This window comes from Zosterops lateralis (assembly GCF_965231275.1).
Source record: "Zosterops lateralis genome assembly, chromosome: 10".
NCBI lineage: Eukaryota > Metazoa > Chordata > Aves > Passeriformes > Zosteropidae > Zosterops > Zosterops lateralis.
This window is the reverse complement of record NC_139770.1, coordinates 8,268,610-8,412,788: the sequence shown is the minus strand read 5'-3', so window position 1 is coordinate 8,412,788 and position 144,179 is coordinate 8,268,610. Positions and strand designations below refer to the sequence as shown.

Sequence of the window (144,179 nt, the reverse complement as noted above, 5' to 3'; positions counted from 1 at the left end):
CCAAATGCAGTAGCTGAAGCATTTGGGAGGTACGGGATGTGTTGGTGGAAGCCTCAGGTGAGGATGCTCTGGCAGTTCAGGCTGACTGGTGTACTCAGAACCCTGACTCCATGCTGCTGTCAAATGCAAAATATTTTCTCAGTAGAGCTCACATGCTCTAAGATACCTGGCCTGTCCACTGCCAGTGCTGATATTTGGGATCAGTCACTGAGCCTGATTTTAAAACTCCTTGTTTTGTTTTTATTTTACCCAATTAGTTCATTCTTAGCAGTTTCAGTTCAGCAATCTTCACTATGAGACCTGCTGACCCTGAATGTGTGCGTAGTAGTAATTAGACTGATACAAATAATGCTACAAAATCTTAATGAACAGAACTCTATTTTAAATTCAGTGTTGGAAAGATGGGGATATCTACAAATGGTATAAAATAACATTGAGAAATGCTCTATGTGCCATGCTTAAGGCTACAACTGAGAAAGGGATATTTCTTAGTATGTTGGTAGATATTTCTTTGTTTCCTAGCTTTACTGCAGTAATTGCAATTGATCTTAGACAAACTGTATGAATACCTTGGGATTCAGTTCCCAGATGAAGAATTTTTTCTTTATGCTTCATTATTTGTATTGTGATTTTAAAGTTCACTGGTGGGTTCTTACAATGCTTCTGATACAATTAAAATATTGTATGGCTTTGGTTTGTTTTACAATTGATTGCTATTCTTGAAGCAAGTATATTTAAACAAGAGACAAGAAAATATTGTGTAGAATTATGTGCATTTATGCTACAAAAGAGCAGCAAAGAAGTAGTTAAAGAGAGGGTAAACTATTGTTAAGCTGATTCAAAGGGCTCTCAAGCCAGTGGGAGATGTGTGGATATATGTTTTTAGCATATTTCTCTCCATTTTTAGGCAAAACTTTAGGTAAAATTATTCCTTCCCCCACAAGCTTTCAACAGTTCTCAGATGCATACTCAAATATATCTAAGCAAAAATATTCTTCTTAAACTGTATCCTTTTATTGGCAATTAGAAAGGAAATAGTCCATTTCATGGGAGTAGCAATTTCTCTGTCATGCCAGAGTGCTCAGCTGAGAATCACTGGAGAAGTACAAAGCATTATTTAATGCTCCATGCCATGAAGTGAACTTACGCCCACTGGGACTAAGGTCCATAAACGGATGTGGGATTTAGATACATTTTATTGAGTTAATCTTTGCTGGTCAGCAGAAAACATTTGTAATGGGGTTTCCTGGCAGACAAAAGAACAATTTTTTATCTCGTCAGAACATTGCACCACTTAGCTTTAGGCAATTTTAATCCATGCTGCTGTTGAAGTCAAAGCACTGTCCTTATTTCATGTGGACTGGAGGTCTAACCTTGTGCAGAAAGAGCTCAGCACCTCCCAGCACATGAATGCTGCATGTGGGACACTTGGAGTTGACAGGGAAGGTCTTTGTGCCTTAGTGTAATGTTGCAGAGAAACCTTTGTGCTTCTTCTTGTAGGAAAAGTTCATTCAGGTGCAGCTCTATGCTCTTTCTGCACCTGAAGCTGACTTACAGATCTCTTTTTTTTACTGTGTGGGCATACTTGCCTGCTAATATAGATCCATGAATAATTTTAGTCTTAGTATGAAAAGAAATGAGGCTTTCATGCTCATGCTTTTTCTATCCCAGCTGGCCCTTTTCCATATAATTTTAGCAGCTCTTGCCTGGTTTTGACAAAGGATTGAAACTCTTGGTTTCCTGCAAATTTATCCTATTTATGTATTTCAGATTGGGTATGGTGACAAAACCTAATAATTGTACTGGCTGAGGAGGAGAGGGAGAGGTTTGAGGGTGTGGTTGGGTGTAGTAATGTCTTGCCTTGCTGTGCCTGTGTGTAGTGCAGTGCTGCAGGTGGGGAGAGGTGAAGGAAGTGCACACATGGTGCACACTGGTGCTAGCAGGTTATCCATATCTTTGTTTTCCTGCTTCACACCAGGCTTTGGTGTGACTTGGGAAATCACCCTGTAGGTTGTGTCTTTCTAGAACCTCAAATCTGTTACAGGTGGTGGCTTAGAGACAAAGCTGGGGTGAGTAAACTGGGCTGGGAATGGTGCAGGGTTCAGGCTGTGGGTGGACACGAGGAAGGAACAGCTCTGCAGTAGGACAAATTGAACGTGAGGAAGGAACAGCTCTGCACTAAGCGGGACAAATTCCTGTTACATGGCTGTAGGTTCCCTGTGTGGTTGCACTTGTGGATGCACACAGAGGAGAGTGTTCCAGCCTCTCATTTGCTGGTGCTCAGCACAAACACCTGTGTGGGCAGGTCCTTCAGGATAGACCTCTGGTGTCTGACAGCAGTCCTGGCCTGGGGGCAAAAAAGGAAGTATACTTCAGAATTGCCAGAGCAGAGGGAATAACTCCTCTTTGACTGATTTTATGCTCAGTTCCCTAGATGAACACAAACCCTGCCCTGGGGATGTTAAAGGAGTGTGTTTGATGTGTATCTGCCAGCTGAGAGCCCAGTCAGGCAAAGCAGCATCTAGGAAAGTCTCTACAAGAGTTTCTTTTTCCTTATGGACTGCACAGAATGGCTGAGTGAACCTCAGTGCACAGACAGGCAAACAGGGAAAAATCAATAGTCCCTAAGGCCCAATCTCCTACCCCTTGTGGTAACTGATGTTGAGTGCTTGAGAGATGGCAAGAAAACATTGGAAAGGCCTTTACTGTACTTTGTAATGTGAGAAGCTCTTTCTTCCTGTTCAGCTAACATTTGGCATGTGTCCAAAAGCCTGGAGTATCAACAGCCCTTGTGATGCTCACAGATGCTATTTTTATCCCTGGTTCTCCTTTATGTGCTTCAAGTTATGAATTGCAAGCAAAAAATAAAAGGCAAAAAAAAAAAAAAGCTGTTTCCATCAGGGAATGTGAACAGCTGCTCCTCAGGGAAAGAAGCTGCCCTGGTGGTCTTGGTTGCGTGGATCCAGCAGCTGTTCTGCACTGGGAGTGCTCCAGAGGTTCCTTGAAGGGAGAAAAAGGTGAAGGAGGAAAGAAAGAGGAATGTGCAGTGAATCCAGTGCCGTGCTCTGGATGACAGCAAGGATCAGGGTTACTATGCCCCGGAGGTGACTCTGTGTCAATGGAAGAGTACAGAGAGGAGAAAAAATGTTCCCTTGTTAAAGTCCAGAATCTGTCCTTTCCAGTTCCCATGGAGCTGCTGGAGGGCCATGACACAAAGACTGTGCCCGTGCACTGGTGCTGCACTTGTGATATAGTTTAGGAGTTGGAGAATGAGGATCCAACATGCCTGGTTTTATAGATCACAACCTTCTCTGCATTACCCAGTGTCTCTCTCATGTATTTCTTTTCCATTTACTTGTCATTCAGTTTATTCCCGTGACTTTAAGCCAAGAACCATTTATGTTTTGGGTAGATTGCTCAGAAAGGCTCTTGGTCTCACTTAGGTCTGTAAGCATTTTCATGATCAAGACTGGAATAACTTTGCATCCAAGCCTAAATCCTGGATCTAGCTACTCTTTGCCCTTGTGCCAGCTACACTTTAGTAACTCTGGGATCTGTTTGTTTATCTTGCCTCTAGCAGAGGCCTAGCCTTCTGTTCTTGGTGATCCACTCTTGGTTGCAGAGATCAAGAAAGCCAGGTAAAATAAACCCTGCAGGTGCAGCAGCAATTTGTGCCCACTGCTTGGCCTGTGAAGATTCTGCTCATCTCCTGATCTCCTGAGAATCTTATCTAATCCAATAGTGATGTCACTGGCTTGGGGGTTTCTTTTTGTCTGCATTTTTGCGCCTTTTTTTTTTTTTTTTTTTTTTTTATGGTGGTAATGGTCCTTGAATAACCTTGATGTCTTCACAGCTTTGAGATGACAACAAAAGTTCTTTGGCTAAGTTTGTCCTTTGATCTTCACTGCTCACTCCTGCTTTTGGCAGTTTGCGTGGGAGCTCATGTGCGTCAACAGTGGCAGAATTGTTGTTTCCCTCTGCTGAAGGTGACCAAAAATGTTTTGCTTGTCCGTTAAGAAATCACTTTAAGCAGCTCAGTGTAATGAGATTCTGAAGCCATATGGCACTGGAATTAGTGCCTTCTACTGCAGGAACTGCATGTTGCAATTGCAACAGTGCTGTACATTACAAGGAATTTCAGGAACAGAGATTTTTTTTTTCTCTGCTTGTTCCTTTAACTCCTTGGGGTTTAAAACAATGCTTGGGATGTAGCCCTTTATTAAAAAAGGAGGGGGAGGAAGTCCTGCTCTGCTTTTTATTAGTTGGAAAAAAAATAAATGAAAGTTAATAAAAAAGATTAGTTTCTATTTTCTGGCTGAACACTGGAATGGATGCTACTATTGCACCAAGAGTGCTCTGAGAAGAAACCTTTGTGTCAAACTACTGAAATGCCTTGTGGCTTATCATATTCATGATCTGGTAGATGGGAAGGCAGAAGGAAAGTTATTGAGGTATATGCAAAATGAAAATGTGTTTCATCATAGCTATCAAATATGAGTTCAAACATCAGATAAAACATCATGAAATAAGAACATGTGAAGCTGGGGTTTCAGGAAAGAAATATAGATTATTTTCTTTGCTTCTGTGTATATCAGTCTTTATAATGGCATTGGACTTAGATTATTTATTTCTTAGATTTGTGGAATACTGCATACATAGGTGGGGGAACTGCTGATCTTCATGAATAAAAAAGACCTTTTGCTGTTGGGTTTTTATGTTTTGTCGTTTCTAAAATGTTGGTGGATAAGAGAGGTAATTTTTTCAGTCTCTTCTACACTAAACTTTCTTAATGGTTCTTACAAGACTCTGATGGAAAAGTGATGCCTGTTTCCCCTCAATTGCTTTAATGACTGTGTGGGGTAAGTTGCAAACAGCAAGTGTTTTATAGTGTTTTCTAGCTGCCTCATTTACACATGCAGAAGCAGACTTCTCTTCCTCCTTCCTCTGACACATAAATGCTGTTCCAAAACTCAAATCTTGATTATTCATAAGAAATTATGTCCCTTGGGCTCAGCATCATTGAGATCCAGTGCATTTGTTGCATTTTTCATGCTTAACAGTGATACTGACCATCACAGCACTGCTTTTTGAGGCAGAAGCATCTTGTTTCATGGGAAGAAATAGGGGGCTTAAATGGATTTAACTGAGCTGACTTTAAATTTGTTGCCATCCTCTGGCCACACAGCCATGGCAGGAAGCACTTTGCAGCAAGCATCAATTCCAAGGCGAATTGGTATTTCTAATGAAATTGGGAACCAGTGCAGTTCTGCAGATTGTTTTGGGTAATGGCATTTGAGGGTAGCTGGGTCATGGGTTGTGGGGTTTTTTTCTTTCTTTCTTTTTGTTGTGTGGGCTTTAATTTTTTTTTTAGTTTCTGATGACACTTTCTTACATTTATTTACTTGCTTATTCATTGACAGACCAACCCGAATTATGTTGCTAGGCAATGCTGGCAATTTATGACCAGAAAATATCCTCCTCCATAGATTTTCCAAATATTTTGCTATGGTTGTTTGGAGCAGCAGGAAAGTAATGGCCTTCAATTCTATGTTATTATGGGAATAATAACATAGAATGGGAAGCATGCCTACCATTTTCTGTACCTGTTCCCTGCACTACAAACTTCTGCATGCAAAGAGCAGTAACTTGCTTTCAAACAGACTGGTACCTTTCAGCTAATGGAGGAAATTTGTGAACTCTCCATCATCCACACTGTGCCTGTGTTCGGTAACAGGTTACATAAAAGAATTCCTGCAAGGCAGCCCTCACTGCAGCTCCTATGCAGATACAGCCAGACCAGTACAGAAGTGGTCATTCGTGTGGTAGGGAACAGGGCAAGTCTCAGTGCTCCCATGTCAGGTTTTCCATATGTGCCAGGAGAAGCTAGCCCAGCTTGAGAATGGGACTGCAATGAAACTTACAGCAGAGCAAACAGATCCTTCTGTCCATCCATTCCAGCCCTTACATCACAGCACTCAGTCCCTGAGGTGACTCTTGTTGCTAAATGTGCCTTGTTGCTAAATGTGTAGCAGCTGCAGGCAGCTTATTTTTGTGGAGCTGGGTGATGGCAGTGGTACCCCAGGCAGCAGAGGTTTGTATTCAGCATTATGATGGATCAGACTTTCATAGGGAAAGTCTGTGAAATTATTTTAGATCATTTCCTTGTTGTGTGCTGTGTGTCTACCTGTGTTTCCAAAGCTCACACCTAGGGCAGATTCCAGCATCAAGTCTTCCCCTTGGAATGCAGCATGTCACAGATCCTCCTGTTCCTAAGCCACATGGATACTGGTGGGCAACAGGGTACACAAGGAAGGGTGGCAGACAGAAATGTATTTCCACAAATGCTGGATTCTCCCTCATTGTTTATCTCTGTGTGTAGGGTTGAAGTGCAATTTTTCTGTGTATGTCAGACATGAATATATTGTCAGAAAAGTTTATTTGCCAAGGTATATTGTGTTTGTCTGTGTAAGGAACGACACCTTCAGCCCCTGTAATGAAAGAAAAGAGGGAGGAAATGTTTAAAGATAAAACCTCAAGGTTGAGTTTCTAGTTTTCTTATCCCATCGTGAAAGTTTTCTACAAAGTATTTCTGCCTACTGTACCACTGTTTTCCCTATCTGTAAAATATTGCTGTCCCCATGGGATTTCTCTGTGGAAGCTGTAATAAATATTTTACAAGTGCTAATGAATCAGGTTATTCAGCTGTTCAGTACATCAATGTTCTCACTTTGCAGGCAGGGTTTTGGTGAAGGCAAAGAGCAGGAGAGTGAGCAATTTCATGCCACATAGCAAATTTGGAAGTGAGAGTAGTAAAATCTTTTACCTTTAAGAGTGGAAATGTCCCTTATAGCTTCGTTTCATCAAAAGAAGATGTTCTAAGACTCAGTTCTCAAGTCTGGTAGCTGTTAGACTACACGGCCAGTTTGTGTGTGCTGGGTTAGGAAGCTTAAACATCTCTCCTTGTGTGGCTGAGGCAGCAGAGCTGGCAGGGGAAAAGCTGCAGGTTCGTGGAATGGGAAAGAAGTAGGGGTGGGTGAATTGACTTTTGTGTATTTCAGCTTACAGGCATTCAGTGCAGTTCAGCCAGTTATTTGGCATTTTAGTAATGGCACCACAGGAGGTTTTTTTTTATCCTGAACATCTTTGTCCTCTCTAGGTCATTCACTAATTTGGATTAATTGGCCTTCTGCTTTCCTACTCCACGTGTAGGGATCAGCTGTGATCTGAGCAGGCCGGAGCTGAACAACACTGGGTGTTTTGGCACTAGGTAAAGTGCCAACAGGTGTTAGTGTCTGAGGCAGAGGAAGGCAAAGGTTCTCAGGAAACTTGTTCTGTGCTCAGGTCATTGCAGTTGAGCTCTGGGTGGCAGCTCAGCCCTGATTCCCTGGGTTCTCATTGTATTCTTTGCACTGTCACCAGTGCTGGCCTTGTGCCTGTTAGACATCTCCTGTGCAGTCCCCTGCCGATCCTAGGGAAAGCTTCTTTTTAATTCACTGTATCAGGATTGAGTGCTTTCTGCACTCAGTTCCCCAATAACTAGTTTCTTCATAAGGCTCTCTAACCAGTGATTTGTGTTATAGTAATTGTTTAATGGGAAAAAAAAAAGTCATCTAAATATCCAGCCTCTTCAGAGGGGGATTTCTAAATGTATGCTTCAAATATCTGATATTGGTGTCTAACTAATGGATCCAACTTCTTTGTTTAAAAAAAATTAGCTGGGGGGTTGCACAGCTAGCAGAACATGTCTGCCAGCAATATTTCCCTTGTCCTCCATTTGCTACTCTGTTCATTTCGATTATCAGATCTTATGAGCAGGGACTGTGCACAGCAGCAGAGGGCTTTTCTGTACAGTTGCAGCCTCCCAGTGCCACTGCCAGACGTGTGAGTAATTGGCTGAGCAGCTCTGCAGAGCAGTCTCCTTGCACCGTCCAAGCTGAAATGCAGAAATAAAAAATTCATTCTCAGAGATGAAGAATCATAAAATCATTAGCCTAAAAGGGACCAAAAATCATGAAGAAAAACCTTTTCTCAAAGAAAAAGTCTTTGCGAACATATCTGGCATGCTCATTAAGAGTAATTCTGTGATCTTGCAATGTGCTTCTGGGATCTTCTCTCTTCATTGTTGCTTATAAGACAGCTTTAAATTAATGATAAGGAAGCCATTCAGGGCATGGGCTGTGCTGAGGTTCACAGCTTTCATTCTGAATGAGAGATTAAAGTAAACTGATATTGAAAGCAAGGAGGGAGAGACAAACACAGTCGTAAGCCTGTAAAAGTCTTAGCCAATTGCAATGTTGAACATCCTGCTGGCGAGGGTGACCTTGAATGAACTAAGTGGGATAAAGTCACCAGGCTGGACTGACGGCTGAAGAATCAGGCTGGATTCCAGCAAACAGAGAGCAGATTCCTGACAGGAGTCTCCTGAGCTGTGGCAATGGCTTCTCGGTGTCGGAAATGTGGACAACAGGTACCCAGGAATCTGCCTTTCACTGCTGTCCGGATAACAGAAGGAGAAATGAAATCTTATCATGAATTTATAGGAGGATGCATTAGACTGGAGCGCATGGCAAAGAAAGGTATGTGCAGCATCTTTAAAGAAAATAGCATCTCCTCGTAGTGGTAATTGCATTGCATCCCCAGGCAGTTTGGAAAAAGAGGTTATATTCTTAATGCTTTCTCTGAGGAGTCAGTGATAATTAAAGGCAACTGACTGGATTTGGATATTAACTCAGGTGTGACTGCAGCATTTGATTTGGCTGTATATTTCTGAGATATTTGCAGTGATTTGCCCTAAAGGAGGTTAGAATTAATGTCAGACTCATTCTGAATAAATATTTATTTTATTTGGGTGTTAGACACTGAGTTTTCTGTATATATCAGGAGTAGGTATCTGTTGTGCATGGAAAATACTTTTCAAAAATAAATGTAAAGAGCTGGAGTAGCAGATGTCATGACCCAGCTGAGCCTGTCACCCTGTGCTCCTAAATTACTGTGTGGAAGGTCAATACCTTCCTCTCTGTAGACATTCTGGTTTCACTGTATTCAGAAAGTTGCACAACGGAGCTTTTTGTGCTCTGTATGAGTCAGCCCAGGTACAGGGCAGTATTCCACTCTCAGGGGATTGCTAGTATAAGGTACTGGTGCCTAACAATTTGTGCTAACTGCATGTTAACTCTGAAGTGGAGTGGTGTAGTTGAAATCTAGGCTGTTGACTGTCTATTCACATATCAAGATTGCTGAATCATAGAAGACTTTTTCTCTGTGTCATTGAGAGGAAGATTTTTCAAAGAGCTCCCTTTCCTTTGCCCTGTTAACTTGAAGAAATAATTAGTAAACCTCAAATCCAGATATTTATAGCATGTTCACTAGTGCATGATGAAGAGTTCTAAAAGCATGCAGTATGATTGTACTTGGAAGTTAAATTGTTTATTATAATTTAATTAGCTCTTCAGCAAAGAGAGTTGCATTCAATCTGGTAAATCGAGAATATTCTGTAGAAAAAGAGGTGGACCAGAAGCAGGGTATCAGCTGCAGCCACTGCTCACAAACTGGGCTTTGCAGATGCTTTCTTTAATAGTGCTCTAATGCACAATGTCAGGGTTTGAAAACTGCAAAGCCAGTCCATTGTACCTCTGCTTCTGTGGACGATCCATCCATGCTGATCTTTGGGCTCAGTGCCTACCTATGCATTGTAGTATTTGGCTGGCCTTTCAGTCACACGGATGTTTCCAGTTCCACTCTTTGTACTGAGGCATTCCGAGTTCAGTTCAGCAGGGCAGAAATGTCTGGTATCCAGTAAAAGACAGTGGAATTCATTGAAGTTCCTTCCTGAATGTTTGATCAGGTTGCTTATGGCTTTGTGGGCCTGTGGACCTGCTGGAGACAGAGCACAGGCATCTGCTGTTCTTTTTCTTCCTGTAGTAGAGAGGGGAAGAGACTGGTAAGGGCTTTGCCATGGTTACTGTTCCCAGGGAAACACCCTCTCTGCCTCCTGTGTTGAGAGACTACCTGGCATAGTATTATGGGTGGAAATCCCTTGGAAAATAATTTTTTGCTAGAAAACAGAGAGCATGTCAGATCAGCCTGAGCCTCTTGTCATTTTGTAAGGCAGAAAACATCTTTGCCACTTTAGTATTAAATTCTGCCAGTGAAGCTGCCAGAGGGGCAGAAGTTCAGTTATTGCTGAGGACAAGGTGCCTTCACCTGCAGGTATTGGAGCTGTGTGACTTGTGAGAACACACTGGGGCAGCTCTGTGTGTGGTGACAGTGTTAGGCTATGAACTGACTCTGACCTTGTGTTCATTGTGGGGTTTCTTTGGCCTGTGTTTTCTTATCTGTAAAGTAGGAATGGGAATTAATCTGCCTTCATAAAAAGTTGATCCTGATTATGTAGTTATGGCTACTTCATATTACTACTTTGATGACTAGACCAGCTTCCCTTAGTTGTCTGTGCTGCATAAACACAGAGGCAGAAAGATTATCTGTCCCAGAGAATTTGGATTCTGTCTGCCCCACCTAGTCCTACAAGCAAAGACTCATTGACTGCCTTTTTCTCAGGCTGACTTTCTCTGAATATAATGGCAATGCAGGATCCCTGTGGCATGTTCTGACTTACCATCACTTTAGGGGGGAGTACCCTTTCTGCAGTTTAAAGATTGAGCTGGAATGTTGCTAAGGTCCAATGAGCTGATGTTTACTCAGTACTTCAAGTACTCCAAAATATGGAGCCATTTTCCCCTTGTCCATGCCCAAGACACACATACAGACCATGCCTGTGGAGCCCTTTGAATATTCTGTGGCAATTTTATCTTGTGTATTAGATATCATAATGAGAAGATATCAAAAGCATGCAGGTAACTACAGCAGAAATAGAGGCCACATGGTTGCAGTGGCCTGAGGTTACCTGCCTTTTATCAGCAGTACCCCACAGCAAGCAGTGTTGTTCCAAGCCATTCCAGTTTCTGGATCATGCAGGTTTCAGGGCTTTCTTTGAATCAATGTGATGTGTTCTGATGCGTGATTAGATGTGTTGTTGTAGGCTTCTGTTCAGGTAAAGGGATAAAAATAGTGAATGCTCACAAAAAGAAAGTGCTGCTGTGAGGGGCCAGCTGAAGGACAGTTTCCTTATGGCCACATGATGCCTGCTCAGAGCTCCACAGCCCTGGCTCCCTGCAACAGGTTATGTGAGCTGCCTACAGGCGCTGATGGGCACTCTGGGTCTGGTGTACAAATGGTGCTATTTTGAATACCATTACATGACCTTGAGACTCTGGGAGCTGCAGCTCCAAGGTGCTGGTTGTAGCACAGCTGTGAGAACCAAAGGGCAGGAGCCTCCAGAAATGGACTCCAGGCCAGGGCTGATCATTGTTGGAGTGCCCTCATGAAACAGATACTGAGGCTGAAAGCAAAGCATAGCCTCTTGCCATGAAAGCCATCATTCTTGGACCGTGGCTCACGTGTCTTTTCAGCACGGACCTGACTATTTATGTCACCCAGCTGCTGGTGAACATCTTTAATGCTTGAGGACACCTCTTGCCAAACTGGCCCCTTTGTCCCCAGATGCTCCTAATTAGCCTGTCTTCTTGTGGTGCTCAAGTCCTCCAATGGGATCATACACCTACGGGGGTTTTACATGGATGAATGATCCTGTGCTGGCTATGACTATGTCTCTGCATGCTGTGGAGCTTGGGGCTGCAAGTGGATTATGTATCTTTAAGGGAATAAATGTGTGGTTTTCATCTGTGCTCAAGGCTGGTGGCTGCTTAAATCAGGGTAGTGAATCTGCAGACACTGAGGAGTATGCAGTTTATTACTGAGGCTTTTCAGGATTTTGCTGTTACTGCAAAACCAGGCAAGAGGCTCCTTGCCAGTGGGATGGGGACCTGTCTTGTGCTAGCAGTGTTTCTGCTTTTGTCCTCTGTAGGACAGAGGAATGCTGCAGTTTTATCTGTCCAGCAATCATGGGAGCTTGTTCTCAGTCCTACTGCTGTGTCTCTCTTACTGCTGGAGTTGAAAACAAATTCTTCAGATCCATCTGTTCAGGGAGTAAAAGGGACTGAAGTACTGGAGCAGTTAAGGAATTATGGTGCTATCTCTGGAAGGAAATCCCATCTGAAATAAATTGAGTCTGAAATTTGTTAGACTTTTTGGAGCTTCTCCACCTTTAGTAATAAAATAAATGAGAAATGCTTTCCTTTTTCAAATGACTGACCTTTCCACAAAGGTGCTGGTTATTGGAGAAAGTGACTATATCTGAAGTATAAGTGGAAGGTATTTCTAAATCTCTTGGGACTCAGTCACAGTGCCTCCTTGTGCATTGCTCAAAATTGTTCTGGTTTTATTTGCATTCAGTATTTCTTCTTCTCTTTAATAAAAAATGCTACCTAGGGGACCTGGGATAACTTTTCTCAGCTGGCTCTCATTGCATATAAAATAGCTGAAATAAAATACTCTGTTTTCCACAAAGGTTTTTCTGAGAAAAGATGATTATCTTAGATGCTTGTGTTTCTTTTCACCTGTTCCCATTCATATGCAGCATGCTCTGCTGTGGTTGAGAAATACTAAAACCCTGTTTACCTAATCAGAAAAGTCCAGACTATTATGAGAGAAATAGGGAAGGCACAGCTTGATTTTAATTTAAAATAATTCTGAGAGAGATGTAGTACAGCAAAGATCAAGAGAACAAATTCTCAGAGGGCAAGTTATAGCAGAGGCCTTGTGGGTATTTGTGTTTTTCCCTTTCTCTCATGATACCAGAACAAGAAACAACTCAGTGAAATGGAAAAGCATTAAACATGGATAGACAGATTGCTATAATTGGCAATGTTTTGTTAACTTGTGGGACTTATTACCACAATATAATAGTGCAGTTTGCTTTTTTTTAATTACCTAAATTGTAGTGTAAACTGTCAGGGGAGAATGGTGCTGAGTATGCTGGGAGGTTGGAGAGTGCCTGTGCAGAGCTCTCACTCTGGTTATGCCCACAGAGCTTATTCTTCAAATTCAGCCAGTTCTGCTGCTTCAAGCCTTACTTAAAGACCCAATGCTGCTGTGCTAATATATTGATTTTTTTTTATACAAATTGTACTGCTGCTTTATTACCTGCATCTTGCTGTGGATTAGCCTGACCAGTGAGTTTTCTAAGACGTGGACTTTCCTTCTTTACCACCTGCACATTATCTCATAATACTCTAGTATTTCAATTATACTCTAGTATTTCAGGATCAAGTATAAAGCAATGATAAATAAATGCTTGATTGGAGCAGCCCAGCACTATATGAATATTTGGACTATATATATTTGAATATATACCAAGTGTCTTGTTACACAAATTTCTGATCCTATTAGTCAATTCCATTTTCAAGGAGAAAAAAGCTCCTCCAAGCTTTTACAATAGACAAGAATTATTGACCAAGCATTTTTTTTCACCTTTTTCTAAGCTGGAATATCCCAGCATCTTTGTTTTGCACAGAGTCAATGCCTTATTTATATTCAGAACCTGTGCCTATGAGTCATTAAACTGGGGATTGCTCAGTTCAGGCTACTTGTCTAAACTCCTGAGTCACTACCTTGAGACAGTGTGCTTCTGGGGGCACCTCTGAGGAGGTGTACAGGAGTGAAGACCTGATTTTTAAATTGGTAGACTGTTAATTAGTAAAGTCATAATTTGCTAGAATTGCGAAAAGCTGAGGTGAAATGGGAAGGGGTAAAGAGATACTGTGTTCCATTTCCCTTGGCTTTACCACTAGACTCAAGAAGTGACATCTGTCAGAGAATGGATGAAACTGGGGGCAACTTAAATTTTCAAGTCAAAACTGCAATAAAAATCAAAGGGCCATAAGTCAAAGTGGGAGCAGTGAAACACAAGCCAGTTTGTGTTAGGCCATCTCTAGCGGAAACAGTGGATTTGCAGTTGCCTGATGTCTTTAACATAAGATTAAAGAGCTTTCTAAAATGCTGGTTTAATCCAATTTCCATGAACATCTTGTGTGTTCAACAAGTCAAACACAATGAACCTAGTGGTCCTCTCTGGTCCTGCAGTGAAAGAATCTGGGAAGATGATCTCTGAGTTGGAGGCACTTGGGTATGAGCCATTCCTTGTCATGCTTTTGGGGGCCCACACCCACAGGTATGAGCATATGGACATGTGGAGACAGATGCTGACATGGTGCAAGTTATTTCAAGGAAATTGGGGTGTACTGTAGCCAGAGGGGACCATGTTCTTGAATATTATTTTTTTAAAAGTAAATTTAAATATGTAGTACAGTTTCTTCCCAGTAACAAAACCTGAAATGTCAGTAATGCCCTGTTCTATGAGTTGTATCCTGCTGGAGACACCTAGGGTAGCCTGGGTAAAGAGTGACTTGTATCTAAAGCTACTGAGCTGCTGGGAGTTGTGGCAGTAAAGGGACAGTAAATTTTATGAGTTAACCTAATTTTAATATTGCTTCCCAATATTGCTTCAGACTGCTCTAGGTGTGATCAAGCGACATGTGCACTCCCTTCATGCGCCGAAAACTTGTGTCCTGAAGTATTATTGAACTAAATATGTATAAGTGATTAGTCCCCTGTTCAAAACCTGAGGTCATGTTTCCTACCAAATTTATAAGTCTTGTGCAGTCTTCTTCTTTGTCTTTGAATACCAGCACTGTGTTCTGATGTGTGGGTGTGCCTTGGGGATAGTACTATGAGACAGCTATTCACAGCAGCACTGCTGGTTTCCCTTGGCCCTGAATACTCTACTATTTAAAGTTATTTTAATGAAAGCCCTTTCCATGCCTTGGTCTGAGCATGCCTTGGTCTGTTTTGTTGCTTGTTGGACTGTACTTTTATTGTTTGTGCCAAGTTGTGAGTGCCTCCAGAGTGTCCCTTTGAGGGGCCTGAGTGAAGAGCTGTCCAGGGAAGAGGCGGCTGCACCTCGGGCAGGGTTAAAGCCTGGGCACGGTGCGAGTCAGAGGTCCCCGCTGTGGTTTGCCTTGAAGCTGTTACTAAGCAATTTGTGCAGACTCCTCCAGGAGAGCGTCAGCTCTTTGGTGCACTGTTGGTTGGATCCAGGATCGCTTCCAGAGAGCGCTGCCTCTCTCCATCCCTCCCCTCTGCCTGGGTGAACTCATTGCCACGGCGGGACTGCCGAGCAGCCGGGACGGGCACGGGCTCGTGAGTGTCTCCGGGGGCTGGAGGGGAGGCATCGCTCTTTGCAGCGTCTTTCTGTCGCTTTTCTAGTGGGCATCTGAGCTGAGCTGCTGGTGACAGCTTGGAGAAGGCTGCAGGAGGGTGGCTGGGAGCTCTCTTGGGCAGAGAGGTGGGCTGTGAGCAATATTTGTCCCGGAGATACACTCAGTGCTGCTGGCAGCAGTGGTGGCTGCTGTGGCTCACTGTCTCCAATGACAGTAACCAGGGAAATATTTTTGAGCTAACTGGCCACTGTTCAGCAATGAGCAAGCAACCAATCCTTCAGCTCCTGAGCTCAGAAATTATGTGAATAGGCTCTGAAATTATTTTGCTGGATGCAATAGTTCAGGGCAGAGCCAGTGGCTAGAATTTTTCTAAGATACAGTTTCAGCTATGGAACTGTCTGCTGGCGAGCTCTGGGAGAAAGGAATGAAGTCTCTGTACAGTCTGCTGTATCTCTTGATTAGCTCAGTGTCCAGGCATTGTAGTGAGCACATTTTAGCTTTGCAGTTTGCCACATGTGGGTTTTGTTATTTATGATGGTTTTTAACATGACATTATGGAAATGTTCTTTTGTTCTATTCTCTGAGCAGGAATTTGTGTTCTAGCAATCCAGCATTGTTGTGAAGGTCAGATTTTGGGAAGAAGATGAATTAACTTTGCTCTGGCAAAAATCAGAAACTATCAAGAAGTTTTTACTACTGGGGCACTAGGCAAGAGGCTGTCCCATACTGCTGTAAATCTGGATTTATTTCTTGAATACTGAAATTAGACCTTTGCTTTTAATGCCTTTTTGAGGGAGGAAGTTTCAGTTTTGTGGATAGTAGCATGTAGCATCCCCCCACCAGGGGGTGGCCTGTGAAATCAAGCAATATCTTGCTGAGCAATTGATGTGGTATGGTGGGTTGCTTTAGATCTTTTCTGAATATGGATAATTCATAATGTACAGATTTGTTAATAATTTCTTATCTATCTCTTATGATTTACAGCAGTATTATAAGACGTGTCTTCGTAATAGGCTGGGATATGAAGTCACCTGAACTGAACAGTGGAGAGTGCTTTGAGAATTTTATATTAGTTTGTAAATTTAGCTTCTATGGGGATTATTAATGGAGAATTCCTAGATGTGTGCATAAATGTATGGTGCATTCTGACAGTAACTAGTCATTGAAATCCTTGAAGTGTGTAAGTATAACTTTGTACACACCAATGTATTTTTTCAGGATGTACCAATAGAAATTCAAAATGACAGTTTACCTGTGCAGAAGAAAGGTTTTAATTTTTTGTTGATTTACCAATCAATTTTAAGACTTCTTTAAAAACAAACAAAAAGATCTCCATCAAACAAGAACATCCAAAGACTGTTTTTGAAGAAGTGGTTAAATGGAAAAGGCAGCAAAATCTGTTTCTTCATCCAAGGAAGTATATTCCAAAATATTTTGACACGGGCTTAAAAAGCTGACATAATGCCTAGAGGGTGCATTTCCATTTGAGAGGGCAAGATTTCAGTTTTTTATATGAACAGCTCTACTTTCTTCCCCTTATAAGTCAACCACAGTAGACTCCTAATGTGTAGTGTGCCTGCCTGTAAAAGCAGTTTATTAAAGCCTGTAATCTCTCCCAGAGCACAGCCTCTAAACAGGTCTTTTCCATCTGTGACCTCTCCACTCTTGTAATTTTATGTTAAAATGAGCATCAAATTTAGTAAATGAGATTAATTGAAAAATGCAGTGATCCAAAGAATTTGAACAGTCTTCCCTTAAAGTCTTAAAATCAGCAGAAGTATGTTCCTGCAGAGCCAGGCTCAGGTAAAGCTGAACCTCCATCATTAAGTTGCAAAGAATGCCTTGGAAATGCCAATCACGACTCAGTGATGGCACGGAGAAAACTTCAGAGCAGATCTGCTGCGTGATAGAAAATCACTTCAGGCACCAGTTCAGCATCTGCCCAGGCAGACACTGGGACTCACAGGTTTTTGAGCTTTTCAGAGAAAGGTGCATTTCTAACCTTTCATGGAGATTGTTTGAGAAAGTTTGTAAGGCAATTCTTTCCACACCATGGCCTCAATCTGTTCTCTTCTCAAGGGATTGGAACATGCTGGCACTGCTTCACTTGAGACGGAGTCTTGCTCCTAACCTTGCTTGTCCAGATTTCCACTGTCTTAGTGTACACAAAACTGCAACTAAAAATCCACCAGCTTAAACAGATACTTCCAAACATGAACAAGATTTAAATATTTTAGAAGAATCTTCAGTCTTTGGAAGATGGCTACCAAACTTTGCAATGAAACTTGGCTTTAAAGAGAAGAGAAATTGCATTTAAACAAATACTCTCTGTAGGTTTTACAGTCGTGCTTGGTGAAAAATTGGTCTGAGAGGAAAGTTGATACCAGTTACCTATGGTTCATTTTGGCTTTTGCTGTAAGCTGACCTAAGTCTGATTCTCTCCTGGAAGGGGTAGTTCTGGTTTTGCCACCCCTCATTCCTCCTGTGCTTTACCAGCACTTTTACCCTTCAAGCAGCTTTGCAGAGAACTAATCCAGATCAGAAACAATCACTAAGGAAATTATTGTTTCACCTTATTTACAATAACTTTATTCCTGGCTTAGTTTTCAGTTGACTCAACATGGGTTGGCAAAAAAAGAGGTGTCAGGAATGTGCAGAAAAATAAGAGAAAGGATGGGATTTCCCTTCTGTTTATAGCTGGATTTTTAGTTCCTCTTTAGAAAAATCTGTAGCACAGCAGCTTGTATCAGTAACTGACCTTGCTGTTTGTCTGCCTGGGCTCAGAGAAGAAAACAAACCTTTTCAGAAGTAAACAAGGGGAACAAATAGTGAGAAAGAAAAATAAATGGAAATAAATAAAAAAAAAGGAATCCAAATGAAGAGGTTCTTTATCTGATGTAATAACCTTGAAGTTCTTTTTGACCTTCATAAAGCGAAATGTTTTGCTTAAGGACTTGAACTGGGAATTCTGGTGGGACAGAATACTTTCAAATCCTTTAGCCTGCTAAAACCTTATCAGTGAAGTGTGCAAATTTGTTTCCTTAGTGTATTTAATTCTTGAAATCTAACTGAGCTCTGCTAGACTTTGCTGTTGTTGGTGGCAAGCAAAGCAGACTCAGGACCTGGTAGAAGTTCTGAACTGCAACTTTCAAACTCTGGATTTGCCTTTTGGTACTTTTTAAGGAGCATAAGAGCACATAGCGTGAGGTGTCCTTTTATGTTCTTAAAATGAAATACCTGGCCAAGAAATATCTGGCTTCATGCTTAACCCTGTCTGACCCTTTTCCATCACATCACCTCTCTGATTTTTCTCCAAACAGTTATGAAAGCTCTGGGCATAACTTTTGACAGAGTTTGCACAGAGTAGAAGTAGGCTGATGTACTCTACTATTTTAGAAAATATTTTCTTTCACTCCCAGCTGTCTTCCTTCCCTGTGAATTACATATTAGGCTGTCATTAAGAAGAGACGAACTTTCCTCTGGAAATTTGTAGCCCATTAGTCTGAGAGTAATGACTTCAGATGGGGGATTGAAGCCATCCTCTCCTGCAGTCAGCAGAAGGCTGGGCAGTCGTAGCCTTCAGCCACTTAAAAACAAAGAAGCCCCAGTGTCCTGTTGTGGCTGGTGGCCTTTAGTTGTTCTTGGTGGAGCAACAGGCACTGCTGTGCCAATCTGCTCGGTGCAGTCCTGTCCCTCACTCCAGCAGGTCACCTTTCCAGCACTGTTGGAAACAATTGGTTGCCATTAGCATGTAAACTAGTTTGTGTCTGCTCAGAGAAAAGAGGAAAGAACAAGGGGATATTCTTTGTTGCTTTTAATCATCTGCTGTTGGTGTAGCTCCTCCAGACCTGCTGTGGGAGCACATACAGCTGGGTGAGACACAGAATAAGCAAGTGTGTGTGTGCAAGCCCAAGCGGGTTTCATTTTTGAATGAGGAATTATGAAGCATAACTGAATGGCTTTCCCCTTGAGGATCAGATAGCACAGTTGCAGTGAGCTTCCCTAGAGAGCTGGGAAGGAGGAGAAGCTGTGCCAGACAGATGGCTATAGTAATTGCTTTTCTTTTTCTCCCCCTTGGTAGAAAACCTTGGGAAGCAAAACTGTAAGGCCTAATTCTTCTGCATTGAAACTGGCCTCTGCTAGGAATTGAATTTAGAGCAGTTTAAGAGGAGAATGAAGAGTAGATTAACTGACTTGTTTCTTTTATTTTTTTTTTCCTCTTTTATCACATCCTTATTCATATTTAAATTGTCCTGACAAATTCAATTAATTCAAGTAATGAAGAACAGGATGGTATATGTAAATGTTCATCTTTGATGAACTGAGTAGGGGATTGGCATTGTTTCATGTAACACCAAATAATTAAAATTTTCTTTTTTAAATTTTAGAGGCTATAACTGCCTCTTAAAAAAAAAAAAAAAAAAAAAAAAGTGAAGACCACAAGAGCAATCACACAGAAGGTGGGAAATGTCTGAGTCAAGTTTCCTAAAATAGATATGTTCCAGACACTTGGCTGGTGTATGTTTTGATAGGATCTTGAGTTGCATGCCTATATAGATTTTATCAGAGGACAGGGCTGCTCTGAAGTGACCAGGAGTTGTCTGATCTCCTCTGTAGGTATTAGCAAGAGGTGCAATGAAACTAGATAGTTGCCAAGTTCCTGCAGCTTTTCAGCTCCCTGAAACCTTCTCCTTGACCCCATGTAGTGTTAAAATGTGCCTATCATCAATAAGTTTTTCTGAAGTGTCTATGAGCCTGTAGCTATCAGCTCAATACCAGCTCATGTCACCCAGAAGAAGGTGTTTCTCAGCTGGAATATCAGTCCCACAGAAAAATGCTTCTGTCCAGGAGGGTGAACAGCACTTCCTGCTGCCTTCTGGCTTGCAGAACAGACCAGAGAGGCTTCAGAGCTTCCTGGGATAAAGCTAGTGGAAGATATAAATTATTAATGCTCACTGATGCTAGGCAAATGTCATAGCTTTGAAACAAACACAGACTTGTGTCTTTTGGTTTGCTTATAGGATTTTTTTTTCAAGCTTTTCTTCTAGTCAAAGATTAAAAACTTCTTCCAGTAGCCCCAGGTAATCATGTTTCCAAGGACTGGGACTTTTTCTGCAAGTTCTGTGCTGTGATGGTGTTACAGATTCTTCCATATTGGGGAGTAACTCCCTTTAAGCACTTCCCATGTCCTAGAAGATGCAAGTGGGCAAATGGGACCTTGAGTGCTGTTGGCTACAGCTGCTGACATTTCATAGCCACATGATCTGATTTGCTGTTCGGGCTCGTGAGGCACCTTCCCTTGTTTTCTCAGATTTTCTCAGTCTCCTGCTAGTTTCTTCTGCTGCAATTTCTTTTCCCAGCATGTCAGTGTGTGAACTGTATTGACTTATTTAATGTGTGATTCCTAGTCACTGAATGTGTTTTGTACCACCTTTCTCATCATCTGAACATCTCCTCCTGAGAGTGGGTTTTACAGCAAATCCCATGGAGTTCATCTTGCCCAGGCAGGGGATTTTATGAGAACTAACTGGCACTCTGCAGTTCTTGTTTCCTTTACTTAATCTTATCCTTACATCACAAAAACCTTTTGAAATAAAAAGGATATTTAGAAACCAGAAACCAAGCTATGTTTAGAGCCAGCTAATAAAGCTAAATAGGGGTTGGGTGGGTGGTGTAGTTTCTGTTTCGCTCGAGACTGGTTGATATTAATGATGTCTTCACATTGGCAAACAGCAAACACAAACTAAAGTACTGGCAGGTTTGTTACCCTGGAGGGCTCGGCAAGTCTCTGAGAGGGGGGAGATGGTGGCACCTTTTCTACTTAACTTTCCATTTCTGCCAAGCCTCCTTGTGATTCTGCCATCTACTGTAGAAACCCTTTTTCTATTTTTGCAGCTGCTTGGCATAATCTCAGTACTGGTAAAACCTGAGTGTATGTGACCACCTGTGGGACTGCACGGATGTCACAATAACTTTGCACCTTCTGGATGCTGAAATCAACAGTGTTTCCTTTAATGGATGGTGCCCTGAGGTTTCTCAGTTCTGAGAAATCAAGTTTTGTTTAAATTATTAATTTGATTTTCCTTTCCCGTACTTTCATGTTGATAGGTTTTTGTTACAAGCAGCTACAGTCACCAGTTTTTCTCTCTTGTGCCTTCATCTTGCTGCCAACACCTGTTTTGAAAAGGGCAAATCTGTTACTGTTATGGTGGTTCAGAAATATTTCCAGTGTACTTTCCGAAGGATGGTAGAATCTTTGAACCAATAATCTGGGGACACTTCTCAGTATTTGTAGAGAATTGTGTTCATAGATTACAGGACCTTTGTGCTGCTGGTTCCTTGAGTGTAGTATTTATCTGACTCCAAATAGCATTATCAACACGCTCTTCTTCAGCAGCTGGAGAGAAAACAGGCTTATAGTATTTTCTACTTTCTAAAAATAACCCTGTATAATCAAAAATATTTTAGTTTGCCTTCCTTTATTTCCCCTGCAGTTTCCTCTCCAGGTCCCAATCTGGATATCCATGGAAGAAATTGCAGAGTTAGAGGAAAACTTAATGGGTTACTATTTTTTTGTTTGCTTTGGGAATGTGTAACAAACCCTTACACCAAGTTCCTTAGTGATTCCTGGTTGCTTTTGCCACCAACAATGTCAAGAATCAGAGAGCTGGTAGTGAGCCTCATATACAGGATGGAAAAGAAGGTCCCACAGCAAAAACATAACTCATTTGAGTTTGCATTTTCTCCTATTAAGTTCAAAAAGAAGGATTTGCAGAATCATCCTCGACTCCTCCTTTCTCCCCCCTCACCCCAATTCTTTGGAATTATTGCCTTTTTTGTGCATCAGCCAAAATCTGTGCAATTTCTTTTCACATTGTCTGTCACCTGTTGTGACAGAAGCTCTTGTGCTGCTTCTTCTCAAGGCATTAGTGAAGAGTTTGAAAATGAAATAAAACTTTCCAAATGACATTGTGTCATTTAAAACTTAGAATCCTTAGTTTTGGAAAGGATCAGAGTGGATGTCTGAAAGCAAGACAGAGAAGGTATTTTGGGCAGTAGACTAGGATGCAGAAGAAAGAAGCTAATGTTTAACCTCTCTGACCTCCCTCTCTGTTTCTGGACTCTTGGTTTAAAACCAGGTGCACAAAAGTGTTTCAGTGCCTGTGTTGAATTCACTTCAGTTAAGATTTTGGTACTTAAATGGGGCAACTGCCTGCCCTGACTCAGGTCTGTGGTCTCTCTGTCCCCACCCTCTTTCCTTCCACCTGTTGTCTGGGCACTTAGAAGTGATCTATACAACATCAGGACTGGTTGTTGTTCTGTACAGTGGTTAAAGGAGTAGTTCCAATAGGTGTTTTTATAACATAAACCTTGATCCTGACAGTTGAGTTGGCAGATATTTCTCAGTAAACGTTGCTGCTTTAGACTGGTGTGAAGACTGCAGAAAATAACTGGGTTCACCTGTCACAAAAAAAGATCAAATTATCTCCATGTGAGACTATAATTGCTTTTCACTCCATAGATCACACACCGAAGTAGAGGTCATTTTTGCCCAGCTATTTGCCAAGCTCCTATTTAACTTTTTACTGTTTACTTCAAAATAACAGGCTTTGTTTTCATGAGAAGAAAGTCTCACAGCCCCTTATTTCCTCCTTTTGCTATGTATTTGCTTGTAGCGGAAAAAGCATCGGGAAAGGAAACTGTTGTGGATTGGCTGGTTACACAAAGTCCTCCAGCAGAGATCAGGGAGTTCAGGCCATATATGTGGAATAGGCTTCACTGCTTCAAAGACTGAAAAACTGCTGTAGTGGGAGGCCAAATGCAGTGAGTTAATATGGAACCTGAAGGGGTAAGGAGCAATCTGTCAGCTTGAGCAAACCTGTGGCAAGCTCTGGCCAATCTGCTGGAGCTGGTTTACGGAAAGCTCTGTCTGAAATCACAAGGCAATAGATGAAGTTAACAGGCTGAAGAGGAGACTCTGTAAGTACCATAATCGTTACCATGATAGTCATATAATAACTCAGGCAATAGTCTGGCTAGGCTCTTTTTCTTTGAATGTCATCTTTGTTTTTCTGAGTTGTTAAAGGAGGAAAAAAATTGTCATTGAGTTCAGTATGAACTCACTGAAGATTTCTGTTTTCCCTTGCACAGATGAAATCATGCAGCAGGAGATACGGCCGCTGGTAGCAGTGGATATAATAGAGCAGCTCCACAGGCAATTTGCAATCTTGTCAGGTAAGAAAGTTGCTGGTAATGACACTCTGTGATTCTCTTGGAAACATATTGGAATGTGTCATGCTGACTGTCACCCTTCAGCTCTCTACAGGAGTTGCAATAGTATTTTCATATTGCTCCTGGGAAGTGCTGTTACAATCAGATATTCACGGTGTATGGAATGGATAAATGCCAAGCTGCTGTACTTGTTTTTTATTAAATGAAGTTATTTTTCCATGTTCTTCACAATGGGCTGGGAGGAACATATTTAGAGGGCAAGAAATTAAACAAAACTTTCGCTACATATCTTTGCACAATGTCCGAGAATCTTGTTTGTGGGAAAAGATTTTGGTCTATCAGGGATCTATTCATGACCTCCCCCTTCTTCCTCATTTGCCTTTGTTTTAGAAATGATTCATTGCTAAAGTGTAAGGTTCTAATCTTTAAAAGATATGATTATTACATATTCCTTTGTTTGCCTGAAGTTTGCAATCACACAAAGTGACGCAGTTCCTTCCCCAAAGAAAGAGCTGATACTGAAATATTTGGCAAAATATTTAATACATTATTTTGGATACTGTAGATGATAAATCTTATCTGGGTCCTAAAACAGTCTCTGCTGTTGACTGCATGGCCTCTGGCAACTCCTTTTGTCTCTATTTCTGCCTGTTCTGCAAATAAGAAAATTCCGAATTTTCAATAGAAAGAGTGAAATATCATTAATTTTCCTCATTGTATCATGAAAATGTTGAGATTATAAGAAGGTCCTCTTGAAAAGCCTGTCCCTCTTGGTGGAGAGGAACACTGGGTATAGAGTGCAGAGAATGCACCAACCCAGCTCTGGAAATGGTCAGCTCAGCAGGCCCAATACTTGCTGGGTCTTTGCATTTTAAAATACATTCCAAGTTGTTGAAAGAAACCCAAATCTAGTTTACACAGAATTCTTTAAAAGGCTCTGAGTATTAAAACTTGATTTTGGAGGCTTCCAGGTAGGAACTTGCAGCAGTTTCCTAAGCTCAGGAACTAAAGGGTTTGCATTAGACAGCGGTGGAACCAACTGCCTTCTCATCTACAGTAAAACATCTCAAGGTCCCACCTTCCTAGAATTCCTAATGAACACAACCCTCTAGGCAGGACAGGGTCTGTAACTGCATTAAATTGCTCAAACCCTTTTCATCCCACTGTTGTCCTCAGTTAAGGGTGAGTAGGAATTGTTGAGAATTGAGGGCCTCGTATGCAATTGCCTACCCAATAAAATGTGGAGGATTGCTATTTTTGAACCCCATTGCCTTGCAACATTTGGGATCAATAGCAAAGGCTGAATACAGCATGTAATGAACAACTTATGGAAAGTGGTTTAGTAAACAGGAAGAAAAAACCCATGTCCTGTTCCAGCTAGAACATTAAACATGGAATAAAAATGTCAAGGGTAGACATAAAAAAAGAATTTTTATATTTCTTTATGGACTCATAATTTCAGCTGTGCATGTATTCTCACCTGCTATTTTAGCAAATTCAACTCTTCACATTTATCTAATTCTTTTATTCTTGGAAGTGATGAGAAAGGTGTTTAAATAAGGCTGTTAAAATGTGAGCTGCTTAAAGACTTGAAAAAATAACTCTTCATAGCAGGCAAGGCTGAGGGGCTTTGTTAGGAATCAGCAAATAACTGGTTCATCAGCATAGAAGTACTGATAACAAATACCAAAGGAGAGTGAGAATGTGTCTTTCTTGCCTCCATCTACATAAATAACAAATCACATTTTAAGAATTTTCAGGCTTATCTAAAAATCTCCTCAGTACAGTCCAGAAATTGTATCCTACTATAAAACAGGGCAGTGTAGCTCATAGTTTCTAAGTTGATTTCAGTCTGAAGTTTATAGCTAAATTTGAAAATCTGGATGCCTCCACTCCAAAATCCCCATGGTACCATGTGAAGAAGATAAGGAAGGCTTCGAAGTCCCTCTGGCCCAGTGTCTTATTCTGTTGGTGACCACTGGTGAGTCATAGGTAAAACATAGCAGGAATCACCCTTACTCTCCCTCTATTGCCTCCTGCAAAGAGAACTTTAGGTGCAAGCCAGACGTTACTATATTTTTCAAAAATGCATTTCTCTAAATAATGTAACTTTCTTTATCCTTTAGCAAAATATTCGGTTTTTTCATGCAATGAAAACAAAACTGGGCACTCTTCTGCCTCATTGCATTTATTAAAGTAATTCACACGTAAATGACCTCATTTGATTTAGATTTTTTTTCCAGATGGCTCTTTAGCTTTTCCTCAAAGCATGCTGTTTGCTGCTTTTCATTAGGTATTAGCAACCACAAGTATTTTGGTGCTTCAGTGCTTGACTACATGGTGGCTGAAAATTTGATACTTAGCCTATTTCCTGGTTTTCCATATTGAAATATTGCGGCTCAGTAGCCACTGTCTGGAAAAAAGACCAAAGCCTTCTGTTCTTTGGTGCCACCATCATGGGCAGTAAAAGGCAGTTCCAACGTTCTTGTATATCATTATGGACATAAATTATGTTTCTCTGAACAACTTCCTAACAGTGATATGCACTGATTTATACTGGATGGGGTTGTTTCATTCCATCTGGCAGCTGCAGCCCCCAGAGCACAGCCAGTCACCTCTTCCATGTGCAGAGCCCAGAGGATGTAGCACTGAGCCTGGTTTGTGTTACTCCACAGCCTTTAACTTTGTCAAGCTCTCCTGTTCAGTCCTGTGGACCCCAAATGCATTTGTCCAGTGATAATGAAGGTCAGTGTTTGACTGTTGCCAACTTTGTCATAAATGAGTATTTCTTTGGTTAATACCACCTTTTTAGTAACGGCTGGCAGCTGAGTCAGATGCAGTGAACTCAAAATGTTCCCTTGCAGTAAAGCAGAAAAAAAGAGGAAAATTATTGAATCAAAGGCTCTTTGTTTTCCCTGGACATGACTCATTAGAAACACTTCTCTCCACTATTGCTGTGTGCAAACTTCTTAAGAGGATCTGACTGTCTTGTGGTCTCCAAGCAGATGGTAGAAATTACATAACAAGTCCAATGAGTTTGGTGTTTGATTGTGTCAGGGTCTAGTTATAATGAATGTATTGCCTACTAACAGCCTCCAGTTTGTCCTGGTCCTCCACCTACCAGACTAATCAAGGCCTTACTCCATGCCAAGAACAGGGAAACTCTCCAAAGCCTCCCCTGGTCCACTGAGATCATGGAAAAGGCTGCAGTGTAATGTGGTAATATCCTAATCATATAATTTTACTTTGGTCATCTCTTTTCCCATGTGCTGATTTAGCCCTGCTTAGCTTGTGAGATTTGGTAAGACTACTGGTTCTTGCGGTTAAATTCTAGTTTTTGATACCACTAATGCCTCTTTTCTTTCCCTGAAAACCAAACTCCCAATTATGGGACTACAGCTGTGACAACACAGGAGTGCTCAGCTAGGTTTGTGTTTCCTGTAACTGTTAAGGGAACTAGATCACTAAGCTGAGTAGTACTGAAAACCTGGTTGTTCTAATACACCAGTTTTTACTCAAGGATAAAGAACCACTAGTAAAATACTTTTTCTGTCCTGCTGACAGACTAATAAACTGCTGTACCAATCTGCTCTTGGAACTGCTACCATTCCTTCCTCCCCACACACTTTTTATCTGCAGCTTCACAACCTGTTCTTATCTGTAATTACTTTGTCAAAGAGCCCAATCTGCCATTTGCAGCAATAATGGATCATGTTGCTAAATCACGACTTTATTAGACAAACTGTCATGAAGTGTATTAGCAGAGAGAATCATTTTCTTTGTGTTCTGCTCCTGTTAACAGACTTTAGTGGATGGGAGAGTATAACTGAAAATGGTAACTGACTCAAAAGCCAGTTTATTTAATTTGCAAAGCCTGGAGGGTGTTTGGCCATCTGCTTCCTGTTTAAACGGAGCCTTTTGGAAAACCTGGCCTGACCTTGCCAAAAGGACAGTTTGGATCTTTTATAAAAATTGAGACCCAGGAAGGATGATTTAATGAGAAATTCATCACTCACAACCCTTAGTCAATGTGGAAAACCAAAACAACAGAGCTTGGAAAAAGCAAGACCAAAGCAATGAAACTTCAGCCAAGATACCATTAGACTTTTTGGCTGTCTGACCCAGGAGATGAACTGTAGTCAGGGCTGGGCCGTGATGACTCAGGGAGCTCTCTGCATGTGGGCAGGCTCAAGCAGCATTTGAGAGAACACTTTCCAATACCAACTGATGAGTTAGTGTCTGTGGCAGACTAGGGAGGTGAGCTCTGGAAACTTGCAGACTAACTTTTGGAACTTCTCCTGACTATGGCCCTTTGTTGGGCTGGTGCTTTTCATTTGTTTTAGTTTGATTTCCCAAGGGAGTCAGCATATTGGGTGATCTCTAGTTAGAAGAGCTGCTGGCTATAGAATATGACTACAGTGTAGCTCCTCGTTGTCTCAGCTGTGGATATTTTTTGTGCTTAGGTGAGGGGCATAGGTGGGCTAGAACTGAGATCTGGGAGATTTTCTAAGTTCCTTATTGTGTTCAGGGCCTTGGCCTGCAGTTGTGATTGCTTTCTGCTTTTACATCAGTCATACCAACATACAGGTTCAGTTGTGGGAGCTCTCAGAATTCAGCACTCACACCTCATTTGTCAATCACACCCTTCACACTGCAAAGCAAAATTAAGTTTTCTCAGCTGCCATAACCTTTTCTCCCCCACATATATTCCTTCCCCAAATGCTTCAGCTGTTTTGTTTCCACAGCTGAGTTCTGGCCCCATTTTCACTGCAGCAGCTGTCCAGGCTGCATTGGCTGCTGGAAAGTCTGTCTAATAGGAGCAGCTATGAATGCTGCTCTGTGTCCTGGGACTTTGGGGATTGGCACACATAAGAGTGAGTGAAGGTCCTATGACCATGGGTACCTTGTACAACCCTGATATAGCTTGTGTGCTATCTCTTCTAAATTTCTTAACCTTCCACATTCACTCTGACTTCTGACCTGTCACCCAGGTTCTTCCTTTCACTTTGCCATTTGGCCACAAGTGAAGAGAAAAAACTGAACAAATTAAGGAGCGTGCCCAGGAAGAATGAAGTGCTGTCATTCTGCAAACCAGGCAGAAGGTCAAGTAATATTTTCCTTGGAAGTCTTGCCTTTCACCAGGCAGTTCAGCCCTCTGCTCTTCAAAATCCCTTTGTTGTTTGCATCAGTTGTGCTCCAGCTTGTTGAGCTCAGGTCTGCATAGAAGACAAAAAATCTGATTGGTTTCCTCTGCAGGCAGAATTCTGTGGCTACTCATGATGGAGCAGCCTGGGTGTGAGTGAGGAGCAGTGACCCAGCCTCGGGAGGCTGCCTTTGGGATATCCTGGCTGCCCGGAGGCGGAGTCAGGAGCGAGCCTCTTGTTAGTTCAGCTGCGGGACAGCTTGAGCCTTCCCTGCTGCCGGCTGACCCTCCAGCTTTCATGGCCACTGCTTGTAATGGCCACTGCCACCAGCAGCTGATTCCCTGGCTGGGCACCAGCACTTGGAGCTGCCAGGAGGTGCTGGGGGTGGCTGTGTTGCTTGGAGGGTGCTGCAGGGTGGCATCTAACGCTGCCTGGAAGAGCTGCAAGTCAGAGAGACAGAGGCCAGTGCATTGCATGGAGACATTGCCAGGCACAGCCACGCTCCTGATGCCTTTTTTTCTGTGTGTCTTTGTTTTTGCTTCTGGCTGCACTAAATTCAAGGTATTGCTTGCTTCTCCCTTGCAGCTCCTTAGCTCAGCTCATGCCTCGAGAGCTCTTTTGTTCCTGGCAGTCCATGGGTCCCTTGCCCAGCTGCACATGCACTGCTGAATAGTGCAGAGTGCTTCTGGCAGCTGCAAGGTGACCCCTCTCACCTCTCTGCTGTACTCATTAGCTCATTCTCTTCAGCACTTCATGCCCTCACTTTCTAGATAGTGTCTTTTTCTTCTTTCCTTTTTTATTTAATTTTTTTTTTCTCTTGAGGACTGTTTTTCTTCTGATGTTCTGTAGAGCTTCTGGACCCTGCTCTATCCCTATTTGTCTTATGATGGGCTGTAAACTCTTCTACTTGGCAATTGGACTCTTCTCACAAGTCATACCCAGAATGTAGGGATTATGCACAGTCCCAGCAAGCACAAGGATGGTATACAGAGAGTTCTTGGGGCCAAATTCCATGTACTCAGTCCTCATGGCTATGGAATTGACTGAAGACCATCCCTCTTGGCTTTTAGTTTGTGCTCTCTGCCCTTTCAAGACAGTAGTAGTAGTATCTAGCTGAAGTATTTCAAGGACTGGAAGAAACCTTCCCTAGAAAGAAAGGTTGATGGCCGAGGAATAAAAGGGCTGCAGCTTGTCAATTCACATTCTGCAGAAATTTGCATACTGCAGCAATTCTTGGATTAGTGTCAGGGAAAAAATGGCATTAACATTTAGATGTATGGAATTGCTCTCTCATACAGAGGAGAGAGTTTTCCAGACACCTTTGGTATTTAAGGAGCTTCCCTTATATCCCTTATCCAAATGTATATGGATCATTTTCCTTTGTAACTGCTACTGCTCGAAGTTCAGATATGGGCAGGAAAAACCCATTTGTAACATATTTATGGTATTGCTTGTCACTCAACACTTCAGACATGTCTGCTCTCATCTCATTATAGTACTTAATTTCTGAATACCAAACTCCCTCAAACTTCCTCCTAATTTCCTGGTGTGGCAGGAACTGAAGGTTTCCTTGTTTATTTCCCTGTCTGAAATACAGCTCTGGCGAACCATCTGAGGGTACTGGTGTGGTTGCAGCAGGAAGTGTTGCCTTCACATTGGAGAATGAGACACTGATCAGGAGCTGTTAAGGGCCTGTGGCTTAGTCAGAGGCAGGAGCTGCTGACTCTCAGTTGAATGTTCAGTCTGATGCTGCTCCTAAGTGTCTGAGATATGTTGCCAGTGGTGAAGGGAAGAAGTCACTGTTTAGTCTGCTTACATTCATTCTTTGGATGGCTTTTTATAGGAGAAGATCCCGTGACAAAAAACCACCCACATACATAGAGTGCATCATCAGCCTGCCTCATCCAGCTCAGGGGAGAGGCCAGGGGAAGAAGAGCTCATGTGTGAAGGGAGAGGCAAGAGATAAAATAAAAGGGACACAAAGAGATCCTGGTCAGCAGGAGCATTAGAAGTACCATTTGAAACTTGTAGTTTAAACAAATCTTGAGTATAACTTCAGCTAAACTATCAGGTGTTGAAAGACAGGATCCAGGGAAATCTCTGTCTTATCCTCCAGTGGCAAATATTGCTGCTTTAAACCGAAATATTCCAAGTTACTACATCTCCCTCATTTAAAGTATATTCACATATTTGAAATACACGAATGGCAAAGTTTGGTGCCCAGAAATCTTGTGAATATTTACAAGATACCAGGTATGAAATATCTTGGGATGCACTGAGCTCTGCACAAAGAGACAGCAGACATATTTGGTATTAAATTTTCCTGGCTGTTGCTGTTTGTGTCCAGGAGATGTCACTGAGAATCTATAACAAACCAGCCTAACTGGGGAGCTGCTGGTTGGAGTTCCTGGTCTAGAGTGCAGCAGCCTGGGGAAAGCCTGACTGAATTTGCATGACAGCATGTTCTACATCACTGCTGACTGCAGACAGTGCAGCTGGAGATCCAGCTGCCGTGCATCAGCATTTGGCATCACCCCAAGGCCAGTGGGGTGGTCAATGTGGAGGCCGTGGCTCTGCTCAGCATTTGAAATCCAATTCAGTGCAGTGTGAATGATGTTTTTTGTGCTTTCTCTCTTGGCTGAGATACTTTTGAGTCTCTGTAGGCCTGTTTTCTCCCTAGCAAGGTGAGTTTAGTGAAAGATCTAACACAAAGGAGTAATTTTCAGATGTAATCAAAGCAATAATCAACCTTCAGGAAGGAAAAGAGGGGCTAAAGGTAGTATGCTGATACCATGTCACCAGATGTCAAGAAGAAAAAGGGTTTCCTTGTTCAAAATTCCTATTTTCTAGAGCTCTGAATTTTCCCTTGTGCAAACATTGTATTCTGCAGCATTCTAGCTCTCTATGGCCAGACAGCACAGAAGAGATTTTAAATAATTCAACAGAGGCTGTGAGGATAGGGCAGAGGCAGGATCAGGACTGGCAAGGGACTGTCCACTCAACAAAGAAATAACCAGGAATTGCTGGAACACCTCCTTGCAATGACCACCAACACAGAAGTAGGAGAAACTGGCTTGTGCCATCAGCTGTGGTTAACAATAGGGAAAAGCAATGGTGGATGGGAGCAGCCTGGAAACAGGGATTATTTATGGGGATTTAGAAAGTGCTTTCAAGGAATGAGAATTTTTTTTTTTCACTCCCATACTCCTAATGGGATAATTTATTGGATATTTTCCTGAGGAAGGTAATTTACTGCCTCACAGCTTCCTCTTTACTAAAGAGAAGCCCAGAATCTGCCTGTCCCTTGGGCAGGAGTCCTCTGTGTATCATAAATGACTCAGAAAACGGTGTCTACAGCAAAACTACACTCACTATTGGGTTGTTAGAGAATTCCTGAGCCTGGTGCAAAAAAATAGGTTTACATAAAGATTGCAGAGAAAAGAGAAAGACCCAGGGAAAAGTATATCCTTAATACCCTGTTTAAGGAGAAGTAAGTAATGAGGTACCTGGAACAAAAGCTTTGTTTCATCGTGTTCCTTTATGTGCTGCTGCCTCCTCAGTCTGCTCTCAGCTTTGAGCCCAAGTTGGTGAGAAAACCCCTCCTAACTTCTGTGTGGTTGGACTGGTGCCCAGATTTATCAGTGGAACCAAGTTGAGATTGGTGCTACAAGTAAACAGGGTTTGTGCTGTGGACTACAGCAGCTCTTGAAGCTGAGCAGCTGTATCAGGAGAGCTGTAAAGGCTGCTTGGTTCCAAGAGGCTTGGCTCCATGCTTCCTGTAGCTCTACCTGAATCTGGATCAGGGAATCCCTCAGAAAGGGACTCTTCTTAACCTTATTGCTTAGGAGTTTGGCAGTTCTCTGTCCTGTTTAATAGAGGTTTAATAAGCAAAATTTCTCCATGCACTTTGAGCATTCTTAAGGAAAGACCTAAGCCTGGATTGGTCCCAGGCCTGTATTGTGGGCTATATGTGTGTATTCAAAGCTTGTAAGCTCTGTTACTTCATTTCATTTGATGTCTAGAAGGAATTGGAGACTGCTGTACCTATACATAGGGAAATATTGTAATATTATCACAAGAAATTATTTGGAAATGGGAAACAAAGAATGAAAAAAAGCACTTAATCAGAATTGTGTGAAGATTAATGAAAAAGCTGAGAATTTCAAAGGCTAGAATCTCATCTGGAGTAAACAGAGGTATGAAACTACAGTGAGTTATATCAGATGGGAGCTGATGACAGTTACTGGATGTGGGTGCTTTGCAAGGAGAAATACGCCAGTGTTTCCCACTGGAATACTGACTAATCTGTCCAAAGGCATAAAATCACTTTCTAAACTTTATGACTTGTCTTTTGCAGGAGGAAGAGGGAAGGATGGGGCACCCATTATAACCTTTCCAGAATTTGCAGGATTCAGTGAGATACCTGATGACGATTTTCTGAACGTGGTCACTTATCTAACCAGCATTCCCAGGTGAGGCTAAGCACAAATTTCTGTTGATTTCCTGCAGAGTTTTGCTTCCCCAGTGGCTTGCTGATTGTAGTGGTGCTACCAGGACATGCCAGTGCCTCTGCCTCTCTCCAGCCATTACGAAACTTCTCTATCTCCTGGAATTGTGTCATTTGCATGGATAAGAAAGCTTCACACAGGGCAGGTTGAACTGAATTGGAGCAGGAATAGATCTGAAGAGCAGCAGCAAAGATGGCAGATCAAAGGGAGCTAAGAGGAGTTGTTTGTGGAGAGTCTCAGGAGCACTGGATGTATTAAGGGAAGGGCTTCTTCAGGAAGGAGCCATACTTACATAGGTCCCATGTCTGCTTATTCTCTGAGTGCATCTTTCTATCCAGCTTTCCCTTTGCTGAAAAAGCAAGTGAGGTGCCTCACTGACAGGACTTTGGCAAGCACCATGTGCTTTCTGATACTTCATTTCTTTGGAGATTGCTCCACAACCAGGATAATTTCCTTGCTTTTTGCCTGCAGATTTATAAGGATAGTGAAACAAACTGACTTCCCTTGCTCTGAGGAAATGTACTAAGGCATGCCTGCTGAGTTACTTTTTGTTTATCTAAAAGAGTTTAATATTTTTTCAGTCCCCTGTCTCTAGACCATGGCTCTCTGTGGTAGTGAGAAGCACAGCAACAATTTATTATTTCCTGTGGTCTTCTGTAAAAAGGTGCTTAGAGGATCATAGCGGAAAACGTGACTCCTTCAAGTTTGAGTGAGAACTTTTACAGCTCCACCTACATCTATTCTCCATATTTGCCAGAGTTGTTGCCAAAGACTTGCCAAAGCAAGCTGAGAGAAACCACATACTGTGAACTTAATAGTTTCATTGTTTCACTCTGCTCTGTGGAACTTTTGTTCTGCCAGGGGAAACTTTGTTTTGAGTATTTCTTTACTCCCTTCAGGACTGGGAGGTTGACCAGCTTCAGGGTACATACAACAGCAGCACTGGCTGAGAAAACCACAAAACTGATTTTTCAGTTCTTTGTACTTGACATGCAGGGAGATGATTCCCAGTGATTTTGTCACATGTTGGGGAACCAGCATGTTGCATTGTCAACGTGATAGACAGAAATGCTTTGAGCTTCTTCAGCCTTTGCGAAGCCCAAAAGCACAGATGTGTTCAAAAGAAATTAACCAAATCCATGAAGGATTGCTCCGTCAATGCAGCCAATGGACACAATGGCTCAAATGCAAACTGAGGCTGAAGAAATTAATTTATTCCTTAATGCTGGCACTTGGGAGAATATACCAAGAGAAGTATTGTCCTTATTTTCCTGCTGCCTTTGTCTCAGTAGCCACTATCTACCAACACTGGAGTCAGGGCTAGATGGACCTGTGCATTGATTCAGTTTCAGTTCTGTGTTTTCTCTTCCCCTGAGGAATCCCAGAGCCATGTGCAAAGAATGAAGAATTGAGTTTCAAAACTTTGTAAGTCAGGAGAGCTGTGATATACCTATTTTACAGATGCTGAAATACGTGTGAGTAATATTTCCTCTGCAGACAGGCTCACCAAAACTTGTGTTGAGTAAGTGACTGTTCAGTTTGCTCTAAATGACCTGTTCAGGGTCAGTGACAAGCTGGGGCTTGGTGCATTTTCTGCATACCAGCACATTGGCCAGAATTTCTTTCTCTTTAATTTGACATGGATTAAGTACTTTGATAAACAGGTGTCCTTCTCTCTTTACAAAAGAGGTCATGTAATTCAACATCTCAAGTCAGTGTTCAAGGGCTAACCTGAATGTAGACCTCAGGATGGACTACTTCTTCTGATTGCAGATATTTCATTCAGGGAAAAGGAACCTTTCTGCTAGACATCTGTAGATCTAGGCAAATGTGCCAGAATGTATTTTGGAGGTAATCCTGATGTTTATCTGCTTTTCAGGATTGTCTTCAAATCTTTTCATAGAACTGGAGATACCCCAATGCATTTTCATAATGAGGGTAGAGATATTACAGTACTGACACTGAGAAAGCATTGATAGAATGTGTGTGTGTTTATTTTTAAGCAAACTTTCTCTGGATGCACACTCAAGTGAGGGTTCTCAGCTGTGCATCCACTTCTGCTGATGCTGCCACCTCAGCCAGGCCTCTTCCTGTGGCTGTTTTCTGCATCCATCCCTTGGTGCCAAATGACATTCAGACCTTGGCATGATCTTTCAGCAAGCTGGTTGAAACAGGATCACTTGCTGACACTCTCTGTTTCCCTGGTTAAATTTAGGACTTCAGTCAGTCCTATCTAGCTAAAAGAAAAAAAAAAAATCACAACCCCCCAACAACAACTACAACAAATAAACAACCCCACAAACAAGCAAAACAATAAAAAACTTACACATCAAAAAGCAAACATACAAGTACCACTGGCTTATCTCAGTGACAACAACTGGTGCTTTGCTGAACATCATTTGAATGTGAAGGCCTTGGGTTGAGACTTTTGTGTTTAGTTTCTCACCCTTTCTGTAACAATCTGCAACACACACAATATCTTTGTTGCCTTTTTTTGAACATTATCAAGGAATTTTATTTTGTGGAAAATTTGTTGAGCTACTGTAGGATATGTGTTTGTGTATATCTAAGACTACTGAAGGGTATGTATACATTTGAGTATTTATAAAAAGGTAATACAGATGAATTCTCTTCCCTGTGCTTGAGAGGCACTGCTGCAAACACATTTTCTGTCCTCTGCAGAGAGCTGCATTGTTGCACTTATAAAGAGGAAAGGTCATGTATTGTCACTGAATTTTGTAATTCTCAGAGGAATGCTGTAAAAATACTGAATTGGAAAATTCGGTGAGTTTTCCTGTTAGCAGTATGAACTACTAGGATTATTCACATGGCATCCCAGTTTTGCACAGTGTTTTGGCTTTCAGTTTTTGATCCTGAAGAGCTGCAGCAGGAGCTCAGAATTGTTGCTGCATTGATGGTCTTCAGTAGATTATTGACATGAGTTTTGATAAAATGACCCATGGAAACAGTGTTCCTGGATTTATCTTTGTATGGACAGCAGAATAGGGGTCAAGGAGATACTTCAAACAATTTTTTTTTCTTAATCTGTGATTAGATGTTTGATTGCAGTATGTCCTCTGATTATGACATTTATATTCTTCCTGCCTGCTTCTGTTTGTCCTGAGATGACTGAGACATCGTGCTCTTGTTTCTGGACACTCAGTGTGTACTTTTTAGTTTCCCCAATGCTGAGTGCTCTTAGAAGGCAGAGAGAAGAGCGGTCCCAGTGAAACCTTGCACTCCAGAGTGGGATTTTTTGAGAGGGAAAGAGAGGATGGGGTATTTATGAGGTCTGCACAGATGGAATGGAGCACCAAATCGCTGCCTCTTAGATCCTCCTTGAAAAGCACTGAGAAGGAACAAGAACTGTTATTCTAGCCAGTATGTTGAAAAGGATAGTTTTGAATGACTTGCAGCCCCAGAACAAGTTTGTGATTGGCAAAATAGAACTCTTAAATTTCTGCTTTGCCTACCAGAATTCCTGGGGCTTTGTGCACTCAAGTCAGGGGATACTGATGCCCTGGAGCTCAGTGCCCCTGTCAGGTGTCAGCATACTTGGAGAAAGAAGACTGTAGGGGGGTGTCTAATAGCTTAAATTATTTTGCAGGGAAAAAAAAAAAAAAGAGATCTGGAGGTTTTGTCTTCAAAAAAAGCACAGTGTAATTTGTGATCCTGAACTATTCATGCCACTTAGACTGGCAGCAGAGTAGCACAGCAGCTGAGAGATTCAGCAGATAAAATATTCATGTTTTGTGTAAGCTGCTAGCCTTATGCTGGAAAGAGAAATTTTGCTGGCTTTCCTTTTCATGTGCGCTTCTGCCAAATATTCATTCTTTCCACTGTACGTTGTGTTTTCATAATGGACTCTGAGTGTGGTGTGACGGAGGCTGTGTTTTGCTGCAGTTCTCTGCCTTGGAACAGGAGTGTCTCCCTGTAACCCAGCACACCTATTTCATCTGTTTTGCAGTCTGGAGGCTGCCAGCATTGGATTCATCATCATCATAGACAGGCGACGGGACAAATGGAGTGCAGTCAAGGCATCCCTGACACGAATAGCAGTAAGTGCTTGCTTTCGTTATTTATCTTCTAGAAATTAAAATTGTCTGCTGAACCTTCAGCACACGATACAGCCTCCTGTGCTCGTTTTAAGCTCCCATTTTCTGGCTGTGAATGCAGATTCTCCCTGGCCCTGCAGCTTGTAAGTGTTAAATAACAGAGGGAGGAAACTGCAGAGACAAATTACATAGTCTTGTTTGCTGCTGAATTAGGACAAATTCCTTATTTTCTGAGTTTATTGCAATATAAATTCTGGTAAATTGAAGTTGGTTCCTAGAGGAGTATAAGAGGTACCCCTTCTGTGCCCTGAGGAGGGATGACGTGGCCTGCTTATGGAAGAAATAGATCCCAAGGGATTTGTGTTTGCCCAGCAGTAAATGATCTCTGTCAGAAACTCTTAATAGCTTATTATATCTCATTTGCCAAAGTCAGAGCTGGACACTGATTTTCAGTGCTAACAAAAGCAGCTGGTTTTATACATCTCTTACGAGGAGCATTTACTGTGTGAGGACCAAGCACTTACACACAGAGGTGTAGTATGGCAGGATGACAAGGGCGACTTTAAATTCTTCCAATGTATTTAGACAGAAATATTTTTCATTGTCAGGCTTTTTTGCTGCTCTCTTCAAGAAATTGTTCTTTTTTTATGCTTGATGAGCTCAGAGGAGTGTGAGAGCTGTAGGCTGGGTGTTGCAGGCAGGGCCATGTCTGATGAACGTGTTGAGTGCCTGCCTGTGTGTAAAAATATGCGAGGTTAAAAAGATTCGAAACCCTTAGCAGAGTGAATAGGTAGGTCAGCCTGGGGAATCCATCTCTGTTACCAGCTTGCCTCACCAGTCCAACGTGGGCAGCCAGCTTTGCCCTCTAGTGGCTGCAGCCTAAAAAATGGGAAAACCTTTGGCGTGGTGGGCAAATAGGGCTTGGTGGGGTTCGGATCTGGGGAAGAAAGACACTGGTCAGGAACTTTGGAATTCTGTGATAAATCTGTATCATGAAACAACATGTGGCTGGGCAGTAAAATCCATGGGTCAGTCTTCCTGTTGGGTTTGAAAATAGTGACAATGAGAACTTGCTGGATGGACCAGCTGATGCAATGAGCAGCTGGACTGAGCAAGATCCAGTAAGTCCTACCTGCTTTGCCCTGGTGAGGAAACACTTGGCTGAAAACTCCCTTGTAAGGTAGAAATGTGCCTTCTAAGAATTCTATATTTCTTGCAGGGAGCATTTCCAGGAAACCTGCAGCTGGTGTTTGTCCTGAGACCCTCCCGCTTTATCCAAAGGGCAATCGCTGACATTGGCATTAAACTCTATCGAGATGACTTTAAAATGAAGGTACCGGTAAGCATGCAGTTTTTTGTCCATGCATTTTCTTTATCTCCATTTCTGCACTTCTGGGCTGGCAACAATTTCTCATAACCCAGGATTGCAAGTGGCACCTGGGGCCTTTCATCCGGGTCTATATGGGGATGCAAAGAGTTAATTAGCAGTGGATGGTTCATAGTATTTAATGGACATGTTCCCATGTCCAGCCTAGCTTTAAAATGTGACTCAGTTTTTAAGTACTGGCATTTTAACTCAGTGGAGATGTTCCTCATGTAGGCAGAGGTAGGCCTCACTCCAGTGACAAACATAAATATTCAGGACTGCAGAGCAGTGAAAGCCTAAGGCTGAATTCTGCACTATTTGATGGGTTATCCATGGGAGTGCTGACTGTGCCTGTAACATTGGTTATTCTGAATGTCCTTTATGACTCCCATGCCCTTAAGATTCAGAGTTTGTGTTTTACTTATTTTTATATGCACTTGGCATATGCTGTAGGTTGATGAGACTGGGATATGAAGAAGGTTATCAATCCTGAAGAAGTTTGAGATTATTCTATGAGGGATCTTTTAGGAGTTGTTTTTCATTAGTTGTTTTCAGCTACATGTTCGCATGTGGTGTCAAAAATTTTTAAGTTTTATAAATAAACCCGAATTATTATTATTGATGATATTTCATCCTGGATCAGACTCATACTGTGCTCCACAGTGACTTTACTGGAGGGATTTCAGATGACTTTTTTTGATTTTGCTTTTGGGTTTATGTTGTTTTGCAAAATTCTCATGGTTCTCCAACAAATTCTAGCTCTGTCATCACTCAAGTTTGAAGTTCAGGTTTTTAAAACAGTTTCTGCTTCTCCTGAAGTGAGACACAGCAGCTGTTCATTACAGTGCATACAGAAAAAGAACCATGAACATACATTTGGTTACTGTGGCTAAATTGTAACATTTACTGTCATTGGATAAGGGTGGCTTTTTGGTAAAATAAAATTGATTTAAAAAAAATTTTAATACAAACCAAAATATTATATAGTACTTTAAAAAATGGATGTACCTATATTTAATATTCCCCAATCTGTTACTATAGCAACAGTTGTACCAGTGACTGCAGCCTGGAAAGGGACAGCTTCATCAAGGACTGGCATTTTCCACCAGTTCAGCATTTCCTATACTTTTAGCAGTTTATTTGATGTCAGAGTTGCATTTCAAAACTTGGAAGGGTTCAAAGTGGGACGAGAGGTTAATTCTAGGCAGGGGTCAAGCATTACATTAAGTATGAAATAGTAACTTACCTTTCTTACAGGCAGGAAAATCAAGATATCAGTTTAGTTTGGGGTCATCTTGGATATTTTGAGCCATCCTGGGCATGTCCACAGAGCTTAGAGAGCAACCTTACAAAAACTAAGAGCATGACACACTTTCTGGATCTGCCTGCCTCCTGCCCATATATCTGTAGACAGCCTGTCAGATTTATATACAGGCTGCCCACATATGACTGATGCTATTTTAAGTTGCTTAGGGTTATACTACAGGTGTTCTAAGTTCCTGGGATCTGTCATGCTCTCTAGAGGGGCTTTTCTCCTGTGTGGCAGCCCATCCTAAAAATACCATCTGGACATGTCCTTGTATACCCAGTTTCAGAGTGGAGAAGTTAGTGAGAATGATGTCTTGTCCTCCTTGAAAACAGCATCCTAAATGCCAAGAGGAGAACAGGACCAGAGAGTTTTTGTTCCATTGGAGATGTCCTTACTCAAGGAATTGGGGATCAGTACCTATCTTCAATATCACAACAATCTTTTTAATTTTTTGCAGGATTTTTGTTTGTGTTGTGTGTTTGGCCCTGTGACAACATTCATGTCATAATTGGGCTGTGGATGGGTGGCATTTCCTATCACAACTGGGAGTGAGTCAGGCACAAGACACGAGCATTCAAAAGGAGCTCCAAGAATATTGTGTATTTGTTAAGAAAACATTTGTTCAATAGTTTATTTGAGCTATCGGACTGCAAATATGTTCAGTAAAATATATTTGCTGGGCTAAATCAACACTGGAATGAGTAGAAACAAGAAGATCAAACAGGAACTGGAAATAAAGGCTGAAATAATCAACCAGATGCAAAAAGGAAATGCAGGATTTATATCACATTGACATACAAATGTGGATAATAAAACCTCATCAGGTAAATTTCTATTGGGATAGTGATTTGATTAGATATCATTAACCAGGATCAAGATATAAAAATATAGGAGACACAGCAGGGTTCATCTGAGATTAAAATCTGTGAATTCAAAAGGAACACCCAGAGATGTACCCAAGGAAACTCCCATCATAGGAAGTGAATTAAAGCATCTTCAGAACATACATAAAAGGCTGAACAATCTGTCCATAGCAAACACTTCCTTGAACTTTGTAAGCTGTGACTTTTTGACAGCCTAACCCATCCAGAAGCAGTTCCATGTTCCACACTGACACTTCTCTTCTAAACTGCTGCTCACTTGCACTCTCCAGCTGACTCTCCCTCGCACTCTCTTCTGTCTGGCAAGCAGCATGGGAGATGCTAATGGTCTCTTAGATTGTTTTTTTTTTGATGGATGCTGGATTGCTCATAGGCTTTCTCCTGCAGGAATGCCTACATGGTGAAGACCCATGCCCTGTTGGGTAGCACCAGAGCTGGCAATATTAATAGGTTTGTTTTGTGGGTCATGCTGAGCATACCACGTTAAAGCAAAAATAAAATTCTTCCTAAAAGAAAACTGCATGACAGTGTTCCTCTGTGGTTTCCATGAGGTTTGAAGTATCAGAAGATTTCCAACTTGTCAGCAACAACTCTGATGAGGAAAAGCTACAAAGCAGTTAGGACTTACTTTTTCAAATGTGATTTCCAATTCAGAATTAGTGCTTAGACTTTATGTTCCAGTATGAGGACTTTTCAAAATGATGCAGCTTTTTGAGCTTTCTGGCTTTGATCATAACAGAACAGTGTTTCATAACACATTCAGGGAACAGTTTTTCCTTTAACTTTGGCTGAGGTACTCACCTTTCTTTGCCACAGTCTCTTCACCAACAAGATCTTCTTGTTTCTGTGTTTAAGGACAGAGGAGAAGATGAACTGCTGGAAGTGAAAAAGAATAGAGTGAGGGCCTACTTGAGGATTTTAAGCCTGTATGAGTCCCTGGGGCCAGATGCATCCTCCACTATATTCTTGTATCCAAGTTAGGTTAAAATCTGGATGAATGGGTAACTACATGTGGTTTTAAAAACTAGTTTCATGATGAGTTAGGAGGGTAATGGTAATAGGTCATACTCTGCCTGGAAGTGAGCAACAAATGGAGTGTTGTAGTGGTACCTGCTGGGGCATGCCCTGTTTGATGTCTTCATCAGTGACATGGAAGAGGCAAGAGGCTGCACTGTCATCAAGTGCACAGATGACACTAAACCAGGAGGAGCAGATGGTATACTCCAAGACAGGGCCACTGGAACAGAAACTCAAGGAATGGGCTGACCAGCATATTATTTTATAGATACAAAAGGGGCAAAGCAAAGTCCTGCAACTGGGAAGGAGTTTCCTTCCAGAGGGATTTTCTTCCTCAAGAAGGAACTCATTCTTCCCTTCAGTTTCTTCCCTTCCAACAGTACAATAGTTGTGCTGTTGACCACAATTCACAGTTCACTGTAGCCTGACTATCTGGGGAGCATCTCTGCAGAAGAGGATCTGGGAACTTGGTAGACAACAAGCTGTACATGAGTCAGAGTGTGCCCTGGTAGCAAAGGAAGCCATCAGCATCCTGCATTAACAGGAGCATAGCCAACAGGTTGAGAAAAGCACTCATCTCTCTTTACTTGGCTCTAATTAAATCACATTAAGAGCACCCTGTTGAGTTTTGGTTCCCCCCAGTAGAAGAAAAATACTAATCTGGAGTATCTTGGAGAGCCAAGAAGGCCAGGACTTGAAGCATGTGTTCTGTAAGGAGATGTTGAGGGAACTGTGCTTGTCTAACGTGGAGAAGGGAAGGCTTAGGAGGGTTAATATGAAATAGCAGCAGCTTTCCAGTCCCTCCAGGCAGGTTACTGGGCACTGCAGGCAGCCTGTGCATGATGGTAGGACAAGAAATAACTGACATAAGGTGAAGCAAGGGCAGCTCTGACTTGACATAAGGAAAAACTTTCTCACCACAAAGACAGTCAGCCAGCAGACCAGACTGCCCAAACAAGTTGTACAATCTCCAATCCTTAGATATTTTTAATTCTCAGGTTGATAAAGTCCTGAGCAACCTGGTTGGATCTCACAGCTGACACAGGTTTGAGAAAAAAGTTGGACTAGAGAGCTGAGATTTCTGGCAATCTAAATTATTCTAGAAAGATTCTGTAACAAAGATCAGCTAAACACTTGTTCAGGTTTCTTCTCAAGGCTCTTCTTAGAGAAGTCCTAGCCTAGAATATGAATCCTCTTGTCTCCATAAATCTGCTCTCATCTCATTGTCCACAGTGTTTGCCAGTGTACTTACCATGCTCCATTGGAGCCTGCTGACATGCAGAGCCACTTAAGCTTTCTTTGAATAGGGATAAGTAACACATTTAACATATTACTGACATTTATTTATTTAAAATTCTTAGTCATTTGTGCTCAACTTCTTACTCTTCTGTTGCTGAAATCATGGCATATCTTTTAGCTGCTGGAACAACAACAAATGTGTGCTATTTGTGTAACCACTTGTGTTGACAAATTTACAGTGGTTGCCAAAAGGTAATGCTGCCTATCTGAAGCTGAATTCAAATCTTGTTTGGCTAAAGTAAAAAAATGGATCTAGGTTTATCTCTCCTTTCCAGTCCATTATGATTTTTAATGGAAAAATGCCATTGAATTCAGTGAACATACAGTGCCAAAAAAAAAATCAGAAAACTTAAAGAAAATCTTACTCTCAATGGTTTCATTTCAGCACTTCCCTGGATCAAGTGGTTGGTGTTGAGGAAGTTGTTTAACTTGCCTGTGCCTCCATTTCTCTGTAAATAAAAGTTATCTAGAGAATAAATTATTTTGTCAACATTTGTGTGAACATTATCAATACCATACTTTTGCTCTTGATGCACATGCAAAATGAGGCAGCCCAGCAAGGAGGAGGATGATGTCAAACCAAGGTTAGTTCAAGAATGTCCATGTAGATATCAAGAAGGCAAAATCTGGGGAAAATAAACTGCGGCCATGGCATGAGAAAATGGAAAATGAGAACTGATGGCCTCTGGTGGAACTGCAGTGGTCATATATGTTAAGGCAAACCCAGATCCTAGGAACAATGATTAAAAGGCTCATTATTTCTCTCAGCCCAGTGTGTTTGGATTTATTTCAGATCATCATGTTAAATTCAGTCTCTGACCTGCATGGCTACATTGACAAGAGCCAGCTGACCCGGGAGCTGGGAGGGACCCTGGAGTACGGCCACAGCCAGTGGATCCATCACCGAACTGTGAGTGCTGCTGCTCTGCTTGCACATCTGCACCAGAGCTGCCCATGGGACAAATGCTAAACAACCATTAAGCAGTAACTTTTCAGTTCCATTACAGCCTATGGATTCTGCTAGGGACTCAGGGAAAGAGGAAATCCATGACTCAGACAGAGAAAAGCAAATTCCCCAGAAGTTTGTCATAGAAGCAGTAATTGTATCTCACTGCATACCTGGCCCAGGGCCCAGCAGTGTCCTGGTATTCTTACTCAGCAAAGCCTGTGGGCACATTCTCTTGCCTTGTAAATAATTGATGGGATTCATAGGCCTTCAGCTGAAGTTGAAAATAGGCTGTAGCATTTTGAGGATATTACAAAGGTCTAAAGTAAGGTCAAAAGTCTCACTTAATTGAGTAATTATGTCCATGCTTTTAAAAGAATAAAAATACTCAGGGCACTATATTTTATTTTTCATTTCTATGCTATTCAAGCATGCACTTCAGCTGGGCCTTATTTTGGTAACTGAAGAACAGTTGTTACTAGGAAGGCAGAAAGACTTTTTTATTTTGTTGAGGGAATTTGTACAGGTTTGATTGTTTTTTCCCTTTTTGGGCTGGTTAATACATTTCAGTGTCTGCTTCAAAACAATGTAAACAATTCATTATGGTGCCCAGTTTTAGGGTTGAGATGAGTGAACAGGCTTATGTCAAAAGTATCAAAAATATGAAACTGTCCTTGAAGGAAGGGGGAGTGTGAAGAAATGAATCATCTGTAAGAGCTTTCAAACAGCAAAAGGTTTGAAAATATGAAGGGGGATAAAAAGAGTTACAAGAAAGGTTGTATTATTTATTAATGACAGGGGTTTACATAAAGCAATAATATATAGTTTGATAAAATATACAAACAAAAATGACCCAAGAATTTAGGGGAGTAGGGCTATGTAATCCCCAGAGTTTTTGGTTAAATTTGTTGGAATTTTTTTTACCAACACAGACACTTGAAAAAAACCCAACCCATAGATATAATTTAGGTACATGAAACAATGTATTGCTCATATACACGGGAGAGAGTGGGGGCAAGCATTCTATAAAGTGAAACACTGATGAGTTCATGGTGCAGTCAGCCAAGGAATATCTGCTGGATAAGAGGTTGTCATCAGGGAAGTCTCAGATTCCATGGCACCTTGAAGCAATCTGACATCAGTCTTGCTGAGCTATGGTCTTCATGCCCTTTGCTGCCTCTCTCTGAGTTCTCATATCTTGTCCTGCCAGTGCTTTTCTGCTGAAAAAGCTTGAAACTCTGGCTAAATGGCAGTGACACAGCAACCTCCTTGCATCATTCACTGTTTCTGCTCTCCTCTCTTGGCTGCCAGGAACCTATGGACTTTTTTGCCTACAGAGTGCATTTCTGGCTTTCAGTAAATGGCCTTTTGTCATGGATGCCATGTCTGTGTTGCAGTCAGAAGTGTGATATTTCAGCCAACTCTAATCCAGTAGTTTCAGTGCTGAGAACAGCAGGATACAGCTGCTGAGCACTAAGATAGAGCATATGTGTGTCTGTACTGCTTGTGTTGAAAGCAGACATGAATTTATGGGGGAAAAAGGGAAGGAGGCTGTGAACTTTGCTAGCATTGCTTCATGGGAAGCATATTTGATATCACAAATGTGGGCTAATTTCTCTCTACATCTTTTGAATGATGACCTACCTCCAGTTTGTTCTTCACTGAGCACAGCATAATTTCATCTGTCAAGGTTGCAAACAATGAATTCCCATCCTTGCTGGAGAAAGGAATGCAATGTACAAAAACTAAATAGTGTTTGATTTGGTGTAAGAGCATCCCTAGTGCTTGTTGACTGACTCAGACCTGTGGGAGTTTATATCAAAAAGTACAAAGAATAAAGAGCTATACAGAACAACACAGTCACCCCCAAATTTGGGGATGATCATGAAAAAACAGCCCATGCAGTTATTTGCTACTAGATATAAAGGTTTTAATCACATGTCACAGGTCTGAACATTATAATCTGCTCTGAGAACGTGGCATTGGTTTTTTTTAGCCTTCCTCACTTCCCCATTCTTCATTAAAACAACAGATTCCTGACAAGTTTTGTGTTGGTGTACCCAAGTGATAAAGAAACAGCAATGTTCTGATGAATTTATGTTTTTCAACTGTATTTGTAGTTACTTGTTCTTGTATTTGCGTACTAACATAGACAGATGGGAGGAAATTACTAGAATGCATCTTGTACAGAGAGGCAAGATGGAGATGCACATATTCAGAAGTCAGGAGAAGACATATTACTCCTGAGCGAACAATGGCTGTATAAATATAAAGGCTTTGCCGTATATATTTTAGTAGTGTTCTCAACTTAAATAAAGCCTTAATTAAAAATTTAAATGCAGCAGAATTTCCCAGCAAGCATGGGCAGAGGATCTGAAGTTCCAGGCCTGCCTTTGAAGCTCATGTCCTCTGTGGCTTCATTATATCTGCTGAGCTCTGGGAGTTCCCCGTTGGCTCAAGGAGGTGACAATATGTGTAGACGTGTGAAAAGGTCATTTGTGACACATGGTTTAATTTGTAACTTTTAGCACATCCACCCAAAAAAAGGCAATGTGACAGCTTTACAGGCACCTAATACTTGCAGCACAGTGTGCCTGAAGCACAAAGTGCTGTTAATGGGCTAAGGGTAAATAAACAATCTGTGACTTTATGCTTTTGCTTTTCTAGGCTATTGAAAACTTTGCAATGACAGTAAAAACAACAGCACAGATGCTACAGACCTTTGGAACAGACTTAGCAGAGACTGAACTTCCCAATGATGTGCAGTGCACAGAGGAGCTCCTCTCCTCACACACCGACCACCACAGCAAGCTGAAGGTGATTGTTGCCCCGTGATGGCTCCAGCAGTGTAACAGAAGAGTTATGATCTAACAAAATTTTCTGCCATCACTTGGCAGTTCATAGTCTAGAAACCACTGAGGAAGAGAGACACCTGGGTTCAGGAGGTCAATTTGATTCACCACATTTTACAGCTTCAAGAATGATAAAATGGGGAAGTGTCACTTCCACTGTGTGAGAGGGATTGATGGGATCACATCTGGAATAGCATGGGCTCCTGATGAGTTCATCAGAAAAGATGGACTTATATTGGAGCAGAAACAGAGAACATCTATGAGGATAGTCAGGAATAGACAGAATGATCTAACTAGATGATGACTGGTTTTTTGTTTAAAAAAGTTGGGGCTAGTTTAACTTTCAAGAGTAAGGATCAGAAGTAAATATTACTGCTGCCAACAAATGCCTTAGGTTAAACACAACATTAAAAATACTACTTAAGCTATATTAGCACAAGAACAATTTTTTATGGAAGAAGTGTGCAGTGATGTGGGGATTTGTCATCTGACAAATTCATGTTTGAGCCTCATTATCTTTGTAATTGCTCGTCTTTCATGCTGGGAAGACACTTCTGTAAATGACTTCTTATAGCTCACGTACTGTGGCTCAGCATGGCACAATGTTGTTTGAGGAAATTCCATTAAGAAGTGCAATGTCTCAGCCCAGTCTTTCAGCTCACAATCTATAGCATACATTCAATTTGTGGTAGAATAATTTATTCTGCAAGTGGCCTGGTCAGATATGCAATTTGCTCAGAAATTACTCCATTCCTTTTGTCAGAAACAGATCTACTATTCAAAGTTAAAAGATATAGGTCTCTGTATTTGCTAGAAAAGCATTTCACCTTTGGTAAGCTTTTGTGTTTTGTTTCAAGTATTTTGTACCTGTGAAAGAATCCTCCTTTATCATTACTCTATTGTCATCTAGGAGATGTGAGTGTTAGAAGAACATGCAATTTGATTTTTGGCTTGTTTTTCCCCCCTCAGGATGAGCTGAAGCTAGCAGTGAAGCAGGGGGCCACCTTACTGACATGCATCCGGGAGCCAGTCACACGAAGTGCCAACAGCAAGCTCAGTCCAGATGAACTGGAAAATGTGGCCACAGTGGAAAGGTCAGTGGAGCTAGATTACCTTGTGCACCTTGCTAATTTATTCCTAGGAGATGCAAATATAATTTAAATATGTAGGTTATAAATTACCACTGGTTCAACTAGTCAGGATTTATTGGACAGGTAAATCAGAGAAGGGAATGGCTTAGAGGAGGTTACTTGATTAAACTGTCAAGGCTAAGTTCAAACAAGTCCTGCATTTCTTGGTAATTTTTGGTCAGATCACTAACTACCTGGCTGAAGATTTAACGTGGGACTTATTTTCTCCATAACCTGTATGGCTTCCAAACTTCTGTGCCTGGTTAGAAAGTGGCACCTGAATCTCTGTGAGATGAGCAGGTGGTGTGTTTGTGGGTGTTTGTGGAAATACTGGGGGAGGAACAGATGAAGATGTTACCTGAAACATCCTGTGTGTCACAGCTGCAGACACACACAGAGAGAACCCCCTTTTCCTTCCTACAATGCTAATTATTACCATAAAGCTTTTAGTCACCATGTGGAAGTTTCTGTTGTGCCATGTGATGCAGTGCAAAGAGAAATGCCATGCTAGGGTTTCAGCATGTCTGCATTCACTGGGAACAAAGGTGCTAAAAGTAAAGCTGAGCTGATATTTTTCACTGAATACTTTAAAATCCTTTGAACAGTCATCCCAAAGGAATTTGTGAATTCATCTTGAATTCAACGACTAGCTTTGATTACAAAAAAGTTTTGGGACAGATTGAAAACAAATTTGGTTTTGAGAAGAATAGAAGGGAGCTATTGGCATTTGCCCCAAAAATTTGATGATTCCAGCACTCACTGATCCTTTATCTGCCCAAAGAATGCTCATCTATTGAAATACAAGATATTCAGAGAACACTTTTTTTTTTTTTTTTTTTTTTTTTTTTTTTTTTTTTTTTACTTGTTTAAAATTGTTCTACTTTGTAATTAATGGATCATTGAGAAATTGTGAGGATGACTCACTAGCCTGGTGTCAGATATTTTACTGCAGATATGACACCTTGAGATTAATAGATCGCAAATAAATGTTTCATCATTTACACAAAGTAAAACAATGTCCATGGGAGTCATTATGAGGTTCTATTCTATTGTTTTTAATGGACTGGGAAAAATGATTCAGCCCTTGCCTATTTCTGATGGGTGAAGAAAATTAACAAGTTGTAGAGTTCTTTTTTAATCATTCCATAAAGTAATAATTGCATCATATTCAATCTGCATCAGTTGGGGATGAATTATCTTTGAAGCATTGGGTGGAAACTAGGGAGTGACTGCTGCCCTTGGCTGCCAGCACACAGAACAGCTCCAAGTCCCTCTTGCACATCAGGAGGCAGGACTGTAACTGCCACAGTAGATCCATGTAGTTGTCACTCATCTGTCACGTTCCTGCCTGTCCTACTGCAAATTTCATTCTGTTTTGCTTAAGGGAGAGTTGACACAGAGCCCTCTTACCTAAGTGTAGGGCTCCCCACCATCTCCCTGCTCTGCTTTCTGCCGTCAATTACTGTAACTTAAAAGAAGTGAACTATAGGAAATAAGTACATTCTGTTCATTATAATTTCTTATCAGGTTGTTGGCTCAGTTGGATGAAACAGAAAAGGCTTTTGATCAATTTTGGACCAAGCATCATCTAAAACTAGAACAGTGCCTGCAGCTTCGACACTTTGAACACGATTTTAGAGAGGTATTTCTTTGTTCATGCTGTCTAGCTTCTCTGGTAAATAAGGACAAGTTCTACCCATACTAAGAGTATTCTGGCAGTCCAAAAAGGAGGTTGGGAGAGAAGACCTTAATTGTGAAATAGGAAATGAATATTCAAAAATTAAAGTCTTGACAGCTTTCAGATGTCTTACAACACTTGAATAAGGCACAGTGAGGAAAGTGCCAGACTCTGGCCAAAATGTGGAACACCAATAAGTAAATTTATCTTGATAAATAATTTTGCATTTAGGTGTGAAGTTTTCAAACATAGATTCTTCTCAGATGGTAAGTTGCCAATCCTACCAGAGTCAAAAGAATACAGTTCAGAAAGCCAAACTGTCAGCCCAGAAACTGGAGTAATACAGATTCTGGAGTAATATGAACTCTAGAGTTACAGATTGTCAAAACTTTGTGGGCCTAATTAGTGAGAAGCAGGGAAACTCTTTGAAGAATAGTTGATTGTTGATTTATTCCTTGGATTTTCCATTTTGGAACAAACTGAAGACTAAATTTGAGATGCAGAGTCTTCTCAGAGACGTAGGTGAATGTGTGTTGTAATTTTTATCAGTATCTTGCAATGGGGTTCTGTGTGGGTTTATTTTGTTTTGGTTTTATGTTTTTGTTGATGCTGTTTTTTAGGTAAAACTGATATTAGATAACCTCATGGAAACACAAGCGGGTTTTGCTGACATTGGAGACAGTGTGACTCGAGTTGAGAACCTCCTAAAGGAACAGAAACATCTGGAAGAGAAAGGACAGGTTTGCATCAATTTAGTATTCTAGCTGCTATAGACACGGTATTCTACACACTTCTTGGTCACTGTCTTTTTTTTTTTTTTTTTTTTTTTGTTTTGTTTTGTTTTGTTTTGTTTTGTTTTGTTTTTGTTTTTGTTTTTTTGTTTTTTTGTTTATTGGTCCAGATTTACTCTCTTCTCATAAGTCATTACTTTAAATTGTAAAACACAGATTCTAATTTCCAGAAGCCAGGGTTTTTCAGACCCAGTAATTCCATTTCATTACTTGGAAAGCTAGGGAAAAAAGTAGGGAAAGACCTTGTATAATGAATGTCCCCAGTATGTGAGAGAGAAGTGGACTCCATAACCTCAGTGGGCAACCTGTTCCAGTGTTTGGTCACCCTCACAACAAAAAAAGTGCTTTCTGATGTTCAGATAGAGCCTCACGAGTTTCAGTGTACTCATTGACATTGAAGTTGGCCTTCAATGTAAATACAAAATAAAACATATCAGCTATATTAATATTTCAAACCTTTACCCCCAGGCTACAGCAGGGGTTACAGAGATGGATTGTCCTTATTATGCATGTCATTCTAACTTTGGCTTTTTCTCATTAATTTCACAGGAACCTTTGGAGAAGGCCCAGTCTCTGGCTCTCCATGGAGAACAGCTCATCCAAAACAACCATTATGCAGTTGACTCCATTAGACCAAAGTGTGTTGAACTCAGACGGATTTGTGATGACTTTACCAATGAGACCAAGAAAAAGTATGATATTTTGGGAAAGTCTCTTGAGCTGCATAAGCAGTTAGATAAGGTAAGTGAACCTTCTCAGATAACAGCTCTGGCAATGTTCTACTAAAAATAAAGGATTTTATAAGCTCAGGTAATTATGATGAAGATAAAAAATTGTATTTGGTTTTTCTCCATTTTGTTCAGTAAATATTAGTATAAATATTGGAGCTTTGCATTAGTTCAGCAAGTTCAGTTCTGCATATGCTGATGACCCCACCTGACTTGTGGGCAGGAACTGCTGCATGCTATAAGTAACATTGATCCCCTTTAATGACATGTTAGGGCAAATCTGGTTTTCATAGAGTAAAAGTAACACCTGACAACTTGGACTGTCAGTGATGGTAAGTCCTTCTTCCACCACTTTTCTTTAAAGGCAAGCCAATGGTGCGAAGCTGGAATCTACCTCTTAGCTTCCCAAGCTGTGGACAAGTGCCAGTCACAAGAGGGAGCTGAAACTGCACTCGTAGAAATTGAGAAGTTCTTGGTAACTGCTAAGGAACACCAGCTTTCTAACCCAAAGGAGTTCTACAATCAGTTTGACATGATCCTCACCCCTGAAATAAAGGTAAAATCCCTCAGATGTGCATGTGCTCGCTTAAAAGTTAAAAATTTCTGATTGCTTAGTCCATGAGAGTGTAGTGGACTATATAGTTGAGTCTGCTAAAATATACCTCTTTCCCTACTCCAAAAGGGCACAGAGGTCAGTATTTGTGGCAGTAAGTTTTACTCATAAGAGTCGTCATGCAACACATATGTAATTTTCTTCAGAGCTGTGCTAGAAACACTGCTCAAGTCACCATGTTTTGGTCAGTGAAACTGTGATCTGGGCAGAATGCATGGACTGGGCTGCAATGAACTGTCCATGTCCAGAACTGCCACTGTGTGATCTCCAGCTCTAGCCTGAGTCTGGTAATACACGTCCTTTCTTCACTTGCTCAATCCAGCGCTGACAACCATTTGTTGTTTGCCTTTTCTTTGTCAAGGCCAATGCCCAAAGAATTGTACAAAAGCTCGAAGATGTACAAGAAATGTTTGACAAGAGGCAAGTAAGTCTGAAGAAGCTGGCAGCCAAACAGACCCGGCCAGTACAACCTGTTGCTCCACATCCTGAATCTTCCCCAAAGCGAGCATCACCAAAGATTACCAGACCAGCAGCAGTAGGTAGGTCATGAGCAGCTGCTTTCAGACTCACACCAATGTTTTGTCCCACATGGTCATGCTTGATTTTTATTATCAGAATGAACACTTGAATTTGATGTGCCGTGTCAGCCTTGTAGGTCCAGCTAGTAAAAATGAATATGAACTATCTCTCACTGCAAACATACAAACAGGGGTGAATCAAAAAAACCCACCAGGTTTCTCTTCCTAGGTGTAATCTACAGAGTACGTTTCTATATTGTGTCTCAGCATGTGTTGTATTGCTAATTCTCAAATACCCAAGCCAGGGTACTCAATGCAAGCCTGCAATGTAAGCATGAGAACCTCTTTTACATTAGAGATAGTGTAATGTGAATATTTGGCTTTCAAGTGTCGTAATTCCTCAAGTTTAAATCAAATACTTGAAAAATTAAGTGTTCATTAGTGAAAGACACTGACTCATTTGTGGAGTTTTTGCTTTTCCCTCTCTACCTAGATGTTAGTTCACTTTCTACCTTGTCCTCTGCTAACCATAGAAGCTGAGCATTGCTTCTATTTGGAAATTACTGAAAGTTCCTGATTTGAGGTTAGCATGTGCATTTAAGCAAGATAGCTGTTTTCTGCAAAAGGAACATGGGTGAAGCTAATTTGAAACAGTGTATCCTGGAGACCAGCCACCCTGTGCTTGGTGGCCAGAAGGGGTTGTCCCTTTGGAACCTTTAGGGCTGTTCAAAAGAGAAATTTTTAACAAAAAGCCTTAAAAAAAACCCCTTTAATTTGCATGAAGAGCATTCAACAAACTGCTTTCTCAACGGAAGATGGCCAGTAGCCTGACCATTTTGCTTTCTAGGCATACCAGGAGAAAGTCACATCAATGTCCCTGTTCTTCTCTGCTCCCCAACATTCATCCTTTCTTCCAAAGGAAAATCATCTTCCTGTCCCCATGCTGGTTTCACATCTGTACATTTTTTTCCCCAAACCATGCTAGCTGTGTTTTTTATGGACAGTTCGTACCTCAAGTTTCAGGTTCTCTTTTGTTTTAAGACAAGCTGAGAACACAATGCCTGTGAAGAGGTCCTGCTCTGCCACACACACATTCTCCAGCACTGTGCTCCCCTCTTGCACTGGGGTGGGCAGTCAGTTTGCTGGAGCTGTGATCTGCCTTGAAAACTGAATAAACAGACTGCAAAATCCTAGTAGTTCTTTTTCCATTGCAGACGTTAGAAAAATGCAGGGAGCTCTGGAGATCACACAGCCCAGTCATCTGCTCCAAGCAGCACTAATTAATGTCAGAGTTCATCAGATTGCTCACTGCATAGCCACTAGCGCCGAGGCAAGGGAAGGTGCAGAAAATGGGATTATGGGGTCAGTAGGTCAGAGAAAGTTAGTTCCTGTCAGTGGCAGCACAGTTTTAGGATGGCTTTCACCTACTGTGAAACTGCACTAAAAGCCAATGTTGCCGTTCTGTTTATGCATGCAGTCTCTTGAAGTGTTTCTTGAACTTCTTTCTCGTCATTGTAGCACATTTGCAGATTTTTAAATTGTTGATATAGATAGAACCTTACAGAACAGTCACTAGTTCTTAATAGTGCTCCAAGTGTTGATTCTTGTTCATACAGCCCATCCCACATACTATCAGCTCTTTCACAGAAAGTCATGAGATGCTCCCTTGCTCTGTCCCTTGAATTGCAGTTCCAGTACAGGATAACTATGTGACAAGACTTAGCCTTTAATGTCCTGTTGCAAAATAATAGGCAGGTGAAATTTATTTTAAAATGCTACTCTGGTTGTGAGGAGGTGTAAAGTGCAACCCAGCCCTGTTCAGACGTTGATAAGCAGACTCTGCCATTTCATTCAGATTCTTGAAGGTGACTGATTGAGAGTACCTCTGTACAAAGAAACAGGAGTGCCTGAGTATCCACAGCTCATCCAGGGACTCACAGTCAGTGACTTTAACAGCCATGAATAGTACATGTATATTCCCATTTTTTTTATGAATCATTTTGGTGTTACCCAGCATGTCTGGATAACATATCTGGATGTCTGCTACAAAGAATCATACTTGGAAATTTCTGAGTGCCCTTTCCCTCAGAATGCCAAAGAACTTGGCAAGTACTGGTCAGTATTTTAACCTCTTTTTTTCAGAAAGAAAACTCAAGCACAGATAAACCAAGCAATTCACCAGGTGTTCACAATCTGACTCTGAAACATGTCTGAGAATAGAAACAGGGACACTGAGTCCTATTCCAAGGCTGAAAATGAGGCTGTGAAATTCTGCTCTTCTTGAAGCTACCCACTTTTGGACTTACCTCTGTGTCCTTTCTTCACATTCATGGCATCATTTGGGACAATTTATTGAGCAACACCTTGGAAACCTGAGAGAGGCTTAGAGCACCTTCTCAAAACAGGTTTTGTAACTCATTTGTCATTTGTTACCCAGGACATAGCTGAATATTTCTAAAAGCTTGCAAAACAGAATATGACAACAGGAAAATACTATTTTCCTAGACTGTAAATACAAATGCAAGAAAAGGCAATCAAATGTGGTAAACAGAAATAGAAGGCCAGAAAGAAAGGCTTTTGTCCCCAGGCAGCAGAGTAACAATACCATGGCAGCACTGGGGTGGTTGGTCTGTGAAAGGAAAAGAAGTTACATTTGTTCCAGAATAGATTTTGTTTTGTTCTTCCTTGCTGACTATCCATTTTCCTAACAGGGAGCAGTAGGGAAAATTCAGTCCAATTCAGGGTGCTAATGGAAAAATCTTCACAGATATGAAGACTCAGACATTAAATACTCCATTATTGTAAACGTCAGACTCTCCATTTTACGTGGACAAATATGTAGGTAGAGAGGGATTTTCTGCACATAGGCATAGCTGATACTATGTCTGAGGGAAAGGTCAGGTTTCTGTTGGGGAAATGTCTGTCAGAGTTTCATGTCCATGTCCTTATGGTTTCTGGTGACTCTCAGAATCTTTTAGCTCAGTAAGATCCAGAAAGGCAGCTCAGAGTTGACTCTCCTTCAGTCAACACTTTTCTATGGGTCTGGAAACTGAAGAAAAATTTTTGAGTAATCCCAGTTTTGCTCGATGCTTCTGGTTTCACAAGAGAACTTCTATATTTTACAGGAACAGGCCTGTTCAAGACTGAAATTACTGAAAGTTCCTAGTTCTGGAGTTCCTGTGATGCTGAAAAGTCTGTGCCAACTTTATTTGGTGCATGTTTTAGCTGTGAGAACTTGATTAAATATTATTCACACATCAACCCTGAAAAGGCAGAAAACTGTTGATCTTTTTATAATAGGAGCCTTGAAAATATTTAAGCAGCATATATGACACCTTATTTTAAGGAGAACTCTGTTTTCTCCCGATGGAAGCTGCTTGAATACTGCTAATGGCTAAATTTGTCCTATGTCTGTTGGGAGGAAAGAAGTGGCACTTGATAGCAAAATATTTTTGCTCTGATTCACTTCTCAGGGCATAATTTTGGATTATTTGACTACGTATTTGTTCTCTGCATTTCTGTGCAAAACTTTCTAGCATGGAGTGAGTTGGAATAGGTCCACAGAATCAAACCACAAAGTCTGTCAGGCACAACGAAATGAACTACAGAACTGTAAAGGATAACACAAGCTATTAGAAATTACTGCAGGTAGCATTTATCTATTTTAATTTGCTTGTAATTCTCCCAAACTCTTACTCTTTGAAATGAAACTTTCCCAAAGGCTATTTCCTTCAGCCTCATATGTTCTCAGGAAATGTCAGTAAAAGATGATTTGGCCATCTCAGTGACCATGGTTAGGAAAAATGTCTTGTTTTAGTTACCTTTCTGGAAAGAGTTGGCACATGGCAGCACAAAGTGCTATGAAATATTCATCTAGAGAGTTCTTTGTGTGCAACATAAATGTGAAATACAGGGACAGAAATGTCAGAATTTCTATGAGCTTGTTAAACAAATAACACGTTTAACAGCACATTGCACATACAAAATCCATGACTCACCATACGAGCATCTTAGAAGGCCAACTTGGACCACAAGATTCATAAGAGGGGAACACAGCTGGAGCCTTTTCAGTTCTTTAAATAATAAAATTTAAGCTGGTTCTATCTCAGTTAAATGTATACAACTGCTCATTGGATCCAGTCCAGCATTCCTCACAGTCACTAGGGCATAACACTCACTAACTAGTAACATCTGGACAGAGGATAAAGGAAGAATTCCTTGCAAGAGTCTGGGGATGTGTGCACAGAAAGTGAGGCTGTGGAGGGATTAGCTGACTCAGAAGAGATAGTGCATGTGACTTTCATGAATGATTTGAGAAACCACTAGTTTCTGTTTCAGAATTGTTTCTATAAATGAAATTGGAAACAGGAAAAGATACCTTCAGTTTTGTGGCTGGGGGACTGCTATTGCACTTGGGCCAGTCTGAGGAAACCAAGTAGTGTCTCCTTGTAGAAGAATATTCCGCATCCAGGAATCTTGCTCTGTGATTCTTATATCAGCAGATTTTCAAGGGGCTTGACAGAAATTTTGCTAGAGCAAAGAATTCTAAATTATATTGCCTAAGACTGGCAAAGTCATTCTGCCTTAAGCCATTAAGTGACAAACTGTAGCTGCTTTTGTGTTTCTTTGGTTGCCTAAACATTCTGTTTTGTCATCACCTGCATTCAAAATAGCAATTAAGCCACTAATTATCTTCAAACTCACGTTCCTGTTGGACAGCATGAGCAGCAAGCCCCAGTAAAGTTTAGCAGACTGGTTGTTTCCATGCTCGTTCTTGCCAAAGGAATTTGATTCTGCTGTAGGTGATTAGTGAGAATGCACAATCCCTACAGAAAACAGATGGGAAAACATGTGATGGTGGAATTTCCCCCCCAACCTGATTGTAAAGTGTGGTATTTACTTGACGGGGGGCTTGGAATATCTTAGAGGTGCTGAATATCAGTCATAACCCTTGACTATGGCCTGTGTCTCTTGCTACCTAATGAGTTACACTTATCCTAGCAGGAGCTAATTTAGGGCCCCTTACCCAGGTAAACTAATGCAGCTGTCTCTGAGCACCTGGGAGCTGCCCACAGTTCTGTCTGTCCCTCAGTGGGGGATGTAGCCCCCCCTGTAAGAGATGGTGTCTGTGTCCTCCCAGGCAGGAGCAGGGGAGGACTGGGTGAAACCACAGCCTTTTCTTACAAGCAGCACAGCAAGTTTTCCTCACTGAATTTATTTCTGTCTTATAGGGGTGGAGAGACTGCAAAGCAAAACAGAGCACACGAATCTCTGTCATTTTCTAGCAGCTTTAGGAACAGTACAGCCCACTTTACCATTTGCTGTAGGCTAAATAATACGACAGTGATTCCATGTTGTCATGAAACTTGTTTGTAAAAAATCAGAAAGCAGTACTAAAGCTCCATTGGAAAAGTGTAGTGGTGCTCCAGATGAATGAAAGTGACAGACCCAAACTCTGCTTTACAATGCCCTTTGACAATATTTGCTTTAAAAGCAGCATTGAGCAATTTAAAATATTAATGAATTTAAAATGAAATCATCATCATGTAACATCCAGGCGAGTACTGCGAAACAAAAGGATGAAAACAACCTTGAAACCATGCAGATATTAGATCACTTCTAGTTTTCCTTTGTTCCTGTGCCTTTATTCTTTCACTAGGCAGCTCAACACTATAATTTTCAGCTTCTTCAGCAAGACAATGCTGTACTGACCTTAAAACAGCCAACTGTACTGAATTTTATAAGGGAGCTTCCCTTATATTTCCAGTTCCACAGTAATTGGTGCAATAATAATTGACAGGTATTTGGGCTGGTTTTTTTTCTGTACTGATCCAGAAACTACTTAAATGCAGTGACATGTAGCAGTCTTTGATTATGGGCCAGTCAATAACTGAAAAACTCTCCAAAGCATAACCAAAGCAGCTTGTTTCCTGTTTTCTGTTCGTTTCTGGGTCAAATTGGAAAGGGAAGTTCACTGTGTCAATATGAATCAATTCAGTTGAATTTGACTGCTTTCTTATCTTGGACCTGTCTCCTTTTCTGAAATATGTCACACTAAAGAAGTCAAGACTCAGATTGTGAACTGATCTGAGTAATTTGCTGCTGGATCAAGGAGCACCTGCAGTTTGGTTTCTTGTGAAGGTGTCATGTTTCATTTAAACTGCCCTGGATCACCTGGAGCTGTCTGAGCTTGTAAGTTGTGATCCATAATCAAAGTTGTAACTGATTTCTGCTTTTTCTGCTGATTGCTTCCAGCAAGGGTTTTCATACCATCCCTTCAAGTACAAAATTTTCTGATTAATGAATAAACCAAACAACTTGGTATTGCTGACTATGCTCTTCTAAGCGAAAGTCCTCATGGTTTTCTGAAGTTCTGTTGCTTCCCTTTAATTCCGTGACATATCCATAAAAACAGTGAATTAGATTGTAGAGAAATCCAATGGCCTGAACGCAGATTTAGAGAGGGCAACTAGACACTGGCAGTATATCTAGGGTATTCAGATGTGGGTAAGCTTACAAAACAATGTCTTGGGGGCCAAGTCTTAGATCTGTTTTCTTTATGAGGATTTTTCAAGATATAAATAGGATATAGCTGGGAGAAGCTCCAGGATAGTTCTTAGTGTAATAGGTCTGATCACAGCCTGTTTTCTCATGATTGTGGTAGGTGAGACTTCATGGCTAAATAGAATCTCCAGGGTGCATCAATACAGAAAAGGGTGAACTTGCTGATCCTTATAGACACTTTACTCAGAGATTGATGGGAAAACACATAAAAGGAAACTTAGCAAATATTCTGGTTTTGCCAACAGTAGCAGTCACCCTCCCTGCAGATTGGAAAGGTATGAAGAAGTTTGATAATCAGGATCAATAGCTTCCATATACTTCATCTTGCATCTTTTTTTTCCCTTGGTTCTAGAATGTCAGTACACTACTTTTTGGGTGAAATAAAAATACCTTCGAGAGAACAAATACTACTTCAGGGAAAGCTTGCTTGGGGATGGGAAAGGGTATTTCTTGAAAGTAGTGCTCAAAATCAAAACAAGTTCCCTGCTGTATATTCTGAAAGAGTGATGGAAGAGCCAAAAAGAGACATTTGCATCTCATCTCAGTCCTGGGAACCACAAGAATTCTCTCCCAGTCAGTTATAGCTTCTGGTGACTGCCAGATTTCACTGTTCCATTGAGGAAACTTTCTAGTATGGAGTCATTGTGAGGAGGTAACAGGCATGAAATGGGCATTGCCAAGTCCTTATGTCATTCAGTATGAGATAAATCAAGAAGATTTAGGGAAGAGTTGGAGAGAGTCTGCTTTAATTAATTCTTTTCCCAGCTGCATGATAAAGCTCTTGAAAATACACAGGGTAGAAGAAATGTCAGCGTCCATTATTATCACCTGTGAAACTGATATGTTGTCTTTTTAACTGAGTATAATTTGGGATGCTTCTATGTGCTTCTTTTTACCTTTTAAAAAACTACTTCAAAAGAAGAACATAATGACAAGGACATTGAAAACTTTGTTAAGGTATTTCTTTTTAAAAAGTATTCTGACCTCTCCTACAGCAAACCTTTGATACTACATCCTCCTCATTCAAAGGTATCTGCATCTTTTTTACTGTATCCCTCACCTTCTCTCAAAGAAAAAGTTAATGACTATCAAGACTCTCAACACTTCAAAACATTAAACTTGGTGAAACTTCTTAAACAAAATGTTGCCAGATGCACTTGAAAACACCAGCTTTTATTCTTAGAAAAAGTGCTTGTTCAATTAGAATGTTTTGCCAGAATAAAAAAGAAAAGGACTTAACCTCAATTTTGTTTTTTGTTGCCTGACCCAGATTCTTTCATCATTTCATCTGGCTTTCGTACATGTTTTCCCCCATGACATGAATGGCTGCCTATGTCAATTCAGCAAGGAAGAAAAGGGAGAGTGCTGTTGGCACTCTACTTGCAATGTGCTGTAAACTCATTACCAATCTAAAACAAAGATAAAGCTGTAACAGATACTATTTTCTACTCAAGCCAAATGTATGATTCCCCTTCTTATAGTTCATTCCAACCCTTTGCTTTGGACAGCAGGCTCAGCACAGGTGGTTTTGTTGTTAAGGATGACTGTCCAGTAGCCTCAGACACCTCAGTGTCAGCTGGGGTTTTCAAAGCCTGCAAGGGCCACCAAACCTGACAGAACAGGGCATATTCTGAAATAATAACCTCAGATTCTGTCCTTACACACCTCTCATTGTGCCTTGCTGAACTCCTGTGATTACTCTTTTGAGAGTTGTTCAGGTAATGAAACCTTACAGGGAACAATCCTTTAATCCAACATCAATCAGCAAACCATTACCAGAAACAAAATTTCCTGGGAACCCACATCAGCAACACCTTGCAAGTGACAATTACTGACGTTGGTACAGGTGGCTAACATTTACCTGTGCTGTCCTAAAGATGGTTTTAGCTCATGTTTTCTAATGTTTCTTTTTTACTCTTTCAGCTACCAACAGGAGGTCTACAGAAATTTCCTGCCCTCCAAAGACTGTTTCTGAAGTAGACTTATCAAAAAAGAAAAGCATTAAGAAGACAAAAGGTGGAATTAAGGTAGGATTATCTGTAATTTAGGGACATCCCATATTGTGAGAGTACTCAAAACCACATAAAATATAAATTTACATACCTATACTTGGAATTAAAAAAAAAAATTGGAGCATTTCTAACTTAACTCTCTGATAAAGACAAGCTATTTAAACCCAACTTGTCTGTTATCTACACCCCTGACTTGCTCATACATTTCATCTTTATTCTTTTAAAGCTGAAAGCAGAAATTAAATGCAGTCCATTTTCTGAAATGGCCAGCACAGCCTGGAACTTCAGCAATAAGCACAGAATAAAACACAGTTATCAGCAGGAACATACAGGTAGTCAGTCTCCCCTTTGCCTAAACTCACAGAAAGTGACTTTAGAATTGGTTTTACTCTCATCAGCAATACAGATAATCAGTTGCATTCCTCCCCATGCAGTTAGGTGTATGCAGCAATGTGGTATAGGCTTTATACAATATCCATTCATTAATTTTTAAATCCACTTCCCAAGACTATACTGCAAATTATGCCCCACTCCCTTTCCTCCCATTGTTCTGATAATAGTTCAGATGAGGACAATTCATTACTGGATTCCATCATTATCATCCAGTAGCTAAATAATTTAGCAATATAGAATGTAAGAATCATCCCTTTAAAATGAAAGTGCTCAGGAACTTGGATTCTGCTGGGATTTAGATACTGGCTTGGATTAACAGCAAACTCAGCAGATGGGTTGTTTAACTGAATTTGAAGAGATTGGTTTTTGAGTAAGTGCAAGCAGTGCTTGGTGCTCTTAAAGCTGCAGGCAAAAGGAGGAAAAGCTTGCTTAAAACTTGCCTGGAGAGCACTAGAAATGATCCAACCCGGCAAGACTGGACAAAGGAGTGAGTGTTCATCAAAACAAACACTGGAGCTTGTAAAAGCTCTGTTTCAGCCTGGGCACCTGTGCTCAGCACACCCAGCCTCACCCAACACTGCTGCTGGACACAGACACTTCTCTGAGTCACATGGAGGATTCCCAGATTTCTCCACAAGACATTCTATAAAGAACTCTGAAAATGTGAAATCTTTGGGTTGGCTTCAGACAGGAAATGAAAATACAGTATTCCAGAGTCTAAGGAACAGATTATTGTGCCTGTAATTATCTACACAAGGAGATAATTCACCTCCTGCGGTGCAAGAATATGATGACTTTGCCTGGAGTAAGGAATGCCTCCATGCCAATAATGAGCAAGGATGGAGAATATAAATAGAAAATAATTCTGCACATCTAAAATTCAATTATTTCAACTTGTCTAGTGACTTTCTAGGTTAGGTAGGCTCTGGTTTTTATTCTTTCAAAGAGTTAAAGTTGTCTAAATGAAAGCATCAGCAATTAAATATTTTCAGTTTTAACATGTCCTTCTCATTCAGATTGAAGTGATGCATGAAGCCAGTCAAGGAGGATCTAGCAGAGTCCTGGTGACCAGTGAAAGTGATGAGAACTTGTCAACAAGGAGGAGGTAAGGCTGCACATATCAGCCACTATATATTTTCTTCTTCTTAGAATGCAAATTACTGCATTTATGTAGTACCTTCTCTACAACCTCTTTGAATTTCACCAAGATTAACAAATCATTAGTAATAATGAAATCACTGAAATACTTACAGCCATGCATTTATACGAAGTCTATCAGATGGAAAAGCAAGTAAGAGTTATCTTTTGTTTGGGTTGGGGCTTTTTTACAGGTTTTTTTTTCTCTTAGAAGCATTAATTACAAGATGTGAGAGAAGAACTCATTAGAATAATCCTGGCATGTATTTACAAAAAAACCCCAGTGTTAAAAGATTCTCTCATAGTGTTCAGAATATTCACATTTGACTATATACCTCTGAGGGCTTCTGGGTTTTTTAACTGCAGGCTCAAGTTTCTGCAAAATCTTGAGAAAAAGATTATTAACAATGCATTATAAAGCACCAGACACTTAAATCACTTACTTCAACAAAAAGTATCAAGCAAACCCAATTTTAGCTGAACTGCAGTTTCTAGGCCAAAGGGAACAATTAAGTAAAAAAACCCACAACAAAACCCACCCTGCAAGAAGCCAAATGCCACAATCCTGACTTCATTTCCTTTGTTCTGTTCTTCACTATCATTTAGATAATTCATGCTTTAGTTATGCCCCTGTCTCATACACTGGAATTACCTGATGCAAATGACTCTATTTGTAAAAACCCTAACTTGATACATTATGTCAGACAAATTGGAGAGACATACAAATTGTAATTATCTGAATTTAATTATACCCTATAAAAATACCATGTCTGGTCCCCAGATCACCAGCTACTTTTCCAAAGGTGCAAAGTATTATCTGAAATCTTGTGTAGATAGGTACACATCTCCAGGGGAACGGCTGCCTGAAGAGAACATACAGATTACAACATCAACAACAGGTTCAGCTTCTGATACCTGGCAATTTTATCCAGCTTTAGACCTAGGAGCCTGGTAAACAAATTTGTGAGCTCTCTCTTTTCTTGGGAAGACCAATTTTTGCCTTTTGCACACACCAGGGGCAGGGGGAAAGTGACAGGTGGTTTGAAATCCTCTTATAAAAGGGAACTCAGAATAACACTTAAAAGTATCAGAACTGATCCTGTCAGTTACAAAGAAAGCAAGAAGAGATATTTACCTTTTCTGTATTCTTTAGGTTTTTTTAAAAGAAATAAGTCTGTTTATTCAAAACAAATTTTACAAAACAACTTTTTCTGTGGTACAGAGCAATTTTTAAGAATAAATATTGAATACTTTGTATAAAAATTAGTAATATCAAAGGGAAACTGATGCAAACCAAACAAACAGGTAAAAAAAAAATTAGCATTAAATATGCTGTGCAACAATGTCAAACTCTTAATGAGGAGTGACCATTCAGGCTGATCCAGTTTTACTTGTAGAACTAAAACCTATCAGCCCTGCATTGGAGCACTGAGACTATTGTTAAAAAAGATTCCTGATGGAAGTGTACAAATCTTAATTTGTGTTTAGAACCAGAAAATACGAAGGTTTCTATGTCTCTTCTATTTTTTGAAAGGAGTGCCTTCATGCTTTCCTTTTTATTCAACAAGCAACTTCTTTTCACTGCAGCAAAAGAAAATGCATACTACAAACATCAAGGCCCTTTTAAGACTAAGAAACAATCCAAACAAAGCTCAAACCAACTGTAGAATAAAGTATTTCAATGGTCCATAGTGACTTCCAAATAATGGCAACTACATTTAAGCAGCATTTTAGATGTTAGCTGGTTAAAGCTACTTAAAGATTACTTTGCTTTTGCATGTATGAGTGAAAACAAATCCCAACACATGGATATGCTGGAAGAGTCTAGTCTTACTAGTACATTTGGGTTGAATACTGCATATGAAGACCTTCCTTCCCTTCAGTGAACAGGGTGGTTTTTCTAGCAGTGCAGTTTTGCTGTGCAGCTTTGTTGATTTAAATGGCTCACAAGTCAGAAATCTGATGAACTAGTTTTCCTTCAATATAGAATAATACTTTCTCTGTACGTGCATTTATTTTCTCTGTATGCAACAGGTTGTATAGATCTACATCCCCAGTACTATCATCCATTCGTTTATGGCAAGAAAAGGAACTGGATTTGTTCCTTCTGAAGTATAGCTGTAATACAGTCATTCTGACACTGATAAATGATTTAATTGTGGGTCTTTATATACCAAACATTTAGGACCAGTTAGGAATCTTATTAACTTCCTTCTGCAAAACCAATTATAGAAAGTTACATGTTTGACTTAGTTCCAGTAGCTACCCTCCATCTGAACAGCTTAGAGAACAGTCAGCAAGCTCACTCCTGGCTTCTGTCTGCACTGACAGATGCCATTATCCATTCAAACCAGAAACCTGCAGTACAGCTCCAAAAACAGTAGCACAGCAGTTAATTAAACCAAGTTTACTACTCACAGCTTCAAACTAGCAAGTCCTGTACAGCTGCCACAGGTTTGGCAATTAGCAACTAAGATATCTGTCCTGAGAGTCCGTGGAAGCACCATGACTGAGCTGTGCAGGGACTGCAGGCAGCCTATAACTCTGGTTCTCTGCAGTATCTTTATGGCACCACAGGACAGCTCATAAGGGCTGCAGTTTGCATGTCACTTAGCTCTGTTTTGGTTTACAAAGCACAGGCATTTTGTTCCTTTGCAAGTGATATTAACGTTGAGATATATTCAAGGCACAGGGGTTTGTGGACACAAACAACCCTGAAATTTTAAAGACAATTTTGACTTCAGGAGAAATATTTTAGTTATTATGATTTGTGTACTGAGTTTGTGTGAATCACCATCTCCCTATCCCTTCAATGCAAAATCAAAGTTTGTACAGAAAATATCCTTCCTCTCTGTTAGTACAAACACGAGATTTTGGTTTTTTAAATCTTTAAGTCTTTAACTAGCTCTAAGTAACATTCCCAGGGACTTTTCTCTTCCTTTCCACCTCTAGAATATTGGAAAGCAGAAGCATTATTAGAAGAAAACTAACTCAACTTATTTGCTTATTAAAGATTGGACTTTTTAAATATGCTGATTCAGGTTTTGGAAGACAGAGAAATATTGGCCCAACCAGTCACATGAGTAATATTTGGTTTTTAATAGCTTCAGGTTCTAAAGGTGGTTCCTTTGTTACTTAAAACCACAGAGTCAGAGGGCATCCAAACACTGTTTCCCTATCTCAAAGATTTAGGGAGCTTTGAGGAAACAATTGTAGCAGGTCTTCACTTCCAGCTCTCCCTGTTTGTCAGCTGTGCAGGTCCAGACTGACTTTGTATGAAGTATTGAGAGATGGTGAATATTTGTAGAGTCTGCACTACCTTAAACTAGTGTGATAGTCTCATTCATCAAGTCAGAAGTTCCACTTTCCTCATGCTTTGAAAGGTCTACTCCATTCTGATATAACAGATTTTTTTTTTTTTGCCACATGCCTTAGTTCTCATAGCTTTACTGACAAGTTCAAAGAAACGGGTATTTTCAACAAGCATTTCAAAGTTTAGAAGTCAAGTCCATTACAGTTCACTTATAATCCAGAATTGCATACCTTGAAGAGTGTGAAAAACAGGCTACAATGTAAAAAGTTGAAGTACAACAGGAGAGCTATTCCAATAAGTCTCTGAACAGAATCTGGGACCCTGGGACCATCTTGTTCCTCTCCCTCTGCCCACCCCAAGTATTCGCGTGTAAATTTTACCTCTTTCCATGTTTACATACATTTTGGATAAACACCTAAAATGTTGTTGCTCTGTCTTGGCTCAGTGGATCTTCAATGCAGATATTCAAGTATTAAGAAAACGCAGCTGAACAAGGATAAGTGTCCACATAGTACAGTTTACAAAGAAGCACAATATTGACTAGTCTACAGTACATTCTACCCCAAATCCCTGAAGAAATCTTTTTAACTTTGGGATCTGTAGCCTGCTTCCAGAGCTGGCGAAGATCATCTACGTGTCCATGAGATGTCATCATCTTGTTATAAATGCAGGGATGATATGGAGCCTTTCCTTCCCCAGAAAAAAATACATGGTATTGTGGTACAATTCCCATTTTATTGGCACAGAGACCCATGAAAACATCATCTATATAAAGACTTGTATTCAGAGTCAATGAAGCCTCATAAACTTTAGCTGCTACATCATTTGATATTACATATGCAGCTCCTGCTGTGTAGTCAGGGTAAGAGGGCCACGGGTACATTTCATATGGAACATAGTATTTGCTACTCTTGTCTCTTACGGGAGGGGATCCACGATGGACACGACCAATCCAGAGATCCTGAGCACCCATTTGTGTGAGACTTTGGAGATAAGCAACGAGATTTGGCATATGGATAAATATGTCATCATCTGCAGACATAATGAACCTGGCATGAGGACAGTAGGTATTCACCCAGCTAAACTGCAAAAGCAATTTAAGAGTAAGATTGTGAAAGGTATCCAAGAAGTCTTGCTGAATCAAATCCTGGTATTTCTGGTCTTCGAGCTCAAGTTCTCTTTGCTGCCGTGTTTTCTGCAGACGGTCTGTTGGTCGTCCTAAAGCAAAAAGGGTTTTAATGTTGGCATTAAGTTGAGAACGAACGTACTTCTCATTACCCCAAGTTTGTCTAATCGCATCCCTTCGATGGCGGTTTTCAGGAGAAGTCTTCACAAACAAGAGGAGAAGGACATCCTGCTGCTGACATTTCTCTCTGTGGTTGATCAAGTAGCTTGATACTCTGTTTGGGTTATCCCTGCTGATAGACAGGCTGTCATTCACAAAATGGTAGCTATTTATGAGGTATCTGTAGGAATAGGACTTCATATGGCTCACAATGTGATTATCAAACGGTACCCAAAAAATCATGAGACACAGTATGAAGCAAGTGGCACATAGCTGCAAAAAATGGCATTTTCTGACTCTTCTGGGACTAACAAACATTCTGATGCAGTTTTTATAATCCTTATTCTTGTTCAGGATCGGTGTTTTTACAGTGCCTGTGTTTTAGATTAAGAGCACAGTGTCACCCTTCAAGATAAATGTCCCTTGTAAGGCATGATGTCTTTCATTCAGTATCCTTCTGAAGACAGCTTTGTTCACAGACTTCACAAGTCATCTTTCTCAAAAAACGTTTTTCTTTAATTGAAAGAACACAGGCAGTTTTGAAAGATGAGACTTGCAGATGAGTATTTTCCCTTTGGGGCATCTTGAAGCAAACACTACAGTTCTAGTTGGAATTTCTAGTGTTTCTTTCCTTCATGAAGATGAACATCTGCCAGTTCTAAAGGGGGAGAGGAGAAAAGTTTAAATGAGCTGTTATTAACACATTTGGGTTTAGGTTTGGTGATGGAAATCACTTCTCAATCACTGCCCATCACCACCCACAGATACACATCCCTCCCACTCCCCAGAATAAAATTAAAAACAGAAAAAAAGAACCGACTGGCAGCAAGTCAGAGGCGGTCAGTGGCCTGGAGCAAGTGGAGGCCAGTGAGAGAGGAGACTGACACACAAACTTCTTTCTTAAAAACCCTCACTGCCTTTAGCCGGCAGATGACAATCTTTTAAAATTCCTCTAATCCCGGAGAACGCCGCACCCTACCACAGCGGGTTTACAAATTGTCTTTAGGTCCGGCGGTCTAAACCCGAAGCCAGGCGGGGCCCTGCGGCTGCTCCCGGGGCCAGGGCTGGGGGTCCCGGCTGGCCGTGCTCGGGGTCCCCGCCCCGCCGCCCCGCGGTTCTTTTCCCCCAGCCCTGGGGATGCCGGGCTGGCCTCGTCCGTGGCCTCGTCCCTCACCTCGCTCGCCGCCCAGCCCCGGGTGGGCCCCGCTGCTCGGCCGGGCCCCGCCTGAGGGGCCTGAGGGGCCTGAGGGGAGCGGCCGTTGGGCCCAACGGACACGAGGGGCCGCGAGCCCCGGCCGGGACCGCCCGCCCTGAGACCCGGGACACAGACTGACAGACGGACTGACACACCGACTGACACAGCGACAGACACACCGACACACCGACTGGCCGGCCCGCCCTTCAGGCACCCCTGACACAGGTAGGCCTCTCACGACTGCACTGCTCACACTCAGAGCACTGCTGTCTCTGCCACCAGCCGGGGTTTATTAAGTGGAGAATCCAAAGCATAAAAAAGTCACCCAAGTGCAGCCCTTCCTGCCCTGCGGTTTAAAATTTGGTTCTTGTAGCCAGAGTTGTCTCTGCTGTATAATAAGCAAGAACAGCCTGGAGTAGTAACTACTTGTCCATCCCATAAAAAAGCCAAAAATAGGCGTCAAGCAAGAAATGTAGGACTGGCACTGTAAGGAAGGACATCCCACAAACTAAGCACTTGTTGCAGGGAAACAACCCCTGAAGCAAGAGAACACAAGCTGTCACTTTCAAGTCAGAAGTTATGTGCAACACAAATGCTTTGAGACTGTTTTAGCCAGCTGAAATCTTGCAACTAGAAAAGCATGATGAGAACACAGCAGAGTATACACTGATAAGAAAACCTGGGGGAATGTTGTGGTGCTCCAGGAAGGGGACCAGCTGCTCAAAATGGAAACCATGCATTGGTGTATCTGAGGATTGCAGATTGTAATGCATAACAGAAAAGCTGTATGGGCAGTTTGGTGAATAAAAGCCAGTCAGCGCTTTTTATAGTATCAGTTTAAACCCTTTTTATTTTGGAAACATGAAGTTAAACAATGCACCTCAGAGTTATAAACTCAGCAACTTTACAATAGAACACTACTGCAAAGCTTACTCTTGTTTCAGATGAAGCACAGGGATGCAGACCAGCTGGAGTGTTATAGAAAGCCCAACATTTGGTAGTTCCTTTTGAAGGAGTGGGTCTGAAGATACCAGGCAGTCAGGTTGTTCACTGCCATCATGATAAAATTAAAGCAGAAGACTGAAAACAAAGGGAGCACAAGGCAATCTATTTAACCACCTGGAGCAAAGTTTACCTTGTTAAACACAGGGATACTCATCACCAAAGACAACTTTTTTAGATTACACTTGGATAGAAGTTTGGGAAACAGTCTGCAATTGCCAGTGCCATTTGGTAAAAGGAGACAACAGTCAACACCACAGATAAAAAGGACACGGTCACTGTGAGCTAGCAGTGAGACTAACCTGCATGACTGTTATTCCCCACTAGGGAAAAACAGCAGTCTCCAGCAAAAAAACCAAAACCACAAACAACACTCAAACCAAACCCACACACCCACCAAAAAAATCCACCACAAAAACACATCATGGAAACAGCTTTAAATATGGAGCAGCTAGCAGGGGACAAGAGGCATGCATAGACTTGGTTTTCTGCTCCCTAGCACCTCTTCCTGAAGTCAGAGATGCTGGAAAGAGAACTCAAGCTTTTCCTATGAGAAAAAAGAAAAAGAAAAAAAAAAAGAAAAAAAAACCCCCACCAACCCATAAAATTAACTGGCTAAGGTCTGGAACAGTCTGATCTGTCATTTCTTTGTTCTAGTTCAGTGGAATTAGATGAACCATTAGTAGGCAAAAGTTGTTCAGAATCCTCCTCAGAAAAATACCTCTCAGGTAAAACTTTAAAATGTGACTGTAGATGAGCAATACTGATGAAATTGAAGGTGGTCTATACCCACTCACCATCTCTCTCCAAAAAGCACAGAGATGTGTACTGAAGGTACAAATACACAAGTAGAGTCTCTTTGATTGTCAGAACTTTTTATAGCCCATTTACAAGACCCAGCCTTTGGGCTTAGTCATGTTCTCCTTCCCTTAACAGGAAAACAGGTTGAGACACCACAGGAGCTATTTACTGCTATTTAAATTTCATCATTCCAGGAAAAGAAAACAATCCAACTCACCAATGTGTTCTCCCTAGCAAGAGGAAACACCATGGAAAAGAGATAAAACAGTGCTTGACAGTCATTTTTCTGACGATAATTAAGGTGTTTTTCCTCTTGTTGTTCATTTTCTTACTTGTGGTTTGAAAGCTGTTAGATCCTCTCTAAGATTGGAGAAAGATTGTAAGAACCAAGCATCCACACACAGTTCCTTTCTTTCCGGCAGATTTAAGATTAGAGCTGCCTGTGGTGTAACCCCCAGTTGCAAGTACTGCAAGCTTCTGCCACCCTGTAGCAATCCTGTCTTTGCTAAAGGAGTTTGTTATTTAACCTTTCAATACTTCCACAAGCATGACTCATTGTAGCAACTGTTCACTGTTCTGTGTTTTGCATTTGGAATATACCCCAGGGTGAAAGAGGAGCTGGCATAGTGTGACTTGCAAACTCGATAGTTTGTAGAGTGACCACTATGGAAAAGCAAATCCTTAGGGACCTACTTTAACTTTTGAAAAAAGTCAGTATGAAGTTTATTTCAGGATAGAAGTAGAACAGTTTTGGAAAGTCAACTAAGGAGAGACAGACAAGACACATCCTAAAGAAAATTAAAGACACCGTAGACATGAGACACCAGAGGCACAGACCCTCACAGGAAGAACCCCAAAGAGACAACATTTACATAAAAGACAGCCAACATAGAGATTTTTTTCCAACTAACAACACCCTGATAAAAACCTGAACCCAAGTGACCAACTAAGACTGCCCAGAGAGAACATCTCAAAACTCCCAGATACAAATTTTGTCACGCAGTACCATACACAAGCTGGGCTTCAGTACTCCACATCCCAGCACAGCATGTATTTTAGGACAAAGATCATAGTGTATAGTTATTTTTTACTCTTCCCACCTAGGACAGAAGATAAGTTCAGCTCACAAGTGAGTTTACCAGGCAATGCAAGATATACCAGGAAACACTATTTTAAATAGAATCATTTTTTACAATCAACTTATAGCAACTAGCCATTTCACATCAGCAACTCTTTGTTAAAGTTCAGAAGACCTACCAGAAAGATTGAAAACCTCAAACATTAGCTAGTTCCAAACAGAAGTAATCTGAAGAGCTGCTGCCTTCTATGTCCATGTTTTGCCCTTGGCTGCTGGAGACAGCCTCACAGTCACTGTCCTCTCCTCCTTACCACATCAACCTTCTTCCACAGCTTGCAACAGCTCTGGAGTTTATATAGTTGCTCAACAATCCAAATTCATCTTTTCCCATCCTCTCCCATCCCCAAAAAGCAACCTGCTGAATCCCTGAAAGAAGTATCAGAAAGTGGCTAATTGAGGTCAAGCTGTGCCTAACCTAAGTACACAATAAGGTTTTCTTTTGTAGAACCAAATGTAACACACATTGTTTCTAAAGCTTTCAGTCTTTTCAATTCTAAGGCTACTGCCAGGCTCTGGTCCTACAGAAATTTTGGAGCCCTAGGACAGGCTTTTGCTTTAAGGTCAGGATAGTTCTATCATATGAGCTACTCCATATTAGCTTGTTTGACACTGGAGTGGATGCCCAGGTTAAAAGATGATCATTGTGGAGGTGATCCCTCCTGTTTCAGCTGCACTCCATCCTGCTTGTTCCATCCTGACATCAGATTTCACAGGGTGACATGAGATGTCCTCTAAGCTGCAACACCATTTCTACATCACTAAAGGAATGTGGCCAGCCACAGAGGTAACAGAGGCAGATATGCTGCAGTTAAAGCTGCATGGGTCAACATTATCACTGCCTGGCTTTAAATTCAGAGAGATGTGTCAAGCCTAGTGTAAGGATGGGACAATCCTGAAAAGAATGAGCTGAATTTTCTTGAAGCTTTCAAAATCTGTTTAGAAAGGGGCTGTGGGGTCCAAAGAACACACCTTGATATGTTTGAGAGTTTTGTTTAAGTAGAATTTAAAACATTTTTGCTGTGTTTGATGCAATTTAAACAGTTATAATTCCTGTGAAATTGAACTTTTCCATCTCTAGTACTGATTTATGTACTGTTTATACCAAAGTCCAAAGGAAATCTAGTCAAGTTCACACATCAAATACACAAGTTCATCAAGATTTTGTATTAATATTGATTAATTGAAGATTAGAACGTATGTGTCTAAGTTAATGGGAGCAAAGCCTGAATGGAATTTGCTGCTTACAGCTTTAGCTACAATATTATGTAACCTAGGTTCCTCTGATGATTTTTCTGTTGCTGACGTGTCTTACAAGTCATGTTATCTATCATCTCCTCCCTGGCCTATGTCCTCCTTCTTCATATCCCAATATTTGCAAAACTTCTTATATATGAAGCGCTTGCTTTGAAACTAATCTTCAGGATCTTCTTTTGTGTGAGCTGTGTCACAAAATGGAGAACAGTTTCTGCCACTTCTAGGACTTCCTGCCATAGTGACAGCAGGTCACTTTAGGAAAAGAGATACAGTAAGTTGCTTACCTAAGACTGCCTTCCTATATAGTTTGCAAGCACCAAGATGAAAAGAAGTCACAAACAGCCTGCGAAGAAAATAATTTCAAAAATGTCAAATCTTCCCCTGTCACACCTTGTTCTGTCCAAACTGCTGAGGAACAGAAGCCAATTCAGACAAGTATCCTGTAGGAAAACATGGTCATGATGGCAATGGAATTAACAAAAAAACAGTCCAGTGCTCCAAAGATCTATGAAAAGTTTAGAATCAGGTCACAGGTGTTGCATCAATAAGGAACATAATGCAGCAATGACTGAAAGTAGCTTTGCAAATTTTGTTTCAAGAACATATAACCCATCTTCTGCAGCCTCCAAGGCAAGCTTCACCTGCAGCTCTTGAGTTTGCCTGCAGCTCCTGCTGAGGGCATAGGTTCCTGGGATGGTACACCAGCATTCTTACATGCTCTTTGTGTATGTATTGAGGACTTCTCAGGTTGAACAGAGACCTGACTTTCCATGAAGGTGAACATCCAACACTTTCTAAAACACAAACTCCTTAAATAATTCTGTAATTGCTCAGTCAAGAGGAATCCCTTTACTAAAAACAATGGGCATTGAAGCACAGCACTTGTCCAGGGAAGTTCTGTATCAGAATAGCTACAACACCACCTAGAAAAATGAGCTATTTGAAGCTGTGTCCAATTGCTGTTTCTCACTGATGGCTAAAGCTTGCAAGTGCTGAGCAATGTTGGCAGAGAATTTAAGAGGATGGCAAAGCTTTAGATGGCAATTGAGTAAAGCAGTTCAATTCCTTCAGGGCTGGAAGCAGAAACAGGTTGTAAATGCTTAGCACTGCCAGGAAGCAGTTAATTGCCAATAGAGATTTAGTTTCTACAGAGGTTTTGCACTTACTGTAACTATGGGGTGGAAAGAAAGAGAATTATTTCTTCAGTTTCCCCTAAAATGAGCTGAAAGCTTCCCAGCTGCTACAAGCCAATGTAAATGGAAACATCTGCCAGAAAGGACAGATTTGCCTTTTTAAATTGCTTTCATCAAGATCAGTTACCCAAAACAGACACTATGGAGATGGCAGGAGAGGAGCAGGACCACATCTTTCAAGCACCAGCCTATGTTAGACTGCAGTTCTCAGTTGTTTTAACCTCCCATTTCCACTTCAGTCTCTTCCCCATACAAGCTAGAAGGAAGGACGGCACTTTCCAGAATGAGTCTCCAAAATATGAGTCATTTAGTTCAAGGGATTTTGCATAAAATGCACAAGCACCAACATGAATTTTTTTTTGCTTTGCATGCAGCAGATCGGGTGAAAAGAGCCTGTTCTTTTCACTGACAGTAAGGATAATATTCTGAAGTTTCTGTCTGTCAGTGACATGATTGAGGCCACATGTCCTCAAGAGAGGAGAGACTAAGTTAGGCACTTGACCCACACAGACAAGTCAGAACTCTGAGACACAGCTACAAAGGCTGTAATGGCACCTATTGTACAACCACCACATCTGTTTTGGCAGCAGTGAGCTCTAATGATGCGCTGAGCAGCAGTCTGCATTTACGTAAATTCACTTTTGCAGTGCCAGCATTTAAAGACATACGAGACTGGCACACATTCCTTTCTACTCGCATGTACCAAGGCAAAAAGAGGTAGCAAAGGGGCAGAGCACATTAACTGCAGCTGTTAATGTTACTCCATTACTACAGCCTCTGGAAAACCACCTCCCTCTCCATTTTACAGTAGATCATTTCTGCTTGTATTTGGAGTCTTATCTGAAAGCTTCTGTGCAAGTGGTGTAACAAAGTTTCTAGTGATTGTAATATCACTTAATCCCGGGATATAATAAACACAGCTTGCCTGCAAAAGTGGGCAAGGACCACAAGAGGCATTACAAAGGGCTCACTGCTACTTTCTATCCCACATTAGTGTATTCACCTCTTTACAAAAGTGGATTGCAGACAATCTTATAAGAAGGACATCCCATTAAACATGGCAAGCTTTTGAGCTGAACATTGAAGAAAACTATTTTCCCCATACTAGAGAAAGCAATTGTAAAATATCAAGCAGTTAAGGGTCCAGTACAAAGCTCAACACTGGAAGACAAGAAATTGAAAATTCCCCACTTAGGTATTAATACTGAATGTCCCAATTTCATAGCATGTTCCAGTTGAAGAGCTACAACATCAGGGTACCACCTAATAAAAATATTTTGGGTCCCTCTTTTAAGTAACCCCATTCAAATATTTATTTGCAGCTAGATCTAGATATGTTATTTCCTGCCTATTTTCCCCACAAACCCAAAGTGATTTCTGTTCCAGTCAGCAGGCCATACCTGAAGATCAAGCTGAACAATTATCTGAAGCAGACTTTTTCCATGCTAGCTGCCAAACTAAAAAAGGAAGTCAAGTTTCAGACTGACAACTCACTGTAAGACTAGTTCAAGCTGCCTTTCTATGGGGCCTCTCAGAAACTTTTCTTTTGCCCAGTAAGAATACTTAACAAAAAATGCAGTGAGTTAGAAAGTGTGTGAAGGGTTTAAACAGAAGGCTAATACCATTGTACCATGGCCATTTCTAGGTTTTAAGATTTTCATTCCAGAGTAAATATTCTCTCATCTGCTTTCCAGTCTATGCCTCTCCCTCAGACAGTACTGTAGCCTATGACCCCAGTTCAGCATCAAACTCCAGATGGATGTCCCATACTGCAGCAAGAGCTTGGATGTTGCATGGGCCACTACCACGTAAGGCACTGAGGCAGGAAGACAGAAAAATGAGAATTTGCAAGTTCAGCTTTAGATTAAGATGCAGGGTGTTTTTGTGCCAAATGATTGTGTTTTTCTCTTTCAATTAGACCAGTGATGATAAAATATGTTGGAATTGAAAATGTCAAATATGCTGGTCAACTTACCAGTATGGGAGCTGGTGGGTTTTCTTAGTGCTCTGTTAGATTAGCTTTCCCTGTTCTGCACTGATGTTAGCACAGACCAGAGGTGAGTTATTGAGTCCACACAGCAGGGTGTCATTCCATCAAGACTTTCCAAATCATCTCAGCTGCATAAATCAGCCAAGTCTCATGCTGACTTACCATCCGGATACCATTTATGGTCTATAGACAACTGAGCATGACAGAAGTCCTGCATCACCCTGTTCAGCATCAAATCCTTTCCTCTGATAGTTTCTTTTCCCAAACCTACAAGTAGAGCCCAGGGAGACAAATCTGCAGATTTGATTGTAATATGCAAACCACATACACAAGAGTTTGAGGAAGCTGAGTTGCAGAACACTGGTGCTCATTCCCATCCTATGATTGATCCCGTCAGTTAGAACTGACACCACTTTTACTGAAAACTCTTCCATCAACCAGGAACACAGCCTGGTTTTCAGTTCTGTTGTCAGGGAGGTATCCAGGTCTGCAGTTTCAAGGCCATGCTTTCCCCACCACATACACACACCCAGCAAGCACAAGGTCCAATGCTACACTGAATCCACCACACACAAAGCTGTACCTCAAGCAAAGAACACGCTTACACACAAAGGTCTAGTAGTTTGAACTGTAGGATCAGCCTAGAAAAGAAGCTGCTCTGTGGAGAAAAACAATACTTCTATCAACATCTAAGGAAGCACATGCATACATAATTAATTATGAAAAATGAGCTTTCTGATTAATGATAATAGGAAATGCATCTATTTGAATCAAGCAAGCAGCCTGTCTGATCACACATTCACTTCCTGTTTAGCATTTTGTACTGCAGTTATTTTCTTAAAAGATTAATTACCATTTGGGGTAGCTCAGCAGTAATTTGATAAAACTGCAGATGCTGTGTAAATGTGAAGTTTGTATATACTATACATACACACATTTTTCTATAAAAGCATGAAGTACCAGTCATTTAAGATATACAGTGGAAGTTAAAAAACTTTAGGTTACACAAACAGCACCTTAAATTCAACTAAAAACACCCTAACTAGAGGCAAATCATTATGTAGAAATAGCAACACATTAGACTCCATTTCTCCTAACTTCCAGCCTTCAATTTCGAAAGCATTCACAATCTTTACACACCTAAGAAAAGCCAAAAATAGCTATAGCATTGAAACTGAAGAAATGTTAAGAGTTATGGGAGATAGTTCGAGTAACCCAACTCCTAAACAAAAAAGCACTATCCAGACCCATAAGATTCATGTTCTCCAATCTCTATTTGTATAAAAGATCCCATTTCTTGGGAAGGGTCTGTCAGTTAGAGGGGTGGGTTATAGAAGACAGCAGTTTTGCTGTTATAAGTGTACTTGGTGAGCTGGCCACCAAAAGGGACCAGAGAAGATAATGTTTCACCACTGATTTAGCACTTCTGTGAGATCTCGATTCATCTATCCAGCTATCCCTTTCCATTAGTTCAGTAGTGAAATGTTTAATTTCAATTATTTTATAAGATTACCAAAGTTTCAAGGCTCTCATGTAGTTTGCTCATTTTAAAGTTTTCAAGACAGTCAAATATCTCACATCACAAGCTGATAGTTCTTTGAAAATTTAAAAAGAGATTCAGTACTGAAGGTTTCTACATGCATATTGAGGGTCTCCATGATTGCCTCAAGCCAGCCAGAAAGATGTAAACATTTCAGATTTTAGGATAATGTGGATCAAGAACCACCTCAGCATATACAAAGGAGCTGCAGATTGGTTGGGATAATAGCGGTGCAAGGCTTTGTTTAAGCCTGTCTGCAAATGGGCTGGGATAAATTCCATTAATCTTCTCTTACTTCTGTGGGAACTAAGGAGAATTTTGACTTTTATACAGTCTCTTCTCCAATGCAACAAGGGGAGGCAAGTAACCGGAGATACTTGCCTGCTTTTAGTTGTTATTAAATATGGGGAGCAGGACGAGCAGAGGCTCAGGGCAGAAAAGCAAAGTAAAGCACCTCTCCTCCCCCAGCCCATGCACTTACAAGGAGCTCTGAGCTGCAGCCACTGAGGAGCAACACCTTGCAGTTCCAGCTCACCGTGGCGCAAGTGCCCTCACTGAGAGCTGCTAACAAGCACCCACAAGCCGCAAAACAGAGGGCTAAGCAATGAGTTCCTCGGGCCTAGCTTCAAGATGCAAATCAGATAAGAAAAGTCAAACAAAGGAGCTGCAAAACTCCCCCAAGGTGTTTAATAAGCAGTGAGATTTCTCCAAGATGACAGTCTTTGTAAATTAAACGAAGGAACCTGTGCATTTGCATTTAACAAGAAGTGCTTGTCTCGGTTTAGGAGAAAAGGATAATAGGTCATACTAGTCAATAACATCAAGAGCCAGTAAAATAGTATTTTTACATATATAAAAATACATGCCTGTTGTATGTATGTGTGTATATACACATACACCCTTCTTTGCAAGATTAATATAAGGCCAAGAATGTAACAAACTACCTACAGCACTTGCATACACACAGCACCAGATTAGGAACTGCCGTGAGGACAATTTAGTGAAACTGAGTTAAGTAGAAACTTGGAATGCAATTCAGTGAGACATAGAACCACAAAACACCAGTCTGTGGACTGTGGAAGGAAGGTACAAAGATGGGAGTAGCTGCTTTCGAGGCAGGGATGACTTAAGGCATGACTTAAAGATATTGCTAAAGAAGTCTGATCATTCTAGAAAGTTGAACTTAGGGAACAATGCATTGGAAAGCCAGTATTTATAATTACCACAAGTCTTGTAATTTGTAATTTACTCAGGTCTTGCTGACAAAGCAGGTGGAACCTCATAAAACAATTAGTCATAGGTATGATACCTATGCGACCCTTATTACCCACTAGAAGGCTTCCTACCAAAAATGAAGTGAATAAATATGTTATTAGAAAGTCAGAAGAGTTACAAGGAAGAGTTGTGAATGCATTTTGTGTGGTTTTAATAATAAAACACATGGATTGCACAGTCTGGTGCAAAGTTAAAGGACTAAGCATCCTTTAGTTAACCAAGTCAAGTAGCAGAAAGTTCATCCTTCCTTTGTCTGTTTCATATTCCTTACAAAAACACAACTAATCGAAGGCTGAGGGCGCAGGGCTGCAGCACTGTTTGTAAACTGCTACTGATGAGTAGCAGTTTAAAGAACAAGCAAAATTAAGTCTTCTGCCCTAAGACGAAAGGTCTGTTTTGTCTGACAAGCCTCCTCAGGTCTTGGTGGAAGTGAGACTGGAAGAAACAAATGATGCAGGATACAATAGGAGAAGAAATATGAGCAGTGTTAGCAGGCCAATGCCATGTTCAATTTGAAGAAACGTTCCTTAGCTCTAAATGCAAAGGACCAATTAAATCCCTTCCTTTGCTGCCATATCCCAAAGCACCTCCAACAATATACTCTGTGTTGACAAAAGAAGTTCTTTATTTCCCAGTTCCTGCCTCACCTGAGTTGGTGAAGTTGAGCTGCTTCACCTTAAGGTGATCACTACCTTCAGAGCATGGCAGCATTCCTGGGAGTTCTGAGTGACCATTTTTTATTCAAGTTTTAAACTACGTTGAGAAATCTGGAGTTGGTACCAGACAGGCAACCTTGTCCTCATGAAACTGCTTTGCAGAAAGCCAAGGTAGGAAATCCTACAGCCCGTGGTCTTTGCTGTGTGCACATGTATGTGCACTTCAACAGTCCTGCCAACTTAGTTGCTTTTGCTTACAACAACATTCCCTTCTTCTGAGGTCATCTGTTTGCAGGTTGTTTAAGCAGCCTTGGGATCTGTTAGATTTTCTTAGTTATTTGGGCATGTAGCAGTCACAGCATCTCGAAGCCACAATTCTGTGTTGAAGATCAGACTACACAGCCAACCAAGCAGCAAGTGAACTTCAGGACAGGTTCATTCTAAAATGTTGCAATTCCCAGATCAAGGCGTGTCATCATCCTACTTCCATGCATTATGGTGGTTTCCCTGTTGACTATGTTGCAGTGAATCCAAATATGTCTCCTTTATCATTGAAAAATCCTGGTTTCACTTCTGGCCAACCTGACAGAGGTGAACCATGCTGCTTTCCACAGGAATTAAAATATTAGTCATTACTGAGATCTGCTGAATGAGATAGCCTCACTTGAGGAAGCTAAGGAAGGTATGACTAAACTCTGCAAGTGCCATGTGGAAGGAAGAGCTGGCAGTGCAATGCTAATCCATCATGTTCTGCTTCCCTCCATCTCTTCCTGCCAGTCCCAAGGGCCAGCCAGACCCACTGCAGTGACAGCAATGCCACAGGGGTTTCCCACCAACAAAACTCCCTCAGTACTTCTGCACTTCCAGTAACCAACATCTTCAATTGAGAGGATTACCTAGACAACTGCTCAGGGACAGAGGGATAACCATGGCAGAGACAATCTCAGTACATCCTGGATGCTGTAACACTGTAGGTGCAGAGTGACACCAAACACATCAGCCACTGGCATTTCCAATGATAAGCCATGACTTGCAAGGTTTTGTGGATGCTTGTCCCTAACCTGTAGGTGAATTACCATTCTTAGCATCCATACTTACTACTCCAGTTTGGCCAGATGTCAGAGAGACTGTCCCAACTACTGCTTTGGTCAGCAGGAACAACCAGTTTGTTTCTCAATAATTTGGAATCTCAGAGAAAGGGATACAGTTTTGTTTCACTCAGTGGAAGACAACCACTAAGCAGATACTATTACATTTCTGAGCAGAAAAACAAAGAAACAAACGCCAAACCCCTTACCTGCAAAAAAGCCCACATTTTTACTGCTATACTACATTTCTGTATTTAATAGACTATGGACTTCCATGAAACTAGCTCTGGGCAAAACAACCAGTAACTTCAATAATACCAGAGCAGCACCCAGCTCTATGTGACAGTCCAGGCTTCTGGAATACTGCTAGAATATTCCATGGCTGTTATCAACAGTGACTTGCTGTCTCCTGTCCTATTCAACAAAAAAAGAAAAAAGCCCTTAGTTTGCAGCTGTTTTCCTTTTAAAAAACCAATCTGTTCCTTTTCTAGCCCCATCCTTTTCCCTTTCCAACTGCTAGAAGAAATGCAAGAACCAGGGAGAAGTGAGAACAAGACAGCATCATACAAACCAGATTTCAACAGCTGCACTGGTAGTTTCAACACTGCTGCTAGGAGATCCTCAGGCATGCGCCTGGGTAGTCCCGAGATGAAGATGCTGCAGCACGTACCGAGATTTCCACTGCCTTGCCGAGCCAAGATAGTTACAGGGATTCTTATCATTGTCTTGCACTCCACGTGGTTGCTTACACCGGCGTAATGCCAGTCTCCCATCTCTGGATACTCCCAAAATCTTGCGCAGAAGCAGTTGACAAAGCTACTGTCCCCAGCACAGCTCAGGTGTTTTCTGTGCCCCCGCAAGATGAGGCGCTGCCATTCTCGCTTTCCCGGGGCCCCGCCGCCCCCAGCCCGGCCGAACTCTCGGCTCTGCCCCGCGCCCGCCTCCCGGCACGGCAACGAGGGCATCCCCAGCTCCCCCGAAACCTTCGAAACCCAGGAGAATCGAACATACCGGGAAAGTCGCGGGCTGGAGGACACCCCGCCGTGCCCACGGGATTTCTCTTCCCCCCGATGGCTCTGGCCGCCTCCTGGCAGCCCCGCGACCCCCCAGTTCAGCTCAGACCGAGGGTGGTCCTTCCGCCACCGTGCCTTCCCCCATCCCCATCCCCATCCTCCGGGGCACTGGCGGCCTGGGAGAGGCGGCAGGCCGGGAACAGCTTCCAGCCATGCGGCTGCGGGCGCCCCTTCGGGGGAACAAAGGCGGGAGCAGCCGGGCCGTCCCCGCACATCCCCCGCCGCCAGCCTCCCCCCATGGGAGCTCCGCAGCCTGGCCAAGAGCACAGACAAAAAAAAACCCCGATACTTCTTTTTAAACTTAGCGCAAACACCCTTTATGAAAGCGTTAACTCTCCTCCTTTTGCCTAGCGCGATTTCTCCGGCCGATTTTTGCGGCGGGGTGCCCGGGAGGCGCTGGGGGCGGCGGCAGCTCCGTGCCCACGTTCCCCGGCAGAGCCGCTCCCGGCCCCGGCGCTCTCGGGGGCGCGTCCCCGTGTTGCAACGCAGGGCTGAGCGGAGAAACTCCCAGCCGGATCTGCGAGTTTCTTGTGTGGGAAGAGTGGAGGAAGAAAAGAAATATCCCACACTTTTCCCTTAGGAAAAAAAAATAGTTTGGAAGAGTAGGAAGCCAGGAGGGGCTGCTGGAACAAGGGGCGGGAGGAAACGGCGCGCCTTTGAATGGGCTGTTTCACCGCAGTGCTCGAGTGGCCGCGAGTTTTCCCTCCAAGGCTCAGCAGGGCATGAGAAAGACCCTGAAAGGGCCACAAAAAGCCTGATAATTTTCTGGCCTTTTTTTTTTTTTTTTTTCCTTTAAACATAATCGACTGCCAGGAAATCAGAAGTTTAGGGAGAATCTGCTAAAAGGTTATACAGAACATACATCAAAACTACACTGAATTTTGGGTCACGTTTATCACAGGAATTTGAAATCCCAAACCCCGACAAGACCCTTCTTTAGGACGGGATGTGGGGCAAAGGCGCAGGGCGTTAATGGATGCGGTCTGCACCGAAACCTTGGAAACAAAGCACTTGGAAAACTCGTTTGTCCAAAGCAGGGGACCGCAATTCCTGAAACGCGGAGAAGTGAGACGCCCTCCTCCCCTGAACAGACCAGCTCTTACAATCCCTGAAGCCAGGCAGAGAGGAGAAAAAAAACAGCATTTAGAAAACCAGAATATTTTGGCTAATTTTAATTACCCGGCTCCTCTCTTTATCCATCAGAGGAACGAACAACCCGGGCCGCTCTTAGTTCAGAAAGCGCGAGGGGCAGCGGGACGACACCCAGCAGAGATTCCCGCACCTCACCTACCGAACTGACCGGAGAGCTGCTTTCTCCTCCGCTGCTTTCCTCGGGCGGGAGGGTCGGGCCGGACCACGGCGCTCCCCGGCAGCAGATGGGCTCGGGCGGCCCGGGAGCCACCGGCTCCGCCCCCTGCGCCGCGCTCCCCGCGCCCTGCCCGGCTCCCCCTCGGCTCGGCCGTCCCGCTGCTCGCCAAACGCCCTGCCCGGCTCCCCCTCGGCTCGGCCGTCCCGCTGCTCGCCAAACGCCCTGCCCGGCTCCCCCTCGGCTCGCCAAACGCCCTGCCTGGGCTCCCTCCTCGGCTCGGCCGTCCCGCTCCTCGCCAAACGCCCTCCTTGCCCGCGGCGCTGCTCCCCAGGAGCTGCCGGGGCTGAGACTGCCCTGTGCCACCTGGGAAAACTCTTCTCTTGCGCTGACGCTCGGAGTGCCCAAAGTGATGCGCTGGAAGTTCGAGAGTACTTATGTGTCTTAAAATTTTCTTAGGGGACGCCGTAATAGTTTAGCTAATTGCTCCTCTTTAAGTCTCCGAAGTGCCAAATAACGTCTTATTGGTGGGTAGATAGTTTGTAGGTTAGTTTGTAGGTCACAGTGAAACTTGTTTGTCTCACTTTGCTGTTGGGAATCTTCAGAGGAGGAAAAAGATCATGATTTAGGGTTCTTTTTCTCTTTTACCTTTCCCACAAATCTTGGTGACTTCCTTACACCAGCCTGAGGGGAATGTCTGATTCATCACCGAAGAACATCAATAGGAAGTCGGTCTCCATGGGCAGTAGGACTGAGACAGAGCTACTTAAAAAACAAACCAAAGAAAGTGCTATGAATAAGCCTTCTTTGAATACATCTTTGCCAAACTTTTGTAAAGAGGAAAACTGGGTTAAAAATGGCATTCAAGTTTAGTTGAAAAGCCACCACAATGCTGTGCCTTGTGTGATTTTATAGAATCACAGAATCATAGATTTCTCACTGACTATAAATATCACACACAAACTCATTGTGTATCTCTAATTCTTTCACAAGACTGTGATTGATCTGAATCACGCCTGACCTCATCATTGACTTCATAGAAATTTAACTATTGCATATCATGACAATTAGGGTCTGTTTGTCACTTTGCAACCATGAATCTGACAACATCATTGTGAGGCAAGGAATTGTTTTCTTTCCACACGTAAGAGAGAAAATAGAGATAGGGATACTGTTGTCAAGGTCACCCAGCAAAAGTGGAGCAAGGGTAAAACCTGAGCAGCTGATGATCCTATGGAAGGATGTGTTGTTTTGCAATACAGGTTTTGCTTGGGAAACTTCAAGGCACTAAGGAGTTTTTTACTTGATCTCTCCTTTCTCCTGCTGTGTGTCTTAGTATGACTAAATACTGTATAGCAACTTTCCAAGATTTCTCTTTGTCTATTTGATTCTGCAGTAAGATGAAATATAATTCTGTGCAATCTTCAGTTCACTTTAGAAGGAAAAGTTTGTAGGTCATTGTGGAAATTTGATGTGATACTTCAGCAGTGTTTAAATAACAATAGAAATAACCTTATAAACAAAGCTTTGTTCCTTTTTTTTTACCAAAATGATAATTGTTGATTCCTTCCCTAGTTCACAAGTGTGATGGGGTTTTTTTCCATACGTTATTCTTCTTTCTTACTTTTAAGTGTAATTTTTGCATTATCTGTGTCTGGATAATGCAGCTCCCAGAAAATACAGCTTCAATGAGTCACATTCTCAAAATCAGGAAATAGCTTCAGTATTTAAGATGTGTTTATGTGGAAACATCATTCAGACATAATTACAAGCTTTGAAGAACCAGGTCCGTAGAAAACAAAGTCAGAGGTATTTAAATTATTGAACAAAAATAACTATATCTAATCAGCACTGCAAAGAAACTGAGTTTGTCTTACAGTTGTGTCCAATTTTTTCCTGAAAAGTGACATCTGCTCAAAGGATGAACAAGCTTTCCTTTGTCCTCACTAATGTCTCATCTTGATTGATCTGGATTTTCTCCAATTGATGTCACTGAAGCAATCACACTTCATCCTGCTTCTCACCCAAAATTACTGTAGGAAATTTCTATCTGTACCTCTTCATAGGTTTTGTTTCTCAGTAAACAGAGTGTAAAATGGACTTCCCTTCCCTTCCCTTCCCTTCCCTTCCCTTCCCTTCCCTTCCCTTCCCTTCCCTTCCCTTCCCTTCCCTTCCCTTCCCTTCCCTTCCCTTCCCTTCCCTTCCCTTCCCTTCCCTTCCCTTCCCTTCCCTTCCCTTCCCTTCCCTTCCCTTCCCTTCCCTTCCCTTCCCTTCCCTTCCCTTCCCTTCCCTTCCCTCTTTTCCTTTCCACTTTCCCTTCCCCTTTCCATTTCCTTTATATTAAACCAAATCTTGTTAGGTCCTCTGTTGAGATAAAACTTATTTAGAAATTAGGCTTCACCTTTTTTTTTTCCCAGTGATGTGGGTAGGGAGAGTCTTTCAGAGCACCGCCCTTATTTGTTTACAAATTACATCTTAACCATCCCTACTGGGCCATATCTGTCCCACTCAGCCCGGGCAGAAGTGCTGAGCCGGTTGTGTCTCTATACCCACAAAGCAGGAGGCAGCCCTCTCTGGCTGTTCTGAGAGGCCCTTCACACGGGGTTTTCCCCAGGAAACCTCCCCTGGCTGTAATCACACTGTCTGCACATACAGGCTCAGGTCACTGAGTGTTTAGAGAGAGCAAAGTGTAAAGGGAGTGGATGTGGGACAGTGCAGTTTGTAGGGATGAGGGTTTAGGCAGGTGGATCCTGCTACACAAACAGCCTTTCCATTTCATGCAGACCATGGGGCCAATATCAGCCCATGTTGTGGGTTTGATTTGTCTACGGGCCATTCATTGGCTTCACACCCACCCAGAAACCTCAGGCCCTATTTCAGAGTAAATAAGGAGTTGATCAGATTCAACAGAACATGAAGAAACACCTAGATGTTACAGTTTTGTAGAATGGTTTGTAGTTCCTGCAGATTTTTGTTAAGCTGCTGTGGTCTTACTGCTTCCTACTGTATGAGCAACATGTTTTAGCTATTCTTGCCCAGTGGAAGAGGAAGGTGGAAGGGAAATTCCATAAAATACTTTGTAACACAGAAGCCTACTTACCAATGAAGTATTTGTACAAGGAGGTTGGGATCAGAGATCTATCATTTAACGCTTCTGAGCCTTTGAATCTACAAGGAGCCCTGAGGAAGCCACAAAGTGATCTCAGAGGGGTTGTGCCAAGTGCTTCTGGCCCACCTGCTGCTGTCTTCATCCTGCAGACCCATCCCAATGGGATGGATTGGCATGATCCAACAGCACCTGTTGTATTGTCCAGTGCAGCCCAGTATGGTCCAGGTCCAAGATCATTTGAGAGGAGATATTCAGTCAATGGAGAGACAATCTAAAAATCCAGAAGCACAGTTCACAGTTCTGTTTGATAAGCTGAACCAGCATATTTCTGTGTATCCTTGAGGTGCTTCATGTATGAGACGCGTGAAAGTCTTTCGCAACCACATGACTTTGTGCTTAGACTGTGAGTATAACAGAGCTGGGCATTTTTGACAAAATTTAAAGCAAGACAGCCCTTTCTAGTTCATTTGCACAAATGACTGTAGGCAGCCTGTTCCTGTAGCAAACTGGCCAAATCCATGGAGTCCTAATTACTACATTCCTTAGTATCTTAAATGCATTGACTACTTTTCTGAGATATTATCCAATTGATATTCAAATGTTATTGTGGGGAAATTATTTGGTCGGGTGTCCTGTGGTGTGATTTTATGGCTGGAAATCTGATTCATAGATCTATTCCCAAAATAGTTTCACAACCAGTTTAAGCTCATTTAGGGCTGCTGCTGTACCTTTTGCTCTCCCTCCCCACACCCACCTCATGTAGTCCCTTCTTACCCCTTGCACAGGGCTGGCAATTGAGCAGCTAGTATGACCTTTTTTTTCTTCTTTTTTGTGAGGTTGGTTTTGAGCTGGGTCAACTCCTTTTGCTCACCAGTTTACCTGAGTGTGCATGCTGGTGTACACTCACTGTCAAATGCTAGGAAGGGGCCAGGATGGAGTGACTGGGAGCATGCAGAGATGCATAGTTGTTCCTTTATAGTTATGGAGTGGATAAATTGATCAAGAAACTCCATCCAAAAAGCTGATATTGGCAATCCCCATTACATAGGAAACTAAAATTCCTGTAAATTTGGAGTATTTTTCTGTTTGATTTGCTTTGGATCTGATAAACCCAGCATTTTTCTAGTCCACCTTGCAACAACGGCTGAGAGACTGTCGGGCAGCATTAGTGCTTCATTTTGAAAACACAGAAGTATGACATCTGTTCCAGGGCTTTCAGAACACAATTTCACTCTTTTCATGAGATGACCCCAAAATCTTTCATCTGGTTTTGGTGTTCTCAGTGAGTGGTCAACATGGCCTTGACAGAGAACGCTTACAAGCACAACAATGTGTATCTTAAAGTGATTGATGTGCAGTGGAAGGAGTTACAGTGTTATTCATGTTCCATCTTCATTCAGGTCTATTACTGCTGAATAATAAGTTGAAAATTGCAAGACATTGGTGGTTTTGTACTCAGATGAGACATGTCACATAAGCAGCATAATCCCTGCTTTCTGAATTAAATTCTCAGGAGACAGTAACCTCTCCTACATTTATGTTCAGATAGAATTAACTTCATGAATGACCAGTTCCAGGGTGTGGAGTCTGAGGTATAATTTTTGTGACTTTAATGAAAGAAAGTCAAGTTTAAGAATAAGGGGTGGCCTCAGCTATCACATACATGTGGAGCACTTCTGTGCATATGCAAAATAGTCTCCAAGCATGTACACAGTCCAGACTCACTGCTAGACCTCTGAACATGCACATAAAATGTGCTTTACATTCTGAGGAAACCTGTGGAGCATCTGGGATCACTTCCGCACACCAGCAGCCAGCTCTCACTTTGCATATTCACATCCTGGGGTGTGCAGCCTGTGTGCCTGAAGGTGTTTGTGCCCTTAAATGACAGGTTCCAGTTGTACATTTGGATATTATTTAAATCTAAGAATTCTTTAGATTCAGTGTATCTTATTATCTGGTCGGTGTTATTGATCTAACAAGGACTGGGAACCTCCATAATTCAGTCTGTGCATCACTCTGAGCATAAGTGTATCACTGAATCATCAGGTTGTGTGGGTAGAGCAGGACAGCACTTCTGCCCTGGGTAAAGAATTAGAAGCTATTTTCAGAATGAGAATATTGTGCCAGAGCCCTATTCTAAATCAGCATAGCAAAGTTGTGCTGACATTAGGTCTGGGAATTGCTAAATTTAGGTGTGGACTGGTGTCAAAAATACTAGTAGCTCAGGGAGTGCTACTAAAAGCTTTGCTGTCCAAGTGCCTATTGTAATCATCAGAGCTGTGTATGGCAGGAGAGAACTAAGTTTCCTGATTTCATTGGCCAAAGATGTGTAGCTTCTACAGGAGGCAGAGATAAATATTAGAATCATAGAATAGTGTGGGTTGGAATGGACCCAAAAATCTTGTAGTACAACTCCCCTACCATGGCCAGGGAACTTTTCAATAGAACAGGTTGTTTAGAGCCCCATCCAGCCTGGCCTTGAACACTCTCAGGGATGAGTAATCCTCAGCTTCTCTGGACAGCCTGTTCCAGTGTCTCACCACCCTCACAGTAAAGAATTTCTCCCTGATATCTAATCTAAATCTGTCTTCAGACAGTTTAAAACCATCATCCCTTGTACTGTCACTACAGGCTTTGGTAAATGTCTCTTGCTTATAAGCCCCCTTTATATTTTGAAAGGCCATAAAAGGGTCTTCCCAAAGCCTTTTCTTTTCCAGACTGGACAACGATTTCCCCCCTTTACATGGCATAAGTAAGATCCATTGCAAAAGTTTCCATTCAGTGTCTAAATGGAATATATAACAAATTTTGTTAAAAATGTTGCTTCTGTTACAATTGAAAGAAAGTGATTTTGTTGAGTGTTACAGTAGGAGCCTAACTGCATGTCCTTCCAGTCTGATTTCCAGGCCCATTAAAACTTCCAGCTGGTAGAGGGGAAGAACTTGGAGTCTACATTTTAAAAGAAAAACCATGTTCTTGCCTTTATCAATAGGCACAGAGAGCTGTTTTCTTCCACCAGACTTAATGAAAGTTCAGACAGCAGGAGAAATTTCAAGAAGCCACAAGCCATTTCTTGTTTGCCATCATCTCTTTCAACTTTTACAAAATCTCTGTTTTCAGAGAAGTTTCCCTGTTGGGCAGATTGGCTCCAGCCCTTACAAGTCTAATTACAGCCTAAAGGGTTGGGAAGATCTTTGAAGTGAAGTGTATGCTGCCATGTAGGGAGATCTGGCTGCTGATAGAAATCTGTGTAGAATAGCAAGGAGAGATGTATTCCTATTAGAGCTCCAAATATTTCTGGGAATTGGGAAAATTATTATGAACAGGAGAAAAAGAATTCTTACTGTTACAATGCAGTAGTTGACTGAGTATTCTGGAGGCTTCCTGAAGTCCTTGAGTCCTTGTGTCATTGCTCCCTAAGAGTCTAGGAGGTAAAGAAAAGCTGAAAAAAAAGCACTCTCAGTATGTTTTCTTACAAAATTTGCACTTAATCGAATATCAAAGAGTATTTAGCAGTCACTTCTGCTATTATCTCTCATACCTGCTTGCTATTGGATACTAAGGTTATTTTAACGCTCTTCAGAAATTCCAGGAATTCCTCCACTTGTTTTCTATGCAGTTGTTCTGCTGCCTGTTGGCTCAGGGCAGGCTCCTGGAATGCAGCTGGCCACATGCATATCCTGGATGGTTGGTTTGGTTTAGGCCCATGGGGTGATTAGGATCAGAGGTATCTTCTGTCCTGTCCCATGTCACAGAAATGAGTGTGCTCCACTAGAAAAGAGCTGAAGATTTCTGCAAGCACATAGTCAGTGGGCAGCAATCTCCCTCCTCTTCCTCTGCCTATCCAGGACAGGACTAAAAGTCTGCTCCCTCGCACTCCCCATCCAGCTCAGGGTTTATAGAGGACATGCAAAGAAAGACAGCTCTGTGCTGGCTTAGGACTGGATGCATCTCCTCTGAAGAAGCACATGTGGACTTGAAGTTTTATGTGTTTGTTCCTCCCCTACCGGTCAGTAACTTGTTCACTTCGCCATAAAAACCTGACTTTGCTGTGGCATGGCAGGTTGACAGTCCTTGGCATTTATGTATTTGCATTAAGGACCCTTCGAAATCCCAGGTAACACAGGCACAAGCCAAGGAGCAGAGGAAATTAGCCCTGCTATCAGTGCCAAGCTGATGAATGGGGAAGGAGAGACACTGGTGTGATTTTATACCGCCTCAGTTCAGGTAATGCTGCTTCCTCTGTAAAGGGCAGAACAGTGACAGTCTCCACTCTCTCACTGAAACAAACCAGGAGCAGTAGCACCTTTCAGAGTGTAAAGTTCTCCAGACAGCTGCCGAAGCCTTCCCTTTGCACATTCCCACCAGTTTCAATGGAATCTGTTTCTAAACTGTAGTTAAAAACATGCAGCTCCAGTGTGTCAATTAGTTCATGGAGTGCTGAGCACTTCACATTGTTATTTACAACTGCACAAAGAGCACGTCATGTTGCCTAATCAGATGTCATTGACTTGCACCCACACTGAACTGATCTAAATAATTGCACGGTTTGCAGGACAGCAGCAGACAGGACAGAGCAGACAGCACTCAGTCGCATGTAGTGAGTGATTCAATGGAGCAGTGTTTTATCAATTGCACTGTGCAGTAAATCACTGCTGACTTTACTTCCTGCATTTAACAAGTTGCTCATTAACTGGGGCTATAACAACTAGGTTTGGAAGATTAGTGGCGTAATCACGTTTAGAATTCTGTATTCACTTCTCAAAATTCATGTGGATTTTTTCACCCAGCAGAAACATTCTTTCTTTGTATGAGTCTAGAAAGGAATTCTGTTTTACATAGTATGACTTGTCTGTCCAGCAGCTCCTCCGTAGACTCTGCAAAGTTCCTGTGCATATGCAGATGATTCAATAAACTGTTGCTGATCTTTCTCTGTAGCCTCTGTTTGGGAGCTTTATTTGCATTTCTAGTTATTACAAACCTGCCTTCAAACACTTCCCTGGTTAATGGCCGTGTTGGACAAACTAGCACGGACAGTCTTGCCTTTATGGCATCTGACCTGCATTAGAGCTAAACAATGTGGTCCTGAGCGTGCTCTTCTTGGTTAAGGTGCATAAGTTCTATTTGTCTGTGCTGGCTCCCCCAGCAGTCCTGTCAGACCAGACTTGCTGTGTGGGCAGAGGACACCAAGAGCTTCAACCTCTGTAAGAGCCGTGCCTGGTGCAGTGCTCTTACCTCTGCCAGGCAGCTGTGCCCAGCCCCAGCTCAAACTACAAACACTGGAGTGGCAAACAATGCATTTCTCACGTAAACAAGGCTTGTGTAAGACCTGCAGCAGCCACTGAGGCTGATAAACCAAGCTCCCTGTTCTTCTGGGGAGAAAAGGAGAAGAATGGCTGTCATGAATGAGCCTAGAAATCTCTCTGTCCCATTGCGTTATCTTGGGATTATTTGGAGAATTACCCATTAGCAGCTGCTTAGAGAGAAAAGTAAGAAACCCAAATGCTGGGTAATGTCCTTCCAGTTTCATGCAATCTGCAATTACGATAGTTTCCCTCTGAGTTTCCTACTGAGTAAAGTGGCCCTCTGAACACATTCTCCAACTGGAGTCTATCTGACAGTTCTCTAAAGTTTCTTTCTAAATTGGGAATATCTTCCAAAAGAGTCCCTTCCTTTTTCTCTAAGTTTATAATTAAATTCTGCAGGCAGTGTTTCGGGGTGTGGCAGACAGGGTTGCCCAAAGTATAGCTTAGTAAATGGATGTGGATGTTGCTGAGAGCTGTGATTCCCTGTCCCTGCTGGGTGGATTGTGGTAGCTGCACATGGCAGGATCCTTGCCTGCCCCTCCGGCCCAGATTACTGTGGCTGAGGAAGTGTGACACACAAAAAAGGGTGTTCGTCCTCAGCCGTGGCAGTTCACAACTTACTGACTGATGTAAATGTGCCAAGAAGAGATTAACTAAAGCATAATATGTGTTCCAGTTACTCTTGTAAACTTCGTTTGAGCTTGTCAGAATTTTCTCTCCCTGTTCCATTGCCATTGTTACATAACTAACACCTAAGTTTATTACTCCCAGGCCCCCAAAAATTCTGATTCTTGAGGATATCTAAAATCAGGGCTCCAGATACACTAGAGTTTGGGCTGGAGGACCATATATTGTAAGTCTGGCACAACGCTGTGTCCTATTACAGGAAGAAGCAGATTTTGCAGGACGGAGTTTCCTTAGGGTCTCATCTCAGACTGAAACCATAGAACCATAGAATCATTTCAGTTGGAAAGGATCTTTAAGATCATCAAGTCCAGCTGGTACCCCAGCACTTCTAAGGCCACCACATAACTATGTCCCCAAGTGCCACATCTACACGACTTTTAAATACCTCCAGGGATGGTGACTCCACCACTTTCCTGGGCAGCCTGTTCCAGTGCTTGAAATACAGACCTTCAAAGGATGAGGCATCATCACCAAACTTATCATCTCACTTCCAAGTGCAATATGAACTTCACTGGTCTACCCTCTCCAACATAAACTCAGACCTGTCCATAAGACCAATTATTATTAATTTTACTAATAAAACTAGTTCTTCATTCTACCCAAGTGGCCTTATGAAGACTTGCAGAACAAAGCTATCAAAGGCAGATCTGCCATGAGACTGAAAATCACTGATGCTCTTCTCCTCCTGAGGAAGTTGGTCCTTCAGGATAGACTTTGTTTGCCGTTTGCACAAAGTAAATGATAGTTCTGTGTTGAGCTTTTGGATCCCAATTGAAAATGGCTCTGTATGGCACAAAATGTCCTTTGCAGGGACAGGAAGGGGACAAGTGAGTACCACAGGCAAGAGAGGTGTAAGTCACAGCACTATGAGAGGTCCTCTGCAGTAAGGGATTAGGGTGGTGTAGGAATCTGTAGGGAGAAGAGTCACCTGTGCCTAAATCCTTCCCTGTCTCACCAAGGCACCCACCAGCAAGGAGACCCATCTGAGACTACAGAGCATTTTGGAGAGAGGCTGGTTTAGGTTTACTTAGAGCCTGAGCTCCCGCAGTCAACATGAATTCTCAGTATAAACAGTGTCCATTAAGTTTCCTTTAACCTACTTCTGGGTTTTATATCGCTGGTCTTATCTGAAAGTTTTGGGGTTTTACCACTGTAACTTTTGCTGTTATTGAAAAAGTACTTTACCACCCTGTGTGGGAAAATCCACAGCATTGTCAGCCCTTATCAGATTTCTTGCTCAATGAGGTCAACTGATATTTGGATATTGTTGTATTGTGTCTACAAAGGAATGGAAAAAGCATAGAGCATGTAATCTGAAAGCAGTTGCTGTCGTAAAAGTCAAGTTGGGCATAGAAAAAAGCTATTAAGTATTTTTTTCAGAAGTCAGAAACTATTACATGTCTAGAGTTTTACCTGCTCTATTTTCAACTTCTAAGAAAAAGGCAGCCAGGAAGAAATTACTGCCAGGACACAAAACCCCCGTGAATTTCCCACATGAGTAGGACGTGCAAAATCTGAAGTGCTTCATTTCAGAGCCTTATCTTTTGAATATCAGCTGTGACTGATATACATATATATATATCAGTGATATATATACATCACTGATGTATACTCATAAGGTATGTTCTAATCATTGCTAGCTAAAAACAAATATGAGAGTAAATGTCAGTGTTCATATATTAATTACCTTTGCTTTTATGCATATATTTATATTTCTACATTTTAAAAAGCCATGAGCTTCCTTTGTTGGCTGGTGAACTTAGGTATCCACACGGGCTTCAGTTCAGCAGATCAAATCCATCCTTAAGCAAGTGTAGTGAAGAGTTATGTCATCCTCCTCTCTCCTCACTTTAAATCCTTTATGCAATATAGTTTGTTTGCTGATCTAGGAAATCACCACGTTTTCTTTTGACTGGGTAATATTTCTAAAGAAGAATACTGAAATCTGAGTAATTATTTTAATTCTGTGGCCTGAATATTCATACTCATGATCTCATGCAAACAAAGAAATGACATGGAAGTCTGCACAGTGTGGGAGCAACCTGTTAACCTGCAGTGTCCCAGTTACATCAGATATTTCACAAGCATGTGTGTGTAGTAGTTTCTATGGATCTCAATTTACTACCAACCTACTATAATCTGCTAGGATATGACCTAATACTAATAACTCTTAGCAGTTACACTGTTTCTGTATATAAACTATTCACGTGCTCCTAGCTAATTGATTACTCAGTGTTGAGGTATCACAGAGCTAAATATATTTTTATCACCAAACAGAAACAGTACAACTGCAAGATTAAAACCAAAATCATGAGGGGGGCCTGATGGATAGTTCACAAATATGGGTAGTTGACAAAATATGTACACAGCTGTGTGGTCTGTTATTTTGGCCCACAGTAAGGACCAGGCTGTAGCATCCATGTTGTCTAAAGGTAGCTCAAATTTGGGTTCAGAATAGCATCTTTTCAGTGTAGATGCACAGTTGAGATGAGAAACAACTCCTGTGTGACTTTTAGTCCTCTATTCATATTATTCCTTTCTGTAGGTGATTTAATTAATTTACCTCTCCATTAACAACTATGCTCTGGTTCCTATAATGTAGGTCAACTAATTAAGATATATAAAAATATTTCCCCAAGGTCATTTGTTTTGGGAACAATGAATGTGGGACAATTCCTTTTATGTGAAGAGTTCAGATCATTTCAGAAGAAGCAAAATATTATAAATGGTGACTTTGGTGGTGAAATATATTTCTAACAAAGACACAGTCCTCCTGGTCAGAAGAACTTCCATAACAGCTGGAGCAAATCCATTTGACATTGCAGCAGGCAATTACAATAACTTGAGCAAAGGGTACTAATTTTGAGATAGGGTGGAGTGTATTACCTAAGTACCTTGTGCTTCTCAAAGTTGCTTAGTTGGGTTTTGTTTGCAGACATGAAATGTACTTTAAGAACAATTGTTGTTCTTTTGAGGCATTGCTTTCACTGGGAGGAAAAAATATAAAAAAAGGAGTACATGGCAGAGAAATCAGAACTGTTTTCTGTATCAACTAATATATACTGTATCAACTAACAACGAGTTCTGTTGAAACAAGTGTTCTTACGTCCAGAATGATCTTTTATTCCACTTTAGGGGGTAAACTACTGCAACTGACTCATTACTCAAATTTCATTTGCACAACCTCAGTTGAGAATACTTTTCAACTGAAAAAGGCCTTTTTAGCACTGTGAGAAACAAACAAAAAAATTTCTCTTAAATGCAATTATATAGGTGAAATGGAAGTTTTTCTACTCAGCTACTGATGTTCTGTCATTTCTTTTCATTCTATAGCAATGAGATAATTTAGAGATTTTATGATTAGACCAGTCTTAGAATTTCTTGTAGTGATTTCTAATTCAAAACTGGATGTGATATTTATTACTGATTCCATTTCAACTGCAACAATGAGACTTTTATCAAATACTACCTACAAAGAAGATGCCATTGCAAAAAAATACTGTTTGTTAAATTTTATTTACATTCAGAAACAGAAAATTCACAGTACTTAGAATTAGCCAGAGTGCTGGACCAGGGAGATTTTTACTTCTGTGCTCATTTTTGCAAGCCAGTAAATTATTCACTCTGACTTCCCTTAAGTCCAAGTCTATCCAATGTTGGTATTTTTTCTGTGTTTATGTTTCTATTACACTGCACACAGGTTCTTTCAGTCCTTACTATTGTGTTTGAAGCCTCAGGTACTAAAAGAGCCAGTATTTTCAATTTAAGTAATTATCTATATTAGATATAGTTATAGAAGTGATGGAGGTGAGTTTTTTATTAATTTATTAAATTAAATATTTTGGTCTTGCATAGCCATTTTCTGCTGCTCTGGCTGTTGAAAACACTCCTGTTTTATCTACTGGAAGTTTTTCATCTACTAGAACCATGTGTTTTTGTAAGACAGGTGTGGCAAGCTCATGCACAAGTGCCATTTCTGCTGGTTCCACACCTGTCATGCAATCAGGTTTTCTGCAGCACAATAATTTTGGCGCATCAGTTGTGATTTATGCTGGGGGTCCTTTTCAGAAAAGCTCACTGGTTTAATTCTAATTGATGGCTTCAATTTCTCTTTTGGGATAAGACTCCTTATCAGGACAGGCACGTGTGATAGCAAATCCTGGCACAGAAATAGGATCTGTGAGTGGAGGCAAGCCAATGAATTTGTTAGAGAAATACAGCTATGGAAACAAAAATCCTGAATTAGTTTATATTGTCATCTGAGCAGGATGCATGAGGACAAAGCAACTGAGATTTAGCCAGAGGAGATATTAATAGATTGTGGTAATCTCTAGATAGTATTCCTGCTTAGTGTTTCATTATATTTGATAGGCTTTTTTAAGGCAGCACATATCACAGCAGACAAACCATTCTACCAAAATTATTGTGACAGAGACTTGGAGAATGACCTGACACCCCTGGGGAGCTTGGCCAACCATTCAGTTATGTTTCTTTTTCCTTCTGTTATTAAAGAACAAGAAAGGAGAAAATGTTACTGAGATGAGGTGGTCTGATATGTGTCTGCTTTATGGTCACTGTGGTGAGGACCTTCCAAGTGTGCTCTCAGTTACCCAAAGAAGCCAGCTCAGATAAATACCTACTGACAAAGTTTTGTTGCAGCAAAACAGTATGGTGCAGGGTAAGTTTATACTTATAGCAACAACACTGCTAATTGCTATTTGCACAGTCCAAAGTGATATAAATAGCTGCCTTTGATCTAAATACCGGCACAGGCAGGGGCTGATAGAGAAATGCATCTTTAAAAGTCAAGAGTGATAATTAATACCAGAGTTTACCTCAGTTTCAAGGTTTCACTTACAACCTTGGCTAAAAACAACTTTTCCCAATGCTTTGCTGTCCATTGCAGCTCCTACATTCTCACCCTTGCTGAGGAGCTTCCTCTGTGAAATAATTTTTTTTCTTCACTGCAGCATGGCATGACTAACTTGCCAGAGACAGCACTATTGACAAAGCAGAAATAGTCTTCTTATTACTTTCTCCTTTCTTACCATCCATAATGTGCTGGCACTTCAGGGCTTCTCAGAACTGAGAGTGGTGGAAAGTGGTTCAATGTGTGAGATGTTAGTAGTGCTGCAGGGGCACAGGATATCACAGCTGCCTAAAGCGAGAAAAACGTGTCCAAATGACACCTCTGTAAAATCCCCCTTGTGGGAAATGTGGTCTTGGTGTAGCCAAGTTTCCTTAGAAACCCCGGTCAATCATCCAACCAAATGTGAGCTTGTTGATGCATCGTAATTAGGTTCCATACCAAGAAGTTTCCTTTGCTGGAGGAACATCTGACAACACTGTATCAGTGAGTCTGTGTGTGATCCCTGCCACAAACATACTCTAATTCTGCCAAGCTGTGGTGGCAGCAGGGGCCCAGCCATAGACAGGGCTTTGCCAGGTGGGTGGTGGGTGAGCTCCCTCTGCTAGGACATGTTTAACTCCCTCCACAGAGGGAAAGCTGGACTTCACCTCCTGAACAGTGTTTCCATGTCAGTGTTTGCATGTCAGGAAGCTACTGAGTCAGGCATTCCTGGGATCAGAATATTCTAACTTTGGCTGACTCTGCTGGTTTGGTGAATCTCTTTGTTTCATTGGGGAAGGAGCAAGTATACTTGAGTGGAATGAAGTTTTGCTGACAACAAGGATGTCTACAGATAGGACTTTAGTGGTTTCTCAGATTCTGACCTTTAGGTCAGATGCTTAATCCTTTACCATCCCTGCTGAGATGGCCTATTTGCTTGGGAATGATCCTGGTGAGGAGTTATCCTTGTGAGAACTGCCCATAAGCTTCAGCCAGCTCAGAGTTTTGTTGTGTTTGGACTGCTGCCATGCAAACCTCAAATTCTTGTAGAATTTCTCTGAAATGAATGAACAATACAGTGTGGAAGTTCTCCCCTGCCTCTTTACCTCACGCATCCCAGTTACCCTAGAAATTACATCTAACCTCGTCATGCATGCTAAAGGGGAAAAGGGGGTGGGAAGAGCTGCCTGTGACAATAATCCTGTGAATTGCTGCCTCATATTTTTGTTAAATGTGATACTGGCACCAGGTGTGTGCAGAGTTCCCCTCATTGCCCATGACACTTATGGAGAAGCTCCAGTCCTGGCACAATCAGCAGTGGAACATTTTGGGGGGTTTCCCAAACTGGGGACACCTGAGAGGGAGCAGAGAGAATCATCAGGAGCCCCCAGCCAGTGCAAGAGTGGCCAATGGGACCTGAGTGTGGCCAGGGGAGCACTGGTACAGCCCTTACCCACTGCCCTACCTTGTGCCAGACACTGCAGTTTAGGGCATTATGTCAAGACAGCTATGAAATCTCAGCTATTTTATAACAAAATTTGAAACAGAATAGAATTTAAACAGAAATTTTGTTAAATAGAATTTTAACAGAATTTGAATTTCATTTCAGTTAAAGGTAAGGTCTAGTTTTCTCAGTATTTATACTGTTTCTCAAGCAGTGGTCCATAAAGGAGTAATAGCCTTTGAGACCTGAATAAGTGGTCCCCATCTAGCCTACAAAACCATATTTCCTTGAAAAAGGACTGGGAAAATCCAAAGGAAACCAATAGCCTAGTAATTTTGTAGTAGCCTAGTAATGTTTTAGTCAATCCTTCTGCATTTCAAGCTGCAAGCCGAAATGTGGCTATTTAATTTTCTAATGCTTGCCCAAACCATTCAAACAAGGCTTTATCAGAAGTGGGATTTTTTTTTTAACCTCAAAAAGGACATCCTGAAAAATTGTGGAGAATGAGGAAATCATAGTGGATGCAACAGTACAGATGTGACTCATGATCTGAAGGGCTGACGGGGTCTGGCTGGTGATGTGTGACATGCAAAGCCAGGTAACAGGCACAGACAGGGTGTGCAGGGAGATGCTGGATGAATGCACGTGCTGCTATTGATGCCAAGACTTGCCTACACTTTAATGGCCTCAGGTTGTGTGCTGCTCATGGCTGGCCACACTCCAGCTCCTCTAGACATTATTCCCTAGTGTCCTTCTGGGGATGTGTTTTGGCTCGAGGTAGTCTTGCTTAAAGACTCTCAAGAAGCACAGGCCAGGAAAAGAACACCAGGTACTTGTCTTTTCCTACTGCTCAAACCTCTGGAGGAGCTGCCCTGAAAATTTTGTTAATAACAGTAGTAAAGACAACACTTTCTTGATAATATGGGACATTTGATGCATAAAAACATGAGAGAGCTAATGCAATTTTGTTTTAAAACTTAATTAGTTATTTGTCCAAAAGTGAATTGGTTACATTCATGTTTCTCTGAAATAAGTCAGGCATCTTCAAGATATATGTCTTCAAGTTACCTAGGAGCATTAAACTAATATTAGAAAAGTCAAAACATAGTAAAAGTATTTTACTCTAATCTACTTTCATGTTTTCAGACTTCTGACATCATCCTGTTGACTCTTTTTGCATTGTATTAAAGGGTGGACGTCTAGTCACTGATTTTGTTTATTTTATAAAAGAAATGAGACAGAAACATTAGCATAGTTCTGAAGTATAGTTTCATTTTATTGAGTATTAGTTATTCTTATAAGAGAAACCTTTTTTTTTCTTTCCTGGGATTTTTTTTTTTTTTTCAGTTTGCGGGTATATAAATGACAAAAGAATCCAAGATGAAGTTTAAAATTAGCTGAAAAAAATTACGGTCCAATGTAATGTGTTTAGGTCTTTTAATCTTATCAACAAGGCACAATATTGAAGAACTGAGAAATGACCTTCAGAAGGTTTTTGTGTCTAGTCAAGGGCATAAGCAGGAATATGTAAGGAATAGCATTTTTTTTCTTTCACATGAGCTTGGTTAACACTATGACTCCCTACATTCTTGTCTTTCAGCCACATAATCAATGAGCTGATAGAAACAGAACGGGTTTATGTAGAAGAACTTCAAAGTATAATAGAGGTAAGAAACTCTTCTGAAAATACTTTTTGGTGCTTAACCTCTAAGTCATCACTGCAGGTGCACATCCTTCATGGGCTGAGAACTCCCACCTCCTGTTTATAACACACAGGCTGTGTTGACAAGATAGCTCAGCCTTGGAGATGAAGAATGGGAAGGATATTTTGAACACCCTTTCTCAGGGCTTAAAGGAAAAGGCACCTTCTCTGGCCCAAGCCCACAGAGTGACTATCTGCATGGTTCAGAAAGATATGGACAGAGAGAGTTAATAATGTCTTTTCAAAATATTAGCAATAAGTCTCAGAAGCAGCACCTTTGATGGCCATGGGGCCAGACACTAAATTCTGTGCATGCACATTTGGAAAGTGATTAAGAAAAAGGAAGGTGCCCCTCCTGCTCCTCTTTGTTGTCCCGTGTTGTGCTTGAACACAGAAAAAAGCAGCTCATGCTGCAAATATAACTCTTGAACTTTTGAAACTGATAGGATACCTAGGATACCTACACAGCATACCCAGTGTGTGTGGAGTCTGAGGTCCCTAATCTTTGGGAGGACAGAATTGAATAGGGATCAATCATGCTTATGTTTAGGTGGGGCTTTAGGGACATATGGTCGATTCTTTATTGCATTTGTTCCATGGGACCTACCTGGCAGGTCTGGCAATTGATATATTACTCCTGATTTCAAAATCAGAATGTTCTTCTCTCAAAGTTATTATTGAAGAAACAATCCAGTTTTTACAAGATTAAAAAAAAAAATAGTTAATTCAAATACCACAGTTTAACAAATAAATCCAAACTAACTCTTGTGCAGTGAAGCAGGGTAGCAGAAAGATATTTGTCTGCCATTCTCAGCAGTTTCTGTCCCTACATGACCCAAATGGCTTTTGAATCCTAAACACATAATTTCATCTATTTTTTATTAACCTTGTGACCTGTTCATTTGCGGTTAGAATGTGTTTGCACAGTTACAGGGTAAAATCTCTGGGGAAAATTAGAAGCATCAGAAATCCATGGGAGCAACAAAGCAGCAGGCATGGGAGGATCTTTGTTTGCTCTGTCGAGAACAAAAGCACATGGACTTTGGGGCTTTCCAGTGCCAAAGTACCACAGTAAAAACAGGCTGCTTTTATTTTCCACTTTTCTCTGCAGGGGTACGCTTCAGAAATGGACAATCCCAATTTAGTACATCTGATTCCATCTGCACTTCAGAACAAGAAGGAGGTTCTTTTTGGGAACCTCCCAGAAATCTACTATTTCCACAACAGGTACATGGGAACTGGTGGTTTTCCTGCATCCTTGGGTGCCACCATCATGTCCAGTCCTTTTCTGTCGGGTGTTTTGTCATGCTCACACATACGCTGGCAGGAAAAGTCATCCTCACTCGGTCTCTGTGTGTGTCCTATAAAACTCATGTGTAGAGAACACCTCCAAGATCATCTGTTTCATATTTTTTTGTTGAAGATTGTACCCTTTGTACATTTACTAGTGATTTCCCCTGGCAGGATCCATTTTAAATGTCCCCTGTGGTCAGTATTTTACCGCCTCTCTTGGTACACTGGTAGATGTCACAGGACTAAATCCTGTTATTTTCTGTCTGGCAAAGCACCTCTGTGAGGAAGTTTTCTTAGTGTTCAGCTTATTTCTGTTATCAGATCAGAAGACATTATATATTTGATACCACTTTTCTTTTTATTCCTCATATAAGATCACAAACCTTTCCAGAAGCTATGTCCATACTATGGACAAGGAAATTCAGAGCCCATAACTACAGAATACAAGTTATGAACAAGATTTACCCTTCTGCAATCGGCTTTTAAAACACAAAGCTTAGGGCAACTTCTATATATTTTCTGCTTTTCCTGGTCTTGCTTAAGCAAAATTGTCTGCAACCAAAGTGGGAATTTAGGAATTTTTTTGAATAATAATTGCCTGTAGGATGTAACAAACAGTTGAAAAAAATTTTTAAAAAAATCTCTTTTGCAAGTTTTAATATTATGCCAGAGTAGTCAACACATGGGAGAAAAAAATATTTTCCACTTTATATATTTAATTTTCAAAGATTGTGTCTTCCATTTGGAGAAAGATGTTCCTCTCCCTTTGCAAGCCCAATCTTTCTTTCCCTAAAGGTTTAGTGCATTGACTGTCACTGCAGAAGCCTTTGGACTACATCCCATATTTTCACTGCTTGCTGATTGAGCAACTGCATCTGACAGAGCATTCCTGTCTTTTCTAGCTGTTCTGAAAAATCCTCATACCCAAATGGAAAGCAAGTATTTGGGCTACAGATTGGAAACAAGTTTCAACAGCCAGAGGAATCAGATGTAGCAGATGCTTGTGAGCAGAGAAAATATGATAATACTTGTGAATTAGGGAATCAGGTGACAGCCACATCCCATTTTTCTAACATATATATTTCTTGGTGTGTCAGAACTGTTACCTTCCCCATTGAATCCTCATATTACAAAAATGAAGGCTTTAAGCTGGATTTACACAGAAGCTAACACACAAGGTGAGTGGGATTTTACATTACTCTGCTCTTTTTTTCTCCCTCTCAGGATTTTCCTTAAGGAGATAGAACATTGCATTGAAAACCCTGAGCTTCTTGCCCGATGCTTTTTGAAAAGAGTAAGTATATCCTTTTTCAGGTCTGAATGAATCTCTATAGTCTTATCCTACAGCACTCCCATCTTTTCACTGTGTTTGCTTTTGTGAATGAGGGAAACTCCTCTAAGCAGATATTCCCAAATTATGCCACAGTAACCAAGCATGTATCTAACCCTTTACCTGTTTTACTGACAGGAAGAGATCTGTTATCAGTGTTTTACAAGTATTTTAAGTCCCATTAAAGTGAAAAAATCCAACAAATAACAGGATCCAAGTGTTTGACATGCTTTTCACATCGGACACATCTATAGCAGGAGTCTGATGTAACCCAGACACCACCCTGCAGTAAATAAGCAGAGAACGGTATCGGTGTCGCAGCAGGTTGCTCTGGGTGCAGACAACACATCCTGTTCCTGCTTTATCTTATCTCTCTCTTCTCTGCACCATTCAGGACACTTGGTCCCCTAGAACTGTCCCAGCAGAGTCTGCTGCTGTCCTTGCATGGACCCCACCAGCTCCATAAGACTCTGTGAGGTCGATTCCCTTTACTTCTTCACATAACCAGTGGGATTCTCCCTCTGCTGTGAGGTGACTCTCAGGGCCCAAGTGCTGCAGCAGCTCTCTCTGAGAGCTCCCAGTGATGTCCCTCCTCCACCCCCACTCAGCCTGACCATTAGTTCTTTCCTGCAACACAACCAAAGGTGCTTGTTTATATAGCACTCCTTCAGGGGCCCTACTAACGAAAAAAAATCTGTTTGGGTGGTTTGCTACTGCTTTCAGAGTTTGACAAAACTGTGTGAATAAGGCTCTGTGTTTTGCACAGGAAATGAAAGTGGCATGAGAAATGGGAAAATCTGTCCACTGTAGTCAAAGGTACCTCCTGCTTCTTCTATATACTTCAGGTAGCATTTGCTGCTTTTCCAGAGCACACATTAAATGCAGACACATTTGGATGAACCAGTCAGGGGTGCTGAGCACTGCCACATTACTAAGATTTAATGGGAATTGTGAGCATGTGATACTTGCAAAGGGTATGCTTCCAATTTACAAACAGGTCAGGCTGGAGACAATCATACAAGTGCAAATGGGATTATATGTCTATTGGATTATTTTCTGTTTAACAACAAAGCATTTAGAGCTTGAGTAAAGGACACTACTAAGGTATATGTTGTTATCCTAGGATTCAGATGCTGGGCAGGAAAATACTGTGGTGAAATCATTATGCAAAAGAGGATAAGCAGTCTGAAGAATGCAGATCTTTGAAACCCAAGAATGTAAAATAGTCCATGTGTTGCATATATCCCTAAAGAATGCAGCTAAATAAAAATTCTTGGTATAGAATTGTTCCTATGATTCTGCAGAAGGTACAAATTCTACGTTTAAATGTTGTAGCTTATGTCTCTCTGTAGAAACAGCTGTTAAGTCCAATTCCCCTCACTATTCTACCAATATGAAAACAGCACCAAAGCTGGGGTTCAGGTATGAAGTGAAAGAAAACCAGTCTCTCCATCGCCTTAGCTCATCAGTTTCTGTGGCCTGGTCAAACTACACTAAATCTATCTAATAAGAGGTTAAATCATGCATTTGCTTTCTCCCTATTTCAAATTTCACACTAAGAAAGCACAAGCTTCTCTCTTGAGATGTCTCTGCTCACACACTAGCACCTTTGATTCAAGAACTTGCCCTTATGTTCTGTTTTTAGAAGAAGCCACATAAAGTCCAGAAATGTGTTGTTTCTGTTGGACTGCCTTTAGGAGGCACAAACAAAAGTCTGGTTGTGTGTTTGTGTTCCCCACGATTTGGCAGCTTTTTATGCCTTCCTGCTGAGCAGTGGCTTCTGGCTGCCCTGTGAGTTATGGCTGCGCTTGCTATGACAGGGGGAAACAGAAGCAGCTGCTGCTGTTCCAAGTGATACCGAGTTACAGGAGGAAACTCACATTGTTTCAGGTTCTCCTTCTTTGTATGTGTGTGACCATCCTGCCACAGCAACAGGCTGGGCCTATAATTAGAAACAGACAGTTTATTTGAAATTCATACTTTGAAGAGTTTTACCCTGTCTGATCACACTGGGCCTTTTCAACCCTGATTCCAGAGCTGCTTGAAAGTACCCTGAGAGCTGCAGTGAGACACTTTGGTGCCAGAGTTACTCCATCCCCTGCCAACCATTCCTCTGCCATGTCCCTACACACTCTTCCACCTCCACCAATGCCACCTGGTCAGCTCCCACCATGAATGTGAACCCTTCATCTCAGCTGATGGGAGAAACAGGCTGTGGAGTCTCTCTCTAGCTTCTCTCTGGCTTTGTCTCCTGGAACATGGTAGCAGAATCTGGTAAAAGATGAGCCAGAAATGCCTTTCTTGTTCTCCTTCCACTTTGTCTGGCCTTGTTTAGGGCATGACCTTCATATGAGCTAAATTACAAGTGAGCCAGCTCAACTTTACCCACATGGCAGCTATTTTACCATCACCAAGATGCTTTCCTCACTTGCAGCTCTGTGTGGTCAAGGACTACACAGCTTTCAAAGGCAGGAGGGATGTGCACTGAATACCTTGCAGAAAGGGTCTTCTGGTGCTTTATCAGCAACAGGAGGGACACACTGGGCTGATCTGTGCTGTACAAAGGGCTGTGAAGAAGGAAAGCTTACCAAACAGAGGCAAGAATGCCCAGGATGGAACCAAAGGTGTGTCAGACTGCTTACCAAAATGTGCCAGGTGATGTGTCTGGCAGGACTGATTCACTGTGGATTTCCACTGTTCACTTACTCATATTGCTAACCTTATAAAAGGAAACAGTTTAATAGGAGCCAGCAGTTGGGGCATTTGGTCATTCAGGAAGAAAGAAGCATTTAGAAAAAGAATCTATCTGTGAAAGGACAGTAGCAGCTGACCAGATACCTGTGAGCTGGATTGAAAGGTCTAAATTCTACACTAATGCAAAAATTATTCATAAATCAACAGTCAAAAAGATAATTGGAACTGTGTATATATGCCATTGTGCTTACAGAGCTCTCAGGGTCCAAATCAGTGTGGAAAGGAAAAGCTTTACAGGAGAGAGGAGCATGGCATAAAAGTACCAGCAAGAAATCAGAACCTTTGCATGTGCAAATGTGTGGAACATTTAAGACTGGGATTTGAATAATTAGACAATCAATTATTTCTTGGCATTTTAAAGTCTGTGCCTAATTCTATTCCTGACACTACTGCAAAACTTAACCCTGTAATTAAATATGTAAGTATCTGCCTGAACATGTGTCACTGATTTAGGCAGCAGTAGATTGCACTGGCATAGGGTGGTTTCACTATGGCAAATAACTGGTAAATTGTTGGTTATTTTACCTTTTCTTTAAGTTTAAATTGGTTCTTTTCTCTTATTCCTAATAGTTGTCTTGTCTGTTGCTCTCTCCATTCTTCTTACCCATTCCAGTTAGGCTTCTGTCGGCCAGGATGAGATTGTAATACTTGATTATGCTTTGTTACTATTTTTAGTTCTGTGGGGTTTACCCCTTGCCAACTTTCCCCCCACAACATGCTCAAACAATTCTATTTTTGTGAAGAAAACGCTGCACCTATTTTGAAACAGCACCATTAATACTCTATTGAGTTGCAACAGGTTTTTGTATTGCATAATCCTTGACACAGTGTGGTGGTACGTGGCACAGCTCTGATTTCACATCTGATTCATTAGAGTAATGTCAAGATGGGTCTGTAGAGGAAGACAGCAGCAACACTGATTTCTTCCAGTAACTGTACAGAAGGAAATGATTTCCCTGCAGCAGGAGTGTGTGGGAACTGCCTGGTGGGCTGAAAGCACAGAGGAAAGATCCAGGAATTGCTGAGATTTATTTTTTTTTTAGTGTTTTCTTTGATTTAGTGAGGTCACATCCAGCAGGGGAGGTGCAGATGAAGGTGGGAAGGTCCGGGCTGGTCGGGCACAGCCAGCCCTGCTCAGTGCCCCAGGCGCTGCCCGGGGTGCACAGTCAGCCAGGCCAGTACCTGGCAGAGGAACACCCATCTCTGCATCCACCCACACAGCCTCGGGAGTTCAGAACACCTCTCTGGGCTTTGGTAGAGATTGTCTCTCTGAAGTCAGTGAGATTTTTGCCATGGACCTCAGTGAGAGCACTTGGAGTGTAGTCAGAGCTAAATAAAGTGAATCCACCCCCTTCCAATTTGGAGAGGACAGAGTTGAAGTACATTCCCCTGCCTGGCCTGGGACATCAACAAGACAAACTTCCTTCTTTTTAGCTTGTCCTTGTACTATTGAGAGCCAACACTACTTTCAAAGTGTGTTGAACTGGTAAACCTTACTTATCTTTAGCAATTACAGTCTGTGCCAGTCTTGTTAATAAATAAAGTTTAAATTTCTATTGTTTCTTTTTCGTTTGGTTTTTTTCCCAAACCATCAATTCACGTCCCTGAAAAATATACCAATTTTGCTGTTAGATTATGTGTTTTTCAGTCTGCTGTCTCCTTGTTTAGTGTGAAAAGTGAGGGGGAAAAAAATCTCACTTTCAGGTGTATTTAACTCAATCAGAAGTAAAAAGCAGGTTTGATGGTTTCAGTATGTTTTTACATAAAGAGTTACTTCCATGTAATAATTACTTAATTTCTTAAGATGGAAGGTAAGGCAAATTGTGATCCAAGAAAGACACTCTCTAGATTCTTTCTCCTTCCCTTACCTAAACTCTTCTTTTCTTGCAGAAGGAGGACCTCCAAATATATGAAAAGTACTGTCAGAACAAACCAAGGTCTGAAGCTCTCTGGCGACAGTGTGGAGACAGCATCTTTTTTCAGGTGGAATTTCATTGCAGACTAGCAGTGCAAGACTCTCAAATCTTGTTTTCCTTGTGTATCTCTGTCCTTTAGAAAACCTAGAGTTACACACAGACTTTTCTGCATGCTTCTTACACTGATGGCAGGTGCCCAGTGTGTGTCAAGGTGTTCTCTACAGGAGACTGGGTAGGTAGAGCAGTGGGTAGATTTCCTGCACAGGAGCCCGACTCTGCAGGCTGTACCCACACCAAACAAGTGCTGGCTTCTTTGCAAATCCCAGCTTATTGCAATCTCATCAGCAGGGAATGCCAGATTTCGACACCAAGTTGAACCTAAACATTAGCTCTTGTTTAGATGTATTTTCACTGTGGAATAAGTAACCCGGAAATTCCTATGCAGACGGAACAAATTTCTATCTCAATTAATTCACAGGCATATTATCTTCAGATTGTCAAATGATAATGATCTTGGTGACTTGCCTGTGTTTCAAGAAACAATTTTATTTTTCTTCCATGTTGTCTCCCACAGGAATGTCAGCGTAAATTGGATCATAAGCTCTCACTTGATGCTTATCTCTTAAAGCCAGTTCAGAGAATCACCAAGTACCAGCTGCTGCTCAAGGTAAGTTCTCCAGGACAGTGCAAAGAATTCCAATGTGCAGCTTGTTTTACTTCCAGAGTTGCAAATCAGTCAGGACTACCTGGAAATAAATCCTCACTTAGTTATTCTACAAATACTAAGCAGTTTTTAGTTGAAAACAGTCTTGTACAGGGACATATATTTGAGATTGGGAGCTGCTATTACTTAGCAGTACTTATACTAAGTAATAGCAGTATACTATTTTTTTATGTAGAAAGAGCTATATGTATAGCTCTTTCTACATAAAGTAAGATATTTTATTTACTTGTTAAGATAGTAAATATTTTATTGTCTTATTTATTGTTTTATTTATATTTAAACAGAAATTGAGCTTGGCTTTATTGTATCAGTCTATGGTCTTACCATTTGAAAATGGGAACTGATGCTTTAAATCCTGTCTTTAACATCTGTCCCTGTTTAACAAAACTCTTTCAGCTCTCTGAACAGATATTTTCCCATGGTTGTGACTCAAACCTTTCAGAGGGAGCCACTCCCTTTTGCTGCTTCTTTTAAAAAGACACAGCTAGAAACAAATTGTCTGTAATTTTTCCACAGGGTGAATATGTGAGCTTCCCTCTTGATTTGGCTGGAACCATGAGTGGTCCATGCTTGAAATTCTGGTCTGAACTGGGCAATAGAAAATATATACACTCAAAACAATGAATTTTTTTTTCCTCTTTTTAAGGTGGCGGCTTAAATTATTGTCTCCATCTACTCAGTTTTTAAAAATAGTATTTACTGACTTTCCCTATGGGAAGGTCACGAGGGTGAATTACATACTGTTCTCAAGCCTCTGGGCTTAAAGTAGTGCTATGTTCTGTCATGAAATTTAGCATTGAAATTTGCGATGAAGATTTTAGGTTGCCATTTAACTTGCTAATAGCTATTATGGCACTGCTCAAAATATGCCAGTATAAGCCATGGGAGGAACTGGTTGGCCATTCTTGTGCAGTATTTCTTTGAGCTACTTATTGACTTCATGTAAAACTATAGAATCCACATATTGAACATGGATATTGACAAGGATGCAACATCAACATAGTCCAGAAATAAATTTGAACTCTGTTTCTTGAAACTATTCTGTGAGAAGAGGAAAAATGTCAAGGTCTCCAGGAAAGCAAGAGTAAACCAGATGTTACTTTTAATTTGAAATATGACTGTAAATAAATCCAAGATTAGATCGAGGAGTAAAATTCTCAAGCAAAACAGGTCTCAGCCATTGGGGTTTGAAGCTGGTCAGACCAGTTTCATACTTAGCAACAACACATTGGCACTGGCATTTGCTTTGCCAGGGTTTATGAGATCTGGGAAGATGGTGAACTCCTTCCCTGGCTAGAGGAGCATTTAAAAGTTTAGCGTAAAAAAATGGAAGCCAGTAAAAATTGGTAACAAACAAGGGCTTAAGAAGCTGTGTGCCTTGAGTGGTGGGCAGACTGAATTTAGTTTTGGGTCACAATTATTGCAACCTTCTGGTTTCAATCAGTTTAGCTAATATGCTCCTTCTGATAAAAGCACTGATCCATCTTCATCCTAGAAAATGTGCAGCAGGTACTGGAGGAATGCATCCTGCTTTTACCTTCTAATCCCTGGTTACCCAAGCACTTGAGGAGACACTGCTGCTGTTTGGGGTTTGCAGGAACTATCTTTTGGCATTCCTATTTTACAGGAACACAAGTGCCTCACCTCTTGGATTAAAATATTTCCAAACTGAAAATGTGGAATGTCTAACCTGCCAAATTCAGACTATAAATTAATTCGTATTTTTAACAGTGGTAGTTATGTACCTTGTGGAACTAATTGCGAAAGAAAATGGGGAATTGTCTAACAGCTGAAATAATTATATTGAGTTTCTTTTCTAGCACATGTGAAGAAAAAAACCCCTGGATGTAATTCTCTGACATGCAAGGAGCTCATTGTAAATATGTCAGAATGGTCCTGTCTCATCTTAAATAAACCCTTTAAACTTGAAAATGTTCAAAAGATGAAAATGTGTGTCCTCAATGACCACCCCAGTGAATGTCATATGTGGGTTTTTTTCTAATTTTTTGTTCCTCTTTTGTTTTCCTCTAGTTCTGCTATTTTGTTTATGCAACATGAATTCCAGGGAGGTTTGTCTTACATGGTGTCTTCTGGTATCAGAAGTTCTCAAGTATTCCCCATATCTTTTTTAAATCAGGAAATGCTGAAGTGTAGCAAGAACTCAGAAGGTACTGCTGAATTGGAAGAAGCCCTGGCCACAGTGCTTGATATCATCAAATCAGTAAATGATTCCATGCACCAGATAGCAATCACAGGATATGAGGTAATAATTGCTGTGGCTGCTCTCACTCTGAGCCATCCCATGTTCCTGTCTTCACTGATCAAGCTGTGCCCATGGCTGGTACTGTGCTTTATGGAGCCTGTGCCACATTCCTGAAGGATATCACTCAGTGGTGTGCTGTGATGACCAAAATGCATCTCAGCACATCTGTCATGTGGAGCTGAGATGTGACTGTGGGGACATAGTGGGGCAAATGCAGGACTTTTGAATAATTGCACCCACCCAAAACTCATTTGTAGGTGAGAGGTACAAGTGTGGCAGAACTAACTTCAGAAATTTGCTGAAACTTGTGACTCCTGTGCAACTCAAGTGTTTTCAAATCTTCTGCACTTAGGGAGAAAAATCTGGCTTTCATTTAAAGTGGGTAATGGAATCCATGCCAGTGATTGGCAAGCTTGTTATCTGAAATGTGAAATAACAACCACGGTACAAATCAAAGGGCACAAATATACATCTCTGCAGAAGCTCCATTGAAGTCATATGACTTTCAAGAACTGGCTGACTACATAAAATGAGCCCTTAAGTGAGAAGTGATTGACACATAAAGGAGAAACACCCCGGCAAAATGAGGCCCGAGAATCATGTGGTTGCCCATTTTGAAATAGCTGCAGGGTGAAAATGTCAAGAAAGAAACAATATACTGAGTATTGTTCAAAGAATTGTTACATCACAGTAGCAGGCTTTAATCCAGAAAAACTATTTTCTGCGAAATCTGACTTCCTGAGAAGGTGCTGGGGTCTATACAGACAGTGGCTGGGTGGGAGGAGTTAGTCTGTTTTTCAGGATGAGATTGACCTCAGGAGTTTTGTTTTCTATAGTTGTGTTTTGTGCAAGTGCATCTGCATCTGGCAGCTGAGGAACCCATGCCTGCTGCCAACATGATTTTATAAATAAATTCAACTGCTTGCTTGTTTAACTGCTTGTCAGAGATCCACTGCTGCACAGAGCTGGAGATGCTCCTGGGACTGTGCATTACATTTGGGATGAGAATGTGAGTTCTGCCTGCAGGAGCTGTACTGGGTTGAAGGTGGAGCAGTGGCCACCTCATTGTACTGGCAAACATTGAATAAGTTTGTGGTGATTGTGGATCAGAGAAACACCACAGGCCATAAATACATTCTTAGATCTCCCAAACCTGACCAGCCTAAATAAAGAAGCAGATACTTAATCCATTGTGGTTGTGGCTAAGTCAGAGTGTCTCAAACATTCTAGAAAAACTCTTTAGAGCCTGTATATTATAATTGCAGACCTGAACCAGTCAACATGGGCATGGGAAGCTCATGGATACAGCACACCTTTTACCTCCCTAGTTTCCACTGTTTCTTATTAATTCTCAAAGAGAGGGGTAGCTTTCCTCCTGTGTTTCTCAGTTTAAATGTATGTACTTACAGGAATTTAGCAAAGAATTTGTTTTGAAACAGATCTGTAAAGGGAAAGGAAGAAGATCTTCTCCAAGAAAGGTAACATATTATCCTGAGCAGAGGAGATATATCCAAATTCCTGTCCATATGAATGTTGAGGTCATCCTTTTGTCTGTTCCTTGCTTTAAAGTGTGACTAGTTTTGTACTCAGGAATTCAATAGAACATTCCTGTTCCTTTTCAACTTTTACTTTTGAATTTTACAGCCTTTCATGAAATGCCAGATAGTAAGGGACTAGACTGGAGTCTCTAATGCAAGATTTTTGCCTCTGCTTTCTTGGCTGAAATACAGAACATGGCACAGTGGGACATGACCACTGTTTATCCCAATGCTGACAGCATTCCTGAGATGTTTTGTTACATGATTATTAGATGGGGTGAAATTATGAAAGAGGATGCACCCAATAATTTCTTCTCCCACCTGTCCCAGGTGCTCAGCTGTGGTGCCAAATAAACACCTATAGACAATGAAACCACACCCCATCTTGTGGAGTCTTTCCCAGAGAGCCATGATAGAAATACTTGTCTGGAAAACCTTTCAGAGGGGGATATTATGCCAAAGCAGGTTTTGTGACAGCTGATGAATGCTCCCAATTGCATAGGGAATTCTGTTTCTTGGACTTGGGCACATGCAGATTTGAGGAGTTGAACTCTTGTGTAAGAAATTGCTAAAATGCAAGTCTGGGGTTGGTTTGGTGTATATTTTTTAATTTTAGGCAAAACCACAAAAAAAAAAGCAGAATAAAGGTTGGAGAACAGAAGTTTTAGATGTGTTTCCTACTACGGTCCTAATATTTGAACACAATCTGGCCTGGGTAGTTTGTCCATGAATTATGATGAGAGATTCTTATAAATTATTGTATGTATCACTCATCTTCCATAAACATGGGATACCATGTATTACTCTAACAAGGAATAATGATATTTGAGATAGTGATCAAATCCTCCACTTTAAATAAACTTCCTTTAGAATAAAATATTGCTGTCCACTAGCAGAAATTACCAGAAACAGTGTCCTCCTATTTGCTTCCTACACTGAAGAGGGTGCACTGCTTGTGGGCTAATATTCAAAATCTCCTGTGGGGTTACTGCAGATTGCCATCCCTGTCTGACTCTTTTTCTCTCTCTGCAGTGGCAACCTCCCACTTCATTCATTATTATCCCAATCCCAGAGTCAAGGTTGGAGAGACAGGCCAGTCACAAGGGTTGAAACTGAGCTTCTGGATCTCAGTGCTGTATTGAACAGTGCCTGGAGTGACAGGACCCTCTCACCATTGTCAGAACAATGTAGAAAATACACTTTTTATTTATTTATTTTTTTTAAATTTAGCTTTGCATATCTATGTGCTTTTCACAGTCTTGGCATTTATAGCTACATGCACATATAAAAACAAACACCCACAGTTCTGTATGCACAAAGATCCAACTCTGTATATTAGAGATGACAGATTTATCTAAATTGCTGAGGTTTTCTGAATGGTTTGGAGAGTCTAATAATACCTTGATATAGAGTGTAAAAGTAGCTAATAAAGCTCTGGTTTTGCAGTTGAAAGTAGGGTAGAGCAGGAGGAGTGAAAAGGAGAACAGGTTGCAATTCTTAGTATAAGAAATTAGACATTCCCACTTGGAGCCAATGTCTTCACCTTATAATCAACAGAACATGCAAATTTTGAAAAGAAGTACTTTAATAATGCACTGGGCTTGTTCCCTCAACTTATTATACAAAGCATTCCTAGGAAAACTTGCTGTTAAGATAATTATGATTATAATTATTTGCTGAATCCCATTACCATATAGATATTGCCATGTCTTATATCCACATGTTAAGCCACTTTTTACATGGAAGTGTTCTGGTGGCATCTGAGCTGAATATTTATATTTGTTGAAGTATTTATCCATCAGTGGTCTTCAGACAAGACCTTTAATTTGGAAATCTCTAGTTCCTGCCTAGTTTCACTCTCCCTCAGGTACTTTTATGGCTCCTTGGTGCATTGACTCCATCTTTGCCCAGGGCTGTGCAGCGTTGCATGGTTTGCAGATGGTGAGCCAAGGAACTATTGACAAAGCTTGTAAAGACTATTTTGAAACAGGAGGGAATTACATACCTACATAGCTCTAGGCACTGATCCGTGACTTCAGGCATCTAAACTCTTTCAAGGTTCTGCCAAGGGATGGAGGAAGCTTGTGCAAGAGTGGAAACTGAAACTAGATATTCCAGAGTCAAAGTATTTGTTTGGGTACTGGACTGCACTGGGCCTTCCTACTGCCTTGGGGTCAGGAGCACTGAAACCCAGTTTTTGTCGGGAGAAGCTTCCTCTGAGGTCACCAGAGGGGACAGCCTGTGTGTCACATCCAAAGAGATCCTGAGATGGATCTTAAATGCTAATTATGACTGGGGAGACAAACTGGGAATTATGGGCATGGAACCCAGTGAGTTTATGGCTATAGGAAGAAACCACACAGGCTTAGCAAGGGGACATGTGCACTCTCCAACACAAGGGATGGCTCTGCCTGGAATCTCAAACACCACCAGAGGAAAGAATTGTGCCTGAGACTACCCTGGTTTGAATGTGATTCTCTTTTCCTTGCTTGCTAGGGGGATGTCAGTGAGCTTGGCAAGCTGTTGATGCAGGGTTCCTTCAATGTATGGACTGACCACAAGAAGGGGCACAACAAGGTGAAGGACTTGGCCAGATTCAAGCCAATGCAGAGACACCTCTTCCTCTATACAAAGATGCTGCTTTTCTGCAAGAAACGGGAGGAGAACACTGATGGCCATGAGAAGACAGCTTCATACAGCTTTAAAAATTCATTAAAGGTAATAAATGCAGTAATGGTAGGAGAGGGAAATAAGTCCACAAGATGAGGATGCTTCCATGAGGGTATTTGAAGAAGGTGTCCGTACCTGGAACTGTCTTGCAGTCTTGAGTAAATGACAGCTCCCATTTAGTTTTGGGCTGGAGACAAACCGAGCCATATGTTCTGCAACTGCAGATGTGAACCTTGTTCTTTGCACCTTGATACAAAGGGACACCTGGTGTGTTCTTACCCAGCAGCCCATAAACAGAAGCCAGACTGAATGGACCTGCATCTGTCACTGTTCTGCCTGTGGGCATCCTCCAGGTGCAGTTCTATTGCAAGTTTTACCACTGACACAGTTGAGATTGACACATTCTGTGACAGTAACAGGCGCAGATGAATCAGTGCAGAAGTGCCCTTTTATTTGCAAGAGTGAAATTTCCAGATATGAGTCAGGACATTTTAAGGTGGGAATCACCTTAAAATGCAAGCCACATTTTCCCTCTAAGCACATTGGTGTGACACTTGTGACTTTACCAGCTAACACAGAGTGTAATGTTCCAAACTTATTACAGGGTACCCAGACAGGAATTGTAACAGAGCCTGGTTCAAGGCTTGAGCCAATCCATATAAACATTTCAAGTTTCTTCCTGTAGAGATAGAAGGAATAGTGGCATAAGACAGTCTAGATCTTTAAATTAATGCTGATGTGAATGCAAACAAGAGGCATGAAGAAATACAGGAAGAAGATGAGAAGCTGGTTAGGAGCAGGTGAACTTCAAAATCGTGATTAAATTTTTCATTTAGGTTATCTAGAATTATTTTCTTCAGGTTTGTTGGGTCATCTGGATTTGCAGATTGGTCATGAAATGTCACAAAGCACTATTCCATTCCTCTCCCACTTCAAAAGGTCACTGATGGCAAGTGAAAAACAGTCTTCCTAAACCTGAAAATTTATCAAGGTGAACAAGAGCCAGGATGGGGTTGAAAACTGATCCACAGATCAAGCAATAAAAGAAAAGAGGATAAATTCATGATCAGATATTAGCTTGGGTTAATTTTGAACATTCTTTTCCCCTTTAGCAATCAAAAAGATGAATGACAAATTAGATATTGAGAAATAACATGCTCTGAATTTTACTTTTAATGGCTCCCTAAGGTGTCAGAAATAAATGCAGCCTTTTAAAAATGCTTCTCAGAGGAACAAGTTTAAAGACTATTGATATTTTCCAGATTCCATCTTCTTATTTTCTCTTTTGAAATAGATGAGCACTGTGGGCATTACTGAAAACGTAAAAGGGGATAACAAGAAGTTTGAGATCTGGTATAATGGCAGAGAAGAAGTCTATATCATTCAGGTAATGACAATCCTTTTTGTTTCTAAGGACTATAGTTCCTTTCAATTGAATAGTTTCAAGAATGTTCACTGTCCTGTACACTCCAGAAACAACAGCCATTGAAAGCTTGATTGTTGTGTAGACACTGAAATGGCCAATTTATTGTGAAAACAGTCATTATTTTGGTTAAAATCAGAAATAAAGTAATAATAAATTTCTTAGAATGCTGGACAGAAAAGCAAGGACAGGACTTTAGATTCATGGTAACTTTTCCATCTTGAGGAGCATCTGCTTTGCTCAAAACTGGCCACAGTGTTCCAGTCCTTGGCAAAACTGAGAGCCAGTGTAGGTCAGGGTAGCCCAGGGATTGGCAGCACGTTTTAACTGGATCTGCTTTGCCTTGTCCTCTTTTGTTCTCAGGCATCTTCTGTTGAGCTGAAGAACACTTGGATTTCAGAGATCCGCAAAGTCCTGACGGGACAGCTGGAAGCATGCAGAGGTAAGGCTCACAGGGCAGCAGCTGGGCATGTGTCCTTCCCTCTGTAGCTGTGTGTGACAGTATGGGGCTGGGACAGGTTACAGTGCCAGCCAGTACCACCAGTGAAGCCAGCAAGGACCAGCTGGGAAATTGCGTCATTGATGGGATTTGAAGCCATGTCCTGATCAAAGGAAATTTCTTGGACTTTTATAAATGACATGGATGACCATTCCATTCACAGTTAGTCCAAGGAACATGGTTTTCCTCTCAAGCCACAACTGCAGAAGCATTCTTTTACCTCAGCATGTGAGGAGATGAGGTCTGCACTCTGTGTCTGCTCACAACACCTGGATCAAAAGGTCTCCTTCCACATCCATGACCGGACACAGCAACTGCTCCTCTCTCCTAGTGTTTGCTTTGTTTTGTTTGGGCTTTGAGGGTTTTTGTTTTAAATCTAGTCACCCACTTTATGTTCTAGATGTCAGTTGTCCCATCTTTCCATCTTAGTGATCTCCCTGTAAAACCTGGTTGATGACATTTCCCTCTCTCACAAGAGATGTCACTATGAAGGTGGTTTGTGACGTGTTCAACACCATGAATGATTGAAGCTGCCCAAGTACCTAAGTTAATGACACCCTTTTCTATATAAGATATTGAATCCCAGACAGACAAAAATCCTTCAGGTCATTTCAGACAGTAAAAGAACATAGCTATGATGACAGCTATCCTAGATGCTATTCTATTTATTCTCTTAGGACAGTAAACCCCACAGACTTTTCCTGAATCTTGGCATTCCTTCTCACCTTGGTGTGTCATTTTCTGCTTCTCTCATACACTCATCTCTCTTTAAAGTAAGGTCAGCAAAGCCTCTCCACCCACATCCTTCAGATTCCAATCAGACTTTGTCCAAGGTAGAAACCTGTGCTTTAACTTTAGTGGTCACCTCTATTTTAATTGTCTGTTTCACAAAGACAATGAATTCTTACAACCTCCTTAGGTAGAAGGAAACAAATACAAACATTAGCCTCAGCAATTGAATCCAACCCATAACAATACACTTATTTACAATGTTTACTACTTTGGTCTTTTTGTTTCTGATCTTGTCTTCATCCTTTCTCCTTTTTATTCTGAATTTTACTGTGATTAATTCATCAGGAAGTACTGAGGAAAGACCTCAAGATTCTTGTTAGTGCAATTTCAGGACTGGATCTAGAGGCTTTCTGATATGGTTTGTAATATTTGCTTCTGAACTATAAAAGCTAGTGTTACTTAGGCTACCACAGAAGAGTTGCTAATGGAGAAAATGTACATATTTAATAGTATAGAGTGCTAGTCCTCCATTTGTGTTTCTAGGCAAAGGAAATTAAGCTTGTATGTTACCCAGATGAGCATTTGTGGAATCTCTATAGCATACAAGACCTATTAGCTAGAGCTACTTTGCATTTTCCAGAGAAAAATATACAGGAATCAAGGCCAATTGAAGCATTTCTATTTTTATGTTTTTTATTGTTTTGCCCTAAGATCATATGATTCTGGAGTATTTCAGGTTTCAAGGGACCTCAGGACATCACAGTCCAAGGTCCTGCTCAGAGCAGAGTCAGTTATTGGTCAAACAAGGTTACTCAAGTCTGTCTTGAGGCCACCCAAGGGTGACTTTCATCCTACTCTATGAGTAAAGTCAAGCTTCCCTTTATTGTGAATCCATCAGAAGAGCAGTCAGAGGCTATAAATTGTACCTCATATGCTGTTGCAACTCTTCCCTTTGCCTCTTCCCAAATGATCACATGAATCAAACCCCTTACTACCATAACTGGTGTCAGGAAGCACATACTTTGTCCTGTGGTTTTAAAGTTTCTATTTCTAATGACTCACAAAAGAAGAAGCCTTAATCCAAGACTGGGTTTTTTATAACTAAGCATTGCAATGGGAGAAGGAAGAGGGATATAGTTGTTTGTTTGGCTGTTTTTAATGACTGTTGTTAGGATTTGCACAGGGGGTTGGAGTGTTGGAAAGAACCAGCTGAGGTTAATGAGTGAGGGGCAGAGAAGGTGGCCACAGGATTTGATAAATAGTTTAAAATATGGGTCACTCATGTCCAAATGCTCCATGTGTACCCAGTCCTGGCAGATATTGCAGTGAGCATGCAATGTTTTGGGCAACACCTTGAGCCATCAACCCCAAAGAAGAAAGCTGTCTCTTGCAGGCAGAGGAATTACTGATACAGCTTAAGGGATTTATGTAAGGCCATGAAGCAGTTGCCAAACCCAGGAATGGAGCTGCTTCCAACTCTCCAGCCAGCATGGGCATTTCTACCCCATCAACAAAGCACTTGAGTTTAATCTTTCAGTGCTGCTCCATCCCCTTGTCACTTCTCTTTAGCTGATAGGAGGTTCATCTTTTTTCAGAGTGAAATAGGCCAGGGATCTCAGCAGTGTGAGAGTTTGAAAGCAGCTCCTTTCATTGCTTCCTCACTTCTCAGTGTCTGACTCTCCTGGCTCTGAAATCCAGGCTCTGAGCAATTGTCTTATAGTTTTTCTTCACTCAGCATTTACTGGACAAAGTATAAGTGTGTTGCTACCTTGCAGCCTGCAAAAAGAGTGAACAAGCGGCATATGAATAACATTTTCTGATTACTCTTTGTCCAGGATGCTGAGCAAAAGCATTCTGCAGAGAGATGGGGATATATTCTGCTATGCAGCTGAGTATGCAAAAGGACTGATGGCCATGTGTTGCTAAACCCAGAAAAAGCTGTGAGCCACAAAACTTGTATTCTGTGAAAAAGGCCATTATGTCCATTCTCTAGATCCATATCATGCAGTTAGCTAGGAAGAGGTACAGAGGAAAGAGAAGGGGAGGAAATCTCTTTTTCAATGAAAAAATGTGAGTAGAAAAGTTGTTTGTTGAGATAAAGGGTTTCATTAAGACTTTAATATGCCTTTCTCTTCACATACAAACATTCCATTTTGATTGCAGTGGCAGTCAAAATCTCTCCTCCTGTTTCTCTCTCCCACCTTCTACACAAACACAGAAGCAACTTACACATTTTGGAGCAACTTCTTTTTACTTTCTCTCTAACAGAAGCAAGTCAACTGCACCAAAGAATTACTGAGAGTGTGTATCATGCACCAATGGATTCCTCCAATGCAAGCAGGTAACCACAGCTGCCTTGACACATCAAGGCCGTGTTTTGTCTTGCATTTGTGCTTTTGCAGTACATAAATTCTTAGGTTTTTGTGTTTAGCTTCCTGGGTATGAATTTACTCAACTGCCTTCAAATTCTTCAAGATATATAAATACAGATAAAGGTTTGCTCAAGAGAGAAGTAATATCACAATGCAGAATTAATTTCAAAGATTAACTCAAGTTTAGACAAAAAGTATTGGAACATTTCCAGGATCTTAAATGGAGCTGTCAGCAAAGTTTTGTAATGACCCAGTTGCTGGGCAAGTTTAATATAAGTTGGCATGGGATATCATGTAAAATTTTAGCAGGATCAAGCAAACCAGGAGATCCCGGGTAACAGCCAGCCTTTGAGAATTGTACAAATCAATGCAAGAAATATTAAACAGATGTAGTGCTATTAGTCCTGCACCATATTTTCTCTAGGCTTGGTTAAATTGCTTTGTTTAGGGTTCAAGAGTGGAAATCTTTCAGCAGAACCACCTTAGGGATAGGAGAAAAATATTCCAATAAGATATGAAGTGCAATCACAAAAATGTTTCAGAAGAATCCAGATGTGTGTCCTTCTTATAAGGCTCTTAAAATGAGATTTTCCAGATCAGAAATTACAGACAAAATATGTCAACAGAAAATTAATTAACTCCAGAAGAAAGGCCATGTGATCAGCTATTTGTCCTAGACTGGATTAAATCAAAGGAAAAATGAAGTGTTGTCCTCACTCTGCCTACTGTGCCAGAAGAGGTCAGATGCTCCCGCTCCAAATGCTGAGTTATTATAGGAAGAGGAATAATACAGTGAGTCTTCATGAAAGAACAGTGCTCTGGGCTGTGATGAATGGCACAAAGTTCAGGGTGTCCCATTATCTGTAATATGTGTCCCCAAGAGGAGCAAGGGCAGCAGAACTGCAGCACCAAGCTGGCTTTGCAGTAGTGGATGTGAAATTGTGGATGCAGAGTTCCTCTGGCTGGGGAGCCCTTTCAGCAGCCTGTTCTGGGGCTGGAGACAAGGAGGGGAAGAAGAGGCTGGACTGCCACAGCCCACACGTGGCACAGTCTGTGCTCATGGCTGACATGACCAAGCAACCCCAGTTTTGAGAGGTGCTGGAGGCCACTGGAGACAGCATTTGCTAAAGAGCAGCCATGAGCATCATCAGTGCTCTGCCAGCAGACAGAGGCTAATTAATCATTGACATGTTATCTACCCAAGAGACAATTACTCCTGGTTTGCCCATGTGTGACAGTGACTCTACTGTTGTTGGGAATGTCAAACCTCTGCAGTGACTGTGGGGAAATCTGTTTGCAGGATGCTTTCCCCTCCCCAGGCTGTATCTGTTCTATGACAAAGACTATCCCCTTTGCTGTTTACAAGCCACCAACATCACTTGGGACTGCCATTCCATGAGATAAGGCAGGCCTGACTTGGGATTGGAGATGAGGTTTGGGAAAAGGGACACTTAGAGCCATTGTCCTTAATACAGGCAATTACTGAGTGCCTCTAAGTTCTGTTCAATCTATTTCGATTCTCTCTCTCCAAATTCTTTCACAAAGTTCACTGGTTAATCCTAAAATGAGATACCCTGTGGTATCTATTGCTGCTGTATCTCTCTCAAGGGATGGCTGCTGCATTTCATTGATAATGAAACGACCCCTTTGTATTGTTTTCTAATCTATTTAAATATATGAAACTTAAATAGTCTATTGTTCTAACTGCTTAACTATCTGCTTTGTTGGAAACGACTGATGCAGTCATACATCCATGTATAAATATCCTGTGAACATGGATAAACACAAACTCTTGGAATTTGGCTGCAGATGCTGTTTCAGAGAAGCTCGTGTATTTTCTTGGTGTCTTTCTCACAGCTGTAAATCTTTAGCTCTGTCAGCTGCATGTTTCACAGTTATCCCAGTCTAGCTAGGAAGAAAGAGAGGAAAAAGAGTAAGGAAATGTGAATGTGCTTTGGATTTGTTCCCATGTTTATTTTGGGCCCCATTTTGTACCTGACATTAGGCTGCAAAATCACATTTTGATCTAGTACAGGAGGTAACAGAGACCTTGCTAAGTTTCCATCAGAAACAGGTCAGAAGTTCAAATGCAAAACAATGAGTCCTGGACTGCCTTATATTTAGAAAAGGTATTTACAGATCTCTGGTATTTAAAATGTCTTTAAGTTTTTAATGATATCTCGGACCTTCCCTTACAGCAGAACAAGACCGGTGAATGTTAAGTGTAGCAGTTCACATGTTAATTGTAAGCAGCAGTTTAATTGCTGATACATGTCAGTAACAAGCACTTTGGCAAAGTGTATTTCAAAGGTGTAGATACAATGATTTGTGTGGAGCAGTCTGCCAAAGATAACAGTCAAACACCCAAATTAAACCAGTAGACATTTGCAAAACAATGAGGATAAGAACCACAATAAAACCTTTCAGCTTGAATGTCCTACAAACCTGGGACGGGGCATCCATTCCATTACAGACCCAAGGCCAGTACCTGGGCAGGTTTGTCAAGTGGATCCTCCCCTTTGTGATTCAGCTGCAGACAGGGATATCCCACTGGGATTCATGTTCCAAACATCCCCAACAGGGATTCATGTTCCAAAAAGCAGAAGAAACAGAAGTTGGGGAAGCCAATAAATTTATATGTTGCCCTATGCATGGTATGACCTCTATATAATCATCCAGTATCCATTTCTCTCCTGGACACAAATGTATTTATGCTGCGAAGGATGGAAAATCTGGATTATCTTTTCTTACCTGGCTTCCTACTCCAACCTTTCAAATCTGTTGCACTTGCAAAAATAACTTATGCAGACAACCAGCTTGTTTCTACTTTTTTCCCTTCTCAGCTCTGATGAGGCACATCCCTCACTGTGGAGAGGAGGCAGGATGGGTTTTTTTCCACCATACATGCCTGCACAGATGCAGGCTTTTATAGCACACAGCATTTTAAAACCAGTCCTTTGTTCCTTAGGCTTCCATGTCTGAGGGTAAAAAAGAATGCTTAGTGTTTTATTAGATGTTAATCAGGGATGTTACTATTTTTGTATTTCTTTTGTCCCAAGGTATAGCAGGAAGTCATCAAGTATATATGAAAACAAATCTGAGACATCAAATGTGGATGCATCTAACAATAAAAACAGGAATTCCAGTCCCAGTGCCAGACAAAAGAGAGGTAGGAGTTCTGACAGAGCCTTTCCTTCCTAAGGGTAATATTTTTATATTTGCACATATTTCTGGAGTTTGATGAGGATACTTTAATTCGACGTTGTTTTAACCCAACATCAAAAAACCACTGCTACAAAGCTGAATGACTGTACCATGAAAATTTGTGAGCACCAAAAGGCATTACCCATTTAGAGTTTTTAAGTAAGTCTGAGTTTTGATGCTTTATAGTGCTCTTTATACAACTTGCGTGTTTAAAAATAGAACTTAGGGAACAATAACATATTTGTTTTAACCTGCATCCTGGTGAAGTTGATTTCTAGACATATTTAATTTAATTTTTTTTCCTACAGACCTTACTAAGTGATTTCTTTGCTTTAAGTCAAGGAGAGTTTTTTGCCTCTTCTGTGTATATCAGTTCTCCTCAGGTGTACAGTAAATAAACCCACAGGCAGTCACAGAAAGTCCCTCCATTATTTGAGGCCATAAGTACAATAGATCTTCTATACAAAAGAAGTTAAAATAAACACTATAAAGCAACTGAATCTCATCTGACAGTAGCAGGAACAAAAAATCTTCTGACAGCAGTTTCTTTTTTAGGCTTCATTTCTTTTTCAGTTTCATTTTTTTTCTTAATGTTAAACAAAGAATTTTCTAGTAATATGAAAAAAGAAAATTGTGAGGTCTTAACAGATTAATGCCCAAATGAGGCATAAAATAACAGTCCCTTTATAAATAAAGCTAATAAAGAAGAAAATGGAATATCTCTCTTGGAAAAATAGGCTGTTCTCCAAAAGATTTTTCACTGCATTAGGTTTTCATGCTGGGAAAAAAGTTATGGATTCTTCATTTAAAAGCCCAATCTTAAAATTTTGTTTCAGTAAAATTTTATTTTCAGAACATTTAGACTTTTTTTTTTAATTAAAAAAAAGTTGAAAACTAGCTTTTAATTTTAAATTTATAAACCCGATTTAAAAAAAAATCCAGGAAGATGACTGATGTTTTCTAACTGTCCAGCTCACTCAAGAGTGTGGGAACTGGGACCACATTCCGTGCTGATTGTCATTCTTGTGTCTTCAGCTTTCCCATGAACAGCTCCTCAGGGCTCTGGCTGAGATCCCAGTGGCTCAGCCCAGAGCATCCTCATCCTCCTCCTCTGGTGGGTGGCTTTTCCCGCAGGGCTGGGCAGTGAGTCCGTTCTTGTTTGGCGACTCGGGTGTCCTGTGCATCCTGAGTTGCAAACCTCGCTCTGCAGAGTCAGCAAAATGCTCTCCAGCTCTAGATGTCCCACCAAAACTCGAGTTTGTTTCCCCTGTGAGGCACCTAAGGCTGGGGCTCTGTGGGGAGCTGAACTCAAAAACGTCCCAACACCCTGCACAGAGCCTGGGGCTCTGCCAAAACCGTCTCTTTTGTGCCACCTACTGCCTGTAAATGTTTCCAATATCGGTGTAGTTAATGTGAACACAGATTATTTTCAAATATTGGGGAGTTTCTGCAATACAGAAAGGGAGGGAACTATTGACAAGCTATTTCAGTTTCATTACTCTTATTGGTAAGTTTTCTACATGTAAACCAGTGTTTTGTGTGGACCTGACTGGTGGAGTCACTGCCTTGAAATAAAATGGGAGCAAATCCTGCAGGAACCTGTGGGTACCCCCTTGTCTGACTGCCCTGCTCAAGGCAGGGTCAGCTGCAGCAAGCTGCTCACAGTCATGTCCATTTGGGTTCTGAACAGCCTCAAGAATGGTGACTGCATAATTTCCATGGGGACACTGTCCTAGCTTTAACCCCTTTCATAGTAAAAAGGGTTTTTCACGATTTTAAATGGAATTTCCCATATTTCAATTTGTGCCCATTGCCTCTCTCATTCTTTCACTGGGCTCCACTGAGAAGTATCTGGCTGTGTCTTCTTTATTTTATAAGATCCTCCTGAGCCTTTTCTTCTCCTGGCTGTGCAATCACAGCTCTCTCACTCTCTTCTCATGTCAGCTACCACAGTCCTTTAATGATCTTCATGGCCTTTCAGTGGATTTACTCGAGTGTGCCCATGTCCTGAGGAGCCCAGGACAGGACAGCACTGCAGGAGTGTCTCTCTTGTGCTGAGGTGAGGGGAATCATCACGTCCCTGGGCCTGCTGGCACAGCTCTGCCTGATGCAGCCCAGGATGCTGTTGGCTTCTTTGCCACAAGAATGCATTACAGGCTCTCGTTCAGCCTGTTGCCCATGAGGACCTGGTTCTCATTATGTTTGGAAATAGTTTCCAGGATTTTTGGTATACCTGCAGAATGAAGGAAAAGGTTTGAAATAACTCTGGTGGAGACAACATGACTTTAGAGACCAATGTCTAATGCTTTGCTGGTGCTGAGAGGCTCTGGGGACTTGTGAGATGCAAAGGGGTCCCCCAGTGAAGAGATTCAATTGCAGAGCTGAAGAACAAACACGGGAACCCACCTCTCTGCACATGCACTGCTCTACTCCCTGTGAGACTCTGACAATTAAATGCTATGGATTTTCTTGCCCTAAGAAAACAGAAAGTAAATATATTTTATACACCAGTTTTTGAATTCTTCATAAGCTACAGTATCTGTACAAAGATTGCCTGGCAGTGGGAGCAGCCATGGCAGGGAATGGCCAACACAGACTGAAAGCCAAAGGCAGCCCCACAGCTGAAACCACTGCTGGGGAGCAGCTCCTCACCAGATGCATCTGCCTGGCCCAGAGCTGGCACTGGGTAGAAGGAGCTGAACCACAGTGACATAATTCTTCTATGTTGTTAAAATCTGTTCATCTCACACCCACTTATGCATGCAGGCACCTCAGATTCTGGATTATCTTGGCTGCAAATCAGGAAGTGATGGGATGCACTTTCCTTTGGAAGCACAGCTTGTCTATTTCTTACTTGTCTGTCAGTGTGGATTCACTTTCTCTTTGTGTTCCCTTTGTACTTTTGGTCTTCATTTGTCCCTCTAAAGATTTTCATGTGACAATTTATGAAACAAAGAGGAGGAAAATCTATCGGTTAAATTCCAAGGCTCAGGACCAGGTACCCACCCCATGTTTTTTCCCTGCTCCTTTGCCATAAACCTTCTGGGTGTTATCCACCCACACCATGAAAGGAGCAGATGGAGGATTTGGCAGGAATGCCTGGATCTGGGGGTTTGATCTAGGTCCACCTGCTTCCTGCAATGTGAGTAACTGAGTATCTTTCAAGCCCAGAGCCTCAGGACCTCAATCCATCTGTGAGTGATCTCAGCAGAGGCAGCTGTCAGACAGCATGGCTCATTATTTCATGCATGGCATTAAAGCCTGGCATGTGAGCTTTGCTGCCATGGCATCCCTACATCCCAGCAAATCAGGAGATCAATTGCATGGCTCTCTGCTGGCTTCAGAGGCTTTAGAAAGGCTTCAGCAGGTAAGGCTGAAGGTGTACCAGCCACAGGGCTGGTAAGAACAGACCCTTCAGTGCCAGTGCTGGATTGCAGATATGGGACTGCTCTCAACACTTGCATGCCCTGTACTGCAAGCCTTCTTCTCTTATTTCTCCCTAAAACTTGCTTTCCAACCAATGATGTATTTCCATAATAGAAGGCACTTGCTTGCTGCTAAATTGTATTTTCCTTTGATGAGAGCTACCTCCCTTCACCTGTTATTCCTTGGTTTTGTTGTGTTGTTGTTCTCCATTAAAACTCAGTGAGCCAAACTCAACCCACAGGCTCTGTTTGGTTCAGCTGGTTTACTCACCCTGACCTCATGTCACCTTTCTAATTGATTAGCTCTTGCTCAGGCTTGAACTGAATCAAAATTAATTTATTTCTTTTTAGTTGCCATCCAGTGCTAACCTTTCCTTTCCCATGAGCTGAACAGCTGATCCTTCCTTCCTTCCTTATTTCTCTTCCCTCTCCCTCTCTCTCCTAGTTGATGCTTCCAGCAGCCTTAACCTTGAGCGCACAGCGCTTGCTAGAAAGCGATTCACATTGCAAGGTCTTTCCAACCGCAGAGCTCCACCCAAAGGTAAAATCACCCATGCAGCATTTGGTCTCAGGCCATCTGTCTCCTGCACTCCCACAATGTTCTCTCCATCCCATAGTGCCATCCATCACCGTTTCCTAAAGTGCTGCCTCACCCAAATGCTCCTTGGTGGTGCACACAAGTGGCTCCTCTGCTCAAAGACACCGTCACCAAAAATTGCTCCCACAGCAGCGCTGCCAAGGCAACCTCTGGGTTGGCTGGTTGGGTCTTTTACTGGTGCACACTGCAAATAATATTTGTTTCCAGTTTCTCTCAAGGGTCAAAGTGTGAACTAGTTTTAAATGATCAACTGAACTTCTTTCAGCAGCTTACAGGCTTGAAGAAAAAGACTATCATATCTGTTGTGCTACATGAGATTTTCATGTGTGAAATCATTCATTGGTTGGACATCTTTGTTTTTTCAAATATTGTTCAGCTGTGGCCTAGTGGGGAGCCAGAATTCGGGAGATATGGGGGTTTATTCCACTTAATTATGTTATATGACACTATAAAATGCTGTGTTTTGAGTACTTGTGTAGAAATGTTTAGTAGATATCCATGAACAGAGAGCATTGTGTGTTCCTGTGATGGCTGTACAAGGAAGAGACTTTAGAGGAAAGAAAGAAATGTGAATAGAAATTAAATTGAATGACTACTTACAATCACTTTCTGAAAAGATACTGTAGTTACTCCCTTTATTGTTTTTGTGTGGCTTGTCTCCTGTTCTGATAAATAATATTTCCTATGTGAGACAAAGGGTTAATATGCAGTGATGGAGAGGGTGAGCATCAAAGGAGGAAGAACCAAGATGAAAGCATAAATACAGAAACATTAAATTATAATGTGATAATGTAGACAAGAATGCACCAAGAGCCAGCACTGCTTTAAGATTCTGACTATAAGATTAAGGCTACATGTAGTAGTGAGATCCAAGATGAACAAACGAAGTTCAATGTCTGAATATAAAGATAAGTGGGTTTTAGATCTTGTGACTCAGGAAAATCAATGACAAAACACAGATTTCAGAAATAATGCTGTAATTTTTGCAAGTTTAGATCTACAATTTTGTGTGGGGCCTCTTCTTTATCTGAGTTTTTCTTGTCATGTGAAATGTCTTGCCTTGTATTCAGTGTTCCAGGCAGCAAAGCACAGCTCAGAAGAGCTCGTACCCCCTCAGCTGTAGGTGCTCTGAGTTCAAAGCCTTGGTGGGTCTGGTTGCTTGAGATTCCTGTGGAACAGCTCTTACACAATGTCCTGTTTCACTCTGCGGTGCTGATCTGCTGCTGACCTGCTCCTGGCCAGAGGGAACTGCTGGCAAACAGGCTGGGTGGGCAGCAGAGTGTGGTCATTTCCCAGGCAAAGCCTGTCAGCATTGCATGGACTGGCTGCTGAGGCACATTGGAAGCTGGGAGAAGCAAACAGGGAAGTGTCTGCAATCAGCTCATCCTGCTCCTGAACGCTTTGTCTAAAGGTTTTTGTTACTGGCCATGGGGAAGGATGGTGTGTTGAGCTGAGTGTACTTTGGTTCACACCTGCTGTGTATGTTCCTTTCCAGAGCACATAAAAAGGAAGGCCTAAACAATATAATACCCCAACTAACTTGGGTGAAAACAAGATTGGGTATCAACTGGCAGTGGAGCATGGATGCTCAGAAAAATGCTGAACTGTCTGCCTGGGCTGGATACGACAGGCTGGAAAATGTTGTATGTAATCACTTTGGTGTTTTAGCCAAAGAAATGCTCTGATGTCTGGAGAAGAATCTTTAGCATCCTGCACTCCATCAGTGCAGACATCCCTGAGGCAGCTTCCCAGAGCTGGCACCAAAGTGCATCCAAGTCCACACTCAAAGAACCCTTCATCTCCCCACTCTTGGGTCAGCATTAGCCATCCTGGTTTGCAGAGCCAAGTTCATATTCCTTGAAGTGGGCACAACTTGAGCACATCTCATAGTGAAATGTGGGGAAGCTGTGTCTTTATTCCTGAACATACTTAGAGAAAAGGCAGGATGCTAAATAAGGAAACAAAAAATCACTGCATAACCTTCACTTTCTCCAAGCTGGTTTGCACTGGTAAAGATGGAAGCTTGGAGAATGTTTTCAGGCACTCACACAGTTAAATTTTAGAAATGACAAATGTACACTCCAAACCATTCATGCTTGTTTTTCAGTGTATTTCAGGTCAGTCATGACAGAACAAGAAGTTCAGTGTCTAAAATGATCCAAACTTCATCTGTAGACACACACCCCATTCCAGCCATCATGTTCATTTCTGTGTTTTGTAGTTGTACTTGGACAGCTTGGTGGTTGCTAAAATAATAATTGGCATAAGTCTCTTTTCTGAAGTATTAAAATTTGTGCAATTGGAATTGCTTTGAAAATCCGTTCACAATAACACTTTCTGTGCCTTTCACTTTGTTGAGGGTATTTTTCCTGTCTGTTTTAGAGGAGCAACCTTTCTTTTCTTTACCCTTTTCCAGCTGCTGCTTTGCTTTGAACACCTTTTACCCTCAATGCTTATTAACCTCTAACCCTGCCCTGCATTGCATCTGTCTGTTCTCCCAGATCCAGAGTCTAAGGACAGAGAAGTTACCCGTCGCTTTTCCCTAGCCTCCTCCATCAGCACCACAGTTAATGCTTCTGCTGTGACCAAAGGTACTGTCATGCTGCTTGCTTAGCTCCCCCTCTCCCTGCCTGCTGCCCGGCACATTCACTGCCACATGCTGCTCATAGGGTGAGTACCTCAGGCTCAGTTTTTACAAAGGCAGGAGGTTCCAGTAGAAGAAGAGTCAGCAGCAGTGTAACACCTGCAGGGAGGCAACCCAGGACATTTTGGATGTGGATTGATGCTGCCAGCACACAGAGTGACTCTTCCCACTTTCTCCATTGTAGGCTTCAAAAAGTGCCTCTGGTGTCATGGAAGTTGGATTAATTTTTGGCCGATGTGGGGTTAGGTTTTCAACTTCTCCCTGGTTTGGACTAACTGATGTTCAGTTGAAATTATTTCTCTGTTTTCTTAAATCTCTTTAGGATTTTTGCTTTCAAAAAGGAGAGAATGTTTTCATTGCATAGCAGATATCAGATATAAAGAAAGGCTGAAATCAAGCCAAAACCAGAGGAGCAATAGATGTCAGTTATAATAATGTTTAGCAATATCACTGTTATGATTATAAACTATGTTTGCAGGGAGATTTTCCTATGTGTAAAGGAGCTGGGTGCTGAATGCACTGAACTCCATACAGTTTGTGTGGGAGCTTATGGAAGTTTTATTTATATGCTTTATTTAGCTTCAGAAAAGGCACTTTTACAAAATATAAGTTACTGTATCAGTGCCTAGATTTAAACTCAAAAGCAACCCATGAATTTAGGCAAGTTGATTGTGTTGAAAATCAGCTACATTGTGGGCACATATGCCTATGTGTCAGGGACAAGTTTGACAACAGAACATATGATCTTACATTGAATTCTGAATATACTGCCTTTTGGCTGTTCCTGGAATGGACTGGAGGAACTGATGTGCAAGGTTAAGATTTTCAGGGCAATTCACAAATCAAACTAGAAGGAAAAACAGCAGAATTAATTTGTATAAAAGTCTTTGCTCTATACTTGTTAGGAAGAAAGTTGCTCAGTATCTGTTGCCTTCTCAACAGCTGTGAAGGATATGAGGCACATCCTTGGCTGCAATGAGGCTGTCAGGGAATGAGGCACAGTGGGTTTGATGGGCAGAGGAAGGATATGATAGTGTCACTACCTACAAATGTTTCTTTGACAGCACCTTTAGACCACAGCATTGGAACATCCTCACATGGAAGTCATAAGCATAGCACAGGAGGAAAGATTATTACAGCTTTTCGCCCTCAGCAACAACTCAGAAATACATGATCACTTGCTAAATTATGGGAAGACTGACTTATTTCCTAATAATTATTTTCAAAGCTGGGGAATGGAATGAAGCACATATGTACAAAGGAAATGGGCAACCAAGGGTTGTTCTTTAGTGTGGTTTATCAAAGAGAGCATGTGTGAATTGCAATGAAGGTTAAAATTTACAGTTTCATACCAAAAAGTCCTATCCTAGAATCTTGTCTGCCAAAAGACTCTTGGCAATCTCTTGGGATACTGAGAAAGTTACTTCTGCAATCTTCAAAGCTAGAAAACAGAATCAGTGCTTTTCAATTAAATGCTTTATTTACAGCATCTGCTTTAAGAAAATATTTGAGATTACAAAAGAACTGAAGCCTGAATCTCGTCCCAGCATCAGCCTAGATGCAGATCTAGCCAGGGTGTTGTGGTCATCACTTCTGAGGCTGCAGCTGCTGCTATGTCTGATCCTCCTGACAGTTCAGCTCCCCCCACATGTGCAGTCAGGGCACAGGAGAGGCGCTGCACATGGACCTGTGGCTGGTGCCCCCCATTTCTGTGGGTCAGAAGTGTTGGCTCTGTGGGCTGTGCCCTGCCAGCCTCACCTTCAGCCAGGGCGAAGGCTGGGACTGCGGGTCCGGCTGCCTTAGTGCCATCTCCTGGGCAAGAGTGAGAGGAACATCTGTGAGACATGAAGGGAAGCAGATTCTTTTGCTCTGTTGTCTCAATGTCTGTTGACAAAAGGGGTCTGTTCCCTATCCACTTCGCAGAAGTGGTGGTGTATCTTCACCACCCAGAACCTAGGGGTTGGTCATTCTTCTGGGTGAAATTGAAAGTGTTGGGTAGTTAGTGTTTTCAGATGATAGGAAAGCAAGTTTCTCCTTTAACAATATTTACAACCTTGTGACTCTGTAAACTTCACACAGGTCCCCTTGTTCCTGCAGTTAAAGTCAAGAGACATGAAATAAAGAGTGACCCAACTCCCCTGGGGTTTGAAGGTAGGAGTATTTCCATCCTGCATGAAAACCTCGTTTGATATTATTCACTCAATTCACGTCTCATCACAGCTGGTGGATGACACTGGAGTCCATTAGGGGGTTGGGGTCAGTTTATCTGCATAATTGGCATAAAGACAGCTTGTCCTGTCCCCTGCACTCATATTCACCCAGGCATGGGTCTAAATTAAACTCCCAGTTCTCTGCCTGTTTTGGGAAGTAAAGCTCTAGACTGTCACCTGGATCTGGATTTTCTGCCTGGCTCTGCCTCCCTCCATAGGGAGCAGCAGCAGGGAGCCAAGGGACTACTTTTCACCTTCACCTGCACTCTGCCCACTTGCATCCCTCTTCCCTTTTTTGTTTCTACTCCTAATAAGAGAAGCAGGAGCCATGTGCATGAAGACTACAGGGGAGGCTAACTGTGCATTAATAGCCATTTCAGGTGCAGTGTTTCATTTCAGACAAGCAGAATTTCCACCAGTTTGTTGCAGCAGGTTCATAAAATACTGTTTAACAAACAATACCAAAGTGTTAAATTGGGATGCTGTTCCTCAGCCACTTGAGGACACCAGCTTCCATTTCCAGCTTTCCCCTTTACCTGACAAATTTGCCATAGGGGGATACAAGGAGCCAGGCACCTCTGCTGCAGGACAGGCAGGAGAGAGGTGGGCTGAGGAATCCTTTCATAGCATTGTGTTGTTCTGCACAAAAACTTGCTGGGAAGAGCTGATGAACAGCTCAGTGATGGAATTGGTGAAATATCGGAGCTATCTCCCATGGCACTCCCAGCAGAAGAAAAGACTGGAACAGAGAGGTTGGAAGAAACAATTCAGAGGTAGCAGAAGCAGTTTTGCTCTTTGCAGAATATTTTCTTTTGCCAGTGACCTCTGGCACTATGTTTAGAACCATCCTGGCACCCAGCACGGGAGTTTCCCAAAGCCTGGGGTTTCCCTTGCTTTCCTCACTGACAGATGCCCTGATGTCAGCGTCCCCTGTGGCTGCAGAGGCAGGGGACATTTCAAGGTGCAAGAACTACCTGCAGCACAGAACTGACTTGCTGCTCACAGGTTAAAAGCAAGGTACTGCTGCACAGCATCTTTCACTAGACTGAGTATCTTTAAGTAGAGAACAATGAACATTATCATCACCAGAAGATATTGCAGCTATTGCCAGGGCTCTGACTGAGGTAATAACACAAGTGATTCGCCCTGCCTCCCAAATTCTGTTGCATTCATCAAGAGTGAAATAATTAATTTCTGGCCTCCCTGGTCCCTATTTAGCTGCTGTATGGATTAAGATCAAAACCATAAATTATCGCCTACAAAATTATTTGAAATGCTGCAAGGAAAACGTGTTGAAAATGGGCAAGGATGCTGTAATGAAATAGAACACTGCACTGTTCACTCAGCAATTGTCTTCCTTAATTAACATCAATACTTCTGTTTGATTCATTTCGCTGTTCTCTGTCCTTCTCAGACTTACAGTCTTTCTGTGGAATGCTGCTGTCCTTTCACTCATTTGTGCTGGTCATGTGTCTCCTCTTTTATAACTGTTGGACCCCACTCCACCTGTTTGTTAAAGAGACTGTCAGTTGCAGAGGTGATGCAGGAATTCACTTTGTACTGGTTGTCTGGTCACTATTTCACCTTGAAGACACAAATTGTACTTCCTGTCACAGATGCTTTTGAGAACACCATTTTGGCCCAGACTAAATGTAATGCTGGTTCCACCACGAGATCCGTACCTAGATCTGCTTCACAGACAGGTAAACAAAATTATCTGTAAACTAAATTTGAGAGTGCAAACTAAACTTATGGTAATATTCACTCTCTTTATTATAAGGAGAGTTTTCTCTTTTGCTGAATACTATTTCCCATCAAAACAATGAAAGAACAAGCCTGGATCAGTAGCTTAGAAACAATGCCCCAGATTCTGGTTTTCTGAGGTCAGGAAAAAATAATTATTTTAATTGAAAGCAGAGAGCTCAGAATTTGATCTGTCTTATTTTATAAGAATTAAGCATGAGAAACAAGCTGTTTCTTAGTTTCTGAAATTAGAATAGTGATTTGTATGGAAGAGGGAGGCTCATGCATGTATTTGTAAGGAATTCTTGCTGGTGAGGTTTCTAAATGACAGTGGCAAAACACTGTGGAAGCTTTGTCTAATGGGGTAGAGGGATATCTTTTTCTCTTGGTGTTTGTAGTCCAGACTGTGAATTTGAACTAAAATTTCCATAGCAATTTGAAGTTAATTAGAACCAGCATATTCTTGTATGTTTAGACCTTTGCTAGTATTGCTGCTGTGAATAAACTGGTACAGGACAGTGTCACTTCAGAGGCTGCTTTATACCTTCAAGAGTACAAATGACCAGACCAGACCTGTGAGGTGACACCTGGGGATGCAGCTCTGCTGGAGGAAGGTCCCTGTGTCCCTGTCACTGGGTTGCAGTTGCTGGAGCAGACAGTCCTTGGGTGGCAGAAGGAGCTGCAGAGCTGCATGACCATGTGCTGCACCAACCAGTGCTTATAGCAGGGAGGATGTGCATGAGGCAGGATTAAATAAACCAATTAATAAACCCGTTTCTCCCAGATCAGGTCACTTTTCTATTTACTGCCTAAACTGCCTGGCTTGGGTTTTGTATTGTCTCAGGCCAGGTTTTGGTGTGGGTTGAGAGTGCTGGGATATCCATAATCCCACTGTGTGAGCATCTGTCTCCATCCTTGTGGTCAGAACTTTGCCCTGTTGGGAGCAATGGCCCACAGGATGTAAAGAACCTGGTTCAGCATCTGCTCAGCCCAAGTCCCTGTGAATCAGCTAATACCCAGCAGGTACATTAATTAGGAAGGCACATGGTAAACTGACTGACTCCATTCAGTTTGTATCTGTCAGGGCTGCAGAATCATTTGGTAGATGCAAGGTCTGTTTCCTCTGAGCTGGACTGTAGTCATCCCCATCCCCACCAAAAAGGGGACAGGCATCAAGTGCAGGAAAGTGCAGATGATGATTGCCATCTGCACAAAAGAGCCTGAGATACTTTTGCATCATGGGAGCCTCAGGCAGACAGGTCCTATAAGGCTCAGCCTCAGTTTCCCTCAGGACACATCCTATGGACATGCCTTTTTAGGTCAAGAGAGACTGGCTGTTAAGCTTGGGCTGGAAATCTCTCACTGAGTCCATTCCAGTGGGTTGGGGTGGTTCTGGTGAAAATCATGCAGTAATACAGGTAACAGCACAAATCTGATTGAGATCTCTCCTCACACCCCTGGTTCTCTTTGTGCCTTGCTGTTTACTCTGTCGCTTCCCTGCACTTGCAGCCTGCTCCATGGTATAGTCTTGTAAATTACTCAGGTGGTAATGTCACCTTGGGGTGAGATGGAGATAGGAAGTCACCCAAAATTCTATGGCTTTTTCCTTACTTAAACGTGTGGAGGTAAGCTGGAAACTGAACGCTCATTTCTGAAAGTCATGTCAGCACAAGTTATCATTTGCTCTGCAGGAAGATTCCTGGTCCTTGTTTTTTGTACCTCCTGAGCTGAAGGGTCTGAGCAATGCTGAGCACTGGAAGTACCCATGGGTATGAACACTGCAGCCATATGCTGCTCTCACACCAGGGACAGCGAGTGGTACAGGCTTTTAGAGACAGAATAATGGCTGTGACATAATTTTTTATGGCAAAACCATGGAATAAGCTATAAAAAGTACCAGCAATTCGGTAAGTGGAAGAGTGGGAAGTGAACCTGTGATATTTATTTTACAAAGACTGATTCTCAAAGAGGCTAATATCTGAGAGCTAAGTCTTTCTGGTTTATCTCTTTTGAAAAGGTTGGCCCAGCAGACAAATGCCTTCTCTAGACACATTTGAAGATTTTGAAGCCATCCCTTCCAGCATGGATGAACTCTCCAACTCTTCTGATTTGGAGGAAGAGACCAACCCCAATAATGTAATTGCTTTTTAAAATTACACTGCCCTTTCCCAGCACAACTGCCTCCTCTCTAAGGATCACAATGTAACCTGCAAATTTTGGGTTCATACCAGCCTTAAATCCATGGATGTGTGGAAATACAGATGGAAATTTGATCTGGGGTGTTGGGAAATTATTACAAGACTTTTGTTGATCAGGATGAGGATCATAAAAAGTTGCCCATACTTGTAAGCTGTCACTTTGACTGCTACAAAAGTGAGGGAAAACTCTGAGTCTTTAAAAAAGTAATTTCAGACTTTTCCAGATAACTTCACCTGGTGTCACAAACCCAATTTTTTTATCAGAATAATGGCTGGTGGATTAAGCCTAAATTCAGAGAACAGGTCTATCCAAATTTTGATTAATATTTAACCTGTGTGTGATAAAACACCATTGCCTACAGAAGAAATCTCTGCCAGCTTGAAATACCTAATTCAGTATTTAACTAAAATCTCTAGCACAGTGTTGTTTCATCCATAGTGATTGTATTTCTGGTGCCTTGTTTCATTTATTTTAGGGGAGCAATCTCTTCCGGGTCGAAGGCAGTTTTGACAGCTGCTTCCCAGATTCTCTTACTCTTGAGGATGGAGATTTAGTGCAGTTTGTGCAGGAAGGAGAAAATGGTCAATGGTGAGTATGGCAGAGAGACAAAACTGCACAGGTAGAACAGCCATAACCTCCTGGAAAAGATGGAAAATATTCAGAATAATGTCAAAGTCTCTTCAAAAGCAGCCCTTAAAAACAAAGGAGTCCAGGAATGGTGGGGGATCCATCTGCTTCCAAACAGATCTTGAGGGCACAGGAACAGACTGTCCCTGTCTGCCAAGGGAAAACTCTGAGTCTGTAAAAAAGTAATTTCAGACTTTTCCAGATAACTTCACCTGGTGTCACAAACCCAGTTTTTTAAATCAGAATAATGGCTGTTGGGTTAAGCCTAAAGTCTAAATTCAGAGAACAGGTCTATCCAAATTTTGGTTAATATTTAACCTATGCAAAACACAACTGCCTACAGAAGAAATCTCTGCCAGCTTGAAATGCCTAATTCAGTATTTAACTAAAATCTCTAGCACACTGTTCTTTTATCCATAGTGATTGTAGATTGATGATCTTGAAGGTTTCTTCCAACCTAATGATTTTGTATGGATACCTATAGGACTGCCCTGGGTCTTCTGCCTTCTTCCTTAATTTAGGAAATAATAGGCCAACATGCACCTCTAAAAAACACAACCCAGGCAAAGGCAATGTAGGAAAATTCACTGACTGTTTTCTGAGTTTCAGGTTAGTGAAGAAACTGGTCTCTGAGAAGAGCGACTGGGTTCCCTCCAGTATATTGCAGCCAGCAGAGGGGGACAGTAACAACATAATTAAGAGCAGCAATGCAGGTAATAGAGAAAATGTGTTACTGGTTTGGTGTTTTTTTTTCTCAATACTGAAAAACGATGCGATAGTAAAAAAAAAAAGTGATAAAAAGTGCACTTTCTCTATTAAAGTTCTTACCTGAGTGCATGTCTGTGCTGCAGCCTCTGGTGACATGGCAGAGCTAACCTGAAATTTGGTGCCTGGGTATCAAAGCTGTTCAGGCACAGCAGCTTTCCTTGGCCTGACTTAATTGTTTTCCCCTTTCTGAGCAGAACTTGAATCTCCCATCCAACTTTTATGGCTATTAGTACAGTGAGCCCCAGTGTCTCATACACAGGGTGTGCCTGCAGGACAGCTTTGATCTTGGCATGGATAGACTTTGGATGTAGACCAGCATCAGGGCTGTGCTTCTGGCCTAGGTTTGAACACATTAAAATTTCATGAACCATTACTGCCTTCATCATATTTCACAGCTGGAAGGGCTGCTCTGGCAAGATTTCAGCCAAATCAGCACTAAAAGTCATCCAAAGCTGAACCAACTCAGCTTTGGTTCTGACCTAACACCCAAACAGGTTGCACTGGAAAAGATGAATCTGAGCAACTCTGCAGATCAAAGGTTTACAATTCTAGACTAATATTTGTCCATCCTTAAATATAATTTACCAAAATGTGTCCTGCTTTTCTTCTGGTAGCAGAAGAAAGCAAAATCTGGCACAGCCTGGGGATCTGCAATGGAGAGCTACCAGCACTTTATTCTGAGTTACTGATCTCTTTTGATTTTTTTGGTCAGTTTGTTAAAGTGGAGGAAATCCTTTTTGAACCTCAGGATTCTTTGCTGTGGTGTAAAGGGAGTTTGGTAATTACTGCTCCTTCACCACCACAGCAGGTCAGTCCTCTCCTCACCAGCCCAATGGTGGCCCTCATTTCACTGGCATGTCCAGTGCTTCAAAAGAAGAACAAAGCCAGGCACATGTTACAGTTACACACCAAAAGAGCTTCCCTTGCCTTTTGTGAGGGGATTAGGAGAGCAGTAGAATTGTGATTTAATGTTTTATTTTATTCCAGGCTTTTAACAAAGAACCTCAAGACTGTAGATGGAAAATCTGTAGATGTATTGTAGTGACAATGCCCATGTCCTCCTTTTCAGACACGTACAACGATTCCTGCAGCACAGCCTCAGTAGAGTCAGACACGAAGGAAAGTGAGGTGGCCAAAAGCTTCCCAGCAGAACAGAGGACTGGCAGCTGAACAGCAGGACCAGCCTTCCTCAGGACCCGTCCACCTGTCTTTATCTTGGGTGGACACTGGATCAAAGCTGCCTTTCTCACAAGCTCTGAGGTTCATAATTCACTAAAATTTTATCAATGTGAACAGATGAGAACTGTGCTGTCCACCTGGCAAGCTGGGAAAAACAAACTTGAAAGGAGCATTAAACATCCAGAAAACATCAAACCTACCTTCAGTATTAGAGGAGAAAAATGCTTCTTGCATTGATTATCAAACTGTTTCAGAAGATGTGGCCTAAATTAGGTCGAGAGCAGAGCTGAAGAGTTTCTATGCACGCACCTTTTGCTTGAGCACCACATCACTGCAGAGGGGCTCGTGGTGGTTACGAGTCCTTGCTCCACCCTGGGGTCACCTGGAGGTTTTCCCATTTGCTTGCCTCTGGCTGTGCCTTCCCTGTCCTCCTTAATTCCAGCTGATATATCATCACAAACGTGCCCTTTTTGCTGTCGGTCAACACCAAAAACCCGCCTTGAGGGTGGCTGTGGAAAGGAGATTCCTGGCTGGGAGCACTGGGGCTCCGTGCAGCAGTGATGTGACTCCCAGGCTCTGCTGCGCACAACATTCCACACCTGGAATGGCCCCACTGCTGGCACCTCCTGGCTGGGAGCTGCAGGGCTCAGCAGGGAAGTAAAGACGTGTAACAGCTACTGTGACAAACACTTTGAACTCTTTTTACAGTCCAAGTCATTCCTCTGCCCCCTCTACAGTCTCTGGTTGCTGGATCACAACCCTTTGCATTTGGTGCCGAGAATTCAGTTGAATGCCATTTACTGTCACATGTTTGAGTAGACTGCATGCTTTCCTTGTGTGCTGGGCTATGAGTAGATTACATTTCACCCCCCATTTGGAATATACTTAAGCATTGCAAATAGGCAGTGAGCATTAGATGCTCCGATGAGTGGATAAAGTGGTGGTGTTAAATACTTCTTTCCAGGATCTTTGATGAAAGGACTGTACCAAATCTCTGCCACATAAGATGTAATGTATAATATAAAGTGATTACAGATGGTATGATTCCTACACAAGCCATTAGCTCATTTCGAGCAGCTGTTAAGGCATGAAGGTATTTTGATGGTAATTGGGTCTTAGGTCCCACAAAAAGCTGCTAGTACTTTAGTAAAGATAAATATTGACTGAGGGTTGCAAACAGGCAAAGATCAGTCTGGTAAAACTGAGCCCAGAGGAAACTCGAGAGTGAGTGAATGGCTTTCACTCTTAGGGATGTTTTGTTTAACCCTCAGACTAGTGGTGCTTTATGTAAATAACAAAGGGCGCTAAAAGCACTAGAAATGGAGATGAAGCAAAACCAAAACCCACTCTTTACTAATTGAGCTTCTGAGCAAAGCAGTAAGTGTGTGTATCATTTCTGCTCATACCTTCGCAGGGACTCGAATGTTTTCCTTTGTGTCTCAGTGGAGGCTGTTGTTGCAAGTACCTTAGTGTGTGAGTCAGGATAGCTGTGGAGCAGGTAGATAATCCTGTTTGAGAAAAAGCCTTGGAGCAGGTAAAGGCTTAGCCAGAATTTTTTTTTTTTTTTTTTTTTTTTTTTTTTTTTTTTTTTTTTTTTTTGCCTGTAAAGACTTTTTGCTTGATTTTAAGTTGCACTGTGGTGATTGATTCCCATGGCTCTTCTAACGCTCCATATGTAAACTCTGTGATTTTTGACATTTTCTGTTCATGACTAAAGGACCTGAGAATTCTGTACCTTTCTGGAAGCTATTTTTGTCCTACAGAGGTAGGAGTTTGCCTGTTTTTGTTGGTAATTTACCTCAAAAATGACATGTAAGCTCTCAGGAACATGAATCCTCTTGGTCTGCTGTGGTTATCAGCATCTTACAGGAAGAATCGATTCCTTTCAGTCTCCTAGGGAAATATGCAGTGACATTTTCTTACAGTGCAATTACTTTGTCCTCTCTCTAAAACGAATTCATTCTGGTTTCTCTATTACTTTCAGTAGTTTTTGCACAGGAACAGTGCTGCTGTCTACCCCTGCTCTAAGCATAGGAGAGGGAAGGGTCAGGGAGCTTTGATTGCACATTAGTGAGTATACTAAGCTTTTGTGTGCGGGAGAGATGGGGAAGCGTTACCCTGGGGGTATGAAACTGCCAAAACGAAGATTTGTGACATTGCTGATGGATGGAAAGACAAAAACCTGCACTTTGGAGTTTTATTTTTGAGGAATCTCATTCTGATTGTGAAATGGCAGTGGGAAGTCTCTGAACTGAAGATGAGAAGCCAGGTACTGTCAGTCCATTTCCTATCTCTGCAAGAGCAGGGTGACGGTGTGCTGGTCCTACATCCCCTGGTGCCCCAAAACATTCCTGTAAAATGAGAGCTATTGAATTTCCCACTAAATACTAAATTTTACCACACATATAAAAATTAGGGACACTCCAGAGAAAAGCAAAACATTCAACCCCATATGCCCCAATGTGCCCTCCAAGAGTGCCACTGGTGGCATCCTGTGGAGCAGTCTAGAGCTGGAGGAGGGAATGAAGCAGAGAATGAGGAAAAGGGTTCTCTCCCAGCTCCAGACCATCTGTCATGGCAATTACAAAGGTAGGGGCTGGATTACTGCATTCTCCTCCCTACTTCACTTTTGAAAACTTTTTCTTTCCCCCCCACAAAAAAAAAAATCTCATGTATTATCCTGCTGGACCAAAGTCTGAGTGTGTCCTGTTCCATGGATCCCAGGGGACAGGTCCCTCTGTCCTGTGGCTGTGCAGCAGTGGCACAGCACTCTGGTCTTTGGGACTGTGCCACAGCTCCTTGGGCACTCTGAGCCTGAGCAGGGAGCTCACAACCATTAACTGTGTCTTTAACCTTCCTGCAGTGTCAGGTGCCTATTTCATGCCTCCACATTCCCAACCCAGGGCACAGGGCAGCCCTGGCAGGGTGTCCTGGGCAGTGACAGGGCGCTTTGGCTCCAGAGTCAGAGAGACAGGGCCACTGCAGGGCTGGCTTTGGGAAAGAATGTGTTCAGTGACACACCAGGCTGCTGACAAGTCCTGGAGCAGCCCACGATGAGTAACCTTCTGGCTTTGCTGATGAGACAAAATGGGGTTTGATGACTTTTGGAGTTTTTTGAATAGTATGCAGGATAGTCTTTTAATTAGTGTATTTCTGTCAAGCAAGGTGATAATTAAGGGAATGACTCCCCATGTACAGTCTAGAAGATGATTTGGTAAAGTCCAGCAAGACTACTGTGTGTGTTAGGGTATGCTTATTCTGTCTGTAGGTCTTTGACACCATCCTTTTCAGGTAGATGGACCTAAAAATCATAGTTTTCAAATAAGGATTTCATTTCAGTGTTGTTTGGAGATGATATAGTGACCATTTAGAAGTCATTTAAAAGTAATGGTTGTGACTAAGTTTTGGCTGTAGAAGACACCAGATCCCAGGTAAATCTGTGCCTGGCTGTGCTCCCTGGGCCTGGGCTGGTCACACCTGCCCTCCAGGCTGAGGGTTTGCTCTCCTCCCTCTGCTCTGCTGCTCTTCTGCAAAACTTCAGAATCTTCACATCCTCAAAACTGCCCTCAAAACTGCTCACTCATGTGTGGGTGGGCTGCACAGTCTTTCCTTACTGGCACCAATGGCAAACAGAGACGGGCAGTTGCACGACACACAAGTCTTGCTTTTAGTAAAACAGGCTAAAATAGAATCTGGCCTGATCCTCTCCTCTCACCTCAACCCCCCCAGGTGGAGAACCAGACCAGTGCTCGTTGTCTTGGACACAAACAGCTGCAGCCAAACCACATCTGAGCTCTGGCTTTTCTTGCCAGTGACAGCAAAGCTCTGTGTGTGTCTCATGTTCTGGTCGTGTGTGTGATGAGAAGCCATTTTATTATCTATGATTTTCTTAGAGTCTTGATATTTCAAACAGGATTGGGTATGAGAAAGGTCATGTGATTCCTTTCCAAATATACTCAAAGACTTCAAATATATATATATATATGAGATTAGAAATATATAAGAATAATAAGAAAAAAGATCCAAAATGTGTATTTCTTCTTGCAGCTGGACTGAAATAGCTGTTAAGATTTCCTCTCCCCAGCTGAGAATTGGTACAGTTTGTTTTTCTTACATGATTTCCATGGTGTTGATAATGATGTATTTGTATATTGTGACTGATGAGAGATAATCAGACAGGGAAAGAGCACAGAATTACCTGTCCTTTTTTTCCAGTCAAGACAGAATGTATGAATTTATTACAAGAAAAAAAAGTGTGCAAATGAACTTCCTGTAATTAGGCCATTCTGACCTGTGTAGAACCACACTTTGTTTGAAATTTATAAAAATTATAACTAGTACAAAACCCTGTGGTTGATGTCTCTATATGAAGCAACAAGTAAAATGAGAATTTTTTTCCTATTTGAAATAAATGAATTATCAGTAAAGGCACATTAGCAGAGCTGAAAAATCCACACATTTGTCCAATATAAGTTTAGTTTGTCCAACATGTGTCAAAAGGCAAAGTAGGGTTTTTTTTCCTTTATCCATCTCCCTTAGTCATGTTCTGAATTGCTGGGACTCTTAGGAGTGTGCAAAGGTTCACACAGCTCAGAGGAAGTTGTAGATGACTTTATAATAGTTACTCCTGAGATATCTGCATGCCTTTGGCCACCAGCATTCATTAGGGAGTGCTAATTGACCCAAATACAAGCTGTGGATCACATAGAAAGGCAAGCAGGTAACAATGAGAGTGTAGAAACACCGTGCAAATCGAGCAAGATAAACTGGAACTGATTTCATGCAGCATCCAGATTTCTGGGGGCAAACTTCACCTCACCTGACTTTCCAAGTCCTTGGTGTCACTGTGTTCCTGCAGTGAGAATTGGAATGAGGGAAAGAGAAGAATTAGGAGCTCTCCAGATGCCAGCGTAGGGGTTGCTTTGTCTGGCCGGAGCAGGGAGTGGCCGGGACAGGGAATGCCCAGGGCAGGGAATGGCCAGGGCAGGGAATGGCCGGGACAGGGAATGCCCAGGGCAGGAGTGAGCGATGCTCTCCTATGGCACATCCCGGCCCCGCACCCGGCACTGCCCGCGCAGCTCCTGCCGGAGCCCTGAGGAGCCTTTGGTGTGACAGCGGCGTTTGGATGCAGCACTGACAGTGCCCACCCCATCCACCCTGGACGGGAGCAGAGGATGGTCCCCACCTGGGGCAAGAGCCCGTCTGGGGCTCTGCTCAGCCCTGTCTTACTTGTAGCAGGTGCTCTATGAAGATGGTCACACCTCTCCCCTTCTGTGCCTTAACATAATAGATGGAGTTTGGCCTTAAATAAAGTATTTTCCAAAGAACACGGGGAGATGGTGCTGATTTACAGGCCGTAACCCTCTGCTGGGGCACTTTGCACCAGGCTCTCAGAGAGGGAGGGACATGCACGAAGCTTCCCCTGGTCTTGCAGAGCCCCAGGTTCCCGTGAGCCCATCAGTCACTTCTCTTTTCACTTTCTTTCCTAACCATCATTTATTTCCTTCTGCGTGAGTTTACAGACGAGAGGCATCGGTCTCCCCCTCTCTCCCTCCACCTCCTGCCCAGCCATGTGACTGAGCACTCCCTGCAGCAAGTGAAACTTTTCATTCCGCAGGGGAGCTCAGTTCCCTCCGCTCCGCTCCCCGGGGAGAAGCAGCGCCTCTCCCGCCGTGCCGGCCATGGGGAGGAGCGCTCGGCAGCTCATCTCGCTGACCCTCGCCTGCGGTGAGTAACAGCATCATTTCTACCTGAAAAACGGGACATTGTGGCAGTTTTGTTTCCTTGCGGCCAGGACAGCACCCAGCAGACTCAAAACTTTAAACAGTTTTGTTGCTAACACACTAAGGGTGCTTTCAGTAAAGTCCCACTGCTAAGAAATAACCATAACTGCTGTTAATTGCAGCTGCTGTACACTTAGTTTGGTGTTTTGCTCTGTATTTTCCCTTGAACTCTGGTGGCATAAACTCTGTGTGAAGGAGTCAGTTCAAAGCCATGTTAGAAGAGACTTTCTTGGCTTTGCTCTTCTGAATTAAAAATAATTTGCAGTCCTGCAGAACTAACTGAAAATCCTGAGTGAGACAAGCAGGAAAGAAAAAGCTAAGGAAGCGTTGCTCAAGTCATTAATTTATCTGCACGGCAAGATGCAGAGCAGGATCAGGAAGGCAGGAGTGAGGCAGGGGCTTGGAGAATACAGGCTGGGGCTTCTCTCAATAGCAAAGCCCATCAGAGTCACCCTTTGATCCTTAATACTGTTCTGTGAAAATATGGGGAGCCACACACAGGAATGAAATCTCCCAGTGCTTTGAAGTCACTGCTCAACACCTGCAGCAGCACCAAAATTTTCCTGGTGAAGAGGGACAAAATGTGATTTAATCTGTAGAGTGGTCAAGGGTTTGAGCTCACTGTTGGGTGTGTCCTGCCACTGGCACAGGAGGATCACACCAGTAACAACCTCCATCCCCCTCCCAGTCCATGAGCAGGGAAAGTGCCCAGGGACTCGACCACGAG

At 41.7% G+C, this 144,179-nt stretch overlaps 3 protein-coding genes across 7 annotated transcripts in view; 2 read left to right on the top strand and 1 right to left on the bottom strand.

Moving 5' to 3' along the window:
* Positions 1-22,946: 22,946 nt before the first annotated feature.
* Positions 22,947-138,239, top strand: MCF2L2 (MCF.2 cell line derived transforming sequence-like 2). Of its 3 annotated transcripts, none has more exons than XM_083868529.1 (32): positions 22,947-23,156; positions 23,328-23,411; positions 32,910-33,024; positions 37,028-37,118; positions 38,335-38,448; positions 43,781-43,897; positions 46,601-46,750; positions 47,755-47,879; positions 49,443-49,557; positions 50,214-50,333; positions 50,934-51,125; positions 51,477-51,668; positions 52,087-52,264; positions 60,731-60,834; positions 62,229-62,317; positions 99,457-99,523; positions 100,670-100,785; positions 102,076-102,145; positions 106,826-106,918; positions 107,426-107,518; positions 109,713-109,838; positions 113,873-114,094; positions 115,341-115,433; positions 115,833-115,911; positions 118,969-119,041; positions 122,132-122,241; positions 131,023-131,094; positions 132,770-132,856; positions 134,914-135,032; positions 135,571-135,683; positions 136,332-136,435; positions 137,560-138,239. In XM_083868529.1, exons 2-32 carry the CDS (start codon positions 23,336-23,338, stop codon positions 137,658-137,660), a joined length of 3,516 nt encoding a protein of 1,171 aa, XP_083724655.1. In that variant the 5' UTR covers positions 22,947-23,156; positions 23,328-23,335; the 3' UTR covers positions 137,661-138,239. The 3 variants fall into 3 exon arrangements, with proteins under 3 accessions (XP_083724655.1, XP_083724654.1, XP_083724656.1); XM_083868528.1 differs by having other exon boundaries at positions 38,335-38,454; XM_083868530.1 differs by lacking the exons at positions 131,023-131,094; positions 132,770-132,856 and having other exon boundaries at positions 38,335-38,454.
* On the bottom strand, positions 63,531-82,548 carry B3GNT5 (UDP-GlcNAc:betaGal beta-1,3-N-acetylglucosaminyltransferase 5). 3 transcript variants are annotated; one of them, XM_083868531.1, is made up of 2 exons: positions 82,444-82,548; positions 63,531-67,605 (listed from the first exon to the last, which is right to left on the bottom strand). In XM_083868531.1, exon 2 carries the CDS (start codon positions 67,263-67,265, stop codon positions 66,135-66,137), a length of 1,131 nt encoding a protein of 376 aa, XP_083724657.1. In that variant the 5' UTR covers positions 67,266-67,605; positions 82,444-82,548; the 3' UTR covers positions 63,531-66,134. The 3 variants fall into 3 exon arrangements, with proteins under 3 accessions (XP_083724657.1, XP_083724658.1, XP_083724659.1); XM_083868532.1 differs by having other exon boundaries at positions 82,453-82,521; XM_083868533.1 differs by lacking the exon at positions 82,444-82,548 and adding an exon at positions 82,332-82,401.
* Positions 138,240-143,299: 5,060 nt separating the features above from the next.
* The window catches only part of LAMP3 (lysosomal associated membrane protein 3), a 17,339-nt gene continuing 16,459 nt past the window's right edge, over positions 143,300-144,179 (top strand). Inside the window, exon 1 of the mRNA XM_083868373.1 lies at positions 143,300-143,396. Coding sequence (XP_083724499.1) covers positions 143,351-143,396 — 46 coding nt within the window. The 5' untranslated portion in view covers positions 143,300-143,350. The remainder of the gene's footprint in view (positions 143,397-144,179) is intronic.

Coding starts and splice junctions, on each gene's coding strand:
- MCF2L2 (XM_083868528.1), top strand. CDS start 23,336: ATGCAGCAGGAGATACGGCCGCTGGTAGCAGTGGATATAATAGAGCAG. Junction 106,919..107,425: donor GAGACAGCATCTTTTTTCAG/GTGGAATTTCAT, acceptor TGTCTCCCACAG/GAATGTCAGCGTAAATTGGA. Junction 132,857..134,913: donor TAGATCTGCTTCACAGACAG/GTAAACAAAATT, acceptor TCTTTTGAAAAG/GTTGGCCCAGCAGACAAATG.
- B3GNT5 (XM_083868531.1), bottom strand. CDS start 67,265: ATGTTTGTTAGTCCCAGAAGAGTCAGAAAATGCCATTTTTTGCAGCTA.